The sequence below is a fragment of the Electrophorus electricus genome, chromosome 19, assembly GCF_013358815.1.
Source record: "Electrophorus electricus isolate fEleEle1 chromosome 19, fEleEle1.pri, whole genome shotgun sequence".
Classification (NCBI taxonomy): domain Eukaryota; kingdom Metazoa; phylum Chordata; class Actinopteri; order Gymnotiformes; family Gymnotidae; genus Electrophorus; species Electrophorus electricus.
Window position 1 is genome coordinate 1,129,569 of NC_049553.1, and position 144,179 is coordinate 1,273,747.

General features: G+C 40.9%; 6 protein-coding genes across 8 annotated transcripts; 5 read left to right on the forward strand and 1 right to left on the reverse strand.

Annotated features, from left to right (window-relative positions):
* Positions 1-6,753: 6,753 nt before the first annotated feature.
* oprk1 (opioid receptor, kappa 1) lies at positions 6,754-9,880 on the forward strand. Its single transcript, XM_026996159.2, has 4 exons — positions 6,754-6,836; positions 7,071-7,318; positions 7,859-8,211; positions 8,519-9,880. The coding sequence occupies exons 2-4, from the start codon at positions 7,074-7,076 to the stop codon at positions 9,046-9,048; spliced, it is 1,128 nt and encodes a 375-aa protein (XP_026851960.2). The 5' UTR covers positions 6,754-6,836; positions 7,071-7,073; the 3' UTR covers positions 9,049-9,880.
* Positions 9,881-13,471: 3,591 nt separating this feature from the next.
* Positions 13,472-15,507, forward strand: chmp5a (charged multivesicular body protein 5a). Its single transcript, XM_026996160.2, has 8 exons — positions 13,472-13,631; positions 13,735-13,839; positions 13,959-14,005; positions 14,183-14,276; positions 14,497-14,568; positions 14,798-14,906; positions 14,994-15,109; positions 15,344-15,507. The coding sequence occupies exons 1-8, from the start codon at positions 13,566-13,568 to the stop codon at positions 15,392-15,394; spliced, it is 660 nt and encodes a 219-aa protein (XP_026851961.2). The 5' UTR covers positions 13,472-13,565; the 3' UTR covers positions 15,395-15,507.
* Positions 15,508-15,980: 473 nt separating this feature from the next.
* Positions 15,981-18,500, forward strand: bag1 (BCL2 associated athanogene 1). The gene is made up of 7 exons (XM_026996157.2): positions 15,981-16,069; positions 16,399-16,524; positions 16,682-16,764; positions 16,844-16,957; positions 17,060-17,167; positions 17,282-17,344; positions 17,442-18,500. The coding sequence occupies exons 1-7, from the start codon at positions 16,027-16,029 to the stop codon at positions 17,532-17,534; spliced, it is 630 nt and encodes a 209-aa protein (XP_026851958.1). The 5' UTR covers positions 15,981-16,026; the 3' UTR covers positions 17,535-18,500.
* Positions 18,501-19,088: 588 nt separating this feature from the next.
* Positions 19,089-38,454, forward strand: myom1a (myomesin 1a (skelemin)). The gene is made up of 37 exons (XM_026996156.2): positions 19,089-19,207; positions 19,948-20,135; positions 22,684-22,812; positions 23,131-23,308; positions 23,484-23,641; positions 23,798-23,890; positions 24,116-24,204; positions 25,590-25,622; positions 25,779-25,940; positions 26,137-26,298; positions 26,826-26,967; positions 27,073-27,272; positions 27,439-27,495; positions 27,691-27,815; positions 28,212-28,395; positions 28,551-28,725; positions 28,820-28,941; positions 30,330-30,526; positions 30,726-30,852; positions 31,182-31,357; positions 31,578-31,692; positions 31,797-31,953; positions 32,406-32,512; positions 32,787-32,831; positions 32,989-33,125; positions 33,231-33,375; positions 33,638-33,697; positions 33,785-33,852; positions 33,976-34,101; positions 35,733-35,820; positions 35,948-35,986; positions 36,104-36,209; positions 36,659-36,822; positions 36,952-36,988; positions 37,278-37,300; positions 37,607-37,662; positions 37,853-38,454. Exons 2-37 carry the CDS (start codon positions 19,999-20,001, stop codon positions 38,111-38,113), a joined length of 4,380 nt encoding a protein of 1,459 aa, XP_026851957.2. The 5' UTR covers positions 19,089-19,207; positions 19,948-19,998; the 3' UTR covers positions 38,114-38,454.
* Positions 38,455-39,934: 1,480 nt separating this feature from the next.
* Positions 39,935-60,518, forward strand: lpin2 (lipin 2). 3 transcript variants are annotated; one of them, XM_035520027.1, is made up of 19 exons: positions 39,935-40,214; positions 45,637-45,837; positions 48,496-48,591; positions 48,835-49,136; positions 49,284-49,391; positions 49,496-49,622; positions 49,811-50,180; positions 50,559-50,658; positions 50,904-51,091; positions 51,224-51,317; positions 51,439-51,601; positions 52,186-52,271; positions 52,631-52,781; positions 54,208-54,356; positions 55,488-55,574; positions 55,741-55,893; positions 56,336-56,450; positions 57,199-57,302; positions 57,702-60,518. In XM_035520027.1, exons 2-19 carry the CDS (start codon positions 45,646-45,648, stop codon positions 57,847-57,849), a joined length of 2,733 nt encoding a protein of 910 aa, XP_035375920.1. In that variant the 5' UTR covers positions 39,935-40,214; positions 45,637-45,645; the 3' UTR covers positions 57,850-60,518. The 3 variants fall into 3 exon arrangements, with proteins under 3 accessions (XP_035375920.1, XP_035375919.1, XP_035375921.1); XM_035520026.1 differs by lacking the exon at positions 39,935-40,214 and adding an exon at positions 42,113-42,392; XM_035520028.1 differs by lacking the exon at positions 39,935-40,214 and adding an exon at positions 47,654-47,961 and having other exon boundaries at positions 45,787-45,837.
* Positions 60,519-60,953: 435 nt separating this feature from the next.
* Positions 60,954-72,391, reverse strand: emilin2a (elastin microfibril interfacer 2a). The gene is made up of 9 exons (XM_027014451.2): positions 72,083-72,391; positions 71,330-71,455; positions 69,164-69,357; positions 67,139-69,040; positions 62,297-62,620; positions 62,165-62,212; positions 61,980-62,027; positions 61,652-61,792; positions 60,954-61,433 (listed from the first exon to the last, which is right to left on the reverse strand). Exons 1-9 carry the CDS (start codon positions 72,217-72,219, stop codon positions 61,102-61,104), a joined length of 3,252 nt encoding a protein of 1,083 aa, XP_026870252.2. The 5' UTR covers positions 72,220-72,391; the 3' UTR covers positions 60,954-61,101.
* Positions 72,392-144,179: the final 71,788 nt, after the last annotated feature.

Below are 144,179 nucleotides of genomic sequence, written 5' to 3' on the forward strand. Positions count from 1 at the left end.
GACCAGGGAAATATTGAAGATCTCAGGACGGTAGAAGCCAGCTGGTAGGTGTATGCTTTGAGTGCCTGGACAGGAATGCTGTCTGGTCCAGCTGCTTTGTTTATGCGTACCCTCATCAGTGCCTTCAGCGAGAAAGCCTGTGGCTCTGTGTGGTGGCGCGAATTACATCGGTTTGCTCATTGAGTTGGTTTCCAACATGGGCAAAGAAAGTGTTGAGCTCATTTGCTGGGGAGGCATTAGTGAATGTAGTACTGTTGGCTTGGCTTTTATAGTCAGTGATTGCCTGTGTTCTGTTCCACATGCGCTGTGCATTATGATGGCCACAAAAGTTACTTTCTATTTTCAGCCGATAATTGTAGAGTTGCTGTTCTTTGTTCTTTTATGATCTTCTCATGTGTTCTCATGCCACAGGCTAAAAGCGATTTTACAGATTTTGCTTTCTTGATGCTGTTCTTACTACTTCATTCAATTCCACTATTGTACGAGGATGTTGCCTGAAGGCTGTGATATGACATTCTTTGATTTTTAACACATTCTGCTCATTTAATGTCATCTCATTTAATTTTCAGATAAAGAATATGAGGTTTGGAAATGAAATCACCTGATTTCTAATCCTCCTTTCAGAAACTCTGGTTGCTATAGAAACTTTACAGTCTAGAAACATTTTGCTGGCATTCAGTATCCTCCTTTTTCACTTCAAGGTCGTTACAAAACCATAAGAGCTCTCCCACTCTATATCTTTTATTTTCCAGTCTCTCTCTCTCTGTATATATTTCTCTTTTCTCTCTCAGTCTGTCTGTCTGTTTCTCTCTGTCTCATCCTCTCTCTTATGAACTGGGCTTTTCAGTTTTTTTTTTAATTTAATCATTCCTTCTACACGTAGCTTTGACACTCTCTTTAGAAATCATTTAGAATGATTATTTAGAATGATTGTGGGGTGTGAATGTTCCATCATTTCTATAAACGTTCATTTTCTTAGAAATTAGGACATATAAAATGCACAAAATTCAAAATATATTGCAATATATTTAAATTTAGAATTTGCAACACTATATACTGACATTTTTTAAAATCTGCCATTTTCATATTTCTACGTTTACACTGCATTACAAACAAATCTCCTCTTTTTTACGTTCTCATTTATATTCACTCAAGGACGTTACCAGCATTTAGTCAATTTCAATGTCTGATTGATTAAAATTGGTAGATCCTTACTCACTCTACCACACCATCTCCATTTGTGTCCTAAAGCCTATATCTTTCTATATGATTTTTATGTCATTACTCATTAGAGGATTGGAAGAGCAGAAAAAGGCCTATCTTTGACTTCCTTTGACCATCAAAACAGCACTGCTAAATCTCTGTACATAGAATGACACAGTACATCTGCTGGTAAACACATCACTGTAGGACCCCAAGACCTTTGACACTATTAACTTTACTGTTAGTTCATAAATCATCATATTATTTTATGGAATACCTGTTGTCTAAGAGAATCAACCAATAAGTAAATTAGAAGTAAATATTGTAAATTAAATATTTTTGTTCACGTGTGTATATACATATATATAATAAGGTGTACTGTCCTCTCTGTTTGTGTATTGAGGCTGCACAGTTTGGCAGTGAGATACACCCTTTCAATAATGCAGTGGGGACCGATATGCCATCCTTCTATAGCTCCAGTGTTTATTCTTAAAAATGTGGTAAAATTAAAAATAAATACTGTAAATACAAACACTAATCTGTCAGTTTAATGCTCTAAATGTAAATGATACCCCTCAGCTTGAGACAACCCCCCCCGTACCCCTCCCAAATGCCAGTGGTAATAAGTCATCTTAAGTCCCTAAAACAACAGCTATATGTCACAACAGGTATCAATTATGAAATAGATTCTATAGTGCAAATCCAATTGTTGTTACAGCAAGGTTGTTAAAAATACAATCCTATTTGGATACTGTCTGTATTAAATATTATATGAGTGAGAAACAGTTCTAAATGACTACAAATACATAGGTTAATAAAGTGAATTTACAGCTGTTGCTTTCTGTAACCATCCAACTGACCTTTTTTTTTTTTTTTTCAAAAGCATGGAATACTATTTGGAGTTCTGTTACTGATGCTAGGATGCACTATTTATAGTTCCATTATATAAACACAGTACATGACAGAGTATAAAGAACTTTAATGAGTGTCTATTTCTGACTGGCTACTCAGGTAATATATATTATAAACTAATATGATAGTATGTATTACTCCCCTCCATATAGGCTAGTAGTTTATACTCGGAAATGAGTATATAAAGCGGCAGTGCTGTAGTTTGAAGATTTTGGCGTCTTTATATTTGACCTTACGCTAAGGTCCTGTTGGGAATTTACAAGAATAGAAATGGTTAAACAATGGAGCAGAATCAGAAGTAGCTTTTGCCCACAGCTGCCCTTGTGTGTGCAGTGATTTGATCAGGCCTCCCTAGAGTCTCTTCCATGTCTCGTTTCTCATCTACTCACCTGTTTGGTGATAGAGAGGGTTCAGGTGTTAATTATTGACCATGTCACTAGTCAAGTCTAAGTGTCAAGTGCACGAGTCAAGACTAAAAACTGATAATATTAAACACAGTTTTATTCGACATTGGAAATGTGCAGGCGACAGTGAAATCACATGAAACGTCATTTGGTTTAGCATATCAAGTGAATGGCTAATGCCACAATGTGCTATTAGAGAACAACTAATATCCAAGTTACAGTATATCCAAATACAACTGTTGAACAGGATACTCGCAATATGATTATATATCAAGATTTTTCAGTCTAATGGCAGATACCATTAATTTGTCCATAAATTGTTTTTAGGGAACAGCTTTACATCATTTGTGTGACAGATATGACCACTCATAAACTAATAAAATTCTAAATATGAGAAAACTGGTGGAGGCAGTAAACAGTGAACTTGAAGAAGCAGTTTAAGAACAAATCTCTTCATATGATGAAGCCCAGTGTCATTGTTATCACCTCTCCAAATCAGCCTTTGATAGATAGTGTTAAATCGTTACAGCCCTGGCTTTTATATCCTTTCTTGTTCTTAAAGAACAGTTCCACAAATTTACAGAATTTTGCCTTTAGTTTAACTCAAATGTTGTGGATCAGCCAAGACCAGATGTTTGGTGCCTTGCATATAAGGGGTTCGGCAGCTTGTGTGAAGCTGAATGGTGACAAATTAAAGAATTGAAACTTGCACACCAAAAGGTCTTGGCTGATCAGATACATTTGGCATAAGGGGAAAATCGCGCTAGGCTAATTAGATTTTTCTCTGGATTTCAATAAACCCAGTGCTAAGATAATCAAAATCCTCGACTTTGTCTTCTGCTAAGACAAGGCATCTGTGCCGCTGCCCCTCCAAAACCAGCAGTGATATCCACTGTGAGCTTCGAATGATTGAATGATATTAAGGAATAGTGTTTGATCCACAGGGAGGCTAAATCAAAGGTTCTCAGACCAGTTCTCAATGTCTCCAACTAGGACAGGCTTTTATTCTATTCAGCTCTCCACAGATAATAAAGGGTAGCAGAGCGCTTAGCTAAAGTGTGTTTGGAGCTGGAACGAAGTCCATATATGGACTGGCTGGAGTACCCCAATAAATTAATTTGAAATGTCTTTATTGAATAATCATCAGTAATTTTTGTTGCATAATTTGTTCTAGGGTAGGTACTGTTTATGTAATTTAGGTAGCTCTTTCCATCCTCAGGACATTATAATGTTCCTCATAAACATGCCATACATGTTTACACTCCAAGAGCTCCTGAGGAATCTACAAATGAAATTTTGAAGATTTGAATGAATTCTTAGTGGTTTCACAGTTAGAGCTCACAAAAGAATGTGGGATTTACAGATAATTGGACCGCCTTTTACGGCGGGATGGTGTCCATCCTATCAGGGAGGGCGCTGCTCTCCTTTCCTGTTATATAAGACATAGTCTCTTAACAGGCCTAGTTAATCTATGACAATCCAGAGCGGAGCCAGGCAGCAGACAAAGAGGCTAAACCAACCGTCTGCTGGTTGCTGCGTGACGTCACCCGACATTCATTACATTGACACTATGTCTGTTCCCCAAGCTATGCAGAAATACAAAAACAGAGAAAAACATGTCTTAATAACCTAACTAGTATTGAAGTATTAACTGATTCACAGAACATTGCCTGCACCTCTTATCTAAAGCTGGGTTTACTAAATGTTAGATCCCTAACATCTAAAGTGCTCATGCTAAGTGAAATCTTAACAGATTATAGATTTAATGTACTTTAACAGAAACCTGGATCAAGCCAAAAGAGTACATAACTTTAAATGGCTACAGCTATGTACACTGCCCTTGTCTAACTGGCCATGGAGACAGTATTGCAGTTATTTATACTGACATATTAGGTATAAACCAGAAAGCTGGTTATGATTTTTAAGTCTTTTGAAATGAAATTATTTTTACTATTTGATCCCCTCACTCCTGTCTTAGCTACTTTACATTGGCTCCCAATAAAATTTTGTTGTGATTATAAAATACTTCTAATGATCTACAAAGCACTGAATGGTCTTACCCCACAGTACCTTAGAGAACTCTTAGTGCATTATGATCCACCATGTTTGCTTATATCAAAAGGTGCAGGCTCTTTACTAGTACCAAGAATATGAAAATCTACCACAGGGGACGGAGTCACATTATGGAACAACCTTCCTGTAAATGTTTGAGACTCAGACACAGTCTCAATATTTAAGGCTAGGCTGAAAACCTGTACAGTCAGGCATTTTATTAATTACTTCCCATCTTAGGTAAAGGTGTAGATCTGGGTGTCCTTCAATGTGCATTGAGAGTTCTGGTAAACTGGGAGGTTATGATGCTGTCATGTCACCTCTCTTTTGTCATTCAAGTTTGTTGACTGAGAGCAGAGTGCTGATGTTCCAGGGTGCCCTCATGCCTGTGGTTCCTTCTGGCTCTTTCCTTTAGCTGTGCTGCCATAGCTAGATCTGCCGGAGTCTGTCATTGCACATTATAGCTCCCTAATTTACACACCCTCGTACCTGGACATGCCTAATAATCTATTCTCTCTTTCTGCCAAGGTACACCTACTCGTGACATCATGATTTTACTGAGCCTCAACCCGTCTCAGCTGTCACGGCTACTCCCACCACCCCCTGATGTCCCCTGCTGTAGCCCACCACACCTCCACCCCAGCCAACTACATCTCCGTTGTCCTTGATGGACATTCTCTTGCTGGATATGTTTCGGACACATGCACACCATCAGGACAAGACTAAGACCTCTAGAAAACCGAACTAGACATTAAATTTTTAATTTTATTATTATTTATTTATTTTTCTCTTAAAATTGATACTATTGTAGTGACCAATGTCAGCTCGAGGAGGATGGGCCCCTCTTTGACTCTTGGTTCCTCTCAAGGTTTGGGTTTTCTCACTGGGGTGTTGGACTTGGACATTTGTAAAGTTGCTTTGTGACAACATCTGTTGTAAAAAGTGCTTTATAAATACATTTGATTTGTACCCTGTTAAGCATTTGGCACAATAAACTCAGCAACAGGTTAGGATGTTCTCCTGAAAGTTGGTTTAATGAAGTGTCATCTTGACTCCTATCGCTGTTCATCATTTGACCTTTATAAATGTAATCCAAATGTGTATGTCCTCCAAATATGTATATGTTGTCTGCACTTGCAAGCCTTAAGGCGATGTCCATAAGAGGGAAAATATACTACATAAATCCCTATATATATCTCTTAAAAACATGTCATCTTGACATCATTTGGGATGGAAAGAGAGAAATAGGTTTAATACAGAGGTACAGTATATTTATAGGGTCCATTAGCGCTGCGAAAAGACTACACTTAAGTCAACGCTTACGGCAGCGGGCATGGACGTACGACTGAGACCATTAGTAGGCTTGATGTTGATGGGACCTCAGCTTTCACTGATATATACTGGCTTTCGCAACGACTTAATTCAGCATTCTAGCTAAACTCTTTATTATCTCGTCCTCATGTTGGTGACAACAGAGTTAAGACAAAGAATCCACAAGCTCTTTCTCCCTCATTGACTTGATTTTTTTCCTCACGGTTGAGTGAAGTTGTTAAGTAGTTCCCTCTAGCCGATTATAACCGCTTCTCTAGACAAAAACGCCCCGGCAGCAGTGGTCAAAAGCACTGCCCTTCTGGGTCCGCCAGCACTCTTAACGTGTGAGAATTCCCACACCGGGTAACTTTATTCTCTTGTGACAGAAAAGATAGAAACATTCAATTCATGACTGACGAGAATTCAAGAGAATTCAGTCTTGTAAGAAAAACGAAAAGAATCGCTTGAGCGCCTCACTGAATTGGGCTATTACCACAACCTTACATGAAACGGCACTGATTTTATTATTGCGTTCAACGGTTTAAATCTCTTTGACCGTATCATGTGTTGAACTTCATATTTTGCACTATGCTACCTGTTGCGTTGTTGCACACGACATGTATACCTGCTTGAATATCAGCGCCACACAGCAACACTCTGATATTACCCCAAATCTCCTAAATGGCCACGGGACGAAGCTAAAAACAAGTTGGGAGTGAAAGAGTTTCTGACTGAATCAATTCAACTACGTGGGACGTTTAGTAAAACGGGCAGCGCCGCTCTGCAGGGGCCACACGGAGCGCCGCGAGCTCTGATGTCACACGCGACGGGCGTCGGAGGCAGCGCGCGCCAGTAGGGTGCAGGACAGACATCCGCGCGACTCACTGCTTTTCCAGGACAAGACCTTCGTCTTTCCCTTTGCGCGTTTACATCAACAGCAGACTATTACTGATTGTAAGTATACTGAGTTTATTTCTGGTCGTTTGGGCGATTTGATCTACATATAAAAGACTAGCAATGTAAAATAAGCTTTACTTCTAAATTGACTTTGATGATTTGTTATACATTTACATTTTAATACAATTTCGTATTACGTTTGACTGTTTAAAGTCAGTCTGTAAATATACATAGTATGCACGAGCACGACCCATTGAGGTAAAAGGGAATTATTTTTATTTTTGTTGTCAGGAGATGGACAATAACGTGGTGCAGATTTTTAAGGATGACAAATGTCCATCGGCTCATCCCGAGGACTGTTTTCCAAACTTCACATGGCAGCCTGGGTTCTCTGACATGTCCAACTACTCGCTGAATGAAAGCAGGACGAACGACACCGAGTCGATGTCCCCTATCATAACCATCATCACAGCCGTCTACTCGGTAGTGTTCGTTGTGGGACTGGTGGGAAACTGCCTGGTGATGTTTGTCATTATCAGGTGAGAAGTCTTGTTCTGATGCAGCAACTGCAGTGCTACTCTTAACCAGTGAGTGCGAACAGCCTGTTGACAGTGTTTTGTTCATTTCACTTGAACTGGAATGCAACAGTATAGTATACCAGTTTACAGTGAATATAGCTCAATTTCGATTCCTGAAATGTTGTGGTGAAAAACGTTTGGCCAAAGGTTCAAGCGTAAATTTTCTATAGGTGGTTTGGCACCCCCACGTGGATCGCGCAGCGCAGGAACGTAAGCGGTTGTCGTCCTGTGAATTATAATAAACAATAACGTCAGAAACCTCTTAAACAAAAGCTTATTTTGCTCAATCTTGAACTGTAATATCACAAATATTTAAAATCGTACAGCCTGCACGTGTGAAATGTTTTAGGCCTATTGGCAAGATGTTGCTTCATGTAACATTTGTAAACATGCATACTCTTGTTATTTACATAGTACCTTGTATTTTTGAAGTTGTTCACCTTATTTTAAACAATTAAAAAAAAACATTGTCATTTAGTCTCTTTATCATTTTTTTCTTAGATACACTAAGATGAAAACAGCCACCAACATCTACATCTTTAACCTGGCTGTGGCTGATGCCCTGGTGACAACCAGCATGCCGTTCCAGAACACAGACTACCTGCTCAACTCCTGGCCCTTTGGAGAGGTGGTGTGCAAGGTCGTCATCTCCATCGACTACTACAACATGTTCACCAGCATCTTCACCCTCACCATGATGAGCGTGGACCGCTACATTGCCGTCTGCCACCCGGTCAAGGCTCTGGACTTCCGCACACCCCTTAAGGCTAAGATCATCAACGTCCTCATCTGGGTTCTGTCCTCTGCCGCTGGTATCCCCGCCATGGTCCTTGGAAGCACTCAGACCAACAATGGTACCTGATAGCAACTGTTGTTTATGAATGCTATGAATGATTGAAGAATGTTTTATTAAAAGACACAAAGAGAAGCTTAGATGGTTGTTGACCTTACGCTAGATGTTTCCACTGCATTATGATGTTCCTCATCCAGAGGAGCTCCCAACGAGAACCCAAAAATATTCCAAATTTTCATCAAAATTGAGTCAACTGTTGGAGTGAGCTTTTGTCTTGGCTGAACAGTGCAGGTATTAGAGCAACATTGGTGGTGGTAGGGCAACAGTGAATTGCGCTATGTAACAGCTTCGCCTTTTGTGTTCCACAGGCACCACGGAGTGTGCGCTACAGTTCCCCGAACCCTACATCTACTGGGACACACTGATGAAGATCTGTGTCTTCATCTTCGGCTTTGTCGTGCCCCTTCTCATCATCACCGTGTGCTACACGCTGATGGTGCTGCGGCTGAAGAGCGTGCGCCTGCTGTCGGGTTCCCGCGAGAAAGACCGCAACTTGCGGCGGATCACGCGCCTGGTGCTTGTGGTTGTGGCTGTGTTCGTCGTGTGCTGGACGCCCATACACATCTTCATCCTGGTCAAGGTGCTGGCGCCCGATGTGCCTGAGACCACGGCCATCACAGGTGCCTACTTCTTCTGCGTGGCACTGGGTTACACCAACAGCAGCCTCAACCCCATCCTCTATGCCTTCCTGGATGAGAACTTCAAGCGCTGCTTCCGGGACTTCTGCTGCCCGGGTCGAGGCCAGGCTGATAGGCAGGGCGTGCTGCGCGTCCGGAGCACCATACGCGAGCACACGTGCCCGGTGGAGGGCGCAGGCGGTGGTGGTAGGCCTGTATGACTAGACTTGGAGCTGTCCTCCTTCCTGGGCGAGGAGGACTCGAACGAGTTAGGACTGACGCAGGTCACCACTGCCGTATGAGGAGGTGCCACAGCAGCGGAGATTTGCCTTGTAGGTGTGTGCGATGCATGTTTTTCGGAGGCACATAAATGGAATCGTCGATTGTGTGATGATTAAAAGCATTTTGTTCTAATTATGACCAGACATATGGATTTGTTTTAAAATACTGCCATGTTTTGGTAAACATATGTTTGAATATATTCATGGAACTGAGAATGTCTAATAAGGTCTGAGTAAACCTTTAGATTAATTTTCATGCTGGGGGGAAGGCACACATATAGGGTCACTGTAACCCAGCCCCTCTCTGCCCTCTGCATTGGCTGCATATTGTAAACAACCTGCCCTGTCCTATATCGTTACATTTTGAAATCTCTGCACCCAAATACCCTAAAAGAGGCTGTAATGCTCCCTTCTCTCAGTCAAAACATCAACACCCCACTCAGTACCATGCGATATTATGTGATTATTTTTTAAGGAATGCCCAAGAGCCAGTGACCAAAGACTGATAAAAGATTAATTGTTCAGTGTATGTATTGCTCTGTGTCTAAACATTACAGAATTACATTTGCTATATATACATTATGGGAGAAAATCAAGTATAGTGCAAATGGACAGTGATGCAGTGTCTTTATGTTTAAATAATGCGAAAACTGAAACGAAAGTGTGTGGAGAAGTGTATTTGTAAAAGTGTTTTAGGAGGTGTTTATTTGATTACTGTGAAATCTTTCTGTCACAGGCAAGCCAAAATCAACAACAGCGTTACATATTTACTCAGGAAGTAGTATTGCAGTTCCTTAGCATCGTTTGCAGTATTTTTCTTCAGCTGCAGGAGAACAGTCGTTCTTTGATATTAAGAATTGCTGCTTGTTGGAAGATTACTTTGCATTTGTATAGTGAAATGCTCTAAAAATGGTCTTAGAATCTCACTAATGTATGCTTGTACTTTAAAATTACTAGATTCTAGATAACCAAGTAAAAATTATAGTAATGGCGAATAATCCTTGATATCCAATCTGTGATATCTCAGTGCTTGCTGCAAAAGTTGGATGTACTTTCTGGACAGAGAACTTTCCAACAACTGAAGAACTTGAATCTGTAACGATGATTCTTGAACCTGTGATAATCTGTTCGTGTTAAATACCATTTAGAGTCTTTCCTCAGTTGAGAAAATCATACATGTGTAGTGCATGAAACTCTATTAATAGAATTCAGTCGTTGGTGAAGCTAACATCTCCTCTCATGAAAATCCTTTCTGTGATGAGTACCATGCTGTTATGAATCATGACATCCACCGTGCACCGTGACTTTACATAGATCTACATTTCCAGGCTGTAGTGATTACTGGTATAAGCACTGATTCTTTACAAGTGTTTTGGTTGCAATGATATGTTCTGCAATGTAAAAAGGTTCTTAAGGTATGGTGGAGGTACATTTTGTTTTTATTTGTACCTGAACAGTGTCATGACACTAGTCATACTTGACAATCTTTAGATCTCAGATATATAGAGTAAGATATCCGAAGCCTATGTAAGGCTTATTTAAATCTGTAATTTTTGCAATTTGAATGAATGATATTATTATTCAGTTATTATGCATCAAAGGGACAAAATAATAAATCAGCAACAAGTAGAGTTTTATATTAAATGGTTCTGTTAGGGAGTGTTGACCATGGTATGGCGACCACAGGAAGATAAAGACAGCTGTTATTCTAGCAGCTACATATTGATTTTAACTTTCCGAATGAAGTGGTTTTCCTCTATCGATCGAATCACCGTTCGATGGCTACTTGAACGGTTATAATGACAAGAAGAGAAAAACAGATTTTAAATAGGATAAAATACAGGTCACTTCCACATCGACACCTCAAAGCTCTACAGTGCTGTATTAACCAGTAGTGCTCAATTAAGCAGAAATGGACACAACCGAATGCTGTAATTATGTATTTAATACCTAGCAGTTTGCTATGTGAGGGGGTAAAAACAAGGATGAAAAATCAAGAGGTTGGCAAGTATGACTGTGTTTATCACAACAGCCTTTACAATCTTTTACTGGACTTTATATGTTTTGTCTTTTGAAAATCACAGATTTTCAAATCAGTTTAATTCATAGGTCAGCAAAACTCAGATCCAGATACCAACACTTATTATACTGTTATATTGTACTTATTATAAAGTGGTTGTATAAGATAAAGATTTGTTCTGTTGCTTTTGTTTTTTGCTTTTGCTGCACAATTGCTGCACTTTTAATTAATTTTTTGTTTGTATTTTTTAAAAGTGCCTACAGTAATCAAGCATTTTGCTATATTGAGTCTTGTTGTGCTAGCAGCTACAGTATTATCTGATCTATGATCTGTATATGAAAATCTGCCAATAAATTCAATAGTATAATTACACAATGAATAATGCTGTATTTGTTTTTATTCTACTTTAATACATTAAAATATGTTAATTCTTTATTTTCTGGTTTTAATTTAAAAGTTATTCATAAATGGGTCTGCAGTTGACAAAGTGACTTGTTGTCAATGAAGCCTTTAGATCACATGCAGTGCCCATGACTATCACCCACTCCCTTCTACTGCAGCTGTTCCTCGGGTAAAACACTTCATTCATTTTGTGACAGTGACATGTTTACAGCGAAGATGCTTTGAAATAGAAGACTTCCTTCATCAAGCAAATTTAGCAGTGGCAAGTGTACCTTCAAGTGATAAATAATGGAGTAAAATAATCACCAATGGAGGATGCATTTCATTTTCAGCATCCCAAGTAGCCTATCACCATTAATAAGAGAGAGAGAGAGGCCATTACTGTGAAAAGGATCAAAATACAATAGCACATAAGTGCTATATATAAAGGACATAACCCTAATCTAGGACAAACGGGTTCATTGACAGATTAATTTTCTGCACACATCTTACGTCAATATATCATTCAGAGTTTTATTTTCAGTTTCTTAACATGCAAATATGAGATTAAATGGTAACTTGGAATCGACTCAGAAACAAGTGTTTATTAGAAGTGACTTTCTCAGAAAGTTCTAGAATGTAAACATAGATCATCTCCTACAGTAACCTAAAGAAAATACATATAGTCTATATGTGGGCTGTAGTCATAAAGCTCATAGAACAGAAACATCTTTGACATTACCATGGTAACTAACTGTACATCAGAAATGCTAATTCAGTTGGCCACAATGTAGCCTACAATTTCTATGCATGACTGATGTTTGTCAGTGCAATGAAATGCCTTGAAGGGGGATAAAGGAATGAGCCATTATGTTGTCATAACCACTCCCAGTAGAGAAAAATGATCCAATCTGAACCTCCTCAATTGCTGCTGACAGTTCTCTGGTCTCCTTGTGGGATCATGGCACAGGAGTGTACAGCAGGCTCAGGTCCTGAGTTCAAATCATCCTCACATCTTCTGTCTGTCAGTGGGTGCATTCATTTTGGAGCAGGCTGTCACCATTTAGTTTCTACGGGAGCGCTACTGTTGCCATGGCAGACTTTAATGATTGCAGGCAGCAGTTCATGGCCACTTTGTGTAGTTATGAAACACTCATTTATTAAGATGGCCTTGATAAATGTGATTTAATGCATACGATTTCTAATTTGACTTCTACAGAATGGCGGCTGTAGGCTCTTCACTCTGTAAATATACAATTCACATGATGCTGTTGTACAAGAGCATTCAGATTTGCATTCAAATTGGAGCATGTGGCTTTGATCAGTTACCCACCGTATGTTTTTGCTTTTTAATTGTTTATTTGTTGCTTGAGGGATACACAGCATCTGGTCTTGAGGCTACTGTGTGTAACAATAGTCCCACTGTGTGTCATTAGTCTTGACCAGAAAACAAATGAAGGAATAGGTGAAGATGTGTTGCACTCTAACATTTGTAGAACAGAAATTTTAAAAAGCATAGATATTACCTATACAGTAAGCTATATTACAATTATTTATGTATTAAAAGTAGACAATAGTCGATGTTATATTTGTTTCATGCACTTTTTTAAAGGCTGTTATATATGGGGTTTTATTTAATATGTGTATAGACTTTGCGAAAGATTTAAAAGCTTACCACTGTTTAGTCATCTTGCTTGCGCATTAATTATATCGGAAACATACATTTGAAATTTTGTAAATCACAAGGGAATCGGGTTGCTTTCATGCCGATAATTCATAGAAATGACAGTTCATATGTATCAAAAATGTAAAACGCTCTAAATTCTCTAAATTCTAAATTCTTTAGGAAGTTCTCAGGACCCTGTGTTTTGAATTCACCTTGAATAGAAAAATCTCCGAAACCGCTGAGAGCATTTCCAGTGACTTTTATTCTAGTTTAGAGTAGTTTTTGACCCACCGGAAACTGGTCCCACTGATGCTTTGACAGTCCGATGCAGATTTATTTACTCCTTTGCTTTTCTTTGACTCAAAGCAACGATCAAAGTCTTGATAAATAATGAACCGCATTTTTGGTCGCAGCAAGAACCAAGCCCCGCCCAACATTTCAGAGTGTATTGGAAATGTGAGCTGTTTCTTAATTGCTGTCTTGTCGTCTAAGGAATCTGTTTCATCACGAACATCATGAAAGCCATGGCTGCTGACTGCAATGATTCACACCTTTTCAGACAGATGCAAGGGCCGAGTCAATCGATAAGAAGATAGCGAGAATCGACGCGGAGTTAATCAAGCATAAGGAACAGATGAAAAAGATGAGGGACGGTCCGGCAAAGGTAAATTGACACTGGCGCCATTACTCATGACATATAACACTGGAAGTATAGGGCAGTCATGACTTCAGTCCTAAACTCGATTTTTCCGTGTAAATCTGCAATACACTTTCTTCTTACAGAATGCAGTGAAACAAAAGGCAATGAGAGTGCTCAAACAAAAAAGAATGTGAGTGGTATCTGTAGTATAAAACTTGTGCTTAAATTTAGCCCTTTTGGTCTTGGGCACATTTGAGGTATTTAACGAGCAAGTATATTTTTGCCTATTGCCCAAAGAACTAAATTTAACACTTCATAGGGTATTATATGCCTGACATGATTGTCTTTCTGTCGGATTGTGGTGAAGGTATGAAGGCCAGAGAGATCAACTTGCTCAGCAGTCCTTTAACATGGAACAGGCCAACTATACCATTCAGGCTTTAAAAGACACCAAAACAACAGTAAGGACTTGGGTCAGCTTTCTCTTAGTGCTTAGTTTCCCATCTCTCACCCATAAATTCAGTTGGATCTGTCATCATGTATCCACAGATTTCCATGTTCCTGAGGGCATTCATGTTGATGTATTTAACCCAAATGTGTATCTAGTCTGAATGTAACTAACAAGCACTGATATAAATAATTGGCTCTGTTGCATGTTCTTGTGATATTGTTCCTCTCTAGGTTGAGGCCATGAAGGTTGGAGCAAAAGAAATGAAAAAGGCTTATAAACAAGTGAAAATGGATCAGATTGAAGTATGTTATGATGTCATCGTAGAGCTCTTGCTTTGCAGCACTAAGCATAAATGTAAATAATAGTTGTTTCTGTATGATATTTACACAAATATAATTTGTACAAACAATGACCTTAGGAGAACATAAGGGGGTTGTGTGATTTCAGAAAAACATGGCACAACAGTAGCTGTGTCTGCATCCTATATTTGATTCAGAACAATGTGAGGATCTGCTTGTGTTTGACTTTTAGGACCTACAGGACCAGCTGGAGGACATGATGGAGGAAGCCAGTGAAGTGCAGGAGGCCCTGAGCCGCAGCTACTGCACCCCCGACATTGATGAGGACGACCTGGAAGCAGGTAGGTGGTGGATGTATGTATCGCAGAGACAGAAGGCAGTATTACAGACAAAAAAGACGTCAGCATATATTTTGGGTGCCCATTCAGAGCTGGATGCCCTTGGGGATGAGCTACTACTGGACGAGGACAGCTCCTATCTTGACGAGGCCTCATCTACACCCTCCATACCAGAGGGCATGCCCAGCGACAGCAAAGCCAATAAGGTTACACTCACACTGATCAGATCAAACCATCAGCTGCATGTCATTTACCATTGCCTTAGATTTTGGTTCTGCACACCCATGACATCCCACGAATACCATGTTACACTACTTTATTTCTCTTATAAAGGGGCTTTTACAACTACTCCTATTGAACTAATCCTAAGCAGAAGATATAAAAGGCTTAAATATTCTGCACCCATTCTTGGATCACCTCTTGGTATGTTTGTTCCTCAGGATGGCATTCTGGTTGACGAGTTTGGATTACCACAGATCCCAGCCACATAGGTGAAACCTCTAGGATCTGTTTCTGGGTTGAAGATCTTCTAGATATTCACCTCCAGTTTGCACATTGTCTGGTACTGAAGTTCTGTTTGTGTTTTGATTTTACACTATTCCAGAATGTCGTTCTAAGGATCGGTGTTTGTAATTTTATGACTAGTATTATCTGCACATTCATGCTTTATAATAATAATAATAATAATAATAATAATAATAATAATAATAATAATAATAATGATCATCATCATCATCATCATGGTTGCTTTTTATATGTTGTCACTGGACCATTGATGAATAAAGCACAAAAATGAAGGGATATACAGTAAATGCCTCGCTTAGTCTTTCAGAATGTCTGTATTTTGAGCAAATGCTTTTTAATGGTTTTATTGTCTACTCTTTAGGGGGAAAAACATGTTTGCATCACATATATTAAATATTTATTTTTGCAACTGGAATAATAAATGATACTTTTTGAAAAACATGATTTCATTAACGTGTGTGTGCATTTGTCATTTGCGCACACTTATGTCACGATTAATTTTACTTTCAGCACTAGGGGGCAGTGTAAGACAAATGTTGGCGAGTGTTTTTACGACACATCCGGCTTGATTGCGGCACCGCTAAAGCGAGTAGCTAGTATGGAGATGGCCGACAACACAATTACAGTGACAGTTGCATATGGTAAATACCATTATAATGTTTCAGGTTTTATGCGTAAATACAAGACTGACCGTTTCGTAATTCTGTTTAAATCTACGTTTACTAACTCACAACGTTAACGTTAAATTATCTTAAATGATAACGTTATGTAGATACCTGTAAGAGAGCTATTTAGCTAACCTAGCTATTAAAAGCTCGGTGCGTGGTGATTTTCCGCTACCTAGCTGTCCAGCTAACGTTAGCTAGCTCAGTGGTGTGGCCTAAAGCATTGTACTGGAGCTACAAAATAGGCTTATAAACAGCTAACAGGTTTAGTTACACCTAATTAATGCTTTTTACATTGGTCTCAGGCACATCCAAGCACAACATCACACTAACAGGGCAGGATGGAGACGAGCCTTCACTTAAGGATTTATCCGAGGCGCTAACAGAGGCTACGGGTGTACCAGCTCCTTCGCAGAAAATCATTTTCAAAGGTAATGTACATGACCTGTTTCAGATGAATGGATTTGGGCTCTTCTTGTATTATCCGCTGTGTCATGTTCTGTCAGAGTAATTTTAAAAGCAACTTGACGTTTTTCTCAGAGAACTTCTCAACAATCAAATACCATATCATGGTTTTTTATGCTGTAGGGAAGTCCTTGAAGGACATGGACGAAAGGTTGTCAAGCTTTGGGATAAAGCAAGGATGTAAACTTATGATGATTGGGAAAAGGGTAAGCTATTTGGACTTAAAATAATTTTTGGCAGAATAAATATATGTATGGTTTCAAAACATGAAAATGTACTTGATAGAACAGTCCAGAGGAGGAGGCTGAACTGAAAAAGCTCAAAGACATCGAAAAGTCTGTGGAACAGACGGCCAAGAAGCTTGAGAAAGTGGATGACGAATTGTCAGGACTAAAGAATGTATGTGTGCATTTGGTCTGGGCTTTTTCCCATCATATAAATTATGTACATTATTATTGATACTTTCAGAGTTCATTTAGAAAAGCTGTCATTTTTTCCCAGGGATTTTTAGCAAAGGATTTACAGGCTGAAGCGCTTAACAAACTGGACCATAGAGTGAAGGTTGCTGCAGAACAGTTCATGAAGATCCTGGAGCAAATTGACACTTTGGTGATTTATTTTTAAACAGTCCATTTTTAAAAACTTACTGAAGTAGTTGAATAAATGTTTTGTTTGTCATTATAACTGCCTAATTAACAGTTTAATTTATGATTTGGCTTGCAGAGCTTGCCTGAGAATTTTAGTGACTGTAGAATGAAGAAAAAGGGACTTGTGAAAACTGTTCAGGTGCAGTTGTAGTATTACACGTTGACTTCAAGCGTAAAATAAATGGAGAAACACTTTGCCAAATCTAATTTCGAATTGTTCTGTCTTTTCTTCACAGGGCTTCCTAGCACAGTGTGACAAAATTGAAGCTGGTATATCGGATCATCTGGCAAAGATTCAGACCAAAAATTTAGCCCTTGCAGAAAAGTGATGAGAGAACTCCTTTTACTTCAGTGGTTGCCCTGCAGTTGCTCTGTGAGTGACTGTAGAACCATCAAAATTAGCTTCAGTACTGGAGCAGGTTCTGGAGTGTTTATATATGCTTTCTGTCCTAATATGGGCAGTGCAAAAAAATCTGTTGTAGGTTTTTAATGTTTGAATTGCATTCAGCATCTTCAGGTGCCCTGCAGTGCTGTAGTTCAGATCCAATATTCTTTATTGCTGTATATCTTTCTGCTTCTACAACCCAAGCACATAACTTTACATAAATATAAAACTACAAGATTCAGTGAATGTCTATCTAAGTAATACCTGCTGTTTTGTGACCATTTTAATTACTAGGTATGACAAACATTTAAAATTTTATATTTGCTTACTAATTTACTATGGTCAAAAGTGGAGGTACAGCATGTTGTGCTGTTAGTATTGCTCAGCTGTCATATCTAATGAGGGGAACTGAACAATATTGTGTACTTAAATGGTAGAATGTTATCTTAATTTTATCATGCCTCAATATTAACATGCTTAAAGCCATTTCTGTGGTATTATTAGCCTATTATGCAATAATCAAGTCTTTGCAGGGAGTTTGTAGATACACGTTGTGCATTTTGCAGATGTATTTAACTTCATGTAAAAGCCAATGTATATAAAATAAAGGTACAAAGAAACAAACATGGTGATTTTTAGGGCTATTGGTCATATATGTTTTGGTTCTTTTAGTATAGTACTTTTTCCAAATTTTCTGTTAAGAACAATATAACCCCAGAACAAGAATGTTTTTAGGTGGCAATATGGAAATCTCTGCAGAATTATCACGAAAATCACTCATTAAAAAGAGTCGCTGAATCTTGAAGGACATGCTAATGAGAATGTTGTCATATGCTTGGCTGAATCGTAGTCCTGAACTGCTTCTCCTCAGTGAGTACTTCTCAATAAATCCAAGAAAATGTGTCAGTTTTCTAAACAAGCATATGTTCTTTCTTTACAAACACCAGTTCCTAAAATGTTCTCAGATTTGATGCCAGATGTACTGCTGTGCAAACCTCAGTTGCTGTCCTTTAGGCAGCTTGTATTGTTTCCTCCCTCTTAAATGCAGTTGAAAGTCAGTTAAATGCCACTAGTCAAACCTTTCAGTTTAATACTCCATTGTTTTTCAATAAAAGCCTCTGCAAATGTGCATTTGGTATTCATAAAAGAATTATAAGCATGGTTAGCTGTCTTGCTGTAATACCCTAACCTTTGTGGGTACCTATTTCGTTTCTCTTATAGACAGAAGGGGGGGATAAGTGAACATCTTCCTAAAATGCCCCTTCACTGTAACGTTTTAAAGGCACTGCGGGGCTTTTTTCGGTATCTTGAGTGTTCCCACTTGCTCCATAATGTTTGAGATTGGCACGACACGGGTGCTCCGGGTCTTCTTTATAGCCGGGCAGCTGAGATGACCTGCCTTCTCAACACGGGCTAAATTTATCGGGCCTGCCGGCCATACAAGGTCGCGACTGTAGGCTGCAATGTGCCGAGTGGCAGCATTATTTTAATCCTGTGCAGTTCCGTCCTGCCTTCGGCTGCCCTGTGCCTGCCCTGTGCCTGCTGCCTTGCCTGGATTTCACCTACTTTTGGAGTTCAGCTACTTCTGGCCCCTTTTTCTGCACTGTCTGAAGTTTGGTAAGAAACTACTTTTTTTTTCTTTTTTCAGCATCTAAGCCTAGATAACTACCCTATATTTTGCACAAACAAAGGAAATCATTACCGAGATGTGTGACATAATATGCTTTTGTTGTAGCCTTTGCTTGTGTTTCTGAAGTATTTTCAAAAAGTAGTCTACTTCAAGTAGCTCATCACTTCTTTTATCCAAGCGCTAGTTACTTTAAATTTGCTGTGACATAATTTAGGCCTATGACATAATGCTACATTCAGTCAGGGATCTGAAGCCCAATAAATGACGTTTATTGATGCCCCCCCCCCCCCCCAAAAAAAAAGAAAAAACCAAACAAACTAACTAACATTTACCATTTTAATCACGTTACAGATGTGAGCAAATGTAGTCTTAGGAGTCTTGCCCACAGACTTATTGGTATGGTGTGGCACTCTTGCCCAGAGAACATGTTGAACCCTACTTCCTCTAGAGAGGCAGAGACTGTGTTTACACCAGGCATATATTCTAATATTTTAATATGGTAAAGTAGTAGTTTTCTGGCATTTTAAGTACTCAGTTTATCAAGTAGTTGCTGGAAAGTCTGTTTAATGTAATTATTAAAATGTAATTTACATATAGTAAAAACCGGTGATTATCCCTTAACCAACCGCGCATTCGGCCTCTGTGTTGTTTATTAAGGACTCTAACTTTTTAATATTATATTTTACGCCTTGACCTACACGTCGCTGCTTTACCTCTCGATTGGCAGTATTAAAGGTACAAATCGAGAGGGAAAAGGCACGGCCACGATCCACTCAGGATGTCGGGATCCATCCAAGTGCGACGGGAGCGGCGGGAGCAGCGGGAGCTCGAGACGCACTATGAGAGCAGTTACCACCGAAGCTCGCTGTCGTCAGTCAGCCACAAATCTTACGCGGCTCACGTGAGCAGCAAGGGGTAAGAAGATCTGGGGAAGGCAGTGCTGCTCAGCATGTGGTTCTGAGGCCTGGTGCAGAGCAAGCTCTGCAATCCGCTACTTGCTAATCACTTCAGTGCCTTCAGCAATGATTTAAAGCACTTTCCCTAAGAGGCCCAGGTGCTTTTCAAACAACACCTGGTCTCAAAGTTCCTGTGTAAGGACGTTGCTAACTCAGCTCAGCATGGCGTGGTCTCGGATGGCATCCCATGGTCCTGGATAAGGAATCAGTCTAAACCAGACTTCAGGGACTTTCAGACGGCACACTTTTTTTTTTGCTCTGTCGCAGCTGCCAGCACAGATGTACTGGGTGTTTGCTGTTCTTGTTTGCTTGGTTCAGGCATATTGGGAACTGAGATAAAGATGACTTGATTGGGAAACATTACCATAATGATTTATGGGTTTCAGATTTTGCCATTTAGTATTTTGCATGTCTGAATCATTTTCTTCCAGACTGTCTCAAATCTGAGCACATTTGCCATGTTATTGAGTAATTACTACTCAAAGTACAGCCATACATTTTACCCTCGATATATCCGGTTTGGAGATACGAAACAACATTTTGCTGCAGTTCTCTGCTTTATCCCTTCTTTGCTTTAATGTGTTATTATAATTGTTTTTCTGTTTTCCTGCAATTTGTCCTGTGTTGTGTTAGAGTTTTTTGTTTTGGTGCAGTTTTGTGGAGGCTGCTTTATCGTTCTGTTTCATGGCACTATCCAGACACCTTTATTTTTATGCAGTGAATGCTGCATCATGACCTTTTTGCTCTATATTTTTGGATCAAAACAATACTTAAATTGCTGACTACGAACACAGTCAGCACTGAAAAACTTTTGTAATGGAGAAAAAGATTAAAAAGTGCTAATATTTAGCTGAGACTCCAGTCTCAGTGCAACCGTAAAAGGCTGAATGTGCCAAAATGGTGTGGTCAGCTGGATGGTAGAGAGAGCATGGCACAGTGAAATGAGGTCAGATTGCTTTTGTTCCAGAGGTGACACCTTGCCTGTGTGCTAACCACTGTTCTCCCTGACCCTGCGGGCGAGGGGGAATTTGAGCCCCTCTGCTGTAATATGGCAAGGTTATTAATGGGTTCAAGGACTATATGTGGCCCCTGGGACACAGAATCATAGCGGTCTAAGAGGACTGTAACTGTACTGGAGACTGTACACTCTGCTTCCTGGGTTCGTTGAGAAGATGAACAGCTCAGAACTTTTTATGTACCTTTTTATATCATGTAGTCTGAACCCAGGCTCTTTCTTTAATAGAAAATGTACTTGTAGTTGTAGAAAATGTATGCAGTTTATATTATTTGTTTAGTCTTCATTACAAGTAATGAAGATTCATCTCCCGTTTTGTCTTTATCTGAGGTAAATCTTCCTTATATAACCACTTCTGTTGTGGATTAATTGTAAGCCAGGTTAACAAATATACTATGCATTACTGTGGTCCTATTCAAAAGGAATGTGGAGGTTGAAAGCCACAGTAGTCCACAGATAAGCTGTAACAGCACAAGAGATAAGCAGTGAATCCCCCCCAGATAGCAGAGCTTTCTGGACCACAGTGCCATACTTATCAACAAAGCTAACAGGAGGAAGCTCATTATACTGCTGGCGGCTGGATATGTGTCAGGGTTGTTGTCATGCCTCTAGGTTTATCTCATCCTAGGGTCCAATTCAGAGGCCTATTTGTTGTTCATTTGTTGTATCAGCAGACTCTACACAAAGTTCACTTATCAACATGAGGAACAACAAGACTTTGTGTGTTTCAGTGAGCTTAAAAAAATGCTTTTAGATCCTGGGATCGAAAATGTGTAGAAAACATTGTGTGGCAAGGAAAAAGCTTGGATTGATTTGGACTGCACAAACAAAGCAAAGCTTTTTTTAACTGTTTTGAAATCCAAAGATTTGGCAGTACTTAATGGTTGGAGATGATTGGCAGAAGCTGGATGAATTGTGGAAAAAACAAACCAAAAAAAAGAACCACACTGAAAATACCTTTACATGCTTGTTATTAAATCCAAATAAGACAGTGGATGAGCAAAGTCAAATGTGATTTAATGACATGAATGTGAATGTGCTATGTAATGCTGTTTTAAAGTACATTAAAAGCCTGTTATTGGAAACAGGAATCATTGGAACATTGTGCTTTTCCTGTGCATGGTGAAGTTTTAGTTTTAAATACTATTTGGTGATGGTTTTTGGAGGCTTTTTAACCACCACTCTAAAAATTAGCATGTCATTGCATTTTGCACTCCAAATAACACTATGCATCATTCCCAAGTAACCCACTCAATCTTATTCCTGCAGGGCTACAGGAACAGTGCCGTGTGTAGTAGTCTATATGCACTTCCACGTCAGTGGGAAGCTTCCTTTCCTTGGTTTTAGGGTGGTGGTTTGCTTTCTTTTTCTCCTTTGCCGCTTTTAACGGTAGCATTCAAGCCGCCAAATCAGTGGATCAGACTCAGCATGATTTATTACTTATTTCACCCACTAGTTCAATCTGCAAGGGGTAACTGCTTCTCTCCTTCAGGGTGAAGACTTTGAAGAAGAAGCAAGTGAAAAAGCTCAGTAGCATCACGAAAAAAGATAGACGCCTCTACTTGGCCGTCGGCCATGAAGATGAGGTCATCGGCTACGTGGTGCCTGTCTTTAGAAGCAGGTGACTGGAGCTCCTGTTTACAATGAAAACTGGTGAAATTGTTACGTTAAACTGTTAAAATAATTCAGTAGTTAACTTTTTTTTGTAATGAGGATTTAGGACTGTAAATGCTTCTCATACCCCAATGGCTTGAAGTGCTAAACCTGATACTGACTCTTTTTTTCACCTCATAAAAGCCATAATAATAGAGATCATGCTCATCGTGTTTTTTCTTTCTTTTTAAACTGAATCGCCATGGCTGTTCAGATATCTCAGGATGCTGAGAAATCATTTGCATTCATACCACCCACCCCTAAGAGATTCAATCTCTCTGCTCAGTCATTTAGCCACACAGGAGTTGATGGAGAGTCAGGAGGAGCTGAAGGAGGAAGGGTTGGGTTATGTGGTCATGAGGAACCTTTTCTCCAGAGAGACTGACCACAAGATCAGAGTGCACAAGAAGAGCCGGAGTATAAGCATGAGGGAGTCTGCTGAGCGCATGGCCCTGGGAAAGAAGGTTACAGCTCTATGACTCCTAGTCTGTTAATTGAGCCTGTAGCTAAAGACCAACCATCTTATTGCGTTTAAAAGTGTCCACGTCTATTCACAAACTGTTTCACTGTTTATGTAGAGTGCATTCAGATATGGTGCAGGTGATAATGCGCTCATGTCCCACTGCCCACCTGCTGTAGATGCAAGAGAACATGGAGTTCCGGAAGAAGATGAACCTGGACAGCCTGACCCATCCTGCGGAGTTTGTGGTGAAGCCACGGGGACAGACAGTTTGGGAGGGCAAGGATGTGACCCTGCACTGCACTGTGGCTGGCTGGCCCAAACCTCGCGTGGCCTGGTGAGCCCTATTTCTGTTTAACACAGAAACAACATATTAGAACACACCCACACACATATCCAAGGGGGTGGCCCAGGCCTTCATGCTGAATTATATTTTTTCATTTTGTCAGGCTTAAATTATGTTTCAGTGCCTAATTCTCTGCTTACCTACCAGGTACAAAAATAATGTGCTTATTGATGCCAAGGCTCACCCTGAGAAGTACATCACAGAGAGCAATTACAATATGCACTCCCTGGAAATTAAGAAGTAAGAGAGCTGAGATAGTGCTAAAATCTTTTTTTTTTTTTTTTTGGTGATATTTTACATAGACTTCAATAGCAACGTACCAAAGACATGGTATAAATTATTGCCTTATGGTGGATTGTACCATAAATGTATTTACTTTGAGTAATAGATGTATTTATTATAAATGTATTTTATATGTATTTATTATTTGAGTAATAGAGGCCTTACTGTTCCTCTGTACTACAGGTGTGATTTCACAGACACTGCTGAGTACCGTATCTCAGCTCTTAATGTGAAGGGTGAGAAGTCTGCCTTTGCCTCAGTGATCATTAAAAGTAGGTTTCCCACATCATCCCATCCTCAAGTGGATCTGCTTTTTCGTGTGTGCATGTTAGTAGGATGCTTTGATGAAATTATGATTGTCCAGGAATCCAGGTCAGGTGACTTTACGAAGCTCAAATAAGGGCTGACAGTTTGAGATAAGTTAGTCATCTTATAATGTAATAGTGACCTTAATTGCGGTAATAGAACATGCTGATAGGACATGTCGGGTCACCATCTAGTTTTTTGTTTGGGTTTTGTTTTTTATTTTAGACTTTTATTCAAGACCGGTCTCGAGACTAAATGAGCAGGTGATTTTTAACTCGGTCTCAACATTTGCCATACACCGCCGAGACCACAGAATATCTCATTCACGGACAAACAAGTGTATCGTAAACCTTGTTGCTGTGGTCATGGCAGAACACAGAGAACATTTCCTAAGTACAGCCTATTAAATATTATTCACAAAATAAACTTCCTCCTCAAGAACGCTGCGCGCACGTCTGCCGACTGCCAGAGTTGCGAGAAGGATTCTCGCTTAACACGCGGCAAAGACAGGCAGGGCAGATGAGATTTCATTAGTTTTCCATATGTAAGCGCGTTAATCTGTCAAGATATGTTTTTAGAATCGTAGTCGTTATACTACGTTTTTAAGGCTACTTTAGTTAGCATTGTGGGTTACTGCGACTCCGGGTAACGTCACTTCTGGCATAGGTTAATTTTCTAAACTTGGCCCCGCTGGCATCTATGTGCAATCCACCTCCTGTCTAATAAAAAGTCATTTCCTGCAAAAAAAAAAAAAAAAAAAAAAAAAAGGAAATACAAACCACAAGCCACTTAAACGATCATTTATCTGATTTTGGTATTGACGGGGCCACCTAACCCCTATTATGGTCTCTTATATAAGTGTTGGTGGTATATATTGCGGGATGGGTTTCGGATACCTGCACATCATCGAGACAAACTAAGACCTCTAGAAAAACGGACTAGACATTAATTTGATTTGATTTGATATCAGTGTATTGTTTCTGGTAGTGGAACCAGTTCTCTACTGTACTTACTAAAACGGACAGTTACTGTGATGTAGCCAACTCTTGGAGAGACAGTGGCTCTATATTATAAGGCTGCAGGACACTGTTGTGATCTGCTGGTACACTTAAAATACTTTTGCAAAGATTACAGTTCAAGACCAAATGCATGTATTCATATATTTATGTATTAAAACCTTCAGAGCAGTGCTGGCTGCTGTAGAGAATAGCTGAAACATCGAAGTGTTGGTTTGATTTAAACCCAGCAGTCAGTGTTCAGGGTCTTACTCAAGTGCAGTAAAGATGACTACATTTCCATTTGATTAGTCATTCATAATGAATTCCACCTATTTACATGTTTTATATTAAAGGATTCAAAGATGAAGAAGTGAGTGAAAGACCACGTAAGTTCTGTAAAATTCAGTTTATTTATTTATTTATTTTTTATACCGTTAATGAAACACAGGACACACGTTTTAACTAGATGTAGATCCATATCGAAGAATGCGTCTGCTCTGCAGCACTTGTGGTCTAATTTGTAACTCTCTTGTGCTGCGCAGATGGTTACAGTCCTGAACATGGCGTCACCTTCAGGACCACCATTATTGACAAGTTTGGGGTTGCCTTTGGCAGAGAGGGGGAGACCATGAGCCTGGGCTGCGTTGTCATCGTCTACCCCACTGTGAAGCGCTACCAGCCCGAGGTCGTCTGGTACAGGAATGGTGGGTAGAAATTTGACTTAAGAAAACCATTCATATGTTACACATTTAAGTGTCAGTATTCATGGTTAGGTTATACCACACATATACTGTTTGTTCTGTACTGACTAAGTAAATGTGGCCAGTTCGCTTTTCTTGTAACAATAATGTCAATATTTCTAATTATGGTTAATAACTGGTCTCCTTGCTTTTTGATCAGGCGTTGTTCTGGCTCCCTCTAAATGGGTGCAGATGCACTGGAGTGGCAAGCAGGCCACTTTGACCCTGGTCCACCTCAACAAGGAGGATGAGGGACTCTACACCCTGCGTGTCAACACCAAGTCCGGCTTTGACACCCACTCCGCCTACGTGTTCGTCAGAGGTGACGCTCATGCAAGAACTTTAACATAAGTTCACATTAAGTAGCTGTTTACCCAAAGTGTCGTAATGACTCACTCAGGACCTGCCACGGAAAGGGTAGAAAAGCGAATGGGGAGTTTGAGAGAAGTGCCAGTGTACAAAAACTGGTCACGGTACACCAGAGAGTAAAATGTAGGAGAGAGTACTGGCCCACTTTGAGCACCAGATGTTACTACTGTGGGGTGCTTTCCATGTGTGATGTGTTTAACCAGCAGGCTGGGCCCCTGTTTCTCATACGCAATGCTGCTTTTAAATCAAGCTGCAGTCACCACAGGGATACCAGTGAGAGAACGGTCTGAGAACTGCTTTATGCTTTAATGATAATATTAATATGATAATGTGTTGTCAGTTTATACATGTATGTTTGTAGTATATGGGGGTTGCGATTTAAATGTAGAAATAAGAAGAGCAGATGTTGTACTTATTTTGCCATAATTAGATGTGACACCTGTGAGCAAAGTGTTGGGTGTGTGTGTGTGCGCGTGTTAGATGCTGATGTGGAGGTGGAGGGACTTCCTGTTGCTCCGCTTGATGTGCGCTGTCATGATGCTAATAAGGATTATGTGGTGGTGACCTGGAAACAGCCTGCAGTCGAGGGCAGCAGTCCCATCTTGGGCTACTTTATAGACAGGTCAGCGTCTTAGCCTCAGTGACCGGGAGGCTATGGTAGCACTGTTGGCATTGGATAATCCATGCATTTTGCAATAACAATGACCAAATTAGGTTTTTCTTGCAGGTGTGAGGTTGGCACCCAGCACTGGGCCCAGTGTAATGACACCCCGGTGAAGTACGCCCGCTTTCCTGTCACTGGGCTCGTTGAGGGACGCTCATACGTCTTCCGGGTCCGCGCCCTTAACAGGAGTGGGGTGAGCCATCCTTCCCGGGTATCTGACCCTGTGGTTGCCATGGACCCATCTGACCGTGCCCGTCTGAGAGGTGAGAGATTTGGGGGGGTGGCTGTCTAGAATAAAAGCCATTAAAACAAGTCAATTATCAGCGGCTGTACACATGTATACGTCACTCTGCCTGTGTTAAAGCTGGTATATACGACATGTATCCTTTTCCTTTAATAAAAGTGAGTACATATATTCTTTTATTAAAGCTGGTCCTTCTGCCCCTTGGACTGGTATGATCAAATTCACTGAGGAAGATCCCACAGGTAAGGTATCAAATAGAAAACGCTGAACACTTCATAAGACACACGACAATCAGCTAGGCATTTTGTCTCGAGTCTCTGTTGGAATCTAGACAGTCAGTCTAACTAGGAAATATAAAAGTAACAGCAACTACTTGCCGAGGGTAGAGGCTGTTGAGGTTGTAATATGAATCATCTTTTTCTCTCTCTTTCCCTTAGTGGGTGTAGTCCCTGGGCCTCCTTCTGATCTGGCAGTTGCTGAGGCCACTAAGAGCTATGTGGTGCTTGGCTGGAATCCCCCTGTGCAGAGGGGCCATGAGGGGGTCGTGTATTATGTGGAGAAGGTGGGTAGACATGGGAAAAGACATAATCTGTGTTTCTGCAATGTGTGTGTATTTGCACTCACGTTTCAGATCGGTGATAAGGGATTATTTTCAGATCCTAAGCTCCCTGGCTTTCCACTGGACTCTACCAATCAATGATCTTAAATGGTGATGGAAGAATAATTAAATAAAGCATTACACTTTTATGTAAAGGGTTAGCGAACACTAGAGTGCGTGATTGAACCATTCCTTCAATGTTCTTTACAAAAATGGTTTTATCCCACACCAAAAAGTGTTCCTCACAACACCAAACTGCTTCTACCTTGAAGTTTTCCTGTTAAGGATGTAATTCTTTTAAGGATGTAGTGCTTTATTCTGAAGCTGTGATTTTAGGTTGCCCTGTGTACCTTTTCCCAGTGTATGGTCGGCACTGACACCTGGCAGAGAGTGAACACCGGGATGCCAGTTAAGTCTCCCCGCTTTGCGCTGTTTGACCTGGCCGAGGGAAAGTCCTACAGCTTCCGTGTCCGCAGCTGCAACTCGGCAGGAGTGAGCGAGCCGTCCCAGGAGACCAAATCCATTACCGTGGCCGACAGACTGGGTAAGGGTTTCTTTGTCGAAGTAACGTCAAAGCTAAGGCTGGATGCTAGCAGCACAGCATTTTGTTCTAATGTTTTCTTTTTCAAATGTGATGTGAGCACTATGCTGTGTTTTGGCTCTGTCCGCTTCCCTCTGTGGTGTGCTCGACGCTTTCAGACCTGCCCTCGGCACCAGGGCCTGTAGTGGCCATCAGAAACACGGCTTCCTCCGTTGTGGTGACCTATGGGGCTTCTAAGGAGGCCCAAACTCTGTTGCGCTACTATATTGAGGCCAGTGTGGTAGGCAGCGAGGTGTGGGTCCCCTGCAACAACAAACCTGTGAAAGGCACCAGGTAAGTGGGCTCCTCCGGGCATGGCCCCTTCCTGTTTGCACAGACCGGTGGGTCTCCTGCGGCTCACCGGTGTTGGACCCCGTTTGGCCTGCAGGTTTGAGTGCCACGGACTGAACGAGGGAGATAAGTACGTGTTCAGGGTGAAGGCTGTCAACTCTGCTGGATACAGCACTTATTCGGGGGACTCAGAGGCCTGCCTTGTGAAAGCGTGCATCAGTGAGTGCCGATATCCCAGAACCTATCACTGCATCCCTAATACACAGTGGAAATGGACAGAAATGAAAATGAGTGAGAAGGCCCAAAGGAATGAATTTCTTTCCTTTATTATTTACATTATTTATATTTTTGGTTTTATTGTTGAGCACAATAAGATTGTTTCGGCTATCCTTTCCTCCACTTTTCACGGTCACCTCAGAGTAATGCCCTCATCTCACTAATTACCACAGAACCTTCCAGAATCCCTGTTGGTGCACAGTAACCAGATCAGTATGTAGGGCCCTTTGGATGACATTCCCATACCTCGACACAGAGCCAAATGTTGCTGTTTTGCACTGTGTTGCATGTCCCCGTTGCACATGCTGCATGGACATGTCGCGTCTCTGCATGTCCTCTGATATAATATGACCCCCCTTCCCCCATTCACTTCTGTAACCTTGGCCCCGGTGAGGTCTTTACTTACTGCACACCTTCAATGCAGTCGCCTCGCTGAGCATAACAACACCGACTGCCTTGAATTTGGGATGCGGTCGCACGTCGAAGGCCGGTGGCAGACGAAAGAGTGTAGCTCGGTGTCGCCTGTGTCCATGCAGTGTGTCTCTTGCTGTGTTTCATGGTTGACTCTAGGGTATGGGGGGGTGTGGCCCAGCTTTTACCTGGCTGAGGGGTGCAGCGAAAGAGAGAGGGCCCAGATCTGCCACAGTGTCCTGGAAGGGAGCGCACAGTGAGTAGAAGCAGACTGTGAGGTGTGAAGCAGACTCCTAAGTTCTCACATAAGCAGGGGGAGGAGGTCTGATTTTAATCTGAAATGAATGCATGCATTTATCTCCTTGTAACCTCTGAAACATCATGCTCAAAAATGACAAAATGAGTGAAACATTAGTTTGCATTAGTTTACTGATCAAGAGATGATGTAATCGTTGACTGTTGGCAAAACAAGGAATGATTGAATTGCATGAAATGTTTAAAAGGTATAGTCAGTGCACTTCAGGAACAGAATCTGTCTTGGGCCAGTTGTTATGGTTGATGTCATACTCGTGAGCTCCCAGCGTCTATATTCGGTTCGTCTGAATAAACTTATCATGCTAACAACGGTCAGTTGATTCCATGTTGCTTTGTAGTGATGTACTGATTATACCTTACTGATTACAGAATGTCTTGCTTAACTTGGACAGCATGTTAGCAACAGCAGCATCATTTTGGCTTTGTTTATTTGACGTGCAGTAATTGCTTCAAAAGTACAGTCATACATGCTAGTGTCTGTGGGGCCTGAATTAGGCGTTCATATCAAAAGAGGTTAAAAAAATTCCCAAGACCCAAAAGTGGAACAAGAAGGAGGCTTTAGGGTAGAACTTTTAGGGTGTTAACTCATGTCATTTCCTGTCCAGCGGTGCCTTCACCCCCATTGACTGTCACTATGGTGGAGCGGGTTCGTGACTGCATGGTGGTGAGCTGGCGGGCCCCTGCTAACACCGGGGGGGCCGACATCAGGGGGTACTATCTGGACTACAGGACCGTTAAGGGCAGCATCAAGAGCCAATGGCGCGAGATCAATGTGAAGATCATCACTGGCACTACCTATAAGGTTAATTGCTGGGCTTCAGCACGTGCGATTAAATTGTACTTTGAAGCTTTGCATACATTATAATATAATGTATCATTTACATGTATAATGTAATATACATGTCAGACCAAAAAATGATTGCCGTGTTGTGGGAGATCTTTCTAACATGTTTAAAATGACTTTTGCTCCTGTTCCTTCATCTGTCTGTCTTTGTGAGCAGGTCGAGAACCTGAAGGAGAACACGCTCTATGAATTCCAGGTGCGTGCAGTTAACCAGGCTGGTATCAGCGAGGGATCTGTCCCTAGTGCTGCTACTGAGTGCAAAGAGTGGACAGTTGCGGTGCCAGGTAAATCAGCCCACTGGAACAGCCTAGTAACACGGTTGCTACAGCAGTGGAGGCCATTTATTCGCCTCCTTAATAATGAAGGCCCTAAACCAGCATGAGGGTTCATCTAACTCGCTTAACTCCAGCTACTGGATTCATAGAATGTCGTTTAATATGGACATAATCAGCAGTTCCCCCCAAGGGGAAATTACAAGGAGATAAGGGCATGGTTAATGCGCTCCATTCACCTCAAGATGATGCACATTTTTCCTTTACTTATCCAATCACCCACTGACCTGCACGCAGTAAAGGAACCTGTTAAGTTTCTGGGTTTTGTCTGGATAAAACAGGGCCTCCCCATGGCCTACGTGTGCAAGAGGTACGGAAGGACTCCGTGGTACTGCTGTGGGAGCCGCCCACGTTCGACGGCCGCGGTGCCGTCACCGGCTACTATGTGGACATCAAAGAGGAGAAGGGCAGGTGGAGAGGTGTCCAGGACAGGTCCACCAAGCAGACATTCATGAAGGCAAGGAAAATTTAGAAGTCCTGCGCCTGGCCAATACGATGTGAAGATCGATCAATCAGGGGCCACTTTGTCTTGACCAACACAGTTCTTGTGATGCATGCAATCTTTGATCAGTAGCAGTAAAAAAAAGTGGGAGCTTGGTGCAAATAGATGGCGGTTCCACGTATGGGAGCGTTGAATAAAGAGAATAAAGAGAATAAAGATTCTCTCTTTGACTCAGATAACTGGGCTGAAAGAAGGCAAGTCCTATATGCTGCGTGTGCACGCTAAGAATGTGGTTGGTGTTGGTGGACCCTCCAAAACATCAGACCCCATTGTTGCTCAGACCCGGCCAGGTAAGTAGCCAGAACAACTCAGCCCTTCTCAGATGTCCTTCACTTTTGTCAGTTGTGTTAGCATTCATTATATTTTGAATGCTGTTACTGTGGTCTTTCCTCAGGAACTAATGAAATTGTGGTGGATGTGGATGACAACGGCGTGATTTCTCTGATTTTCGAGTGTTCCCAGATGGCTCAAGGTTCTCAGTTTGTTTGGTCCAAGGACTACAAGGCCCTAACTGATACCTCTCGCCTCACTGTTCAGACGGTCGGCGGGAAGTGAGTTTACCTTTTAAAACTGATTGCGATGTCTCACCTTTCAGGATCAATGTGCTTTCCTTTGGTAAGCAAAATCCATAGTTTCTTTGTTCGCAGGAGAAGAGTTTTCTAACACGGCAGCGTTGGGTGTTTTTTTTTTTTTTTAAGCGCTTGGGCAGGCTGGACATTGACTTTGGGAGCTTCTATGAAGAGGGGTACAGGCATGCTGCTTGTAAGCCGCCCGAGTTGCGTGCCGAGCTTCGCTGTGAAGGCACAGACAGGACAGGTGTGGGGAGTAAAATGGGGAGAATATCAGCCAGCCAAAACTCAGCCCAAGAATCAAGAGAGAACCTACTTGAAGTTATATTTGAAAAGACCTCAGGCCCCTTTGGCAATGGATTGTCCAAACAGCACATGTGCTTAGCCTGAGTTTGCTTCTCACATTCCTGCTTGTTTTGTTGACCTGTCTTCAGATCCAGAGCCATCTTCAATGACCCCTCTCTGGAGGATCTGGGCACCTACTCTTGTTTTGTCACTAACACCGACGGAGTCTCTGCTAGCTACACTCTGACGGAGGAGGGTGAGTCCGATTGACTCTCTAGCTGATGCCAGTGACATGATTTGTCTGCGGTGTCTCCCACGTCTTAAGGGCAGAATGTAGTCAGAACCCTTCATTCCCAATCCTTCCCAGGAAATCTTCTCTCCGTCATCTGAGGCTGACATGCCTTCTTTTCACTCTGCTTAGGACAAGAAAAAGCATAAGCGTTCACATTCCTTTTTTGGTACTAGGAAATTATAGAATTCTTTATTCACTTCAGCACATGAATGAAATTCATGGTTTTCTGCTTATGCAGGTCTGAAGCGCTTGTTGGAAATCAGCCATGAGCATCAGTACCCCAGTAAGTATCCCACCACGTACACAATGACACCACCATCAGATTGACACCATCAGACATGGCCTTCAGCTCTCCACTCTTCCACTATATTATGATTAGTTAACATTTCCGAATTAAAGTGGCTAATTTCCAAATAGCTCACTAACTCTTTGCTTCACAGTTATTCCCTTCAAGTCTGAAATGGCAGTTGAGCTTCAGGAGAAAGGACGTGTGCGTTTCTGGGCCCAGGTTGCCAAGTTTACTTCTAATTGCCAAGTGCAATACATCTTCAATGACAACATCATTACTCAAGGAAAGGTAAGGCAATGATGGAGGCTTTTCTTTGCACAACTACTGGAATATTGTCCATCTTTCTTCTGTTTCTCATGTGCAAAAACATGGTTACGTTTCCATTTTTTGCAGAAATACACAATGAATTTTGACAAGTCCACTGGCATTATTGAGATGTTCATGGATTCCCTGGAAGTCACGGATGAAGGGACCTTTACATTTAACCTGGTTGACGGCAAAGGAACTGGTCGGACCAGCTTAGTTCTTATTGAAGAAGGTATGATGAAGCTGCACTCCCTTCAGTTTAACCGGAGCCTCCGGTCCCATTAATGTGTGCTGCAACTGCTGATTTATCCACCAGAGGGCAGTAATAGCTCATAAGAAGTTGAGCAGCCTTTGCCTAAGCTGAATTCAACCAAAGTGCTCAGTGTGGCTTTCCTGTTAGCTTGCACAGTATTTACTTGCTTGTGAAAATAACGTTTATATGTAAGCATGCATGTGTATTTTATCAAATATTCATTTATTTTTTCCCCACACAGAATTTGCTGAGATTCAGAAGAAGTCTGAGTTTGAGAGAGCTGAGTGGGTCAGGAGACAAGGTATGTGATTAACGAATTAAGAAAAGAAAGAAAGAAACCACATTAAATATATACAGTGTGTTCTCACATTTCTGTTCTGGCACACAGGCCCTCACTTTGTGGAGTACCTCAGTTTCGAGGTCACACCAGAATGTAACGTGTATCTGAAATGCAAGGTAAGGCCAGGCATTTGGCTGAAACAGAAGATTGTTTTCACTTTCCAGGGACAAACTGATTGATATTACATCTCTTCCTCTTCCTCTTGACCCCTCCCTGTCTCTCCCCGCCCTCCTCCGTAGGTAGGAAACATGAAAACCGACACCGAGATCTCCTGGCTTAAGGATGGAATTGAGATTGCAGAGGATGACGAAGATGCTAAGAAAATTGGCATTGCTGCTGGAGTGCTGTCCTTCAACATCGGCAAGGTCGGGCAGCTTCTTGGCTGAGCAGGGGGGTCTCAGAGTGAGAGGGATGTCTCTGGGTGAGAGGGATGGGGGGTCTCAGGGTGAGAGGGATGGGGGGTCTCAGAGTAAGAGGGATGGGGGTCTCGGGGTGAGAGGGATGGGGGTCTCTGGGTGAGAGGGATGGGAGGTCTCAGAGTGAGAGGGATGGGGGGTCTCTGGGTGAGAGGGATGGGGGTCTCTGGGTGAGAGGGATGGGGGGTCTCTGGGTGAGAGGGATGGGGGTCTCAGGGTGAGAGGGATGGGGGGTCTCAGGGTGAGAGGGATGGGAGGTCTCTGGGTGAGAGGGATGGGAGGTCTCTGGGTGAGAGGGATGGGGGTCTCGGGGTGAGAGGGATGTCTCGGGGTGAGAGGGATGTCTCTGGGTGAGAGGGATGGGGGTCTCAGGGTGAGAGGGATGGGGGGTCTCAGGGTGAGAGGGATGGGGGGTCTCTAGGTGAGAGGGATGTCTCTGGGTGAGAGGGATGGGGGGTCTCAGGGTGAGAGGGATGGGGGTCTCAGGGTGAGAGGGATGGGGGACTCGGGGTGAGAGGGATGGGGGGTCTCGGGGTGAGAGGGATGGGGGGTCTCTGGGTGAGAGGGATGGGGGGTCTCAGAGTGAGAGGGATGTCTCTGGGTGAGAGGGATGGGGGGTCTCAGGGTGAGAGGGATGGGGGGTCTCAGGGTGAGAGGGATGGGGGTCTCAGGGTGAGAGGGATGGGGGGTCTCGGGGTGAGAGGGATGGGGGGTCTCTGGGTGAGAGGGATGGGGGGTCTCTGGGGGAGAGGGATGGGGGTCTCTGGGTGAGAGGGATGGGGGGTCTCTGGGTGAGAGGGATGGGAGGTCTCTGGGTGAGAGGGGGAACCCCACACACCTCTGCTAGGTACCTGTCATGAAGCCTTCACTGTGATCTTGCCTCTCTGCCACTCATTCAGCCACGTGTTCATGCAATTGTCTTATGTGGATTTCTTTATGTTTAAAGGCAAATATATTTTTTGTATAAATGCTTGGAAAACACACATCCCACACATCCACACATACATTTAGAAACATTTATGTCCATATATCACAAACATATAGTTTGGCCTTAAACTATATGTGGACTTTGCTTAATGAAACTGATAGCACAAGTATTTTAAAATAATGTCCTATGTCCAATACCACCTTCACCAAATCTTGGTGTATAGTCATTTAGGCCTGAGTGTCCTCTGAGGTGTATTGAATTGTAGTGTCCAATAATGTAACAATGCAAAGCAGAGCAATGCAGTTATTGCCTGCATGGCACTGGCAATAACTGCAGTATCTGTCTAATTTACAGCCTGTAAATAAGAGCAGCAAAGTAGGGAAAAAGCAAACTTAATGAAGAAAACGAGAGAGAACCAAAAGTCTGGAGCATTCCCTTTATAAGTTCTCACCAAGTCATTCTGGATTTCTGTGTCGCTGTGGTCTTCTCCTTCCCTGGCATCTCTGACTGCCTTGCAGAATCTGCCGTAGGAGAAGATTTCTCCTACGGCAGATTCTTGTGGTTTCGTTCATTCCGAAGTCTTTTTAATATCTGCTCCACACCGCAGCTGCGACCAGTCTTTTCCACTCCCTCCTTTCTATCCCTCCTACAGCTTTCGAAAAAAGACGCCGGTGTTTATGAGGTGACACTGTGGGACGAGAGAGGAAAGGATAAGACCATGCTCAACCTGACCGAAGCTGGTGAGTGGCTTTTTAATGCCCACAAGAGTTCTGACAACATGTGAATGATGTCAACTTTGTGCCAAAGTTGATGAATTGTCGTGCCTAGTCCTCTAACACCCCTGTGGTCATCGGCTCCCCCTAACAGGCTATCAGGCTGTGCTGAGTGAAATGTTCAGAGTTATAGGTGAGCTGGTTTTTTTTTTTTTTTAAACCTCCATACCTTTCTGTAAACAGCTCATTAAGAGTCCATGCAGTATATAAAACTGATGCTAGCGTTGACGTCTCTTCTTCACTACCTCAGCTAACTCTGCCACCGAGCTGAAGGTCGAGAGCACAGAACATGGAATCATCCTCTCCACAAACGTTGTGCACTACTTTGACGAGCTCCGTGTTGGCTGGCTTCACAAGTAAGGTTTTTTTTCCACATTCTCACTCATATGTCCGTGCAGGTTATTTCCCGTCTTTTGGCTTTCTTGATAATGGGAATGTTGCTGTCAGTGCCAGAACAAATAGAAAAGGTATTTTTATTTTTAGATTTTTTTTATTTTCACAGCCACATCCACCAGTGGACAATGCTGGAGTTTGGGCTGATGTGTCATACAACATACTGCCTATAGCACTGTACATCCACTCCAGCATGAGGCAATATGGTGAAGTCCACCAACAGACCATAATATTACTACTTTCATCAGTTAAAATAATGTTAAAAACGTTTAAACATTTTTGGCAGGCTTTCATGCTCAACGTTAGAATGTCTGTTTTTACGTTAGATAAACTGTACAGGTAGGTGCTGCTGTGGCCCTTAATGACATGCCACGGCTCTGCTAGCTAAGTTAGCTTGTTTGTGTCTGTTTAGAGAGTCAAAGATCTCCTACTCAGACAGAGTGCAGTGTGGAGTCACAGGAGAGCAACTGTGGCTAAAAATCAAAGAGCCGACCAACAAAGACAAGGGCAAATACTCCATCGACATCTTTGATGGCAAAGCCAATGTCAAGAAAGTTCTTGACCTGACTGGAAAAAGTAAGGTTTCAGGTGTTCGGAATACACTTTTAATTGCCTACTCTTTTCTTGTCGAAGCTTTTAAAAATATATTTTATGTTAAGGCTTTTAAACAGGTTCAAAGTTTTCTCTTTCTACTCTTTTTCAAAGTATGGGAGGAAGCCTTTGAAGAGTTCCAGAGACTGAAGTAAGTGATGAAGTGTAACAGGGAGAGGTTTTATCCACACCTGGTCTTCATAATCTGTTTCTGATTTCATAAACTTTACAAAATGATCACGGTCAGTAACTTCCTGAGGGGAAAGACATAATCCTAAAATCTATTCCAATGGTGAGATATGTCAGTGCTTCCTTCTGAAAGGCCTGGGCTCAGACATTTCCTGATACTGCAGTGTGGAAGTAGGCTGTATCACCTTGACAGGCTCTGATACTATTTAAAGCCTCCGCTAACTGTGTGCTTATCTCTTTTCCTGCCTCAGGGCGGCAGCCATCGCAGAGAGAAGTAAGTGATTGTGTCTGCTGTCATTTTTTTGCGTTCCTTCCTGAAAACAGCTTGTTGCAAAAGCATGGTTGCTATTCTGAGCCGTTTCACTTATGCAGGACTCGCTGATACCGCAAAGACTGCGTCTCCTGTCCAGATGTCTTGCAAATGAAATGCTTTTGCTCATTAGTCTCGTTACACAGGAAATTCAGACAGTCCTGGTAAATAATGACAGGTAGCATGAGGAGTGAGAGAGTCTTGCAGGGGACACATTCTAATTTAGCAGGTGGCTTACATTTTTACTTAACTGCTCCATTCCTCTTGTAGACCGGGCTCGTGTCGTGGGCGGCCTGCCAGATGTGGTCACTATCCAGGAGGGCAAGGTATTTTGTCTCATTCTTCTGTAGGTGACAGCAAGCCTCATCATCACACTCCACCAACCTGAAATGATGGATTACTTTTGAGAAGGGAAAACTAGTCTGTCAGCCTTTTCATGCGTATGATAACGTCCCGCGTTATAGCGTGGGCGTCGTGCTCTCTGCACTACCTGGGGCTTTTGTTTGCATTTCTCAGTCCCTCAACCTCACTGGCAACGTGTGGGGCGACCCCGTACCTGAAGTGAGCTGGGTGAAGAACGATAAGCAGCTGGTGTCTGACGATCACTACACACTCAAGTTCGAGCACGGCAAGTTTGCCAGCATGACCATCGCGGCCGTCACCGCAACTGACTCGGGCAAGTACGCCCTGGTGGTCAAGAACAAGTATGGCACGGAGGCTGGCGAGTTCACGGTCAGCGTCTACTTCCCAGAAGACGAAGCCGAGAAGAAAGAGTAGAGAAAGACGGACGTAGGGTGGGGGTGGTCTGAGTATGACCAGCCTGGGTTCCACAGCATTTTACTCCAAAGCACGTTCAGCCGCTGTACCATGCCATGACCATACAGATAAAGGAAGGCTTAAAGTTCCAGGGAACATGTAAAATAAAATATGAAATGTTTGTATAATACTAAACAAGAGTGTTATATTAAACTTTCAGCAAATCACCCATTTAAAAAAACATGATAAAACACTACTCAAAAACCAACCAAACTGGCTCATCAGTCCTAGCTAGAAACACACAGGGGCCAATACTCTTGATGGACAGCCTGCACAGCCTGTTCGGAGCAGAGCTGAATACTCGAGCAGAGCTGAATATACTCGCACAAGCGGTGAGGAAACTGGAATTTTACAACATAACATGTATGTAACGGCCCTACCGATGAGGAATTTGCAAACAATTCTGGAGTTCTCGCACTATGTAAGCATCATTTATGGGTGGTGACAGAATGGTAGGGGTTTTATATAAGGATAAAAACAAACACGCAGGCTTGGACATAAACAGCTGACTTTCATGGTGAAAAACCTCTCAGATGTCATTACAAAATAGTCTAGCATTGTCCTGTATCAAAACAGACTTGCTTATGTGAACTCTACCCAAAAACTACGACTACCCATTTTACAATAGAAGGGAAATAATATATTTGACATTTACTGGACTTTGGAACAGTGTTCATATGGCACACTTTGTATATTTACATTGTGTACCCAGAGGACAAAGTTTAACCCAATCAGAAAGAAAACTCCGGTTTAGGTTCCCTAGGGCTTTAAGATGCTGGCCAGACAGTAATAGGAAGTGAGCTCAGTGAAACAAGGTGTGTTTAGCCTTTGGGTAATATAGATTGACACCCATTATTCATATAACATGGCACTGAAAGTATTCCTCTCAACAGATTTTCTTGATTTCCTGAGAGAGGTTTTTGAAATTTAAAAGGTGAGCATGAATTGAGTTAAAATGCTTTGAAGGTTGCTTAACTTATAAACAGAAATTCTGTAGTGCAAAATTAATGTCTGCTGTTTTCATTTATTTCAGTTCATACTACTACTGTATTTTATTTTGATGGGGAGAGTCAAAGGATAAAATAAGTCAGTTACAGTTAAGTGTAGTCTCTTCAACTCTAGCTGGAGTTAAGAATAATGATATAAGAATATGTTTCAGTCATACAGCATCTATGTAAAATGCTTTCATGGTGTAGGTACAAAATCTGTAGGTTGTGTATACCTGTTGTGTCAGGTATAAAATCAGCCTGTGATGTTCTTAACAATAGATTAAATAAAAAAGCAGAGTTGTTTTGTGACAACAGTTAATAAAGCCATGTAATGCAAAAAGAAAAAGAAAAAAATGTGTTTTTCCTGTTCAGAAACCCTGTTTGGCCAGGTGTATGGGGGCTTTCGTGGGCAACTAGGAAACCCTGTTTATCCAGATGTACGGGGCTTTGTGGGCTGTTCAGAGTGCTCCTCAGCAGTTCAGATATTGCATTCTCTCCCTGTGAAAATGTTTACATTAGTAAACACAAATCCATAAAACAGATGCATTTGTGTAACTGAGTATGCGGACAGCCAGTGTATGCTCCAACTTTTGTCTCACAAAGGGGGTAAAGCACTGATTGCTCTATGAGGAGTAAACTGACTCCTGTGCTACATGAGTATGCGGTACTAAGCCTGGCCGGGTTTGGTTTGTGTGACTCTCTAGGTCACACGTGGCCACAGGTCAGCGCGTGACAGTTCTGCATCACGTGAAGGGGCTCCGCAGCGGCCGCGCGCCCACGTGACTGACGACGGTTGAGCTGGTGCTGCTGGCGGCGGACCGACCTCCGGTCATGGGCCGCGCTCATCCGCCACAGTCCGCCTACGTGTGAGGACAGCAGCCGAAATACGAACGGGCTTCGGTTAGACGGATTACCGCTGGGAAATACTAGCTAGCGTTGGACTCGGAGAGGTCCAAGTGCAGAAATGAGAAAGTAGCTAACCTAGCTAGCCTAGATACCACAGCTAGCCTAGCGGAACCGCAGCCAGCGACGGAGAAACATCGTTATCATCTCATTACAGCGTCTGAAATAAGGTAACCGACCATCATACAAACAGTACTATTTAGGTTCAACTGATGTGTCTACTTCCGTAACATTTAAACAGTGCTATTCAAGTGTATGTTGCTGACTGAGTAACTTCAATTTTCACAGTTGGCCAGTTCAGTTCGTTTGGTGGGCTGTTTGTGTAGGGCACAGGGGCTAAAATACCCTGCCTGTTAGGTTAGGTCACTCTGGTGTTAGTTTAAAATACCCTGCCTGTTAGGTTAGGTCACTCTGGTGTTGGTTTAAAATACCCTGCCTGTTAGGTTAGGTCACTCTGGTGTTGGTTTAAAATACCCTGCCTGTTAGGTTAGGTCACTCTGGTGTTGGTTTAAAATACCCTGCCTGTTAGGTTAGGTCACTGGTGTTGGTTTAAAATACCCTGCCTGTTAGGTTAGGTCACTCTGGTGTTGGTTTAAAATACCCTGCCTGTTAGGTTAGGTCACTCTGGTGTCAGGTAAACTAGCTGGTTAGCTAACATAGCTCGGTAGATGGGTAACTGGTTAGTTAATCTAGGTTACCGGTACTGACTGCTACTGGAAAACCAAATGCTGAAGTTGCTAAGTGTAATTTATCTACTTCGAACTAACTGTTTGAAAGACTACTGTTTAGTAAAGACCATTGCTAAATTATAAAAGTGATAAAGTTATCTTAAAAAGTTTGCTAGCAAGTAATAATATCGGTATCAAGATAGGTTAGCTAGTTAAAATAGATTACCATTACGGTTGCCCGGTTAAGGCTGGTTAACATGGTAACGATGGATTGCCTCGATTAATCATTACATTTCTAACTTGCTTTCCTTCAAGTTTCATTAAAGTTATTTAGCTACATTTACAAAACTTCTACTCTCTGTGCTTTCTTTTCATCTGCTGCTAATAGATATGTAAAAGTTAGTATGTTTAAATATTTGTAAAAAAAATCAAACCGTTCTTCTGCCACCTCACTTCCACTAAAAGAAATGAATGCTGACCGTATAATTACGTCTGCGGTTACAGTCAAAATAGTTCTAGTTGGCTACCTACTCTGTAATGGAATCTCTAGTAATATTTTTTTGGCTTGAAGCTGATTTCTTTCCCTAAAAATAGTATATGTGCCTAATTGGCAAATTTCACTGCTATGTACAGCCATGAAAACTTTGTCTTTCAGGTCTAATAATGCATTCTTTTTCAAATAGAATAGTAGTATTTTTTTGTGCATTTCAAGTCATCTGTAATCAAAGACACAAACTTTATTTTATTTTTTGTGAATCTATAGTTTTTTGTTTTGATACACATGCATACACATTTTTCCCCACACATTTACACTGATGTTGGGGAATGTGTGCCTTTAGAGTGAACCATAGAGTGAAAACATTAGCCTGTCATTAGCCTGCCACATATTCATACTTGGCTATGAAGCTCATAAATAGCAGTTTTATCCAGAAAAGTGTTGGTTAATACCTTAGAATATGCTTTCACAGTAACATGGGTATTCAAGACCTTGAACCCTAAACTGGATGTGCTTTTATACTCTGTGGAGGTCTATTATATGTAATCTGTTTTAATTTATAGAGAAGGGAAAGAGGAAATAAAGCACAGCTGACACAGTAAATTTGCTGTAATACATTTGTATCTGTGTACTATTTCACGTCTGGGTAGAAGGTTCCACTAGTTGTATTTCACTAGAATTTTTGGATGAACAAGATGTTGGCTTCTGCTCATCCTCTTTACCCAGGCTCTTATCAGCAGTAAGTTCCACAGTGCCCTTCACAAGAAAACTCTTATCTCAGAGCTGCTGACCCCCGTTACCCCCCACCTCATTGGCTGCAGAGGGGGCGTCTTTTTGCCTCATTGATTGATTGGGGTATTCTTGGCTGGGCTTTATGCATAGGGAAAAGTGAAAGAAATGGTATTATGCAAAATATGTCCAGCAATGTCGCACATAGAATGATTGTGATTGTACCTGGGAGCGTCAATCAAAGGCTAGGTACAGGCTGTCTTTGAGGCAGCGTTGAGGATGACAGAGATACAGATGTGCTTGGTGAGTGAGGTAGAAGACTACATAAACAAACACTTTGCGCTGTCATGAAGCGATTGCAATCTTGGGCCGAGTTGGACCCCCACTGCAGTGGTACTGAAGAAGACAACAGTGAACAGGATGACTCTTCATCTCTTAAAACGTCCTGGTCCTTGGTGAGTAAGCTGTTTCTGGGCCGTGGCATGTACATGACCTCAGGTTTACCATGGATTTATTTATCACCTATTTAATAATTAATTTGCATCTTTGGTTACAGGTGATTTCCCCCCCACCCCTGAATATATTTAATATAGTTTCCCTAGTTTTTGGTGTATTTCGAGGATTTATGTTCTCCTTTCACTACTGATTAGGATATTTCACATTTGTTTGTTACACTGAGAACTTTATCTCTAAGGGTTTCAGGGAATATGGTGGCACTATCTTAAGTTTATGGTGGCACTATCTTAACATGTTGGATCGCTAGCACGTAAATTCTGTGACCTGCATACTGATAAGACCCATAAAAGGTAACCAGGCTCATGAGTACTTGCGTACATACATCGAATCAGCAATATGTGATTGCTATTGTTGATTTAATCTTGATGTTGGCCAAAATTGTTTTTAATTTAAAAAAAAAAAAGAAGAATTTTCCATGCCTCACATACTCACCCATCTAATCTGGTGGGGGGAGGGGTCTGATTAATGATCCACAATAAGAAAACACAACCTTAGTTTATCTGAAGAAGTATTTATAGTGACAGACAGCAGGCAGTACTAAAAATGTTTGTTTAAAAAAATCCATTGTTGTCCTTTAAGAAAGAACTTATTAGGGGGATTGTGACGTTCTTTATATCTTTTTTTTTTTTTTTTTTTTTTTTTTTTTTAATAGTCAATATTGACTAGGAAAAAAACATTTTAAGAATGTCACAATCCCCCTAATAAGTTCTTTTGGCTTCACTTTTCTGCTTTTATGCCAGGCTTTTTCTGACAAACCTTGAATGATCAGGGCAAGCAAGTGAATGCTCGTATAGCGATAGGTGTGTGTACCTGTCGCCGTCTCCATGTGGGATAATGGGTGCAAGATAAGCTTCCATGGTAGTACAAAAATGCTTCAGAATATGCCTCTCTCAAATCAACCCTCATCAATGGCTTCCTATTCTTTTTCGTTCACACATAGTTCCTGTGTCTTGTACTCTCTGCCCTCCATTGCGTGAATGTGTGAAACATGGTGTACGTAGCCTGTATGGGGTCAGCCCATAATACATTGTGTGACTGTACATAAGATCTTGGTGGTATGGTGCTCTCTGAGGTTCTTCCTCAAGATCTAAGTTAAATTATATCAGCTATATAATTTCTAAGCGATTAGTCAGACATTATAGGTGTAAGCTGCCATACCAAACACAACCAGTTGTAAACTGTTAGGCACTTTTGCTTATGGTTGTATTTGGAAGTTGTTTGAATGTAACACATTTTAAACCTTAGTAGTCAAGCCAGGTCAGTGTCCACGGGTCCGTTATTTGTATCTGTTGTCAAAATAAATAGTAAGTTATTTCTTATTAGTTTTATTATCGTCGTCATAAATAAATGCTTATTTACGTATTAATGAGTAATTTTATACTTTACTGTTCTGATCTTTGTGTCTATTTTAGTAATCAGTAATTTGCAGATGTTAGTTCTTGCTAACTTCCAATAGGCTTAGCCACGAAAGGTCTGCAGCCTCCCTTCAATTCTATGCCCTCCATCTAAATTTTAGATAGTTTCCTTCCATCCAAAGACACTCGTGCTAAGCTTAGCATAGCCTTCTGTATGTTGCCTGCAGAGGAGTGATAATTGACACACATGGAGGACCACCATATTGTGGAGAATGTTCATGATCTCAGCTCTCTGAGTGTCAAGGATGGTCAAAGCTAAAAGTTGTAATCTCTCCCTATACTAAACCACTGTTCCTTGTTTATCAAATAAAGATGCTTGGTCGGCTGATAAAATGCTATTTTTGGCATCAGCTGATTGTTTTTTAAAAATATTTTTTATTTATTTCTTTTTTACACAGTTTAGTTTTTTTGATTACCTGTGATTAATTTCTTTAATTGATTTTTAATATTTAAATAAGTGCACTGGAGATGGAGTGCAGATCTACATAAGCAAACAGAAAACAGAGAAACTCCTCTAAAACCCCACATTTGTTAACTGCTATTATGAAACTTGTTTTTCTGCCTAAATATGGTTTATGTTTGATCTGAAGCTTGGCTGTTATGCACAAGAAATCAAGGCTAGTACTAAGTGCAAAGTCTGATAAAGACCCAGTTGAGCAGGGCTCTAAATAAAGTGAATGCCCTAGTTTTAATAACGCAGCAGCACTATTTAGAGCTTGCTTTCTTGGCACAGATTAAGCTCAGCCCTAGACTAAAAAGGATTTTCTTTTTTTTAGTTGTTGGGTTTGGGTTGGTGTCAAAGGGACCTCTTTTTCAAACTGCTGAAATGAGACACACATTCAATGTTTCCTTGACTAATCCGATATGACAGGAAGAATTCTATTGGAAAAAAGCAGACTCTGATGTTTTCAGATTCAAACCGGTTTTAGTGTTTTTCATTAATGCTGACTGCAGTTTTAAAGACCAAATTGGCCTCTTCTTCAGGCAGCTGTCTATAGGTCTGTTTTTAACATAACTGCAGTTTACATAAGAAAGCGCTGGATCTTATGAGTCTGACATGAGAACATGGGGCCTCTGCCCCTTTCCTTGATACTCCACACAGTGTTTTTCTGGCTTGACAGGATGACGGTATTATAGTTGCTGGAATTCCTCACACAGGCCATTTGAGAGACATCCTCTGACCTTACAGTTCTTGGAGTTATTGGTATTTCCTCCAAATAGTCTCTCAGGCATGGTTTCATTTGTCATGCTCAATGTGCAGCTTATCATCGTTGTTTGAACATCAAGCATGGCTTGCTTCTGCTTAAACTTGCACTGTCTCTTGGTTGGGGGGTGGGGACACGGAGGCCACTTCTATGTGCTGACATCGAATAAGATGTCTGCAGGCGTGCAGATAAGACCAGCCAAGGGGAACTGTGAAGTGAATCTTTAGTTGGTGAACACGGCCTGGGGGTGCAAATGAGCTGCAGTTCATGCACTGCTAGTCAGATCCAAACTGCTGCTTAAAAACAACGCACACACACTTGACTTTGATGAATGTATGTGTATGAAGGAAGGTATCATGAGTATTTGTGGTCAGGACAGTGATATTTAAAAAAAAAATTAAAAATGATCCTTCTATGGGAATTACTACTTTTTTTTTATTTTATTTTATTTTTTTTTTATAAAGGAACATTTATTGCTATAGAGCAACTACTAAATTTTTTTCAAAAACAAACTGCTGACATCGAGGCCATCCTCCTGCCCCCTCTTGTGTGTCTCTGAGCAGGTAGACACCATGAACTACGTGGGCCAGCTGGCAGGACAGGTGCTGGTGACAGTGAAAGAGCTGTACAAGGGCATCAACCAGGCAACACTGTCCGGCTGCATCGACGTGGTGGTGGTGCGGCAGAAGGACGGCTCCTTCCAGTGCTCCCCTTTCCACGTGCGCTTCGGCAAGCTGGGTGTGCTGCGCTCCAAGGAAAAAGTGGTGAGTGACGGGCCGGAGCACCTGAGCCGTGGAGTGCACAGAACTCGGCGTAAAGGCTGAAGGTCGGAACACGTCTTCTGGAGGGCTGAAGAGTTCAAGTGGTCTCATTCCAGTAGTTGTCCTGGGCATGCCTTTAGATTGTATGTGTCCTCCTGTTGGTTTTGCCAGAGGTCTGTGCTCACAGTACCCCATTATCCTCAACTATACTCGTACCTCTGACCTGACTGAACAAACAGGTTGAGTGAAAGTAGGCTAGCTCTCATCACCTGTGGTCCTGCTGTTTGTCATGTCAACAAGTCTTACTTGACTCCTGTCTGTTAGAAATGGGTCATTTTTGGCAGCAAGATTTACCCCCCCAAAATCATCAGAGAAATGACTTTCACCACATTGTGCATGAATTATACACGTGAGTGTGTGACATTGTGTGTGTACTTGTATTGGTATATTCATTAGGATTATATTTCTAGCAAAAAACTGAAAAACCAAAGACACAATTTTACATTAATTCATTAAGGTTACAGCTGGATTATATAGTTACACTTTCACTGAAGTCACTGTCAGCTCTCGCAAGTATAGGAAACCATGTGACTGTGTGTAAAATGTTGTGCGTGACTGTGCATGTAGGTAAAAGGTACAGCAGAGCTGTAAACAGCCCCGTTTTTCTGTGTCATATTCAGTAGGCTGAATGAACTGCTTAGCACAGAGCAGGTTAAATAAGGTAGCCTATTTTAGTTAAGGAACTGCACCATAACAGCCTCCCATAGCCAACCAATAAAGATGAACAACAGTGAGGCACCACACTGGGGAAATGATACGTTTATGCACACTAAATGGGGGGGGGGTTGTGAAGGAGATTGTTGTTAATGATAAATTCTTCATAATGGCAGGCTTGTAGCTTTAACAGGCATCTCCATATAGTTGAACAACATGTGCAGGTGTTTTTGCATATAGCTAACATACATCAAATGAGGCTTGGGGAAAGAAAATGGAAATGGTGGGGGATAAAGCAGTTCTCTCAACCTGCGGGAAGTATGGAGAGGCTTAGAAAAAGAGAAGGAGTGGTTGCTATGGCAACAGGTTTCTCAGAATAAGAGGTGCTTGGCAGAGGAAGAGTGGGATAGTACCATCAAGGTTACTGATATAATGAGGAGTCTTGAGGTGACTTTTATTTCTTTTTCTTGACGCTCTTTGAAAAGCTTTTCAGAGCCTCAAATAGAACCAAAAGTTTGGCCTGTTCTTTTATTGTGTAATCTGAACACAGTTGTTTAGTGCATATCCAGTGATCATATAAACAGCAACCCAATGACTTAGCTGTTTTTATTTATCCGTTTTCATGGATTATGAGCCCTGCTTGTAACTCTTAAGAGTAATCTCTGTTTGAACTCATCTGCTCACCAAAGTGATGGAAGGCAGAATAAATCCTGAGCATCGATAGGAACCAGTCATTTATGTTTCCAACATGAGTGGTCGTTAATTTGCTCTGGCCTTGCAGCTTTCTCTCCTGGATTGACATATTGGAGTGCTCTGGTTGAGAATCAACCCAGGTCATCTTTCACATTGTCATTAGTATTCTGACCCATCTCTCCACGCACATCGCCCAAATTGCCTAGCAACCTTGAAACAGAAGACGAGAGGTTTCTGGATGGGCCCTTAAATGGGGGAGACGGGCTGAAAATGAGAGGAGCGGGCACCGAGTGGATTCTGCAGTGGAGGCCAAAATAAGTCTCTAGATGTCTTGGATTAGTCCTGGCTTTGCCAATAAACATGTGTGGGTCGAAAGCTGAGTGTGTACCTGAATATGCGAGTGTGTTGTCAGGTGTGTGATCCGATCCTGCCGGCTGTGGGTGTGCTGGCCATTTTCCGTGACCTGGCCCCGTTCCTCGATTATGGTTCGGCTCATATGAGGACCGCTGAACAGAACGGCCATCACAGGCATTGTGTGCCTTTGAGCCAGTCATTATAGATGCACGCTTAATCGTGGACCAAGGGCTCGACTTACTGGAGGTGTCAACCTGATCTACGCAAAACTCGTGCTGCTGGCTCAACAGTCAACTGTCCGTCATCGACGCACTGTTAGCCACACAATATGCTTTTGTCAACTTCTGTTGACTATGTATAATAGAGGTATGTCATTAGAAACTGTTTGAGGAAGTGTCTGAGATCATTTGATGTGGTTTGGTGCATGTGTGTGATATCAGCATTTAGTTTCCAAGATGCTTATTTGTGCCTCCAAACTTTCTTGTTGGCTACATTTATTCCACTGTTTCGTTTCAAAACTAAAGAATAATTTCTCTTGTCTTATCAATTAAACTGTAAGTTTAATGTTTCACTGTATGATTAATGTTTCACCAAAAAAAAATTCCTAAATCAATCACTAAGGAATGATCTTCCCCAGTAGACACTGACTGTACCCATATCACCCACACAGTTTCAGCATGATCGCATGAGGCCATTATTAACTTGAGTTTGTATTCATTTGATGGAAAGCAGAAGGGAATGGCATACTACATGTCAGTTCATATCAGTCTGTGCCTGGATACAGCACACTTTTAATGTGTTTGATGTGTAGTCTGATCAACACTAAGTATAATAAATTTAAATCCTTCTTCTGTAGGCTTCACTAAATCTAAGGTATCATTTGGTATTGAATTCTCTTAGATTGACATAGAAATAAATGGGGAGTCAGTGGATCTACACATGAAGCTTGGAGACAATGGGGAAGCTTTCTTTGTACAGGAAACGGAGGTGCAGGATGTGAGTATCTTCACTGATCAGATAATTAATCTGACAAAGATTAATCATAGAAAAGATGATTGGATCAAATATGTAACTGCCTCCAGAGAATGTGTTCTTTAATGTTTCTTCTTAAAGATTAATTTTAAATGTTGCTTCATTTAAATGTACTCATATTAAGAAACTTGATGTAACGGGATATTTTCAGTGCTTGTCTAAAGTTTAAAGTGAGTTTGACCTGGCCCTCTTGTCCATGTAAATCAGGAGGTTGTACCAGCTCACCTGGCCACCTCTCCGATCCCCACTGAGAGTCACATGTTCTGGATCGGGGAGCGAGGCCAGATGCAGGCCCAAGAGGATGACGCCCTGGACCCCGATGAGCCTCTCGAGCCCCCTGTGCCCAGCACCGGCACCGCCAAGAAGAAGAAGAGGCGGAGAAAGAAGCATAAAGGAGACCCTCGGCGTGAGGAGCTAACACCTCCCGCTTCTGTTTGCTCCTCTGCCCCTGCAGAGGAGATCTTTGAGATGGACCTGAGCTCAGATGAGGAAGCTCCTGCCAGCACACGGTGAGTAGTAATTCCACGCTTGACCAGCATGTACTTTTAACATTCTCCTATAGCCAAAACAGTTGATTAGAAAGGGCACATATTCTGCGAATCCTCTGGTGATGTACTATAAATTAATCAGTTTTTTCAATAACATCATATTTTTAGTTCACCTTCAATTAACACAGTGAAGGAGGTTGAACCCAGGGTTCCAGCGATTCGACATTCCCCAGAGAACTACCCTTTTTCAGATGGAGACTTGTCGCATTCAGACACGTAGGTGTTTATTTAGCTCGAACATGTATGCATGTGTAGACCTGGACCACTTATGGCATGCCACAAGTCATTTCTTCTGCATATTTGTCATTTTTCCGTCATAGTCATGCAATGTCAGAGACCTTCTCCCCCAAGAGTGACTCTGAGCTGGTGGTCCGCCCCTCAGAGAGCATGCTCAAAATGGAGTCTCACATGCAGTGGACATGGGGGGAATTACCAGAGCCAACCAGGGTATGTGTCGGCTCACGTTCCAGCAGAGTCTCCCAAAACACCCCCCCGTGTCCTTGCAGTCCCATGAGGTTTGCAGTTACGTAATTGCATAACGTAAACTGGCAACCTTCTAGAATAAGAAGTCGGCCAAACCTTGTGTACAAACGTGGAGCTGTACGCTTGGCTGAGCTCAAAAATGTTCCCAGCAGGTGGCTAAAAAGGAGAAGGCGGAGCTGCCGAAGACTGTGACTATAATACCGTCGGAGAACACTCACTTCAGGGTGATCCTGAGCTCTGAGGCCATGGACCCAGAGAGCGATGGGCAATGCCGGCTGATGCCCGTGGAGCCTGTGGCTGTGTGTGCCATCGTTAAACCTGAGCCCCGCACTCCAGTTACACCTCTCGCACTCTCTGATTGTGTGGATGTGCTGGGTAGTGTTGCTGTGGCCACCTCCACCCCGGCAGAGCCCAACACTGCTGCTCTGGGTCCCAGTGTTGCCCCCAGCACTGCTGCTGGCGCCATGGGTGGAGAGATGGGTGATGCCAGCCCCAAGACCGATTCCCCTACCAAGAAGAAAGGTTGGTTGACACCATTGGTACTTCAGTGGAAGCTTGCGGTCTGTCTAACAAACACTTCATCATGAACTCAGTTGGCCATTATAAAGCAGATATAATGGGACCTTCAGTTCCCAAATGAAGGCCAGAAGTGCAAAGAAGCAGCAGTTTAGTTAGTGGGTAACGCGCAGCGTTTCTTTTTCTCTTCCCTGAAGAGAGCCAGCCTTAATCAGACAGTGTGTGGCTGCGAGGTAGTGGCTTAAACCCTGCTGTGTTTGTTCAGTTAGAGTACTCTTTGAATAAAAGACTACAGCAGCACACTCCTGCTGAAGACAGAGCAGACACCTCTGTACTTTTACTATTTACAGCTCAGTTAGGGACCTGCTTCTGTTTGTTGTTCAGGTGTCCCAAAGAGGAGTCAGCACCAGGGCCCTGAGGACATCTACCTGGATGATCTCAATGTCCTTGAGCCTGATGTGGCCGCCCGCTACTTTCCTAAGAGGTACACAGAAAGGCCGATAACTTCCACACCATATGGTTTTGCAAAATGCCTTGTTATGCCTTTTTATGTACAGACATATTAAAGTAAAAGTGCAGCGCTCGCTTGTATAACTGTCTTCATGGCAGTGCTAGGTTGACCTTTAATACCAACTTCTTTGAACATACTCATCACTCCTTGGATTGTCTTGGAGCTCATTAGAAACGACGACTGTGTGCGTGTGTTTCTGTGTGTATGTTTGTGCACAGTGACTCAGACTCTGGCTCCAAGCACTGGATGGACTCAGGGATTCGTTCAGGTTCACAGTCTCCCCAGTCTGTGGGTAGTGCTGCAGCTGACAGTGGTACAGAATGCCTGTCTGACTCTGCCTCAGACCTGCCTGACGTCACACTCTCTCTGTGTGGGGGGCTCAGTGAGAATGCAGAGATATCCAAAGGTATACAGAACACGAGCCATACATGGAGACATGGGTCCTGTGGGAACTCTTAGTACTATACACTCTGAGGTGAAATGCAAGTAATTCCTGGTTAACACAATGCGTTTTTGTGCCCCCCTCTCTTTATTATAGAAAAGTTCATGGAGCATATCATCACCTACCATGAATTTGCTGAAAATCCAGCCATTATAGACAATCCCAATTTGGTTGTGAAAATAGCAAACAGGTAAGGATGGGTTTATAAAACATTAAAAGCTCCCCACCCCATAACTCCCCTGCACTGTCATTTTTTAAAAATGTATTATTCTTTTTTTTAATTAAGAATCTTTTTTCATTGCCCCCTTCAGATATTACAATTGGACATTGGCTGCACCATTAATTTTGAGCCTGCAGGCTTTCCAGAAGAACTTGCCCAAGGCTACAGAGGAGGCCTGGGTTAAAGAGAAGATGCCAAAGAAGTCTGGCCGCTGGTGGTTCTGGAGGAAAAGAGCAGACAGCACCGTAAAACAGGCAATTCTGATGACAAATTGTATGATGGTGTTTGAAGGCCATTTCAGCTTCCCGTGATGACTTACCCTCTTTTTCAACACAGCCTTTAATTTTCACAGCATGCATCTGCAAAAAACATTAAATGGTCTTTAATCTCCTAGAGTGCAAGCTAGCTGACCTGTTGCAGGTACTAGGTGAGACATTTCTTTAATTGCTGGCTCAAAGAAAGATAAGTGACTTCTTAGCAGAGAGCCACAGCCTCTGAAGTGCCTTTATTCCCTTGAACGTGTCTTCATTAGCTCACCCGTCATGTTGCCTTCTTTCCCACCCTATAATTGGGGATTAGTGCGGAGTTTCACAGACATTGCTGACAGATCGAAAAGGAGCTGGCAAGCTGATTATGCCTGAGGCCTTCATTAAGAAAGTATAGAACTGTGCATTTCTCAGCACAGAGGTCAAGTGTGTCTGCATTCCTGCGTCAAGCACCATGTTGCAGTAGATGCAACTAAAGTTCCTACAAAGACTCCCATCTAAGGGGTTTGTTCCTTTCGTCTGACTGGATTGTAAAGTGGTCACTTTTTTTTTTTTTCCCTCCTTCTATGCAGTCTGAGAGCACAGGAAAGCTGGAGATGAAGGAGGAACCACTAGACGAGGGGGGCTCCGCCCTCTCCCTCGATAACCATGCCCACAAGTGAGTCAGTGTGTCAGCAAGCCCTGTGTGTTAAGGTGTAGATTGTAAGAACTGGCCATTAACCTCAGACAAATGAAACTTGTTAAACTGTATGTGAACAGGAAACCAAATGTATCACTCTCTCTTATTGTTTGCTGAAGTTAATTGGCCTTGTCTTTTCGTATAGTTTTTCCTATAAGCTGCTGGCTGGAATTTCCCACCAGAGTGGCTTATTTGCCTTGAGGGAGATGAACAAACTAGGACAAACTAGCCTAGTTTCTGTTAGGCTCCAGTCTCAGGCATGGTCTGGGGATCTCAGTGATCACAAGGGGGTGTTTATTGATGTGCTCCACTGACCTGGGGGCTTGCTGCTCATCCAGGGTGGAGTCCAGAGACTCATCCAGCGATGAGGAGGGGAAAGAGGTGAGTGCGGCGGCTGCCTCTCTGGAGCGCTCAGCCCAGGTGGAGCCCCAGGCCAAGGCTGGCACGCACTCCTACCGCAAGTCCCTGCGCCTCTCCTCTGACCAGATCGTAAGTCCACGTCACTCTCTTAATGTGTCACGGTCACAGGCAGTTGTTCAGAAAACTGTTTGCTCTAGTCTTTCTGCTCATACACGAGTGGTGTGAAAAAATGCTGAACCTTTCAAGCCTTTCAAAGTCCAGAAAAGAAACACATCCTACACTAGTACCCCTGCTAAAGGCTGACAATGAGCCATTACTAGCTTATTCTGAAATGCCCCTGTAATGCCCCAGTAAAGGCCTTTTTTATTGGATAAGGGCTCCCCCTCCTGGCTACATACTGGCAACAGTTGGCCAGAAGGCAGTGTTTGTTCCCTGGGTCAGAGAGAACCAAGGCTTACGGTGTGAATGTAACCAAAGTACTCAGTTCCATTTCATTTTCAAATTTGTTTTTCTCACATTATATTTTTAATGTGGCCAATACTGATCACAGATCACATTCTTGAACTCACTCTCAAAAGCAACAATCAGCAAAGGATTGGCTCATGAATATTCATGTTGTTGCTTGGTAACCTGCCAAGTGTACATCAGGAATACCACTGTTCCATCTCCAGTTCGCTTGTTAGTCTTTGATCAGCTTGACATATAATATGCTATAAGTAACGGGTTCTAATGATCTAGTTGACGGTTAAAAACTGACGCGACAATGTCACCACTGTGTTGGGGAAGATGAGACGAGAGAGGAAACACCCAATACCTGACATTAGAAAGTGCATAATCATGTAATACTCTATTACATTTAAGACTGGTATCAAACCCTACGAGCCTTCGTAGGGTTTGATACCATGTAGCGTGGAGAAGAGCTCTCATTGCAGTTTTTTTTCCTGGCTTCTGAACAGATGATGGCTCATCAAAGAACTGATGAGACCTTAATTAGAATAAAACAAGTTAGAGCAGGGATGACTTTAGCCTGTCTTACTGAACATCTCACTTACTTTGTTTAACAGAGAAAAGTAAAGGCAGAAGTAGCTATTCTTTACTTTAGTGTTGGACGTGCTTTAACAGGGTATTCTAGGTCCAGCACGGCTCAAAATGCCAAACCATATGCTAATGTCTGATCGTTTGGCATGTCACCGTTATAAAATATCAGAGCACAATGTCCAGCGAAGCAGGAGATATGGATTTCAACGTCAGTAAAATGGGCACTCCTTTGTTCTGTGATATGATTTAGTTTGTACTGTTTACACTGAGTTTACAGCTGTCTGAGTTGTCACTTTATACATTTAACAGAAACTATTTTAAAGCACAGCTCTATAATGTATATAAATTAGTAAATTTCAAAAATTTCATTTTTCCATATACTGTGGCAGGTGGACCTTGTATACAAGACTCTGATATGAGTTGTATTAATGATGATTTCAATGTGTAGCATGAATGCCTATTTCAGCAGGGAAAGTCAAGGTTAATGTGATGTCATGCGAGCCTCTGCATCTTGCAGGCCAGCCTAAATTTGAAGGAGGGGCCGAATGATGTCACCTTCAGCATCACCACACAGTACCAGGGCACGTGCCGCTGTGAGGGCACCATCTACCTGTGGAACTGGGATGATAAAGTCGTCATCTCTGACATCGATGGCACAATCACCAAGTATGTTCTTCCTTTATTTGGGACTGAAATGTTCATAGCCTCCAGAATGGGGAAAGCAGTGGCAAGCAGAGTATGACATAAATCTACATATTTTGCTGTTCATGGTGAGCAGCTGCAAGTGACTCTTGATTGGAGCTTCCGAAGTGTAAATTCACTGAAGCATTTTCAGGGCAATTACCTTTGGTGACTGTTAATGAAAAGGAAAAGCCATTTTGCAAGTAGTGGGGTGCAATATCCATCTACTACCCAGTAAAAGTACACTGCTAGCAATAATGAGCTGTAATGACTCCACATTAAGTAGATCCACTGAGGCCATTGCCAAAGTCTTAAGCCAGTATGATATCACGGATAAAAGCATTCGAATGCATGACCAAATAATCCACTTATGCTATTAATATTGCATGCCCATTTCTTATCACAGCTCTATGTAGCGCAGCCATTGCTTGAACATGGAAACTTGCTCAGTGTAAGATACTGTGTTTTTTGAAGTTTGATGGCGCTCACTGCACTAATATTAGCCTGCCACCAGTCTGTCTTCTTTGGCTTTTAATTACCGCAAAGGCAACTGTAATAGCGGCGCATCAGTGCAAGCAGACATCTGCCGCCTCCTGACTCCCTTCCTCAGAGCTGGTGGGCGGCAACATCAAAAAAAAAAAAAAGTCAGGATTTTTTTTTTCCTTTTTTTTTTCTTTCTTTCTAAGTTGACTGGCGCTTATTATCTCAACGGCCCTGCGGCGCCTGATGAGGCTTGTACAGCGGCGGTGGTGCCGGGCGGCCCGTGGCGGGGTGCGAGCGAGGCCCGCAGCCTGGACCGGGAGGAGGATGTGGCCATAATGAGCCAATTTACGCCCAGCTCTCCCGCACTGCCACCCAGCCTGTACAGCAGATAAAACGCTAAAATCAGGGAGAGGGTCCTCATTAGCCGGCGACACAGTCTGAGCTGCGCCCAAACGTTGGAACGTTTTTCTGCATTTTTAACTCTGGATTTTGAAGAGAAAAAAAAGTTGGGGGTGGGGGCACACACTTCTGTGGCTATATTTAGAAGAGTTGGGAAAGAGCTGCGAGGACGGACACCTCTGAGCCTTTGGTTTATTTATTTACTCGTGTGGGTGTCTGTGTTGGCGCTTCCAGATCGGACGTGTTTGGACAGATCCTACCTCAGCTGGGGAAGGACTGGACTCACCAGGGTATCGCCAAGCTCTACCATTCAGTGGCTGAGTGAGTATATCGCGTCTGCTTCATCTAATTATGCTTCGTCATCAGGTACCCACTACCAGTCTTGGAAAAGTCAGCTCACCACGAACCATTCAGTGGATTGACCAGGAGTCTGACTGTTGTAATTCTGCTTCTTCTCATCGTTTCTGTTTTGCTCTGTGCTTTGCAGGAATGGTTATAAGTTCCTCTACTGTTCAGCGAGGGCCATCGGCATGGCCGACATGACTCGAGGGTATCTGCACTGGGTAAACGATGGTGGCACCATTCTGCCCCGCGGGCCCCTCATGCTTTCTCCCAGCAGCTTGTTCTCTGCGTTTCACAGGTACCCTTTACACACACAAAAATGCCCTAAAACTTGAAATACAGTTGCAACAGTAGGTATTCCTCAGACTGCTTAATATTGCTATATTTAGAATGTCTGTGTTCAGTGAAGTAAGTATGGTGAAATGAGGCAGGGTGGCATGATGAAATAAGATGTACTGTCAGAATGAGCATATTCTGACTGGAAGAGGGAGAATGTGCCACTTCTTTCAGTGTCACAGGACTTTTCTACCATATAGATACTTTTAGATAGGTAAGATGAGCCTCCTCAATCAAGTGTATTTTTTGCAGCTTTATGTGCATCGAGGCTTCCATACCTGCATAATGTTTTTAATGTTCTTTCCTGAATAGCTTCTTTTAATTTTATATTGTCGAGACTTAGTTTGTAAAAACAAATTCCTCTATGATGCCTGTGTAACTTGTAACTTCATTTGCTTTTGCAGAGAAGTGATTGAGAAGAAGCCAGAAATTTTCAAGATCGAATGCCTTACTGACATCAAGAACCTGTTCCACCCCAACAAGCATCCCTTCTATGCCGCATTTGGAAACAGGACAAATGTGAGTTAGATTGCAGAGCACTCTCTCTAAGTCTGGTTAATACTGTCAGGATCTGGCCTAAGCTGCTGGCGGAAAGTGTGTGGATTCATGGTTTAAGTCTGTTGCCACCCACTCTGGTCTGCACTGTTTGCTGGGTCGCCTCAGGCCATTTGCTGGATAACAAGAGGTTGTGGGTGGGCTGTGCTCAAAATATTATTGTCCCATTCATATCAATTAAATTATTCTATTCATATATTGATTATGGTCATTCCTATTTACAACATTTTTCATTTTTTTCTTTCTTATGTACAATCTGCTAAACAGAATGGCTGTGTGAATTTACAAGTGGAAATTGCAGGTGGAGTTCCATCAGTGATTACTACACCAGTGTAATGACCATCATAACCTGCAGGGGGCAAGATATTCTGTTGAGACATGTGGGGCAATTGCAGAAAACTTCTCAGCAATGAATATATATTGGCTCATGTATGATCCAACCCTTATACTGAAGTAACAAAGTGTCCGACGTCCAGTTTTTTTTTAGATATGTATATTCCATCTCCAAGTGGGTGGGGGACAGCTTCATAAGCCGCTGGCTTTGTCTACAGACGTGATCACATCTATTTCATAAGCAAATGAATGCCCCTGTTGCTGTCAAAGTCTTGTCCACACAAATAGGAAATTTCTGTGTCATGTTTGTGTCCTGGGGGGGAAAGACTTGTCTGGATTTTCTATGTCTGGTGGTGTAATCCTGGCTCCCTCATTCTAGGACGTGTTTGCCTACAAGGAAGTCGGAGTTCCTGTGTGCCGGATCTTCACCGTCAACCCCAAAGGAGAGCTGATTCAAGAGCAGACCAAGGGCAACAAGTCCTCGTGAGTACATCCAATTCATCTGTAATGGGAACGTCATCGTGCCTCTGCAGACAAGGGCCCCGAGATGTAGATAACAAGGTTACGAGAGAAAGGCTTGCGTTATCTGATGATGTACTTCCTTTTGTTGTACTTCTTCCATTGTTTTAACTTATGGAGTGTTGTAGAAGAGTGCGCACCAACTGTGTTCTTGGATATGAACCTTCTTGTTCATGTCTGTGTCTAATACCAGTCCAGTCATTTAGAGCTTTGTGATGACATTGATTAGGACCAGGGATGTTAGATGGGTATTGGAGCTAAATGCTGAAGCAAGGTAGATCTCAAAGAGCTTGAACTTTGCCCACTGCTCTAGAATGCTGTATCTCAGTGTGTATGTTGGGTCGTTCTTCTGTCTCTATGCAGGTACAGCAGGCTGAGTGAGCTGGTGGAGCATGTGTTTCCCCTGCTCACTAAAGAACAGAGCTCTGCATTCACCTTCCCTGAGTTCAGCTCCTTCTGCTTCTGGAGGCAGCCCATCCCCGAAATAAACCCTGACGACCTGCTCTCATAGGCTATGCTCTCGGACTCCGCCCAGCAGGGATTTCAGCCCGAAAACACCTGCCCGCACAAACCAAACATGCCTGTCCTTTTCCATGATCTGGCTAAAAGTCATGTGTCTCCAGGTCTGAGTACTGTGGTCAACTCTAAAGTCTTAACTACCTATAGCTCCAACCTGATCTCACACATCCATTTTGCCAGTAGTGGGCTCTGAGTGGCACTCTGGTCTGCTCTGAACAACTCTCCAAATCCTGAGCCAAAGCATACTTTCTTATCCCAGCCAGGACAGCTCTAGAGCTGTGGAAGTGTTCTCAAGCTGAACTTGGGGGAGTGTTGATGGTACAGTTTTTCACAGTATCCCACAGGGATAAGCCTGCCTGAGCACTGGGACACTGGAGTACAGAGCTGGAGCAATGAAGAGGATGCTCTTATCTGTTTATGATGGACCATTTAGCTGCTAAAGTCCATTTCACTCCGATGTCAATGTTTATCCCAGCTGTGGTGGTCCAGAGTGGGCTAGTGTTTACAGTCCTGTGGCCCAAGTGGTCACTGAGTGTGCAATGATATGGTGTGTACAATATGGAATGGAGAATTAGGCATGAAGTTGAAAAGCGAGAACGTGGAGATGGTGTTTAGCATCACAGATAATAAATAGTTAACCGACATATTTATTTACAAATACTAATTTATTTAGTTCTTTAACAATGACTCATTTGTTGTACAGATACTTATAATTATGAACGTGCACTGCCTCTCATACGTGGTGGGTGAATGCTTGGTGGAGTGTCTTGGTGGAGTGTACATCGTCAGACATCAAGGTGTGAGCTGAGGCTGCCCAGAATGCTGCAGAGCTCGTATTCTTACCTTCATTCTGCAACTTCAGACCAAGGGCACGCTCAACGAGAAGGCACGAGACCTTGAGAAAGGCTAGCAGTCCCCAAGGAAGGCTAGCAGTCCCCAAGGAAGGCTAGTGGTCAGCGAGGCTGCACTCCAGGCATTGGTGGCGGCATTCCCCACTTGCCAGTCCGGCTGCTTTATGATGCCTTACCGATCGCACTTTCAGAAGCCGCTAAAAGATCGCTGCAGCTCACATTGCACTTAAGCAAGGAAGGAACTGCCATGTTGCTGGCAAGTGAGTAAGTTGTTCGGTGATTTGTGCGAACAGTTTTAGAATATACATAAGTTATACATAGGATACTACTTTTTTTTTTTTTTTTGAGTGGCACTGCATGTAAATCCTCCTGATTAATATATGTAATTAATAAAATAAACACATGCATCCACTGGTTTGGGAAAAGAATTATCAAGCTAAAGCACTCTCTAAACTAGCTTTGACATTAGTGAGAAACCTTCGTTTGCATTAGCAGTTTACATTGTGTGCAGGCGTGCGCGTGTGTACAGACATTTGAGATCATTTTAGGTGCTTGGAAGATTAATGGAGAAATTTAAGAGTTTTCTCTTTTCATCCTTTGTATTGAAGAAGGAAACTTGTATATCTTTCTTTACAATAATACCACCATGTTCTGAGAATATTTCTGTGCTTTCAGCAGGAAGTTCTAGCTGTTTTGTGTGAGAGGGATCAAATGAGTTCTTTGTCGACATATGTAGACTAAAGTCCACCTGTGGCCAACTGAAGTATGTCTTACTCGTGAGTTGCTTGTCAAGATAAGTTGGTCTTTGCCTTGGTGTTACGGAAATGGATATATTTGTCCTAGGTCCATCGCGCTCACGCAGTTTCATAAACCATGTGTTCGAGTTTAAGTAGACATGCACATAAACTTGGAGCACAATAGCTAATTTATTTAGGGTAGAACATTTTTCGGTGTTGAAGGGTAGTTATTTGAGGGGGGAAAATGCGCATTCCAAGGTTGTTTGAATTGTTTTCGTGTATTTTGTCTGTGTTAATGATAGAGGTGAAATCTGTCTGTTAAGGATTAACAAGGCGATCCCGTTCTTTCTATGAAAGTGATGCTTTTTGTGTGGGATGAGCACACTCATCTTGTGTGAATTTCAGACGTATGGTTAAACAAAAGCTATTCTTTTGGATCTGTTGCAGTAAATGCTGACAATTATTCGTCATTGCCCTCATGCTTTGGTTTTTTTTTTTTATTTCTTGATATAGGGGCTTTATTGGAAAATGCTCTTGGTTTCTGTTAGCTTTAACATTTGATATTTACCATCTGACCATCCTGAACACATTTAAATGTTACTTGCTCTATGTTTATGAAACAAAGAATGTATTAAAAAGCATTTACTACAAATGTTGACGATCAAGTCCACATTTTGTTTTTTCACTTTCCCTCAGTAGGCTGACAATTCTGTTACACTGCAGGTCTGTGGAACAGCTCTGTGTGGAGGATCTAGGACTAGACTAGACAGTGGGACCCAGTGGAGGGGAAATAAACCACTACCCCTGTGAGATTACAGTTAAGTGATTAAATGAATGATGGAGATTATGTAGTAAGTTTACACCACAAGCGAGCAATTTTCATTTTTTACTTTATTAGATTTTGTAACGAACGCCCTGTACAGGGTTTTGATATTACAGATCTGTTTTTTTTTTCTGCCTTAGAAGTGCAAGAAATATTGTTGCAATAAATAACATGAAATATGGAGGGAGAAGTCAATAGTCTGTAGAAATAGTCTCAGAGGAGGGGAGGACTCACTCTGTGAGAACGGATAGTCAGATTTAATAAATCATCTAAAGTTTTATTACTTAATTTTCTTTTATCACAAATTTATGAAACCATTTTTGTTTACATCTTTTGTTCCATTGTTTAAAGAAAAATTAAACCCTATATAAATGTTTTCTAAAAGAATGCAACTATTATTTATATAAAATTCATTTTAATACTGCTTCATTGGGACCTAAAGCAATTTTCTAAAATCTGATCTCAAACAGGTTGACTAATGACAACTATAACTGCTAATGTTTTGTTTTTATTTTTATTTATATATATATATATATATATATATATATATATATATATATATATATAAAATTATGTATGTGTGTGTGTTTATATATAAACCAACATTTTTCTTTTAAGATTGAGTAACTTAAGATTTATACAATAGAAACAGATAATTGCTAAATATCTTGCATTGGCCTTTTCATGGCCTGAGCCTGTAAGTGTCTGGCAACTTGGCTGCTTTGATGTGGGCTCTGATCCTGTTTTTCCTTCCAACGTCCCCCTGGCTTGCAATGAGCTTCAGGATGAGCAACCCGCGGGTGGCTGGGCGGGTAAGGATCCCTCTTCAGAGGCTATCGTCGTGCCTGAGGTGGATAGAGGAACATGGCACTGAAGGTGGAAAGAACCTCTCTGGCCTCCGAGATGGCCAGTGCGCCTGCTGTGCGCACCAGCGCCACGCGGTCGCCTGCCCGCAGTGAGATGATGACTGTGAAGGAAGCGGAGCCTCCGCATGAGCCTGGTGACGGGCCAGTAGCGGGCTCGCTCGCACCCATGTAGCCCGCTGAGTCCAGCTTCAGCACGCTGCGCTCAGACACCGAGAGCACAGCCTCGACCCGCGCGTGGTGCGGAGCCGTCAGAACTCCCGAGACCAGGTAGCGGCCATCCAAAGGTGCCGTGAAGATCCCTGTGGAGTGGTGGAGAGCGTAGGGTGAGAATTCAAATGAGCCTTGTTCAAGAACGGTGGATGCATTCTTTTTCATTGTCCTCAGTTAAAGTAACGCACCTTTTTAAATAGCTGTACGTTCTAGCTTGGAGACTTTATAAACCTTCTATTGGTAGCATTTGCAACATTAATTGGAATGGAGGTTTTTTAAAAGCAGGGGTCAGCGGTTTATGCTCTACCTGTTTGGGGGTTGTAATGTCCTCCGTCGTTGACCAGCACTCGGTTGAAGCGAATGATGCCAAAGTCCCCTGAAAACATCTGCTTTGAGAGTCCAGCAGAGAAGGAAAAGGGGTCTGCAAACAAGTTTCTCTCAGATGACACTGGAAGATGTGGAACAATATGCTTTTAGTAACAGATTATTGTAATGAAAAATAAATGATAGTTATTTAGATTATTTGCTAATCACACAAAAATAGTTTTTTTTTTTAAACTTTTTTTTTTTTGGCTTTAAATTCCTTTGCATGTCAAAAGGCTCACCTACACTGGAAAAAAAAGCATTCAATTTACCTGGTCTTGCAAAAAGTCTTTGTGCAGGATTCCAAAGGACTTGAGAAACTAATGAAAATAAAGAATGCTTTGACCAAAAAAAAGAAAGTAAACTAGGGCCTCTCATTTCTATAAAGTAATGTGTAAAAATCATATAAATAACCACAACATTAAATGAAGCAGTCATGAGAGATAATTAGGTTTACCTGCAACTGGGCCAGGTCTGTATGCCACAGGGCTAATGGGAGGATGGCCTGTGGGGGTGGGGGGGAACACAGCATTATTTCTGCCAAGCGATGCGTCACTGGACCTATGGCAAATCACTTATGCACTCTCACCTGGTGCGCCGGCAAATCCTTTAACTGGCTTTCCAGCTCCGTCCAAGCCCTCATCTCGTTGAACTGTCACCTTGCGTATGTAGCCAGGGGGTCCAGCCTCTCCGGTCTCCACGGGCGGCCGAAGCACAGCTGGTTGGCTGGGCTGCTGCCGGGGCCTGCCTGGCTGGACCGGTGCACGAGGGTGGTGGGGGATTATCAGAGGAATGTGTATCTCAGGGATGTTGTTCCTCCTGGATGGAGATGAAGTCCTGTAGTCTGGGATGGCACTAGGTATCTCCTGTTTCATGGGCACTCCAACGATTTGGTTCAGCTTCTGGAAGAGAGCTGGCGGATCAAAAAGGTATATGGAAACATTAAGTGGCAAAACCAAATGGATATATCAGATGTCATCCAAAATTAAAAACATGAAGGAAATGGAAAAAGTGACTCATCTCATAGCAGCACTATTTTAATACTCTTGCAATGCTGTTTGTGGGCGGGGGGAAGCCACAATTGTTCTCTAGGCTAAAACTCTTCACTTTTCAAGCTATCATTGCTGCCATTCTTCAAACTGGGCAGTGTTCTCTGTATGGGAGTTCCTGTGTGTTTTTGCAGTAAAGTCTGCTCTATCTCTGAGACTCTACTTGGTGGTTTTCTGAGGGGAGAGGCTATGAGTTTCTCAGATGACTCAACACATTAGGGCTCCTCGCCCACTCACACACTGCTTTAATACACACCAAGTCTCACTGACTTGCAAGAAGTCTGACACCATGATTATTTAGGCCAAAAAAGATTGTCAATTCCTTAATATGTAGGTAGGTGAGAGTGGGGTAAGATGAGATTTTTTACTTAAGGACCTACAGCCAAGGGAATACGAGATGGGAATAAACCCACTGCATGAAAGACAAGTTCAGGATGTGTGCCATCGACTGGAGCCACAACAGTGTACCTGACCCAAATAGATTAAATATGGGGTCTGCAAAAAAGTGGTCTTGTGGCTCAACTTGCCCCATGTTGGAGGTTGGTTGAACCATCAAAGAGAACAGTTACTAGCTATTCTACTGTATTACTATTGTATTAACCAGATTTTCAAGTTTAATTCCAAATATTCTTAGTAATAATTAAATCCTTCATTGTACTGATAGTATTGGTGTTCATGAAACAAATATATTAATTCATCTACAGTTCTTTGCACTGATGATGGTGTGCCAAGTCTCTAGGATTAAAAATTAGTCAGGGCAGTTTTAAACTGAATTAAACTTTTTTTTTTTTTAGGAACATACACAAAGTTGTTCACTTCCAGTGGAGACACCCAACTGTATGTCTGATAATATCATATAACATTTTATTGATTATGATTGATAGCAATCAATCATATAAAATTATAGAAATTATTTGACATTCCATGCATGTAGGTTTCAGGGAAATATCAAGTGTTGCTCCCCAGGGATGTGGAGCCCCTATCTGTTTTTCTAATGTAATTAGCTATGTGGCATGTCGGCTGTTCAGATTCTAAATCTGAAATGGTAAATATAATGTCAGTTACACGTTGTTATGATGCAACTCCAAATTAAAGACCAAATATTTGACTTCATGTAATCCTGAAGGGTCCAACTTACCCCAAGGCTCTGCTCAGTTCACCCCACTGTCACCATTCTGAGAAAAGGACTTAGTCTCGCAGCCCACAGCTACCTTTCTGCTAATTCAGTCTGCTAATTCAGTTTTTACAAACTGGTAGTTCGTCAACATACCTGATATAACTTTTTAAACTACGTTTAATGTGAGATGTACCCGATATGCCTAGACAAAAGATTTTTGTGAAAACTTCATCCACATGGTTCTTTTTTCAACAGAAAGATAGAAATGGAGAATGCAAGTTAAATCTGGATGCCCAGATACAGGTGGTGGATCAGCTTTACACACTTGCTCATCTTACGCTGTTCTCCCCTGTGTCCTAAACCTTCTCAGAGTCCTGTACTGCCGCAGTTGCTTCCATGGCCTATTACTTGTGCTTGTGTAAAAAATTAAGCACAGTGCGTCATTCCCGACACCAGTAGTTTTTTCTCCAGCTTGCAACTGATATGAGTAAAACAAAGCAGCAGCCAGGATCCCACAGGTCCTACTCAGAGGGAGTTGGCTGGCACAGACCGACTGCACCCGACTGAGTGCATGCGTCAGTGCCGTTCGCCCGCGTTTAGCTGTTGCCCCAACACCACCTTTCTCAGAAACACACACACATCCTCCTACGTACAGCGCATTTCCCACGAGATAATTGGCATCTAGCTGTGCGTTTCCCATGAGTCTGTTTGACAAGCAGAGGAAATCACAGGCTCGTAACCCAGCGGCCTGGTGCAGTGGCTCAGAGCTCAGCATGCACAGATGTGGCATCTTCACCAGCAGTGAATCACAGGGACATTGGCTCCAAGTGCACGCTCCAGACTATGGGAGCAACGCAGAAGCAGTGCTTATATACAGCGGAGTGGAGGCACAGGCTTTCAGCAGGAATTTTTGGTTTGCCACTGTGTGGTGGGCATATGTTGGGAAAGGGATGGACGGGGGCTATGTCTGTAACATTACTATACAGGAAAATAGACGTTATCAGCAAATGCCAAATCTCATTTACAGCTGTTGGTTCAGAAGGCAAAACAGACAATGGGTGGTTCTGCCCATGGAGACACACATCTACCCACCCAAAAGTTAATGCCTTCTGTTCTGCATGCTTCACTAATGGCCAGCAACATTCCTCTCAGCCTGATCCATTCTGACCTCCAGATGCATCACTGGTCCCTGACTCAGTACCCTCACCTGACTCAGATCCAGCAGATGAACTACTTCCTTTCCCTGCTTAAAACCGACTTCTCTGATTGATTTGTGATATTGTAACAGGTCTGAGAGGAAAAGGTCCTGCAGAACACTTGCACAGAGGAAGAGGTTTTTGGCATCCTCTACTTGCAAGATACCAATCAGCAGGAAAGACAGGCGAGACGAGAGGAAGGGAGAAGTTAAGACCAGGGATGTGGGTTTGGGGGGGATATCCAATGTGAAAATGTTTTTAGGGGATATTTTTAGGGACTAGGACCTTAAGGCTTTGATCGAAATGTCAACGCCACATCAGGTTATTCCTAGGGAGATTCAAATTCTGATGTCACACTGGCATCTCTAGTATGGACCATGAAGCTCAGAATGAATCTGATTTACTAATGCGTGAAGGGATCTTTTGTCCAAAAAAAGTTGTAAAAATTTTGCAGTGATCTTCAAAAACAATAAAGAGATCAAGAAAGAGAGCATCAAGCCACAAGCTTCAAAGCCAGCCACCTTGTCCCTGAACGAGAGGTTGTAGGAATTGGCTCCAGAATTGTGCAACTGTGTGTCCCAATCCGGATACGCAGCCAGGAAGAATGAGTAAAGCTTATATCTTATCAACAGCACGCTCAGTTGGCCTGTGGGCTATGGTACTCCATGTGTTACACATCGTTTTGGGATCTTACAGAACTACAAAATGCTTTAACACTTTTTCACCCATCTACATCCCATTACAAGAAGCTATTAGGAAATATTTCTCATAAATGAAATGCTCACATGAACGGTCTCTGAATTTTTAAAAAACAAATGAGAGACATCACCTCATCTTATCTTATTTTTGCCTCAAAGATTATATGAGTACACTGTAAAACTGATGATTAATTTTCAATTCAAGGAAAAAATTACCAGATAGCATTTAACAAGCTGTTCTAACATCCCATGAAAACAAATTTGACACAGGCAACATAAAAAGGTCTTAGAGTGCTAAAATGATCTAAACCTTTAGTTTATTTTAGTGTGCACAGACTCCAGTTCCATGTGCAGTGAGGAAGCACAGAGGACTTTGAGTCCACCCTGTGTAGGAATGATGACATAAGCCTTTACAGGGGAGGCTCCCAAGGATCAGTGTGCCGGCGTGACATCACAGACGGCTTACGGCCCAACATCTGCAGCAGGGTGTGGGAGTGAACCCGCTTCATGCCACTGTACCTCCGGGGGCCTGACTGCTGGCCCGGGCACTTAATGAGGACCAGACGGCCCTCGTTTGCAACTTTGGGTGCAGCAAAAGTAGGGTGGGACTAGCAAAGGACAGTCGGAAGATGACATGAGCTCACAAAGTTTGGGAAAGAAGGGAAGGAGGGCAACCCACATCCCAAAGATGTGTGTGATTCCATTCCAGATCTTGTAACTTGTTTTTGTGTGTTGCAGGCATGTGGGGCCTCCTGCATTACTGTTGCCCTGGGGCTGTGCAGCCCCATGAGTCTGCCTGCATCTCATTACAGATGCAGGCCAATTCACTGTTTAACTGAGAATCATACTGTAACTGTATTACAATACCATGTCTGCCTATAAAGCCAAGGAAGTATGAAAATATAATCTTTGGCTTTTTTTTCATGATAACTCTGGTGGGTATGAATTGTAAACATTATTGCAGCTAAATTTTATCTATGGAAATGGTTCAATTTCCATTTTTCCGGGCTTGCCAAAGTTATACAAATCTTACATAATTGTTTAATACATTTACTCCCCATTTTAATTGTATTTGTAGTCTCATTTAGAGGCATGCCACAGTGATATTTGAAGTCACTACAGTAAAATGTAATGGAGTACGCCACATTTGTACAATGCATTATGCCTCACAGAGGAAGAATTAACACACCACTACATCCTGATGTACTGAAAGAGTACAAAATGACTGACATGTGAGCTGCTTTCCCTTTCCCTAAATTGAGAGGGCCAGTTCCAGTCTTGTGGAGCTGTGTTAACAAGAAATTGTAACTAATGCAGACCTACAGTATCACAAAACTTTTGCATCACATTTAAGGTTTTTGTTTGACTTACCTTGCAGTTTTGTGGTATGGCCCTTAAGCGCTGCAAGCTGATTCTGAAAGTTGAGCAGGTTGCTCTGGAGTGCGTCGATCTCCCTAGAGTGTGTCAGCAGAGAGGAGTTCACTTGCGCCAAGTGTCTCTCCAGACCATTTTTCATGCCCTGAACTTGGTTTATCTGCTCATTCTGCTTCCCACACAGCTGTTCCAGTGTGACCACCCTGCCATCTACTGCAGAGAAGCCTTCGGCTATGTTTGCTGCTGCTTCTTTACAGAGACTCAGCTCCTTGGTCACCTGGCCGCTCAACTTGTCCAATCTGACTCTCAGCTCTTCCACCTGGCCAAAACGTGGTCTGCTGTCTCCATGAGGCGGCTGAGCCTCTGCCCACTCCCCCTGTCCTGCGAGGCAACAAGTAGAGTTCAGGGTTTGTAGATCTCTGCTAATCTTGCTAACAGAGTCTGTCAATCCCACCACGGCTCCGGTCACGCCACTCACATCATCCTTGAGAGGCTTGAGCTTGTTGTCCAGGTCCTGAGTGCTCACGCCGTTCTGCTGATTCTGCAGAGCCAGATGATCGATTTTGCCCTCTAGATCGACAAGCTTTGTGGAATGGTTTATGACATCAGACTTCAAGACATCCAGATCACTCATACAGTGCCTCAAGTCCTTGGCGATACTCTCCAGACGTCTCTGGTTTTGATGCTTGTTGGATGAGCTTGTCTTGCACTCTACTGAGCATATCTGCCCCATGGCATTTAGTTTGTCTTCAAGTCCTTGGATTAGATACTTATTACCATTAACCTGAGATTGCAGGGCATCAACAGAATCGCTGAGCATCCCTGGGAAGGATCTGTTGCTCATTTCGATCAGCATGGCTGTGAACTGGTCTTCCATTGAATTCAGTCTGTCAACCAAGAACTGGCGGATATTGGCAATCTCATCTGCTAGTTCCTTGGTTATTTTCTCATCCACATAAAAGCAGTAGGCCTCTGCGTTCCTCTCAGTCACATTCATCTGGGCCTCCAGTTCATCCAGGCGAGGCCCGAACACATCCTCCAACTGCAGCATGGACAGGTGCTCCAACTCATTATCTACACGGGCGTTTAGGATTCGGTGAGCCTCTGCCACCCGCTGAAGCTCCTGCCATAATTCATGGTGAATATCATCCTCCTTAATAGGCGGTGTTTGCTTGTTGGTGCTCACCAGTCCATCTGACATGGCCAAGTCCAGATGTAGCTCACGGATCTCCTTCCTGAGCTCGGCCTCAGTGCTCTCCAGTAGTTTTGTCAGGCTCGCGTAGCTTCTCTTTTGACCATCGTCACATGTCTTCTGAAGAGAAAAGATTCTATCATCACACTCACTCCTCATCTGGGCTATCTGGTCCTTCATGGCGACAGTCATCTCCTTCTTTAATTTTTCAAATTTTCCGTCAATGTAGGTCTGGAGTACATCAAGGTCTGTGGATGCACCAACAGTGTCTGCTGGAACCTGAGAGGTGTCCATGAGCATCCGGATCTGGCCATCGTGTCCTGTCACAGCACCCCGCAACTCCTCAATCGCCTCGTCTTTGCTCTTCAGCGCATCCGTTACGTCATTCAGCCTGGCTAGCACTTCCTCCATCCCCCTTTCACCGTGAATGCGCCCCCTAGTGGCCTGGTGCCCATCCAGATGCACCACGCTTTCCTCTGTGCCTCCCGTTCTTGCAGTGTCTGGCGGACGCATGTTGTTGAGAAGCGTAACCAGCATCTTGCTGGTGTCCTCCTGCAAGTCGGTGCGCAGGTTTGTATTAATTGTGGTCATGGCTGCTTGGAGGTCCAATACTGTCTGTGAGAGGCGCTGCACTTCTTGCTCCAGCTGGGGGGTTCTCTCAGCCCCACGGTGGCCATTGTACTGCCAAGTCTGTTGTCGCCCTGGCCCTATGACAGGAGAAAATGGCAAACCTTTACTTTTAAGAAGAATATGATTTATAAAAACATTAAATTATGGTGAACTGCACATCAAAGATGCTAGGACAAAAATGATTCTGAATCCTGTCCTACTTTGAGTGGTTCGAGTGTGCCCAGGGCGAGGCTGAGGGTGTGCCTGTGGTTGGGGTTCAAGTATTGTCTGTGTATTTGGAGAGCCTTTCGGATCTTTGCAGTCAGGACCTTGGTATCCTGGGCAGCACCTCCATTCAAGCTCAGTCACAGTCTTATAAGAAATCCTGTAAGTTGGTCGAAACCGGGTCCGATATCTGGAAAGGAAAATTTAGTGCACCACAATGGAAACCAATATTGTTACTAAATGATTCAATCAGCAAAGAAATTCACATTAGTCAGTGTGCAGCAGACTGAACAATGAATGAATCACTTACTTGAAAAAAAAGCAACAATATTCCCCAGACATACAGTGATGTTCTACTGGAATAAAGGTGTGTGTGTGTTTATGTTTCCACAATTTTGTACTAGAATTCAAAAATAAAAGAATCTTAGTAGCCACAAAAGTAGCAAAAATGTTGCAGCGTTTTTGTGCAGTATTGCATGGGTTATTCTATTTTAATTGGCCTATGTGTTTGTTCAGATTACACTTAAAAGTCACAGTTAATATTATTTAAAGTAACATTATTTAAGCCATCCACTTACATGTGTGCACAGAGAAAGTTTTTATAAGTTTAGAGAAGGAGATCTGAGGCCCAGTGCTGCTACATAAATTCATTAGTTTGTCCGTCCATGTACTCAAGATTGCTTTACAAGCTGTCAGGTGGTCAGGATAATGAAATGCTAAAACTCTTTGTGTGTATTTCTCACTCATAGATGGCACAGCTATTCCTTTATGGACACTTAACATTTTGCAATATTCCTTGTCTGCATTATAGCCTACTGTATAATGCATCATCCTGCTCAATCTCAGCAATTTTATCTGACATTTAAGAACTATACCAATGCCTCCACTTTGTAACAATAACTAATAGCAGTAATATGATGAACAAGAAAGATACTCAATATTTATCACAAGGTAACAACATCAGGGAACTATATTCAAAAGCAATATTGTCATGGATGTCACGAGAAGTGAAATTTTGTCTGAAAGTGTAAACAAATTCCACAAATTAAAATATGCGAAAACCATCAACAAATACTTCAGCAAGTCCAGAAAAATGTTATCCAAAAAGTTTCTTATTGGTACTTATCGTAGTACTGATTTAGAACCTCCTGAAAATCCATAGACATGCATTTGGCACTCTGCATATGCGGCTAATTTGAGTGTAACACAATAAATCTTAGTGGTCCAGTCGAACTCTAAAAGGAAGAACAGATTACATCATTTCCCATAGTGGGGAGGGGGATCAGCTTTCACGCCTGTGACTTCAATTATGTATGAAAATAATTACTATCCACGCTAGACAACGCCAAGATGTTTGACCTATTATAGGAACACACAGTTTTATAAATACTGTTGTAGAAACCTCACCTGCATTCTGAAATCTGATGTAGAACTAAAAGCTCCACATGGTCTTTTTTAGTCCCACATTATATTTTTTGCAGTTTCATCCTTCCTAAGGCGAGACTGACTTGTGTTAAAATTATTTGAATTGCGAGGACTATGGGATGATGTTGAGAAGTCTATATTTAGGTAGGAATTGCAAAATGCTTCTTAAAATATCAACTTAGTTTGAAGTGCACTACTGTTTAGGAGAATAAACGTCCCGAGAAAATATTCACAATAAAGGGTTTTACCATCTGGGTCTAGTGCCAATAAATAAAATGTCTTGCAACCATTTAGCTAACAGATTACATTAAAATATGGTGCGCCATAAAAATTGAATAATATATCAAAAATAAATAGTCTGGAACTTATGTGATTTCCTGTCTTTAGTGCCTTTATGTCTTTTTGTCCTAGATGAGGACAGCATGGTACTTAAAGTCCAAGGAATGTCTAATTACCCCCAACCCACATACACTCACGCATGTGTGGACACACACACACACACACACACACACACACACACACACACACACACACACACACACACACACACACACACACACACACACACAAAATCTAGACTGTTTACCCAATTTCTAATTGCCACACTGAATCATTCTAGAATAAACCCTATGGATATACAGTTCCCTTTTTATAGACATTTTAGGTCTTGTAGTCTCTCCATGAGTTTACAGGGAGCCCCTGCACACCGGCCCCTCCCGGTCTCCCGGGGTACTTACATCATTTGTTGCTCGCAGTCCGGGTGATGTATCGGACAAGGCGCAACTTCAGGCTCTACATGGCTTTCCACGTTCCCTTGCACCGCGCAACTCACGTTCTTTTGAACAATAAATGCACACCAGTTTCTGCGAATATGTGAAACAACAAAACTGAAAAATAAACATGCATTCATACTTGCATTAATATTTTCCTGAAAATGCACATGGGAGGGATGGTAACGACGCCAAATCCATGGATTTTAGCCAGACGACAGAACGTCGGCACTCGATAACATTCTCAATAACTCGCTGTTATCAGCAGGCCTGGCGCAGTTTAAGATAGCGTCCTCAAACCGTGAGGAGACAACTGTTAGAAAATGCGACCAAATTCAGAGCAATAAATGAAACCCGGAAAGTAAAACATCATGATTGTTTAAAGGGCAATGAAGTAATTGTTTTATTCTGTTACCTATCAAGGCGCTTTATCAAAATGTACCTCAGTCCACAGTGCCTGCAGCCATACGTTATACCTCGAGTAATCGAGAGGGATTGTAAAAATGTCATTTTCTCGGAGAGAGGGAACCGTTCGTATTTTTAAAAAAAAGCGTGTAGTGAAACAGATTAGAGTCAAAATACTGGCCTAAAGTAAATGGTGCCGACAGCCAGATTATAGGAAGCGTCTCATGTTTGAAGAAAATAGAAAATCCCGAAAACAGCCACCTTGGCGTAGAGGATTGTAGAAGTATCTGCTAGTGCAGGTACACGTTTACTCACTTGTTCCTGTGCCTGTGGAGCGGTCCTGAATATGAAGTACCCTGGAACATGCTGGACGGAGCCCCGCGGCTCGCAGACACGCTCAACACAAACCACACAGCCAACGGCACGCAAAATACATGCTGCGCGCAAGTCATCGCAAAGCAGACCTAGACACTTTCAAACGACGAACAAATGAAAAAAAGTGACTAGGGCTGAGTTCAGCCTTCTCAAACCACAAGGAGAAAGAGCTCCGTGAGTCTTGAGACAAGTTCGAGGAAGTCCGAAAAAAAGTTACGCTCAACTCTACAGGAGACCCCCATTACCCTATGAAAAGTGTGGGCGGGACGACCCCCAGATAAAAAACAGTCGATGAATGCTTCACAACGCTTTTAAATTAATGCCACTTCATTGCTGTGGCTTGTATGATATTTGTTTTGCTTGTTTTTCTGCTATTACACAATAAACCTGAAGCTCCATTTGTCAAGGGTGAGCCCTATCTTGGTTTTCTCGGTTAGGAGCTCAACGGGCCTGAGTTAAATACGGAGTAATCTACCAGTGGAGTCATCTGTTGAGGAATCTCATGGCTGCATCAAGGAATAGCTGAGAAACCAGCGTGGATCTTTACACTTTACAAGTTGTTTTCTGAACATCGCAATTCGATGACGAGTAAGTCGGTTATAGGCCAGTACTGGATCTTCTCATTCTGAGTCAGCGTACAGAGATACTGTAGCGTTAGTTGATTTTCTTTTGGAATTTCTTTTTCTTTGATCAGAGCTATTAGCCTTCTCAGACTGCATATACCATGCTATTCCTCAGATGTATGGAACTGGAAAAGGTCGGATTCAAATGTCCATTCGCAAACAATTCTCCAAATGCATAATTAAATGAGGACAAATAACTGCTCAACAGGCCGATTGACTGCTCATTAGTGAGGCAGTGGTAACTACCACTTGGTCCTGATATACCACATATAACTAATAAATTGCAGTGCATCAATCACACTATTTAATAATTATCATTTGCAGCCATCAAAGAAAAATTCTTAATGAAACGGAAATTCCAACCTAACAGTGCACATACCAGGCACTGTATGGGAGCGGTTAGGAGGTTTCTAAGGGCCTGTGACTGATAGGGTGCCTAAGCATCCGTTTGGTTACTAGGTGGTGGGACCTAATGTGCTATCATTTCATGGGGTGCAAAACTCCTGGTGGCACCCCTGCTAAGGACAGCAAAGGATCAGCAAGCCTGATCAAATCACTGCGAATGCATTTAAGACGCGTAAGCAGAGACTGGAACTGCTGTTGAGGTGGCAGAATGTAAACGAAAACCAAATGACAGTGAATAGGTCCAACACGATGTTGCAACCGATCCGTCTGATTTGGATCTCTGGCGTTGCTTGTCGGTTGTCTATACTATTAAACAGCCAACAGAGGGCAGTGTAGTCACATGAAACGCCAAACCAGCAGTAGCACTAATGACCGAACGCACCGAGCCACTGCGTGACCGGACTGTATTGCACCATGGATTCAGCCTAAGAGAGGCTCTGGATGCATGCCAACTGCAACGCATTCATTTCAAGTTTGGTTTAAAGCATTCGTTGGGAAACAAAATGTAATAAATATATATCTTTTTTTAAAGTTATTTTTTATTTTTTATTTTTTTAATCCACAATCTGCGATTCGCAGGACATTGTTCATCGTTCCTTCATTAATTACACAAAGATATATGCAGTAGTTAACAAACTGTTTATATGGTGTGGGAGCTAACGTTACCTATATTTTAACAAAAGAATCATTTTTCTTAAATGCTCCCAGTATTTAAAAAAAATCATTGATTAATTTGATATTGTGTTTATCGTGTTTGTCTTCCAATGGACATGCTAAACATTTATCGGCATATGATTTTCCAGAGAAAACGATTCTCTGACCAGCCATGATTCTGATATATTTTTAGATGCTTATGTTTGTACACAACACATCTGACCCCAGTAAAGAGTAGAGGAACAAGTGGCTTTTGCTATGAAGTGGAAAGCCGGTAGCGCCGTTAATGACTGAGCCCTTGTGAAGAGCGTGTGCTTGCACTTGGGGACCAAAGCGATTGTTTGGTGCAGCCACTAGACCCGTGACTGTCCAATTTGCGTCTAATCACGCTGGACAGAGGGCGTGTGGAGCACCTCTGCCCTGCGCTCTCCTGGCAGTGTGTCAGTGCGGAGAAAGCAGCTTGGCTCGTCGGTTGGGTTTCTGTGTAATTGGCGGGTGTGTTCGCTGCTCCACACTCACCGTGGCACAACGTCCCTATCCTGACACAGGGGTGAGTCACCGCGCAAGGCTGCTCCTTCGCTGCCGCCAGCGCGTTGCCTGTTGCCAGGACTCGGTGCCACAGATTGGTCCACAGACTGACCGCGCTCACACGCGTCTGCGGCACCAGCCTGCGCTCGCCACCGGCTCGACGTGTCTTTTTGTTCTGCGGCGCTATCCGAAAGGCGCTGCGCTGTCTTTAATCGCCGTTGTTTGTGTGAAAATCCTCTCTCAGTGCTTCGCCCCCTCTCCGGTCGGGGCGGGGTGGAGGTTGGGGGTGTTTGACGGGAGGCGCTCTGCTGCGCTCTCTAATGCTGTCTATGGAGAGCTAACGGACTAACGTTTCTCCCAGTACGCAATAACCTAACGGATATTAAAGTTTTCGCACTCCGCGTTGACTTTGAGGCGCATCTGTGATTTATCTGGCGGCTTTAATTGGGCTAAAATCAAACATTTTTTAACACTGTCTGCATAGAGGTGTGGAGCTGGACCTAATTAGCGGTACACTTTAAATGACCTTTCAAAGATGATTCCTAGCGTGGACTTTTTGGACTTCCGTTCAACTGGATATTATTGTGTGGGAAATAGTTTTCAATGTAATCTAATGGCACATAATTTCTTCTGACATCATCTCTAAGTCTGGATTTTCATTTAGATAAATAACACCTTCACCTACACAAGGGAACAGGCTGTAAATGCACACACTGTATCATTCTTAACATGCTTTTGTTCTGATTGGAACTTAGTGGAACAGGCTGCCAGATTGAGAGGCGTGCACGCACACACACACACACATACACACACACACACACACACACACACACACACACACACACACACACACACACACACACACACACACACACACAAGCAGCCATTTGGGGCACTTCAATTTATTGACTCTAAAATGTTAATATGGCCATAAGCCTTACTCATGAATTTTTGATCAGGGCCCAAGACAGCCTCGACACCTAAAATGTTAATGAGGTAAGACTGTGTGTGGGCAGGAAGATCCCTGTCACAAAGCCAACAAATAGTACAGATAGGCTGAATCTATAAGCTCCTCCAGCTATAATGAGGTTAGCAGGGGGCATAGGCTACTAGCCAGGTTGTGCCATGACACTGAAGAGTGGAGATAATGAATCATATTATGTAGATTAACAGATAGATGAAGGATAATGAATAATTTGCATTGTGTGATATTTTTGTTTTTCTGTCTTTAGTTTCACCCAGGTGTCACAGACATGTCCCAACCTACAGGTCATTAATCTGTCAGGATCACAGTATATCCTGCTCATGAGAGGTGTTCGAGTTCACCCTCTGTTAACTATTGAGAGCTTTCTTGAATCAGTGGTCGTAAAAACCTTATTTTGTTATAACATTGTTTGCATTGCCACAGTGTTACTGAAATAGCTAATACATGTCGTTTCCTTTCTTTTCATGTTGTCCACTGAACTTTGTAAATCCACGACAAGAAAGCTGAAGAGACACTATTGTTGGTTTCACATTTTAAAACGGTCTTCATTCACCTTGGAGCTGTTTCTCATTAAAATAATTTCACTTCTATAAGTTATTTTCAAAACTCAGTCCATTGTGGGAAACAAATGCTCCCCACTGTATCATCATTTGATAGAACATTTAATAGGACAGTTATCCCTGAATGGTTTTTACAAAAGATGACAAGATGTATAAGCTTTTAATACTGGGCTTACAGATGGGTCTGAGCTGGAATTCTTTCTTTGTGGCTCATGGTTGCACCTCTGTAGAAGAATTCTACCCCCAAATACAAATAAATAAATAAATCAAATGGACAGGTTGAACCACATTGTACCTGGAGCATTTTGGAAAATGGTTAGATCAGATGTTCCATTGATCCAGCAGTGATAAGCTACACAATCTAGAATCAATTTTATTCTTTGCTCTCTTTATTATAACTTTAAACTCAGTATAATTCCTAATTTTCTTTTCCATAATGTCTTAATGTTTTGCTGATTTGAGCCTTCCCAGTCATTTGTCTCTCTTTCCCGACTGGCTTCACTGCTTTTGCGGGTTTCTATCTCAGTGATTTGCCCTGTCGGTTGCCCTGCCGGGACTCATTCACTACGGCTCTTTAAAAACTCATTTCATCCCGTTGTCAAATACACCAGCCGTTCTGAAGTCTGATAAAAGATTAACCTTGATCACTGCTATGGCATGCCTTTCCTCTCCTGGTTCAACTAAGTATAAGTGTTTGAAAGAGACTGCAAACCGCGAATCCTCAAATGCTGCCCAGATAGCTGTCTTTTGAAGGTATCTGAGCAAATGTTCATATAAAAATGAGGCTTTAAAGGAGACATGTCTGGGAGGAGAGGAGACAAAGAGCATAACCTCCCTGCCAAATATATGTGTTACTTAGTCTAAAAGCAGTTCCTAATAAAATAGTGCCATTTATTTTGCTTCTGAAAACTTTAAAGGCAATTACATAAGGAACCGCCACATTGTCTTATATCATGGGTTATTAGTCTATAATTGTTTACAATTGAATTGTTTTATTAATTTATGAATTAGCTTTAACTGTATTAACTGTAATGACAGTAAGATCCGAAATAATACACCAGGTTAAAACTGTCTAGTTGGATTTGTTTGCCAACTGATCAACAGCCAAAAAGCAATGACTGGAATAGCCCTAGATATATCACTCTATCAGCATACTCTCAGCCCTTCTATTTTAGATTTCTATTTCTGTCAGATTGCCATAATCTGAAAGGTGAAAATATTTATTTAAACTCAGATCTAATATTACTATTGATCTTTTCCCCCATGACTCAGTGGGCTCTAAGTGTCTGACCCAACCAGCTGGGGAAGAAATGTCACAAGTTCTTACATCACAGTGGCGTGTATGGTCTAGCCTCCGTCATCCAGACAGATCTGCGTAATATGGTAGTGACATCACTTAGTTCATCATGCAGTAGATTTTGCTCTGTCAAAACATCATTATTTCATTTCTAAAAGATTTTTAAAAATTTGTCCTTCCTACACTGTCAGTGAAAGCAAATATACAAATATAATGATAAGAACATCAAAACATTTAGACCTCATACATACTCAGACTGTAAGTGTAAATTGAAGTGTAATTTGAAATGTTACCAAAAGCGTCATAAAAAAAAAAACAAAAAAACAAAACCCATGAGCCTCTAAAGCTAGCTGCTATTTCACACTAAAAGGGTTTGAATAATGTTAGCTGCAGTCTAGTGGTGAGAAATACATAATGGCAAAGTTTTATGAAAGTGTCCTTCACAGCCAGGCTGTTGACTGAAAGCTCTAAGCACTTTGACTGCCCATAGTGCTGTGAGACCAGGAACAGTAAAGATGGTGATTAGCAGAGTCAAATCAATAATACATGCTAACGACCAACTAATGCACCATGGAGACAGGCAGCTTTAATGCGTCTGCCACCCAAACTGAGGCACATGCTGGGATGGAAAGAAAGAAAGGAAAAGAGAAAAAAGATCTTCTTGTGTCAACAAACGGAAAGAATGAAACAGCAGACAAATGATTGAAATCATGAATGAGTGGTGTCAGGGAGGATGGTGGGTCTGTGTAGTAGTTGGGGCTTGAGTCGGGCCCAGTTAAGGCACCGTTGACGCTGGGCTGTGAGCTGCGACCAGGAGGAATGTGAGGTCTGATTGAAATGAGATCTCCTTTATTTGATTAACGTTCTATTTCCTCAAGCCTGAAAAGGAACCTGTGTGACACGGCAATATTTCCAAGACACTCGCCGAGGAATTTATTTTATCGACCGGAGCAACACAAAGTCAACAAAACCAGAAGAAGTGGGAAGAGGGCACAAAACAAGCTTATTACAGCCTTCACTCAACGAAGCTCCCCTCATCCTAATATTGCTGTAATGCTTCAAAAATCGATACCAGGCCTCGAAACAGGTCAAAATGCAATAAGTGTGCAATCTTTCCGGGAAATAACACCGGTGGAGGGCAGCAGTACTGTCCTGTGGGACTGGTCCTCCTGCTCGGCTGGAGAAGACAGGGTTAATATGTTCCCCACAGCTCTGGCCCCGGCCCCGAGCCCCATTTCAGGCAGCTTCTTCTCAAATGCCAGAATAAGACAATAGTCTAATTATCTTATTATCAGTGACTGGACCAACTGTCTGTTTCCGTTTCTCAACCCCCACAGACACACACCCCTGCACACCTTTGCCCCCTTGCTCACAGTTGCCCCCCACCCTTCAATGTTCTGTCTCATTTCCAGGACAGAGTGTTACAGTACAGCGTTCTATGGACCATTAGCCTGTAATGACTACTGAGGATGGCGCTGCAGAGGAAGTAGTGCTGCAGCGTTGCGCTCTGCAGCCACGGTGTCAGCAGGTCATGAGGCTAAGTGCAAAAGAGCTCCACCCACCAGAGCATCTTCACCCAAACCCCACATGGGGCTCAGCCGAGCTGGCTGGAGAATTAGAGTGATGGAGTCCTTTTAGGCCTTTGAACCGGAAGCCGGCCCTCTGCCTCTGACATTGTTGGAGGCCTGTAAAATTTCTCCAGGGGGTGGCATTGCTGATTCCAGGGCTGCTTGCATTACGGCAACTGAACAGTCCAAAAAGCACCCGGGAGCGTAAATTTCACACTTTCCACTGGAAGAGCGCTACATGGCTGCAATGCCCACCTTCACCCCCAGTTTATTTCATGCTGTTCCAAAGTTGAAGCAAGTGCTGTAAACTTGGAAAATGAGAAGCCATGACTCTGAAGGTTATGTAATTCTTCTCCCCATCCAGCCCTTTATCTGATAGCCTGAATACTGACGCAGGGTTGCAACGTGGTGGGTGCCATGGGCTTGTGCAGGATGGAGGACTTCGTTAACGTGCAACAAAAGCAATCAGAAATTCAGTGCTTAGGCGGCGAGAACGAGGTATTGTGCTTGCTTATTTTAAAAAAAAGCGTTCCCAGGGAAACGCAGATGAAACTATTGAAATGGTTCCACTTCCGACCTTGGCAGACATTGGCAATGTGAGGCTGCGGTGTGGCACAATGCGTGTTTTCATTTCCCAGATAAAGACGGTATGAGTCAAGTGCATAGGTGGTATCTATTTGGAATGGTGGAATTTATATGATCACCTACCAAGAGTTGACAGGAAATATACATATGTATGTTGTATGTTTAAATCTTTAAATGAGCTTTTCATTATAACGCACTACAAAATTGTCATTGTAGTCAGTAAACAATACTAAATGCATGTAAAGGATGCCTTCCTTTAAATTCATATCTGAAAAAAGTAGGAAGAAAGTCAGGCCAGGTATAAATATATCTACATCATTTTTTATTGCTACTGAAATTTGCTATTACATTTTAAGGCTTTCTTTAGTAAACAAACTGGATAAACTTCATTTCAGCAGAGATTTTTTTACACTGACAAAAGCATATCAAGTCTTCATTATACTAAATGACACAGTGAAGGACCGGCATGCCTTAGCCATTCACTTCATGTTTTTAAGCTGTCAGAGCAAAGTCTGAGGTTAAACTATGAGAATATATTTCATCTTATATGAGCAGGCCCCAGATCTGCTGCACACCACCTGGTAGAGACTGGGATGGCATTTTCATTCGACCTCAGGGTGACATCGACATAATGGGAAACTATCAAAGTCCTATCTATAAAACAGAATGGATTTCAATCTCAGATGCATTGATATGCAAAATCTGTGAAATGATAAGCTGGACGGACACTTCCATTAAATAGAGGACACTATTGCCTCAGAATTACTCCATTCCAGGAGCAAAAGTGGAAAAACAAATGTTTCTGAGGCTCAGATGTATTTAAAATGTTAATTCTGGTAAGATTTTAACATTACTTAGCCAACACAGCACTGTGCGTCAATATATATATATATATATATATATATATATATATATATATATATATATATATATATATATTTCCAGAAACCTACACAATCAAATGTGAAGATGGAAAATTTTCACTTGGTTGGATGGATGCCAGATGAAGATTCCATAATTAAATTATGCTGACTGGATCTGGAGTCTTTTGATCCTTCGATACCACCCGATGCCTGCATCATAGTTAGTCATTTGGCTCTGTGTTGGAAAACAGATTGATGCCCACTGCTCATTTTTACCTACCACATTATTAGTAAAACAGCTCAGAGCAAGGCCAGGTTAAATACAGAGAATCGAATAGAAGGGAATGAATAAAAAAGCCATCAATCACATCGTGACTCTTTCAAACATATGATCTGTATTCTGCCAGTAATTTCCTGCCAGTAATCAGCTCGATGAGTTCAGTTACGGATGGGTGTCACTTAGAGGCTTTAAAGTTATCTTATGCCTCAGATAAGGTCACTTTTATTGTTTTTACTTCCCTTCTGTGTGTGCAGCATGTAATGATAGAATATTTCCCTGGAGCAAGTACTCACAGTGCCAGGGCTTTAGGAAATTTATTAAACAAAACAACAGCCTCTTTTGAAACTTTATTAAACAAAATAACAGCCTCTTTTTGCCAAGTACTCAGACAATTACAGGGCAGAGAAATTAAAGCAACTCACCATAATTCTGTTGAATTAGAGAAATATTTATTGTGCAAATTACTCTTTTGGTTGAAGATGTTTTAAATCAATTTTGAAAGATATTGCGATTTTATAAATAGTCTGGGAACACTGTCTAAAAGAATCTTTATTAAGATGTAAGTTCTCATTTTCATATTATTTATGCTTCTGAAATCACTTTCAGTGAGGTGGGATTGAAATGAAAGAGGTTTTCCTCAGATATGATAAATGCCTTGTCAGAAGACATTATGAAGACACCTGGCCTCAGGAGATCATGGTCATGCCAGGTTCTTTCACAAGATGATTAGCTGCCTTTGGTCCTGAGTTACCTATAGAAGGTGTGAAGAACTCATTAAGAAAGATGTTCCTGTTTTTAGAAGAGATGGTCTATATAGTGAAGTAAAAGAAAAAAACTATGATTAAAAGGGTAAGTAGAAAGGCCAGGACCTGGTAATCAACATATGCTCTGTTTCACATCTTGTTTAGTGCTCTGTGCCAAGTTATGATAATAGCAGTATCTCTGAGGACGGCAAAGCAGGAGTGGAAATAACCTGTTAAAACTCTTACACCCAAGAAAATCTAATGTTTCAATGCGTGAGGTCAAAATGTATCTGATAAATGATATGACTAAAGAATATAAATGTAATTTTGTATGTCTTACAGAAACAATGCTGTGTTTGAGTGGAGCAGTCACATCAAAGGCTAATTATCTAACTATTCCTTTGTTGAAATGAAGGAAAAACAGGTGGAGTGTTGTATGTATATACAAAAGTGCTTGTATTTGCAAAAATAACCAACATATGAATTTGGTCACACCTTGGACTTACTACAGATATAGATGCCAGTTTCTCTGTAGTAAAATCTGTAGCAACATCTGACCATTTGATTCAAATATACTGTATTTGACTTTGAATATCAAATAATCTGTTAGAAATTGTTACGGATCAGATCCGTCCCTGGCATAACTGGCATAACTGGCTACACGTTATGAGAAAGCACGCGCTAGCCTTCACCCCCTTAGCTTGGTGGCATTGTTCAGCAGCTGGGGGGACTTTAGCTAGTGGGTGGAATTAGAGGTGACTTACAGGAGGAAACCAGATTAAGAATGCCTCTTAAAAATAGTTACAGAAAGCTAGAAATAGGATGTTTACACAGAGGTGGGTACAGTAGCCAAAAACTGTACTCAAGTACCTAAGTATCTAGTAAGAAGACTACTCAAATACTGTGTTACTTCATCAGATCTCATTTAATTAAAACATTTAAAAAAGTCTAATTTTGGTAGCACAGAAATACAAGTTCAAATATTTTCCAAATATAATTTCTATTCAAATGAATTGTAATGTGTTGTTATTGTGACCTTTAAATGAGGTACCATATCCTCATTTAAGGCAGTGTAATTAACACCAAATAAATAATGTCTGAAGGTTAGAGACTGGGGACTTGAACCACATGGCTTGACTCAAGTAAGACTCAATTCGCAAATTTGAGGACTTAACATTGTTTGACTAACACTAATAAAAGACTCGACTTTGACTAAGCATTCATAACTTGAGACTTAGATGTGAGACAGACAACGTGAAAGGACTTATTTTAGCTAAAAAGCTAATGTTAGCTAGAAAGCTAACTGTAAATTAACTAGAGCAGTAACAGGACCTGGGACTGGAAGCAGAGGATGAACCATGAGACTTGGCAGAAGACTGGACAACCGGTCAGACAGGGGACTGGACAGTGGACAGGACAAACAGCTGAAGAGGAGACTGGACACAAGACTGCACATCAGTCTGGACTTGGGGCTGGATGGGAAACAGGATGACAGGGACAGAGACAATCACAGGCGTGCGGACAACCTCCAAGGCTGGGACAGGGACAGAGACCAGACCAGGCCCTGGAGACGAGACAGGCAAAGAGGATGAAGGAAATGGGGCAAGACAGGAACAAGGGCAGTGATGGGAGGATAGGCAAAGACAGGACAGGGGACAGGACAGGGGAACAGGACAGGGAACAGGACAGGGGACAGGACAGGGGAACAGGACAGGGGACAGGACAGGACAGGGGACAGGACAGGGGACAGGGCAGGGGACAGGACAGGGGACAGGACAGGGGAACAGGACAGGGGACAGGACAGGACAGGGGACAGGACATGGAGCTGGAGAACAGGACAGGGGACAGGACAGGAGACAGGACAGGGGACAGGACATGGAGCTGGGGAACAGGACAGGGGACAGGACAGGAGACAGGACAGGGGACAGGACATGGAGCTGGGGAACAGGACAGGGGACAGGACAGGAGACAGGACAGGGGACAGGACAGGAGACAGGACAGGAGACAGGACAGGGGACAGGACAGGAGACAGGACAGGAGACAGGACAGGAGACAGGACAGGGGAGCAGGTTAGGGAACAGGTTAGGGAACAGAACAGGTAGAAGACCTAGGATTGGGAAATCACCTGGCCGGAGAGCCGGGTGACGAGGAGAGTCTGGAGATATGGTGGCCGCTGGTGAGTCTGACAGGGCCAGACGGCGCACCAGTGACACGGAGACAGTGCTTTTCACTCTTTCCACCCAAAGATAGAAGCCAAAACCCAGAGCACTGCTTGCTCACTACAACAAAACAGCATAACCAGAAAACATTGCCAAAAAAAGAAATAAAAAGTAAAAAAGAAATAAATAAAGAAAAAAGAAAAAACCAGGAACAAAAGAAACACAGAATACAAGATAAACCTGGAATACACAACAGAACAGCACAGTTCACATGGAAACAGCCACAACAAAGAGAGAAACAAAAAACAAAACCACATGGTAGACATCGACATTGGAACAGCATGAGCACAGAACAGAACACATGGAGCCGAGCATCATGGGAACCGCGACACCAAGCGGGGAAACCTTAACACATGCAAATCTCTGGCTCAGTGCTTTCCCCATATTATGTGACAGTAGTGGCATAGGTTTCGTTTCAGTTTCGAGCGGGGACACTGCTGACACCACCCAACCTGCCATGGAGAACTAAGTGTTTACGCTGCGGGTGCAGCAGCTCTCCTTGATTAGGGGAGGAGGCAGTAACTCCACACTCCTGCTGCCACAGTACCCAACCAAAATTGTTTTAAAACAACAATTTTATAAAACAAATAAATGGAAAAAACCCCAAACAATACAACAAATCTAACAGCTAGGAGCAAACACACCACACTTTTAAGAAATGAAATCACAAGATGCCGTGAATAGGTATTAATGGGGTGGGGGTGGGGGTGGGGGGTATCCTCTAAACTATTTTTTAGAATTAAACTTACTTTTACACATTCCACACTTGACAATTTTTGGCATTTGGACAAATTCCATATCTATCTATCTATCTATCTATCTATCTATCTATCTATCTATCTATCTATCTATCTATCTATCTATCTATCTATCTATCTATCTATCTATCTATACATACATACACAAAATTCTATAATTTTATCACTTTTAGCAAAATGGCACCGAGGAAAGTCAAGAAAATGAGAAAAGTCAGTGGGAAAAAACAGAATATTGAGATAGATTACACGTATCATCAAATGTCTTAGCTAAAATAAAGCAGAGAAGCACAGTGGCATGTTCCAGCTTGCCAGGATGCCACCCGTGGGATTGGAGTGTGTAGCATCCATCGTATCTATGGCAACATATATATATATTATAGGGTAGTTTAGCAAATTAAAATAATTGCTGTTTCCAGAGACAACCTTAAGTTGTGGCATTTCCACATTGTATTAGAAAATATTTTTTGTCACTCACATAGCGTAGTAATAGGCATGATACAATTTACATATTGCAGGTTGTCATTCCGGCACAAAAGATGGATATTTTATTATATAACTTCCAATAAGCAAATCCTATTATATGTGCCATTTAGACTGTAACAAGAACAAATAGTATCCATCATTTACCAACATTCTGTCATTCTGAGCAGCACAAAAATGGAAAAAAACAAAACATTTCTCTAGCCTTTATATACATATTAGATTTGTTTTTTTAGAAAATCATAGTTAAATCATCTTAAAACTCCGAAAACTACAATTTCTTTAAAAAGTTGCATAAATGAATGTAATGTGTTACTATGCACCTCTGCTTGTGAATAACTGAAGACTGCAGAAATAAATCTACTGAGGCAGATCATGACTGGAAAAAAAGCGTGCATTATGAATATTCTTAAAAACACACTTCTATTTATTCAGCTGCTGGAAGAAAAACAAGACAGTCACGTGTTCTAGCTGAGAAATAAGCCCGAGGACAATGCTGAATAGCTGTGTTTCTGTCTCGCTGATCCCACTAGTCACTGGCAATTTCTGTAGATCAGCTCTGCAACTGTGTGATGACTTTACTGTTTAGCCAAAGACAGGACTGAAGATATAGAACTGCACTTATGGACTGTCCAGATGAACTGCCCTGGATTACTGTGCTTTCTTTTTCTCCAGTTAATGTTTATACATTTGAATATGTTATTTGCAAAACTGAAGATTTATTGTAATTCCTTTTTATAACAGATGCATTGAACGAGAAATGAAATGCTACATAAATGCTCCAAAACACAATGCTACATTTGACATATAACAGCAGTAGATTACAAATGATTACAATAAATACAGACAGACAGTACAAACACTACAATAAACTATTCTACGATAAACTATGAAACCAATTAAGCACAGGACAATGGAGACTAGACATTGATCATGGGGGGGTAGACTCACTAGCTGTTGGTCTACAGCAACATGATGATGCAGTTAGTGTGCTAGTGCTGTATGCATTGTTATTAGTACACTGAGGACTAATAGTGCTTTTACTAGCACAATAAAATGCTGTACGTATAAAGTGAGTGAGATATAGTGATTCACAGATTAAGTAACATGGCTGGGTGCAGACAGTGTAGTGCAACAGATAAACAGAAAGTAAGAGAGAGCTGAGGTAGTGGTTCAGTTTATATGTAAATATTAGCCTTTCAGAGCAAGATATATCTGTGGGACTGAGAAAGGTCTATGAATCCCATGGTACCTTATCATTAAAGTTAAATGAGCAAAAGAGTTTAAAGCAGTTGGTAATAAGTAAGAGAGACATCATTCCTTGTTTGCCAACTGGCTACAAAGCCTTACATTTTAAGCATGGCCAACTTTCTGTGAACAGCGACCAGGGAATCTGAGTCATCCGATTATGCTGGTTGTCTCCTTCTGTCTGTTATGGCTGATCAGCTGAAATACCTCGCAGACAACAGCATTGCTGTGGTTTACACGGGGAAAAATGAAGAAGTTGACACTGACATAGCGTTCGTGTGATTTAACAGCATATTTGGAATTCCTGAGTTGCTTGTGTGCAGTAAAAAGCGCAAAAGATCAATATTTACCACAAACACTTTATTGGACTGGCAATCTGTTTCCTTGTTTATGTCACGACTCCATTTTCAAGTTTGCCTCCTACTATAGATCATGCCAAAATATCAGGCTTGTGATTGGTCATTTTGTACGCCAGTTGAGCTTCCTTTTCCTGCAGTAGTAGGCGGTTCTTGGTAACATTAAGTGGCAAAAAGCACTGTGGGAAATGTGAGACTTCTGGTTTCACCATAACCTTCATTGCTCATTATATTATTCAACTTTAGTAGAACATTTTGCTTGTGAGGCTAGCTTACATTAGAAAGAGATCAGCTCCTTTACATTAGTCTTGCCATCATTTTAATGTTTAATTGATGTTTTATTTTTCTATACTGTGATTCCCTGAATACACCTTGACCCCCCTTTTCCATTCACACATCTCTTTTGCTTCTCAACTTATCCAACCTGGTCCTTTTACTTTTGGTATTGGAGAGAGAAGCCAAAGATGTAATGTTTATTACTCCCCTTTTCTACTTTCTACCATCTTTTTATTTTTTACTCCTAAGAAGGAGTGTTAGTCATCAATTAGTTGCACAGTTGTATCAGTTATTTATGACAGTTTTGACTTTACCTCAGTAAACAAACAATGAGCTTCTTAGCCTGCTTAGGAGTGAGCTGACCACTTATAAAAACTGGAGAAACAGTAAGTGCTGAAGGAAGAGCTACAAAAGCTGTGGAGGGTGAAGGCAACTGTACCCATGGTAACTGGAGCATGGTAACTGGAGCATGGTAACTGGAGCACCAGGGGCCGTAACCCCCAGACTGGGAAAATGGCTCCAGCAGATACCAGGAACAGCATACAAGATCTCGATCCAGAACATTGTAGTCCTGAGAACAAATAAGATACTCCTGAGAACAAGTAAGCTCCCAGGCTCTGGTAGAGGACCTGAGCTTGAAGGAAAAAGACCACCCAGTGAGCAAGTGGAGAATTTAAATCTATATATATATATATACAGTAGAGAAAATAATTATTTGATCCCCTGCTGATTTTGTTAGTTTACCCCCTTGCTAAGACATGAACGGTCTATAATTTTCATGGTAGGTTTTTTTTAACAGAGAGCGACAGAATATCAACAAAGAAATCCAAAGTAAAAATATTAAATAAAGGTTATAAATTAATTTGTATTTGATTAAGTTAAATAAGTATTTGATCCCCTACCAACCAGCAAGAAATCTGACCACCACAGACCGGTCATGTGCCCATGAGGCACCCAAATTAGTCCTGTCCCTTTAAGAATGTACTTTTAATCTCACCTTGTTATGTATATAAAAGACACCTGTCACAGAATCAGTCTCTTCATTCAAACCACCATAGGCAAGACCAAAGATCTATCAAAGCATGTCAGGGACAAGATTGTAGACCTGCACAAGGCTTTGAATGGGCTACAAGAACATCAGCAAGAACCTTGGTGAGAAAGAGACCAGTGTTGGCACGATAATTCGAAAATGGAAGAAATACAAGATAACAGTCAATCAGCCTCTCTCTGGAGCTCCATGTAAGATCTCACCTCGTGGGGTAAGGATGATTCTGAGAAAGGTGAGGTGTCTGCCCAGAATTACACGGGAGGAGCTTGTTAATGATCTCAAGGGAGCTGGGAGCACAGTCACTAAGAAAACCATTAGTAACACACTTCACTGTAATGGATTGAGATCCTGCAGTGCCAACAAAGTCCCTCTGCTCAAGAAGGCTCATGTACAGGCCCGTCTAAAGTTTGCCAGTGAACACCTGAATGATTCAGAGAAGGCTTGGAAGAATGTCATGTGGTCAAATGAAACTAAAATTGAACTCTTTGCCATCAACTCGACTCACCATGTTTGGAAGCAGTGAAATGCTGGATATGACCCCATGAACACCATCCCCACTGTCAAACACGGAGGTGGAAACATTCTGCTTTGGGGTTGTTTCTCTGCTAAAAGTACACGAAGACTTCACCGCATTGAGGGGTTGATGAACGGGACCATGTACCATAGAATCTTGAATGAGAACCTCCTGGCCTCAGCCAGAACACTGAAGATGGGTCATGGATGGGTCTTCCAGCATGTCAATGACCCAAAACATACGGCCAAGGCAACAAAGCAGTGACTTAAGAATAAGCACATTTAAGATCCTGGAGTGGCCTAGCCAGTCTCCGGACCTTAATCCCATAGAAAATCTGTGGAGGGAGCTCAGACTTTGAGCTGCCAAGCGACATCCTTGAAACCTTCAGGATTTGGAGAATGTTTGTAAGGAGGAGGGGGCCAAAATACCCCCGAGATGTACGCAAACCTGGTGACCAACTACAAGAAATGTCTGATCTCTGTACTTGCCTACAAGGGTTTCTCCACTAAGTACTAAGTCACATTTTGCTTGAGCATCAAATACTTATTTCACTTAAATACAAATTAATTTATAACCTTTATTTAAAGTTTTTATTTTGGATTTCTTTGTTGATATTCTCCCTCTCTCTGTTAAAATAAACATATCATGAAAATTATAGTCTGTTCATGTCTTTGTAAGGGGGTAAACTTACAAAATCAGCAGGGGATCAAATAATTATTTTCCCCATTGTATATGCACCAAACCATAATACATGAGTTGAGAATTCTTTCAACAAGTTCAAGTTTGGTTTATTCGTCACATACATAGTCATACACAGTATAACTCAGTGGATGCCTAGAATTATTTAACTATATTTCTTTTGTCTTCACTACTTTTAAATACATTTTCCATACTGATTTTCCAATTCAATGGCTTTCAAACATGTGGAGTTCCTAAACAATTCACTGCTCAACATTTTGAATTAATCTGCTATGGATATTAAGATAAGTGAGGATGCTTCTCTACTTAAATGCTTTTTTAAAAATGATCCTAACATTATTAGGCACAAAAATAATCCTAGCTTCTCTAGATCACCGAGGGACATAGGCTCAGAGGGGAGTTAAATATGTCTGTAAACACTGGAGTTTAGCAGCACAGTGTCCAGCATCTTGACACAGCAGGGTAGAGCTTATCTGGTTCTGGGGATTCTTCTTTGTTTTCTGTACTTGAAAAGTAATAAAAAGTAAATTATTCTTGAAATGGATAGGGGGCATAATGTGTTTTTTTTGTTGTTTGTTAAAAGCATGCACATTGTTTATTTGAACCTTTCCAGAGTGGGTTCCAGATTAAGGATCATTGACCTTAAGATGCTAACAAGCTGTTTTGCATTGATCTGGTTTGCTTTTCTTACTGAGCACACTGAAAGCGGGGCAACTTATCTTTGTTCTATAGCCTAAACGCAAGAAATATATACGTGTGGCTAAGTGGGTTGGTACCAGTAATGTGACATTTAATTTTTAAACTCTCTTGTTATTGCCACTTGAAGGCCAAAAGCTCTAGTCTGAATGAGCTGTAAATGTGGTCATTTTTTTCTAGTGCAGTCTCAGACTGACAGAGGCTGTCACCCTTTTCCATTCATCCCGAACAGCTTCAAGTTCATCCAGACTTGTATCTGTAGGTTGGGGGGCAGACTTGAAAAGCCCTCACCAGAGGGCACATCCGGAGACATTAAGGGGATATATGGACTAACATTACATGTCCATAGCAGTGCTGTTCTTTGCCCAAGTCTTGTTTTTGTTCCTTTCTAGTCTGCTTCCTCATTAATTCCTTCCATCAACACGTTTCCCCCCCCCCAGGACTATGAAGTGGTGCGATTTGCTATGAAGGTTTGAAATTCCAGTGATTCCATAGCCATCCATAGCTGCTAATCCAAGGCAGCACAGCTGGGCCTTCCCTTTGGCTTGGGAAGGATGACTTAGTTCATTTCTGGTGTTGATGTACAGACGTGCTGGGCGAAGCCGGTCATTTGACAGATCACATAAGTGGTATTCTTTATCAGATGTGCTCAACAGCAGTATGATGTGAAGATAGAAGTTTGAAAACATAGTTGCAGTTTCATGTGTCTTGCATGCTCTTACTTGCTTACTCCTACACTCATTGTGTATGATGGGGCATTGAAAAAAGCAGTGCAAACTGACAGTGACTAACAGTGAGGAGATAATTCTCTGGATTATCTGGATTATTTTGCTAGGACTACAGATTCATGGATCATGGTCTTACTTTCCCAAGGATCAGTTTCTTTTTACCTTCCCATCTGATAATTCATCTTGGGCAATAAAAACAAAAGGCTTACTAAACACTGAGCACCCAATAGTAATACCTCACACAATCAGTATCATTACTTCCCTATAATTCTCTAGTGATATAACACAATTACATCTATGTACATGAGACTGTGCAGTGCAAAATGGAACTTGATGCAGTGGCAAACCGCACTAGCAGCAAATCTAAAAGTAACGACTAACTAAGGTTGTAGCAAATTGAATTGTGCATGTGTTCATTTTGTATATGTGCAGAGTTTTCAGGGGTACAGGATTGAAAGGTGAAATGGACAATCATAGAGTTATTAAGTTAAGATGGGAATAAATGTTTAGTGATATTGAGGTAGAAGTGTTAATAAATGAACATAGATCAAGGTACACTTTCAAACAATGTTGGGGTATAAAAAACATTTTATTTATCTTTCAAAGGATTTTAAATTGCTTTTGGGGTGTTTTATATAAAATGCTTTACAGTTACAGGTGATGCAGAAACAATGCCCTCTAGAATTTTATGAAAGGGTCATTTGGTCCCAAGTGTATTTATAAAACCAGCCATTTCACAAGAACCATCCTAAAACTACTCTGAATAATGAATTAATATGTTTATTGAGGTTGAACACTGGGATATTCCTTTAAGATGAAAATAAATGTAAAACTGGACACTGCTAACTGATTTAGTAAATCAGCTAGCACATGTAATCATCCACACTTACAATATCTCCACTCATTTATTTGCACAATCTATCCATGGTCTGTGCAAACCTCCATTTGTGTATGTATATTTCATGTCGATGGTGGGTGAACTGTGCTTTAGGGCAAATACATCAGTTTCATACATTACATGCAAATTTTGTTTGTACCTGAAACAGGTACTGCATATGACTGGAAAGTGTGAACTTACATTTGCTAATATGAACAGAGATAAACTCAACAGGCTTCTCACTGTCAATGAGTCAAAGAGGTCGAGACCTCTGGAGATTGTCAGCAATCGGCTTAGAGGCAACTAGCCTAATAACAAGTGCACGAAGGCGTTCTCTGGCCATGGCAGGATTGTCTGCAACTCAGAGGAATAGAGCATCAAATCTAACGAGTGGTTCTGAGGATGTAATTAATGATGGAAATCCCAAAGTTGCCACTGATTAAAGAGTACAGCCCAATCAGTTCACAAACAACCAATGTGCTCCATGCAGTATAAACAATAACAAAATCCAATCACAAACTCATATAACAGATGCACTCATAACATATTAATAAGCATATTGGTAATGACTGCAGAAATAAAAATCAGTTACTACACAATCAGTTACTAACTTGATCTAATACCCACCCAAAAAACCTGCTCATAACTTCCCATCTTCTGTCTTGGCCTAGTTGCCAAGGAAACAGACTTCATCTACACACAATATAATAATAATACTACAATCTCTCTTCCAAACGTTGAAATGAAGAGTATTGAGAAAACAAGCATGGAGCCTGCACAAAGACAGCTGTAAAGCAAAAAAACAAACAAACAAGCAAAAAAGGTCAATGCACAGCTTTGCACTGACAGCCATAAAGGTAAAGGAGTAGATCGTATTTTGACAAGTCCTGTTATTGCTTAGAATGAACCGTATATGGTATGTTAAACAAAACTGGGCGTCACCTTGGTGTTTAAAGCAGATAGCACAGCTGTCTTATCTGGTGGCAGGTCATGTGAGAGGCAACTGGAAACATATTCATTTCCCAATGGAGAGAGAATTCAAATCAAGGAGCAGTAATTACTTCCTCTGATCTTCCGGCCTCCACTATACAGGCCCATCTGGGACTGGTCAGTATGTCCTCTGAGACTGTCTGTGTGCGTGCCTGTGCCTTTTTATTATCACATGCACATATGTGTATTTGCATTATTGACAATATGTGGAAAAAATGTATTCCGGAAATTAAATAAAAATGAGCAAATTTAGCTCCATGGTATATGGTATTTCACCTCCAAATATTCCTGCGAAGAGGCTTCTATTCTAATGAAATGAGGTTTGCCCACACAGTATTTGCCTTTGAGTCATTACCAATTCATCACTTGGGTCTACTTGATCCTCGAGTCCCATTTATGAAATGCAAGGGCAGTTATTTCAGGGTGTATCTCAGTGTGCCTTAAACCTGCAATTTGCCACAGTATTAATATCAGTCATAGCACTTCACAGATAGAGCTGTGTTTTTAAAATCTTATGTCTGTTATTGATGGAAGATAGAACAGAAGATAGAAGTTTTGATAGAAGATTGATGTCTAATGTTAAACAATGACCTTACAATAGTACTGTTAGATATCTGATCTCTCATGTAATACATCTCATAATAGTCCCATGGAGGCATGTGTGAGGTAAAAGTCTGATGTGGGATATTGAGTACTGACCTGAGAACAGCGGGTCAGAACCAGTAGGTGCTGTTGGCGGCAGGCTGGCCGCCGAAGCTGAGCGCGGGTTCGACGAGCCTCAGGGGGGATGTTGGGGGAAAGAGCTGTTCATCATGCCCGCAGACAGAATGACGAGCGGGCTGACACAGCTCTGAGAGGTACTGTCACCCACGTCATCTCCACTGAGCTGTTTGGAGCCAGGATCTAAGGAGCCTTTTCCTTTCTGCCCAAATAAGGGCAGTTGCACAAAGACAGCGGAGATGAGTGAAATCATCTTCAAACTTGGTGTGTTTTGCCTGCGATGACACAAAAAGTAACCTGTTGTTAGGGTGAGGTCTCATTTTTGAAAACACTTGAACACAGGCATCAGTCATTTGTGGAAAGTCTGGAGAGTTCACTGATGCTGCCAAAAAATGGCATGCTGACAGTGCCGCATTCGCAGGGAAAGAAGTGATTATGCATTCGGGTAATAATACCCTAAGAAAACACGTGGCTGAAAGTAGAATCCAGGTAATGCTCTTGAACCAAGGTTGAACATCTGAGGCTATTCTGGCTGACTGCTCTATACAATCACCTTGCAAAGAAAATCTCATTATTCCATGTGCTGATCTCTGCGCAGAGGGAGGAACAGTAACTATGGCTCCTACTGAATTAAAACCGTGACCCACGTGTTAATTATTTGTGGCTGTTCCCGGCCCTCCGGCAGGGCTGGGCCCAGTGGGACTGCTACAGCAGGCCTGATGAGTCTGACAATAGCACTGTGATGAGGCTGCTGGATTGGTTCACTGCCTTGAGGGTCAAGGAGCTGATTAACCATCTGCACTTCAGCACATAGCAGGGTGTTGGATATAGCATCTCTGTGCATGTTCTCCAACACATATGTCATCTACTCCAAATATCTGCATGTGATAAGTATCTGACGCTGAGACCTTGTACCTATCAAAAAAAAACAAAAAAAACTTTAGAAAGCATTGGGTTTTCTGTTCTCATTGTGACTAGAGACCACCAAAATTTAAACATTTAATTTCTCTCGCTGATGCTTATATGCTTGGCTGTCCCTGCTTCTCAAGGTAACACCGAACATGCCAATTGCTCCATCCAATGATATTAGTGCAGGGGAAAAGTGAATGAGCATAACAGAACTCTGACTTACTGGAAATCAATTGCCATAGTCAGAGCTCGGTCCAGCAAACCCCCAAGCCTGGTCGAGGCCAAGCCCATGGGTTCAGTGGGCCAGCAGCTGGGGGTGTTTATTTGAAGAGCAGGCTGTCCTCTACTAGCTAGAGGTCAGGTAGAGCCTGAAATACCAAGCATGGGCCACTGCGACATTGGCTCACCCAGCTCTGCTGATGTGTAGTGCTGGGAGCCATTCATCAGTGTAGTGGGCGAACATTTAGCAGAAACTGTGTTTTACAGGTGAAATATCACACAGCAGTGCTTCAGCCTGTGAAAGAAAACAGAACTGAGCAAGAAGAGAGTCCCTGTACCATATTAGTCTGAACTGAGAATTGTGCCCTGTTCTTACTTTTGTTTTTAACCCTTTCTTTTTATGCAATGAAAAATATTTTATAAATAGAGAAACACATTTGGTCTACCTTGTGCTAGGCAAATATTAAGCTCTCTGGCAAATAGGCATAAGTGCACCATCCATCTTTTTAGATGTGTTTGCCAAATGGGAAAGCAGCAATTACTGTACTCAAATGTAGCATGATTTAAAACAATGTACACTGTATTCAATTTCATACTTTCCTCGTGGATATAAAATTGATTTTGGATTTAATATTTGAAAGCAGAAAAACACGAGCACGCTTAAATCAAATTTCTTAAAGGTGCTCTTTGTGCATGTTGTCATCCCAGTGGACGATGAAATGTCAGTCTTGACATAATCATAAATCAAGTAAATTAGATCAATAAATTTCACTCTCTGAATACATCTTTTCCTATGTATGTTGATTTTTATTGTGATAAACGGAACTTTGACAGGTTTTTTGGCATGATGAATGTATGGCTTTCCCAAAGCACTAAAATAATATAATGTTCACTTAAGTCCTGAGCATCTCTTATCAAAATATGTGGCGGAAGCATGAAAAGAGTTTGGAAATTTCAACATATATATGAGTAATGCATACAAAATGTAATTTTGATGCTAGATGTTTACTTCTTTTTATCTTTTGAATGTAATTCAGCTAGGATTAATTTTCAAATGCTCAAAATGAAAACCCAAAACAGGTTTGTTTTTTGGTGTTTTTTGGTTTATAAATTGATAGCATGAACAGCATGAAAACACACAAATCCAGTTCATCATATACACCCTCTGTCATACATACCCTCTGTCATACATACCCTCTGTCATATACACCCTCTGTCATACATACCCTCTGTCATATACACCCTCTGTCATACACACCCTCTTCCACTGTTTGTGTTCATGTTCAGTGTTGACACTATGTGTGAGTGCCACCATTGTTGTTTGTGTTTAATGTCAATAAATGTTTCACCATGTCAAGCGAATCTGTGAGTCCTGCTCTGCACTCTGGCTGTCACACCCTCCTTCAAAGCTTGCGAGTTTAAATCTAACAAAAACACTTTTTACCTTTATAAACAAATGAAATGATCAAATAAAATGGTAACATTTTACTTCATGTAATCACCATTACAGTGCAATTATACTTAAATGTACAATACACATAGCATTAATGCATTCAAAATCTGGAGTAAGTACTCTATATATTCATTTATACATTGATATGCAACATATTTACCATTGCACTTAAGAGTTTCATTATTGTTGCTGATGCACACTGTAAGCAATGTAGGCTTCATGTAAAGTTTTCCCAAGCACCGGAGCATTGTTGGAGTTGTTATTCCTGGGCATGTATGTTCAGCGTTACTGACATTTGTAACCTAAGTGCCAGAGAAACAACAGCAAGATGGCTTCTCACATGCTCCTCTCCAAAACCTTAGTCACACTTCAATCTGTTGAAAGTCATTATGCCAAGGAAGCATTAGAGGTTGCTGGGTAGAAAATGACCTTGTTTCCAGCCATCACATTGCCAATAACATGCTGGTTTAAATAGCCTTTAATTCATTTCCTCTTAACAGTCATATGTGGCTCCAACAGTGATGGGGCACATAGTTTAGCTGGACTCGGGTCATAAATCTGACTTGTGATAAACAAAAACTCGACTGAACTGACTTTAAGATACATGAATCAGCTTGGATCTATGATGCATGACTCTGTACCTGTAGGCTGAATTTCAACTGCACTTTCTCCCACTATATAAAAAGATAATCAACTGAAATTTGGTACTTAACAGATTGAGCACCAGTTGGACTGGATTTACAAATAACTCCACCCATGTTCATTCATATTCAATGACATCACACCCTGGATGATTGAAGCGTGTCCTCGTGACTGAGCCTCAGATGGTCTCTTTTTCTTGTAAAGTGTGTTGCAGTGATTGCAAGCAAAACCTGTGCTGCAGAGATAATGATCACAGCACCAACAGCTTAAAGCCTCATCGGTTATTTGAAAAGAGATGCCAGTGCACTTACTGCTTACAGCTGCACAAGCTAGCTAGCTAATAAATGTTATGCAACATGTAAAATGTTACATAAGTTACAGTGAGGATCAGGTAAGGATGAGACAACATGTTGCAACCAGGGTTGGCGTGGCAGCTAGCTGTCGTTACTTTTAAAGTCAAATCAACTTGAAAATAATCAGCCGTGATCTAATCGGTGATGGACATAAAAATGGGTCCGTCTCAGTCCGACTGTTACTGATTTCCATGTTGTCAGCGTCATAATTTTGTTCAGTACTTAAAGTCTAATCAGTCATAAATTCATGATCGTTATTTCTATGCTTTACATTTTTTTTTTTCTGCAATATTTTTTTCAGGATTGTGAACTAATTGAATTGTTTCTATTTAAAACACTGAATGCACTTTAAAATAAATGTCAGTGGATACACACTGCATAGTGTTGGAGAGATTTATTTGTAGGATGTACCATATTAAATGTTATTTAAAATATTACTTAATGATTACTGATAGCTGATTACAATGAATACATGATTACTGATAGCGACTCGTTTGAATGTGGGAAATCGTAACACTGTCACATTACTTGAGCCTTCAAGATTTGAAGATGTGAGATTAACTGGCACACGTAAGACTAACTCGTCCTTTTTTTTTAAAAATTGGTCTGTGAGCGATGGCAGATGAGACGCTTTCTGCTCTCAGCACAGAGGGCTCAGAGAACACAGCATCCTGCTGGCTTGCAGGTCAGTGGAGAGGTAGGGTTCTGTGCTGGCACATTCTCACTCAATCTCATCCCACGCAGACAGGGGATGTTCTCCTGCCGACTGTGCTCACCTCTCCGTGAATGCGTGATTCCATTCAGCCATGGTGACATAGACATGAATGGTTGTAGATGTTGCCTCCCCACTCTCAGCCTCAAATGTGCTCTTTTGTTCCCTTTAAGCCCCCACAATCATAAGCAATATTCCTAAAGAGAAGCTAGAGGCTTCTCGAAGTCATCCAGAAGAGGAATGGCTTTCATTAGATGCAATATTTCCCGTTAAGAGGATTTTGCTGCTAGTGTGGCAGGCACACCAGCTGGAAATTTGCATAGAGCTGTTGCTCGGAGGAGGGCTCCAGGCTACAGTGGCACATCAAAAACTGCCAGCCAGCCAGCCAGCCAGCCAGCCAGCCAGAGGGAATTCCTCTATCAGTCATAATCCGTTTATTAGACCGTCAGGCCCTTCATCCAACCTTGTCTCTGCCCAGTGCACACTGCAGAGATATATCATTACCTGGCCGTTGTATGCTGATGTGCTGATGCAAATTCTGAGGCCTCGTGATCCCCCCTTTTCAAGGCATCAAAGACTAATATTTGCAAAACCGATCAGTAGAGATTAGAATCCTCATGAGGTTCATACCTTGGAAAGAAAATCAAAACAAGCAAGATCTCTGATTCATTCCCTATTTTTGGCACACCAAATTGAATTCCTGCTTTGCCGAAGGAAGATTTCCGTCTGTCTGCGCCGAGCGCTTGCTGGGCTGACACTTTGCCCTGGACAATATGGCTCCTGTAGGTGTGAGCACATATCTTTTAAACTGACTCTTTCCAATCTGCCTCTAATATTCACACTGCACAAAAAAGATGCCAATTCAAGATGTAAGTGATCATGTGCTAATTTTATCAGTGATATAAAAACAAAAAAACAAAACCCAGCGGAATATTTTCTACATGGTTGCACACCACAACACTAAAAAATCTCTGGCAGAAATTATGGTTTTGAGTTTGAATCTGTAGAGGAACAATGTGTATTGTGAGCTATAATATTTTCATAGACATTTTGAACAGTAGTTTAAGGGCGGTATATCTACAAACAAGAAATGTGAATCCCAACGCATTTCCACCAAGTTGCAAAGTAACTTGCACAATCCTGTTTCTTGCTCTGTGCTCTGTTTCAAAGAGGATTGGTTATTATAATTCTGTTGTCATTATTAGTACTCTGTTGTCATTGGCATAGCGTGTTAGGCTACAGAGAGAAGACGTCCACTGCAGCATCCTGATGAGGGACGGTTGGATTATTTTCATGCGTAACAACTTTGGGATTTCTGCCATATGGACGGAGCATCAGAACAGTCAGGAGAAAGAGAAGTGTAGCTGCCAACATTATTCGACTTTATCTAAAGCTCCAATGTGGGGTTTGGATAGTAATATCATATTTAACGTCCCATCATTATCAATTCATATAAATGAGGTTATAAGTCTATCTAATACACAGTGGATATAGTTTTATAATATCTTTGGCATAAGATTTTGGATTAAAATGCAAATACAAGAGTTATTTAAGCTTCCTGATAAAAATAAAACATTTCTTCAGTAAGATAGAAAGGTAGAAAGTTTTTTGTGTGTTTGAATGGTTGCACACATGATTTAACATCCCTATTTAACAGTGCACCCTTTCCGCTATAGGCTCTACACTAGAGAGCTTCCTGCTCATTATTAGCTCATTATCTTGTTGCGAGATGTGTTTCACACCTCTGTTATATTAGCACTGTGTGTGCCACCCCCCATGCACTGTATTAAGCAGGCAGAACATAATAAAGTTGTACATTTATGCAAAATGTATAAAGTTGTACATTTATGCAATAAGCCCATAAAGGAGGATGAATGATGATGTGTTTAATGCGAATGATTGTGTTGGTTCCTCCTGGATGGGATAAGTCCTGATAAATTGTTTTAATTGTAAAAGGTTTATGTAGAAGATCAAGTGCTATATAATGTCCTCTACATTATCAGAATAGGATATTAAATAAAGTGCTTTATGCAAAAATAAGCCATTTAACCTTATTATGGATTGTTCCCCTGCTGTGATTATTAGTGACTATATAGCTTGTTTCTGAAATCCTTCTCGCTGCCCGAATAACATGGCTATTCCTGGCAGCCCTCACAGACAGAAAGCACTCCTTCTAATGCATCTGGATTTGGTTTCTCAGATGCGTCACTGCACAAAGATCTCGAGATGACATCAGGGTGAGCATCATTCTCCCTATCAGCTGAGATGATCTAAGTGTAGCTGTGCTGCTGTGGAGCCAGACCCTGTCTAGCTGAGTGTTCCTTAGTGTGATGTGTGGGAAGTGTGAGGACACTCCCCTCAGTCAGCCTCAACAGGTCATAACACCCAGGTCATCTTTACTGGATGACCTGGATGACATTGCTTAATTCCTTTTCATTATCATAGTAGATTTATGGGCTGTGCCTCTGGTTAAGTGCAGGTGACATGTCAAAGCACTAAAGCACATGTCTTAAACATTTGGCCAATTCATATTTCCTGCTGCATGATGATCAGACAGCCAGCGTTCACAATTTATAACTGTTATTTTGGTTTTGCATATTTAAATCAAAAGCCATCGCCCCAGTGGAAGCTTATATACTATAAAACCGAAGACACTGAAATCAATAAACTGTCTATCTCGGTACGCCTTGTTCAGGGAAATTAGCTTAGCCGTTTGCGCGGGACGAGTAAAAGTCATTAATTTCGTCCCAATGCACGAGACACCATCAGAGAGGCAAGCAGGAAGCAAGAGCTCCTTACACTTTCATGCCTGTCGGCGTTAAATGAAAACAGACGAGCCTACAAAATAACAACATTGTGGCGAAGCTAATTAGAGCGATCGTCAGGCTGACAGGTGCTGACACTCCGTGTAGGCCATGCTGCGCGATCGCTGTGAGATATGTTCCACTTCATCCAGCACAAAACACTCAGCTTTACCAGCCACTAATGGGATGGCCAAGCTTCCAGTTACCCTGATTACATCCATACCCCTTTTCTGAATTATAAAACCATGATTTAATTTATGTTGAATCAATCTATATTTATCTAACTAAATTTTATTTTAGCTATGAAGAATTGAAACATGTTTGAGTTCTTGAGCTTCTTGTTATGCTAAAATTCTAAAATCAAACACGAGCTAAACTGCATAGATCTATCAAGTACTGTTTTCAGAACCTGGCACAGCAATCTTAAAATGTCACTTCAGCGCATGTACAAGCAATTTACTACTACAGATGAAAGGATTATGAAGAATATTGTTCTTAGAGGGCTGAGAGTTGTGTTTTTTTTAAGTGTAGCTGTATATATATATATATATATATATATATATATATATATATATATATATATATATATATATATATAATATTATATTATATTAGTTGTATACAAGAGTAGTTTGCCTTTGACTTGGCAAACATGGTGAATATGTTAGAGCTCCTATTTAGTTCTTCTTATGGTGTCAAATGTCAGCCCTAGAGTACATCAATGGACTTGTTTTATGTGTAACGCAAAAAATATCTTTCCAAAAAGAAAATGAGCACTCAGAATATCTCCACTAAAGCCTTTGGATCATAATTAAAAATAGTCTTGAAGCACTGATATGTACTGTAAGAGAATAAAAAGCTGATGGTACAATCTATGATTTTGTAAAAATATCACTCAACACAAAAAAACCAACAACCCACAAATAATTTATTTTCCGTGTCACCTTTAAGCTTTGTCATTTTAAATGGAAACAGAATTTGCATTTAAATCGTATTTGAATGTGGAGCTCCATGTCATTGAAAAGGCTTCAGAAGTTTACAGAGGAGAACATGTGAGCTAAAGAAACAAATCTCCCCTGAGATAGCGAATGACTGAGAGAATAACGAGAAAACTTTCCTTCCAAACTGGCCTCTGTGTGTGTGTGTGTGTGTGTGTGTGTGTCTGAGAGGGTATAAATTGATGTGTGGCAGTGAAGCTAACAGGCTGTGGATGTAATGGTCATCCATCACCCACACAGGCAACAGGGGGGCTCAGCCTTTGAGCCGTCTGCTATCATACACACACACACACACACACACACACACACACACACACACACACACACACACACACACACACACACACACACACACACACACACACACGCAGTAGGTCTCCTGTCTCCCTGCTCAATTAGCAGGCATTGGTAGGACCATCCCCATCTAATGGCTACTTCATACACTGTAGCACAGTTTATAATAACACACACATACTCACTTCATTAAACTCATTATAATCCACAGCTTAATCTTAGCTTTGAGTCTTTCCCTGCATTCTAATGTTTCGCGCACACTCACACTGTCCAATATTCCAGTCTCCTCTCTTCAGAATGGCTCAGCTTGCTTCCTGAATGGTCTGCATAGTTGGTCCTCAAAACTAGAGCAGCGCACTGTTTTAAAACAAACATTAAAAAAGGCAAAACAGTTTGGAGGTGCTTGACACAACACAGCCAGCTCATCTCGTCCCCGCGCCACCACCTCACCTGTTTGGCTAGGAGACTTCATACTTTGCTTTCACAATAAGACTCAGAATACCATTTTCCCCCTTTTCCTGTCTTTTTCCAGTGTGCAGTGTGAGAGCTTCCACTGACACCACTGTGTCGCAGCGGTACGTGCGCCCAGGAACACGCTGTAAAGTTTTATGGGTTTCACCCCTAGCACAATCCCCAGCTATTCTGTCATTTGCAGTCTGCTCTGAGAGGCCCTCCTCCTCCTCCTCCTCCTCCTCCTCCTCCTACCCCCCATCCCCCCGTGCTCCCTCCGTCTGAACACCTCCACTGCTGTCTCCTCCTGTGCATGCCGAAGACGCTGCTACACCCAGTGGATCACGCACTCTGCGCGCACGCGCGCCTCCAGCTGACGCCTCCACTACACGCCACACTCTTACCACACCACAAGGCGGTAATGAGACGCCAAAGGATCAGATCATTCTTTTTATACTAATTAATGAATCATGAAGCAGGATTTACAGATGCCTGTTGAATTGAGGGGGAGTAAGAGAGAGATGAGCTCACACAGTTCGGCCTAGTAAATCTCCAAGCCAGATATCGTTTTTTCACCCAGTAAAAAAAATTCCTTTGTTTTTATGTTGCTTTTATTTACTCTTTCAAGTAACACAGTATGGGTTTAAAACAATACAACACAGATTAAAAACATTACATATGTGGGTGTGTGTATATGCGAGTTGGTGGATGTGTCTGAGCTTCCAAACAGAATGACTTGAAATCGACAGTGACCTTAAAATCTGATGGATGCCTTACACGGTGGCAGAATACAAAAGCAGAAGCAAGGCCCCTCCCGGCTTATTTTAAGGTCATCACCAGTGGCTCTAGGCTGGGTGTAAAAGGACAATTCATTTCCGCTGCCTTCACCCTCCCAGGCCCTGGCTCACTTTCACTCTGGCTCCTGGCTCCATCTTTGCATAGTTAAACATGTCAGGAGGAATTAGAGGGACTATGGGTGTAATTAATTTCTGGGGAAACCGGAGGCTGACATTAGAAGAGGTGCAGCTCCCCTACTTAATTGACATCTCCATTTGGCTCACTGTAGCCTGGCGTCATGCAGTCTCCCTTCACCACCACCAGAGAAAAATGTCACAAGCGTTTTGGGCCATCATGGTACAGCAGAAGAAAGGGACATTTCAAAACTAGTTTCAGAAGAATGAGGTTGTGTAATGTAATCTCTGGAGGAAATGCTTTGAGTAAATGTGCTCTTTGGTGGAGGTTTATCGGGTAAAGAGAAGGCTTAAGGGAACAAGAGGAAAGGAGCCGAATGCTGTTTACTTCCTTATTGTCTACCTGTCCACCGCAAATACTGCCACAGGGCTTTTGGAAAAACGCCATTTGGAGCCAAGATGTGGGTCCCTTCCATGGCTGCAAGAATTTCACAGAACAAATGTCACATCAAAAATATGCAAGATATATAACAATATCTTTAGGGAAAACCTCAAGTGTGCATTTCAAAAGGCACCAGATTGCTACCTGGGTTCGTTAGGCAAAAAATTGGCACAACTAGAACCACTGCATTGTAGATACTTCAGTCCTGGGACCCACTTATCTAGGCATTGCAGTTTCTCCAAGTGAGGGTTTATCCGCCCTTCACAAATAAGCTTCTCATCTTGATGTAATACAAAAAATCAAATATACTAATAAAAGAATGTGCTCAGATATGCCCCCATAACTCTGCCATTTCTCCCCACATCTGTTGAGCCAAATGCAGACACTTCTTAAGAACCTGATCTACTGTAGTGTTCAAACAATTTAAACTGATCTCTGCATTTTGCCCTTCAGAAAGTGAACCCACACTACACATGGCCTTTAATTTGCAGATGAACAGACCTTTTAAATGATCATCTTGTAAATGGCGAAAATTCTTGAAGGGTTTCCAGCAGCGTACCATGGGCAGTGGTCTTTAAACTTTTGTCTTTTCACTGCAATTTGGAAAAAGCCAAGAGGCCACCGTTGAGCAAATCTCATAGCGAGTAAGAGCTTGCAGCCTCCTACACACTGTAATTGAGTTTTATGCATTTATTCTTTCATTTCAGTCAGCCTCTTAGGAGTGTAAACTTCAATGCATTTCTGTGTAATGAAGACATGTCGAAGCATAAGAATTCAGGCTGGGAGACCTATTGCTGTTTCTATTGCTGTCTCATCAGCCCACGCCCCAAGCATACACAAACATGCAGACACATCAAACAGATGCATTAGCATTTTTGCTTACATTTACTTAATCCAAGCAGCATTTGAGGAACTCTTGGGCACATTTTTTTTTCTTAGTACCTAATCCAATTATTAGAGCTTTAACACTTCCACCAGAGGAAAGTAAAGGATTAAAAATATTTAGCAAGACTAAAGGGTAACACTTTATTTTGAGTGGTTCTTTATAGACGTTTAATAAACTCTCATCTGAGTATCTGTAACATTGTCATAAATTAATCAGACGAGAGTTTGGATACAATCACAGTCAAGTGGAACAGTTCAACAGACACCAATGATCAGACCTCAAACCATCCCAACTAAATTTAACCTCAACCCAAAACCTAATCCTGACCCTAAGCCTAACCAAAATCCAGTTTAAAAAGTTACAGAATGTTGTCAAAAGCATGCCTATTACAGCTTGTCTACGTACAGTCTATTACAGTATGATAAGATGATATGTACTATACCTGTTACATGTTCAGTGACTTCTCAGGTAACTTCTACAGATATGAGCTTGGACACTCCAAATAAAATGAAAAACAACTGAATTCATTCGATTATAAACAAATCTTATTTACACAGTGAAAAAGTTCCTTGAATCAATAACTGAATGTATTCAGATACTTCACTACTGGTACATCATTGATATGTTACTGAGAGTCTGTTGAGTGTTTATTTAATCTAAAAAGGACCATTCAAATTAAAGTGTCAGTGAACGAAGTCCTCTATTTTTATTTGCAGTAAGTGATATGATTGTGATGTGAGCTAGGAGCAGGACCCTTACTGCAATGTAATCTTTTGTCATTTTATAAATATTAGTTCAAAAGTAGAAGAGCATGGAGGCATATGAGGGATTCCAAGCTTCATTAGGACTCCTATCCTCACCATGAACTTTCTCTTCACCAGTCTCCACATATGAATGGAGGGGGCGTTGGATCTCTGCTCTAGTCCTCAGACCTATCGCTTGTTCGACCTTTCCTCCTGCACGCTGTAGCTGACCGTGTGACTGGAAGCCTGGGCAAGAATGTGTGATTGACTGCATGTCATATGAGTGCACTGGGTGGAGCAGCTCCAGAGCAAACTTGCTGTCTTTATGAATTCAAAGGATCCTGGCGATATGTGGGAAGGCGCTTCTGTCTTAATACATGTGGCCAGTGTTATGAGTCTAAGGGAGCTCTTTATGGCAGCTAAGAAGTGAATGGTGAGAACCACACACAAATGCATTTGGATGTCTGGAAACTGTTCCATAACGGTGCTGATGTTTTCAGTATTCCATTATTACTAGGAGGTATTCTGTGAGGGATTTTGGGATTGGGATTCAATCTTTAAGAAATATTCGGTCTTTTAGATGTGCTTATCTGTTGTTGCATTCTAAGTCACCCAACAATCTGACAAAATTCTTGTGGATTTCTGTTTTACATATGTAAAAACTCTGTTCAAACAAGGGAAAATATTAATCATGAGAGATATGGCCTAACTATAAACAGAGGGGTTTACTTTTAGTGCCAATTGCTTTAACCACACAAAATAATTGCCCATGTGCTTGTGCTGTCACTTGTCATCTCAAAGCTCGACTACTGCAACTCACTACGGTCTGGTCTTCCTCTAAGTGCCTTCAGACCAAAATGCAGCATCACAACTGGTTTTCAATCTTCCAAAGTTCACACACGTCACTCCATAGCTGCAATTCCTTCATTGGCTTCCAGCAGCTACATGTTATCAGATTTAAAACCGTGATGCTCGCCTATAAAGCTAAAAATGGACCAGCCCCTCCATACATGATGTCAATGATCAAAGCCCTATCTGTAACTCGAGTACTTCAAACCTCACGTATGCCTTGGCGTTAAATACCATACTTCAACTCTCATGGAAGACAATCATTGAGACTATTCTGTGTCCTGGCTCCTAGTTAGTGGAATGAACTTCTGTTTGCTGTCCAGACAGCAGAGTCCCTTGCAGTCTTCAAATGTAGACTGAAGACCCATCTATTTGTGGAATACTTAAATGAACACTGATCCTGCTCCTGTGTTGACTAACTGAAACTCTACTACTTATTGTAGGGTATTGTTTATTGCACTGATGTTGACTGCTCCTTTGCTGACTAACAAATTCTGGTAATTGTTGTTTATTGCACTTATTGTTGTCTGTGATAGATCTTATGTATTTTGCACTTCTAGGCATCAGCACTGATCCCTGTATTTCTACAGTAGTCTAGCTCACTGGTATCTTGGAATCTAACCTACTTTACTGGCTATGATGTATTCTATGAGTAAATGACAAAGAATTTTTAAAAGTCACTCTGGATAAGAGCATTTTCTAAATGCTGTAATTGTAAATGTGAATATAATTGGACTGCAAACTATGTTGTGAAGATTATAGTTCACCTTTCTAAGGTAATAGAAGTAGTTTATTTACCTTTCTATGGCAATATCGTAATGGTTTGGCCATTGTAGATCACTGCATCACATGGATGATATTATTGGTTATAAACTGCTTTACATATAAAGGTACAATATATGTGTTTTTTGGCCATTAAATATCAGAGCCCTACTTTTGGTGCATCATTACAGCAGCTGAAATGAATCCAAAGCTCAGTAAATTAAATGTGTTGTATTCTGTAAGCATGTTCAAAGGCTGTCAGAGTTCTGTTTAAAACGTGAATAAGGCTGACTTTTTTAATTAAAGCAGTTTCTGTATTTCTATAGTGTCAGTGTATTTGCAGTGCACTGAAAAAAGTTGTGTGTGTGTGTCTGTGTGTGTGTGTGTCATGTTGGTAGATATGTTTTGCAATTTGCCATGTTTTTGATTTCCAATGTTATTGAGTTTTCCTACAACATCATCATCAACAACAACAGGAGCAACAACAACAAACATCACTCTGACTAAGTCACAATAAAATCTACAGTAACTCCATCACCACCAGTGTTTTTCCTGGGTTGTACTGGTAAAGGTTTCAGAGGGAAATACCATCCAAATGCCGCTGCTATTTTGAAATAATTTATTGTGCCTGATCCCTTATTGTGCAGTAAGTGGGTCTACAATTTCAGAGTGTATTGTTCCAGATATCATGCCATAGTCTCAAGCCAAATTCTGTGACGCTAACAGATCAATACCTCATTATTAGGTAATCTCTTTATTGGCCTGCTTAATTTTATGACTGCTTGATAATTACAGTAATTCAAAACCATCCATTATTAAAGCACAGTGCCACAATCTTACTTTTTTTTAAATCTTTTGTATCATTTCCAGACTTTGTTGGGGCAATGTCTGCTAAATGCTTGTCAATGGCAATGCTTGTAAATCCTATCTGATGTCATCAGTAATGGAAAGGAAGTAATGACATGTCTTCGCCCATCCTTGCATTAGCAGTAATTTAGTGATGGAGAAGCTGAATGAGGCCCCTGTGTTTTCTCAGCAGGACCACAGCCTCGCCTGGCCCACGTGATGAGCAAGAACTTGCCGGAACCCAAATGCAGACTGCCTGATGATAGCGAGTGACAGGGTAATGGATGAGCACTCACTGTGAGACACCGAGTCCAAGCTGCTTGGTTCTCAGTTCGCTCACCTCCATCCACCTTCAGGGCTCTGCTTCCTTGCATGCCACACGCAGGTCCGACTCAGAGCCGCTGAGCAGAGTGTTATCACTGCAGGTCTGAGTCTGTGCAGAGTAGCCACACAAAGTGGCAGAGTGCTATGGAGACATCAGAGCACAAAAATCATCCCCTTGATATAATATTGAGCAGCAGGGACATTGTTTTTAATGTTTGAACAGTGAAAATGCAGTCTAAATGCAGTTTATCTAGATCCCTAAACATTTTGTTTAACTAGATATTGGCAACCAAGTTTTCAGAGCTGAAGTAAAAGTAGCTGAAGGCTGAAAAGTACAGGAAAGATACGCTGTAATTCAAGTATAAATTAAAGTGAAGGGTATCCGTTTATTGTGATACAAACGCTCAAAATTTTCAAAAAGTGTACAAGGTCTTTATAAATGTCTCTCATTTCTTAATCTTTTGCACAGGAGGAGTTCATGTTCTTAAATGTGAATAAGGAAGTTCCGTATTAAGAAAATTAATTAATTAATCATATATTAATATATGTTTCATTATATGGACCACCACCAATATTATACTTGAGTGATGCGTCAGCAAAACAATGTGTATTATGAAACTATTTTTCACATTGCCATATAACACAGAACAGAACACAAAGTACACAGAAGTGCAAATATTACTTGAGACAGCTCAAGAAACTGTATTGCACAACCTCTCCCCATACATTTATACAAAGCCATTACAGAAGGCATAGTTCTGCTGTTATTTGGTTGTACATCACCACTGCACAGCTTAGAGACCAGCTAAGGCATGTTATGAAGAACATTGAGAAGAGGCTGCAGCTTTCTGTCTCCTCACTGGTCCGGAGCAGTGAATGGGGCCACCAGAATATCTAGTGATCACTTACACATTGGACATCACGGATTTCATAAGCTCCCCTCTGGAAAGCACTCAAAACTAGAATTAACAGGCACTTGAACAGTTTCTCTCCCAATGCTATATCTCTGATGAACCACCATCTTTCTTTGATATCTCCATAGTTCAGATGGAAAAACAACGAACTGTAATCATAGCTGAAGCACATCACCCAGGCTGTACTGTTAAATCTCATGGCTACACAGCCACATTTTACGTGTTACATGTATTAATCTACTTTGAACATGGGAATCTATATACTGTAAAAAAAAACAAAACGCACCTTATATATTTGTCCCTAATGTTACTGCATGCATACTGTAAATTGTGTTGTTCTGTTCCTGCCCTGTGCCTTGTCTATTTATTCCATAGCTATCAGTAATGTCAGTGCACCAGTGTCAACATTATACTCTGTTCAGCAGTTTCCATCCTACCAAAGCACATTCCTGTGAGCGACAAGTACTGGCAAATGCAAGTGATTGTGCTAATGGTGTCACAGATGACACGACATATCAACATCAGAAGAAAAAAACATTTGCCACAGAAAGGAACATAGACATACCAGGCTCTTCTTGTTTTTTTTATCATCTTTCAAACCTTTCAGCCGTGAGCTTTGCCTTGTACTTGGGCATAACATGCAATGCTTTGCATGTAAAAAGATTAAAATCGTGTCCTTGTGGAACCCTTTAAGAGTTGCCGAGTGAAATTCTTCTTATGGTTTTGCCACTTGTACTTTAGTGTAACTGACATCTAATATGGTTTAGGTGTAAAAATTTAAATAAAAGATGAGCGATCATTTTAAAATGTCTAAATAAGCACACATGTCAATTGAAGTTAAGCCCTGCCTGTGAAAACAAATCTCTACATGATGGATTTATTTAATCCTTGTTTGAGTGTCTAAAAAACTGGGCTCAGCAAAACTTTTTTTTCTGTTGATATTGCAAAGAAAGGAATAAATGCAAACAACATCTACAGATCTAAAGTACCTTTAGCAAAATTAAAGTGCCATAGTTCTCAGCTTGTGTAAATATCAGTTCTTTTGATCAGAATTGATCAGTTCTTTGAGTTATACCATGCAGACAGATGTTTTAGGATCCCAAAGAAGGTAAAAGGATGGAGGATTTTGGAGAACTCTAAATAAATAAGGAATTTTAAGTAGTCCTTATTCTGAATGTATTTAGTTTAAGTACCTGGGATTTCTCAAGGTTCCAGCCTATGGAGAGCTCTATGCTGGTGGACAGCTCTGATGCAGTGCAGCAAGAGCACATGTCATTAAAAGTGGTAATGAGGTCAATCATGCCTTCCGTCAGTATGTTGATGCCCATCATGTCAAGCGAAAGCAGCAAACGCAGCACTCTTAATACGCTTCAGTGGATAGGCTAGTGAGAAATTAATGCTTTTTGGAAAAGGTTCTCAGCTATCTGAAAACAAGGCCCTGCTAGGCAAACACCCGAATTTCTAATCTCTAATAACCCAACCCCTAATGAACTGGCTATTAGTGATGAAAACACCCTCAGCCAGTGCTAACTGCTAACTCTTCTGAAGATCACAAGGGATAAAACAGAGCAGAATGTTTTAAGTTCTTTATGTTTAATGATTCATTATTTGTGTCTTTCTTAATAAATAGAATAATTAAATAGTTGCTCTTAATTTCAAAGTACACTTTGGTTTATTAAGAATTTAAGAAATAATGACCTATATAGAAAAGTTATTAGATGTTTATATGTGAAGACATAATTTAAGGCTAAATTACTAAATTCATTCAGGAAATACTGAAATATTTAATCTCCCATAAGTTACATGGACATAGTGATGATAAAAAAGTCAATTAGGCTAGAAGTTCCAGTGTTACTTGGAAGAGGTACAAGGCACCTGCTCAAATGATGATATGCAGTAACTTTTCAGTACCTCTTTCAAACTCTAATTACTGTAGCCACTTATAGCCTCAAATCTGCTCCCATGTTTAGTGTGCAGGACATTATTTGCTTCTTAAAGGCATTTTGCTGTTCACTCCCTCGCCTGCTATTTTTGTGCTATTCAGAAATGCATATTACCTTTGAATGCTTCTGACTTTGAAAAGACCCAATTAAGGTCTTGAAAATGTCTGCTTGTTTTGGGATGCAGGATGCGAATCATTTTTTTTTCTTTTCGAAAACAGATCTGAACAGTGCAATCACGACACTGTGGTGTGTCACGACGGCGAGACATCTAATCTGCTCATGCAGAAAGCAGCGACGTGACGGCCAAGCCAGAGGCTCATGATGAGGCAGTATGCCGAATGCACTGATATTGCGCCGCACTGCCACTAGAGCTCACTCTAAATCAAAGGGAAGGGAATCGAACAGCGCTCTCTGAAGGCGGCGTCTCCCGCCCGTAATTATATTTCACCTGCTCCATTAAAACTGAATAAACCTCTTTAGTAATTCACTTAGAGAGAGAGAGAGAGAGAGCAGAGTTTTGTTTCTGAGAACTGTCTCATTCCTGCTAGTAATTGGAACTTCTCTTCACAACTGAAGCCTGCAAACTGCCAATTATGTCCACTGTTTTGTAACCCATAAGCAGTGTAATTTGACAACATGGCTTCACCCAGGCAGCGCATTCTCAGTTTTCATTACGTTCTCTGAGATGTTAAGAAGTGACAGGATGGAAAGTACTGTTGTTTTCGTACTCCATAACAGCTCAAACCTTTCCAATGAAATGAAGGTGGCTGTGGATTATATAATCAAATTTGGCGTGAAGGTGGCGTAAGTTCACAGCTATAATTCACCCATATTATTTCTACATTTTGCCATGGATTCTTCCCTGTATCGGCACCGTCTTTGTTTAGAGGGATCTGGAATAAGAATAATTGTTACCCTGAGGTGTACTGCAGATTGTAACAAATATTCATTAGATGACATTAATAATTGATGAGGCACTACGGAGCCATGCCCACTCACAGACAGACCCCTCCCTCTTCCTCCACCCAAAGCAATATCAAACAGTAATGCCCCTCCTCCACCAGAGTAGTATCTTTTAATATTCATACCTAATGAGCTCAGGCATAACAAAGCATGATTTACCCCCAAATAGAATCTTTCATATTGAATAGACCAGTGTGTTTTTTAAATATCGCCTCTTTCCTGCCTCTGGTACCAGTGCTTCCATTGTCTACCAGTATTGCTGATAGCATTAAGAAAGATCGCTAAGTTTACTTTTTTGTGAGAACATTTGAGCTTGCCATCTGTTCAGTGTTCCTGTAGAGTTCATAACAATACATGCAAATGTGCATTTGTACAAATCTGACAAGAACCAGATGGCAGTATATTTTTTTAAATGCAGCTTAAGGCAACAAAATGAGCTCAGAGGCAACTCGCCTTGATAATGATGGCTTGACGTTTTCAAGACCATAATAAGTACTGTGTCTGAAACATTAAATTCTGTTATTACCTCTTCTGAGAAGAGAAACTCGCTCTGTGGTAATCTTCTGTGGTAATTTGCGTTATACGTTACACAGATGAATTAAGGCAACTCAGATGACTGAAGGCAATCATGTTCCTTAAGGTATTTAGATAAAATGTTCTTATTTCATAAACATGTCACTGTTAGATGATATCTTCATATAACAGTGAGATCTTCATCTTCATCTACCTGTTGACCTGGATGATTTATTGCAATAATCTATTGTTAACCCACCCCTCATCATATTTATTCAAGTCTTATTAACCCAAGTCTTGTGTAGTTTGTATATTCTTGAATCTAAATGCTGGTGAGATAGGTTTGTGACATGGCTCTCTGTGCTTTGAACAGAATAGCTCTTTATTCTGATGGAGAGTAGCAGCATTTTGGACAGAGTGGCGTGGTAAGTGTCACCTTTGTTCTCTAGACTCAAGAGATCCTCTCTGTTATGTGTGCGTTTGCACATGCACACACACACACACACACACGCACGCACACACACGCACACGCACACACACACACACAAACACACACACACACACACACACATGCATATATACACACACACACACACACACACACACACAGTACATGCGCACACACACACACACACACACACACACACACACATACACACAGTACATGTACACACACACATGCATATACACACACACACATGCACGCACACACACACACACACACAGTACATGCATGCACACACACACACACACACACACACACACACACACACACACACACACACACATACACACAGTACATGTACACACACACATGCATATACACACACACATGCACGCACACACACACACACACAGTACATGCATGCACACACACACACACACACACACACACACACACACACACACACACACACACACACACACACACACACACACACACACACACACAGAAGCACCTAATAACTTAGTTTGTGACCACGTCAATTAAGATAGCACATGTCCCAATCCTGTTGCCTTTAATAAAATGCCCAGTACATAAAATCCAATAATGTTGCGCATAACCTGGATATGATTTTGACAGACAGGTGAACTTACAAATAAATAGATTCCACCACTGATCTCAGAGTAGTGCTTGGGGATAATGGAGAGGCAAATCAATGCTGTGATATAGTTTACTCATTTTACTTCACCAGACAGACTCAGGCAAAAAAAAAAAAAAAGCTCTCAGTAGCAGAATACACTCTCTCCTGGCATTGGAGTAGTTTGGTTTCAGTGTCTGAGTTTCTTCCCCTGTTCTGAAATGGAAGGAGCATTTTGATGTGGGTTTTTGATTAAACCAAAAAAAGAAATATATGATGTACACAAATGAAGAAAAATATTAATGATAAAGAGTTCAGTTTTCATAACCACAGAACATACAATTAATGTACTGCTGAGTAATAAATCTCTTAGGTGAGGTCAACAGAAACTGACCATTGTTACAACGGTGGGATGTGAATATTCCACAACAAAAGAAACGCTGCCAGCATGGAGTCAAGTCTGGTTTCATTGCCTGCTATGGCCACTGACTGCTTATGACTGTTTCATAATCTATTCCTAAATTACTTATTAAGAGCCATCATTTCACCACAAAAGACATCAGTTTACCTTGAGGTTTTCAAAGGTCTGCATTAGTGAGCTGAGTTGCCAATAAAAACAAGAAAAGATGTCAGAAGCATGGGATAAAAGCTCAGCCCAAACCATGTCAAAGCCAAAAAGTGCACATTGAGGGCACATTTGGGTAGCTATCATGCAGACAGCCTTTCCAAGCAGCACCACTATAAGGTTTGAGATAGATATTTAATAAAACCCTAAAACTTGACCTGCAAGTAATACAGAGCGTTGCTTTTGCACCTGCCTTTGATCTGAAATAGATGACATTTTAAATGAAAGAGAGGGTCTCCGTACACTAGAAGAGAATGGTGATGAATCAAGCAGAGACCATGCTGTGTGAAATTCCTTATAAACTCATAAGGCTCAAATGTGGAAGTCACTCACTTGTCTGCTACCCGACAAAGTATGATGAATCACATACTTTGATGAATTGCTGTCAAAGCACAAACATCCGATAGCAGTCTAGCCATTATACTTAACTCAAGCTTCCTTTACGAAGGAAAATTGGTGGCAAATTGCATGAGTCGGTGCGGTCACTTTATCTAACCACTTCATGATATTGGAAGAGTGCAGTCTACTCCTCCATGCTATGCAACATTGCAACCAGTCTTTCCATACAATAATCATAATCAGTACATTGTACAGTGTATGCTTGTGAATAGCATTCAGGAGGGCGTCTTGCCCGCCTTAAGTGCGTCCTTCTAAGAATCGTCTCCTCTGACTCTCTGGCAAACAAGGTGATTGGCATTTCCTGTAAGCCAGGTAGGTTTCAGCCTGTGCTGCCAGAGCTTTGGACAGCTCAGGACACAAGTAGATTGGAAGGAGCTGTAACTCATACTAAATCGCAAAGCTGCTCAGAAAAGCTGTGCATGTGTCCATATGCCATCACTGCTGAAGTGTCATAGATAGGATCTCAACAGCATATGCATTGTATATATTTGCATGTTTATGTGTACCGTTTTGAGAAATTGTCCTTCTGCAAGTGCCAAGCTAATCCTGCTCATGTAGCTGCTACTCACAGTCAGTCCCCATAATTAGTGGTGAACATGGGCAGCTTTAATATCTGCAGCTGTGGATGAGGGGCTGAGCCAATGTCAACACACATGGTTTTCAGTGATTCATAAAAATGGTGCACTTATAGACATACCTAAAAAGGAATAGCAAAAAGTGCAATTTACACAAGATTGCCCTTACTTTAAAATGTAGTACACAACTCTGTTTTAAATGATCTTAAATGATTTTAGTGTGGTATTGGCAGGAACAGCCACTTATATGACTTAGAAGCATTTCTGGTGTGCTCAGGAAGAGGGTAAATTAAAACCCAACTGGATCTTTTGACCACTAGTAGCCTCCAGACAAATTGCAATTAGAGAGAGATCATAGCAGCCTTGTAAGGAGTAGATTGAGAAAAAGAGCAGAACAAACAGATGAAAGTCTTTGGCTGTTATATTACTGCAATAAGCCTGTTGACAGAATGAATGCATCTTAGTCAAACACCCCTCAAAGCTGAGCTCCAGTATTCATTTGGGTACTGAAAGTACAGTACATGCGAACATACAATCTATCAGAATGCAGGAGGCGTACTAAGTGCCGAACTGACTTGAAAATGTATCATTCAACACACTACACTTTTTTTTGCTTTTGGAAAGCGAGAGCCTTCACTATCATTCTACGCTGTGGTGTATAGGTGTTGTATACCCGTAAATCATTTACCACATATTTCTGTACCTTTGGTTCTTGTGTGGTTCAGCGGCTGATAGGTGCTACATCTGAGAGTCGAGAGGCCCTCAATGTCAATAAACCTAGTCGTCTGCTTAGAAGTTGGTTATAATAACACGGCCATTAGTGTAAAGTCCACACCTAATAGTGCTGTATTTTTACTGAGCGTGTGCTGTCTGATCCCTAGACATCTATTTTGGCTTCTGTATTTAAAAAAAAAAAACTAAAAATGAATGTTCTAACAGGATTTTTTAAAGGCCTTGAGCACAATTTCCCATTAACCATTTTCTCATGTTCAGTTTCAGGAGATGATCTATAGTCAACTTAACCAACAGAAATGCAAATTCTAAATGGTAACATTTAGGTAACATTCACTGATAATTTTTTAATCTTATGTTTTTACAGGTCTTTTTCATTATTCATTTAGTGGTAAATGTCTCAACCTGCAATGAAATGGATACATTAGAGGAAAACATTTTTATCAGGATATGGGGGTAAATCGTGGCCCTTGATTTCCATTAACATAACTCTACTTGGGATGGGATGTGACTGGGTTTTTCCACTCTGCTCTGAACATTCAAGTGAATAGGTGCTCTAGGCTTTAAAGGATGGGTTTGTTATTTTTCAACCAAACTGTCTCACTCCCAAAACATACACACACACACACACACACACACACACACACACACACACACACACACACACACACACACACACACACACACACACACACACACACACACAGACCTGCTACCCTGCTGCTAACATTCATCATGATATACGTTGAATTAATTCATTTTGATATTTTGACCCATTCTAAGTAATTTCCTGCAAAACTGAGAAGCTTTCTGGAGCTAAAATGAAAGTCAAGCACACACTGGGCACACCAATGAAGCCTTAAAAGTTAGAATTCAAACTCCTGGATTATTTTACAAAGTCTCCAAAGGTACACTCTGCAGAACTATAGTGATTGGACTTTTGAAAAGTCACCTTGGGAAAAGCAACATGCACTTTACTGATAAATGCTAGTTACTGCAAAGGTGCTGTTGGATTAATATTGAAAATTCAATGTAAAAACTGTATAACACACATTTATGCCACTGAATAAAGGTTCACATCATTAGAACCCAAACTAATTTACAGGTACAAAAGCATCTAGCATTTCTGCAATTTTAAATAACTTGGCATCCCCATCCCTTTCAACAGTGAAATAAGGTACAGATCTATGAATAAGACATAGTGCTGGAATCCCAGAAGAGTTGTCAGCGCTGGTGAGACAAGCATCTATGATGATACTATTTTGGTATTGAAAAAATCATTTGATGCTTTATCAACTTCTTTTCTATCACTTAATCAGAGAGAGAGAAAAAAACTTCATAGCCCCAGGGTTTGCTGTTTTTACTGTTTGAAACATTGACTGTTTGATGTTGCCACAATTCAACTTTAATTTGACATACTTGAAGTGTTACAAGTATCATTCTTAATGTCACATTTTCTCACAAAACGTATGTATGATTGTTAGTATTTCTGACTGGTCTTTTACTTAACAATTAGCAGGGTGATCGTTAGAGCCTTCTGTACTGCGGGAGAGGTAATTAGGATGTGAATTTCTTGCAGCATTCCCCAGGCCTCTCAGAAATGGAATATAATACCAATCACATAGTTCCCATTATCGTTGTCCTTCTGGCTGCAGCTCTCTACCTTCCACCACAGTCCTTGGCCAGAATCATCACCGACCTCCTTATGGACACCTGTTTCTCTGGTGTGCTGAACCAGGGAGTAATTAAACAACGTCCTATTGTGCATTAACATGATTAATCAGAGAAACATACCCCGGCACTAAACATATGCAATGCTGTTTGGTAATTATGAATTACAGCGCATCCTAAAGACCGAGCTTGGACAGATCACTGGCAGGAAATTAAAGCAAAATCCCTCTGCCCTTTAAATGCAAAAAGATTAGTTTGAGGCGTGCTTAGCATCACCTGCATGCTTAGGTAAATTACACAGCCCTGAACAAATGAATTACCTGGCATCCACAGCACAAGGTGATCACATAAAAAATGGTGATGTGAGCTGTGTACATACTTACACCAGCTGTGGTTTGTTAGCATTTTAGAGTCTCTGTGTGACATTACTGAAACTTCTTATCCCAACATTTAACATTTTATGCCAGAGTCATAAAAGGTTTGCAGTAGAATGATATTATTTACTGGCCAGTGGTTCAGTACATTGTCCAACAGTGGAACTTTAAGGAATCATGCCCATCAAACTGCTCTTCTGTTAGGAACATATGTCACACTCGATCACTCGATCATCACACCTACAGAATAGGTTTTCAGCCAGTAAAGTCAATAAAGTGGATTTGACAGGTGCATCTGTTTTTTTCTATTTATTTATTTGTTTGTTTGTTTGTTTGTTTGTTCATACAGAGGTGCTGACGTATTGTAATTGATATCATCCCCATACAGCTTGAGTGGCCTTGAGATGCAGCACCCCAGGCATTGCGCACGACAAGGCTGTACCAGACAAACACTTCTTCTGAGACTCACGGTGTGGTGTCTCATACAGCCATGTAAAGTAAAAACAGGACTACGATGGAAGACATGCTGCAAGGAGCTGGTTGATTGAAGGTTGTTTCTTCCCCTTGTGTTCCAGTGCTTTCTTTCTCTCTACGATGCAGACTTTTTTTTTCTTTGCCAAATCGGTTGAATATAACTGTACTGCCTCAGAGAATTAAGTGGCCTTGCTGTTGCCTAACAACCACATTCCTGCCAACTGAATACGAGAGATGACTTGCGTTAATTCAATTTTGCGTCTTTTGAATGCATTGGCACTTAGTCTCCATTCAAAGCACAATGTGCGTGGCACTGGAATGAAATTGCCGACATGATGTTTGTCCCTGGTCAAGGCCCAGTCATTCAACCCATTCTGTCTCATTTAAAAAAGCAGCCATTGAAAGGCTGAAAATGTAGGGTAGCATCTCAAATGGCACCACTGATATGACTTTGCACGGGGAAAAAAAAGTACTTTAGTCTAGACGGCAGACATGTACAGCATTAATAATGATGGGAACGTATGACCTGAGACACCATCATGATAGTGGCCCCCTAAGTCAGCTCTGGTGTCATATTGTCATAGATGGCTGCATTCTGCAATGTCATTTTTCACACTGGCTTATTAAAGAGTAAAGGGACTAACTCAAATGAACTATGCTTATCTTAAATGGATCCCAGCTAAATATGTAGGCACTTATATGTAACAAGTATACTTGGCAACTGCATGAATTAAATACTGATAAGTATACTGTGTGCGGTATGGAGCATATTGTCAGTATTAGCAATGCACTAATTAGGACTGCACTCCTGAGTCAGGGGGGTAAATGTGCTGGCCATCAAACATCAGCACTCACCAAGAAAATTGGTCTGATGCACTATCTGATACACTTTTTACTACTAACGTACACTTTAGTGTTCAGGATTTTCTTCACATGGCTCCATATGTGGTGCCTATTCACGGATGGCCAACAAGGAGATACGTGAAATGTGACGGGAACAGAATGATGCTTATCCCATATTTCCGGCACCAACTCAAGCCTCTGCATTTTCAAGGGAGACAGAGAGGGTGCGCTTTGGATCTGTGGTTTTTCAGATCTAGAGGGGAAGTTCACACTTGGTGAATCTGACATAAATAATCTGGCACAGTTTGATGAACATAAGGTGCAAAGGCATGTCGATCAATCAAGTCTGAATGTGTTGGAAAATATTTTTCTCATAAATGCACAATTCTACATAGAAACATGACTGTACATATATCAGGCAACTGATAATCTCACATTTCAATCTCAGATCAAGCAATATAAATACTGTCACATAGAAAGGATTTATTATTATTATTAATTAATGATTTAAGTACTGCACTATTCAAAAATTTTCTCAGATGAAGGTTTATATAATGATAAGAGCCAGTATATATATATATATATATATATATATATATATATATATATATATATATATATATATATATGTATATATATATATATACACACACACACACACACACACACACACACACACACACACACACACACTGGGTTTCCAATTAGTTCACACTGACATATGGCAAAAGTTGTGCATGATCAAGTGGAGATGGCCAAGAAAAGAATATAATGAGAGTTGACAACACACCAGAGTTAGGTCACAGTGAGGGGTCACTGTTATTTCTTCTCTGAATTTTATATCATGGACTTGCAACTAGAGTGAACATTAGGTCAGTTTAATTGTATTGTTAACATTGCTTGATTTATTTTAAGAATGTGTTATAAAGAGAAAGGAAAGTGATTATTTAAGTGATATGCTAACCATGGTCCTTCAAAATTTGTTAACAATGCACACTCATACCCAGTAAACTGAATTTGTGTTCTACCCATAATACACAGAAATATTTACCCAGTAAATATAGAATATTTAAATACATTTAAATGTACATGGAAATGACTCCAATCCTAAGATTGTTTTCAAATTTGTGACCTTTAAAAGTATAATTATGTCTAGTTGCCTAAAACTTTGGCCACTAGAAGCTGTTGTGCATATCAATGGTGATAGATAACCTTTCTTCTTGGAATGTTTCCAGTGTGATTGCTGGGTTAATCAGTATTGTTTTCTCATGCCCTTCTGACACCTAAAGCTCTCATTAATACATTTCATTTTGAGGGGCTCATGAGTTTAGCGAGGGTCACAACAAAGTAGTAATACAATTAGAACTTCTCTGGCATTTACAAATTGAATCCTCTTATATGTTTTTTTTTTTTTTAACACTGGACTAATTATCATGTGTGATAGCCATGTATCCCAGGGTACTTGCTGCCCTCTTCTTCATATATTTGAATATTAAATCTAGTTGCAATCACTAGGAACCATACCTTTACATTCAGCTAGTAAAACAACACCAGGTATATGTCTAGTAATTGTTATTGTAAGTGCTTTGCTTTGCTTTCAGTTCAACACACAAATAGAGTGTGTAGACTCTAATAGACATCTTACCTAGTGCCATTTTTATAGATACACTTTTATATTTGACCCTTTAAGTCAAATGTGTGGTTGCTACTGTCTGCCTTTGCTATAGGATCACTAAAGTCTAAAATCTAACTGCTGGGGGCTGTTCCTGACTCTGTTCTCATTATGAGCAATTCCCCAATTATGTCTGAATCCAGTGCTGAAAATCTGATTAATCTGATAGAAATCCACTGATCAATTTAATTGTGTCCTCAACAGACTGGTTACACTGGTGGTCTCTTGATTCCATGTGAAAATGTTACCCAGAAAATACCACTAACATGAGTGGTAGATGTTACCCACTGAAGTGAACAGTACGTTACTCACTAAAGTGTGCAGTACCTGTTACCCACCAGTGTGCAGTACAAGTTACCTGCTAAAGTGAGCAGCATGTTACCAATAAAATGAGCATTAGATGTTACCCACTGAAGTGAGCAGTACACATCACCCACTATATATAATGGCAGTAGATTGCAAAACTCCAAGTTCACTAGCTAAGTATCTTATCTAAGTGACCTGAATCCTCCTACAATATATGGAGAGTAATGCACATTGGCTTGGGACTGCTGGTGATTAGCCTCAATTGCCTAGATTTGTGAGCCTGTATTTCAAACATGAAGGCAAGGCCCTCCTAAATATACAACATGTTAACCTAAAATGTGAAGCCCAGACTTCAGTAAAGCCCATCCACCCCACACCTACACTAATACGGTTTAAAATAGCAATGGTATCTACACTGGAGTATATGCATACTAATATCCCTCCTTTTCCATAGTCTACATAGCTAATAGTCTCTGCATTATAATTAATTTCACATTAGCTGAACTGAAATGAAGACTACTGATGATGCTCTTTCTATTCCTACCATCAATAAGAGGTCATCACAATGGTACAATAAGGGTCATCAACCCACAATGGTACAAAAAGCGTCCCATTGCTGAAATCTAGGTCTTATAGCTATGCACCAGGAAAACGATAATTCAGCAATAAAAAGTTAAAAATAGAAATTGACTAGTGTTACATAATAAATAAGCAAGGACAGGAATCTAACCACACATATCAGTGGGCATAATGGGTCACCTATTGCACATCATATATCACTTGTAAGAAGATTTCCTTTTTGACCATGACTTCCTGGGATGTATCTGTTATATCAGAAAAAAAAACCCAACATATTCTGGGTGTGAATTGGCCATACACATTCCATCATCTGGATTTTCTATTTTGTATTTAAAATTAAAATATGAAAGACAATTCATTAAACTTTTTCCTACAGAAAAAAATAACACCCAGATATTGCATGTTTGAACCAGAATCAGACCTTGAGTTTGCTCTGACGTCAGACTCCTTCTTGCAGCATTGCTAACACACATACCTACACTGCAAAGCCTGCCTGCTTGCCAAATTACAGATTTACATAAATCATTTACCCCAGCACAACATGCTAATGTTAATAACCCCTGAGTGGAGCACAGCAGTAACTTTTACTCATGTTATTCACCTGTTGACAAGGTGAAGTTCATCTCACAGAAACTAATGGTATGAATGCTATTGTGGATCCTTCAGCAAGTAACCCAAGTAACACCCATAATGTTAGAATAATGTTTGAAAATTACATGTAATATATTACCTCAACCATTAGCGTTAGTTAGTGCTAAACAGACAGGTAAACATATAATTAGCATAGTTCATTTCTTAAATACTTACATTTCCCTTGTCTGAAGTTTAACCTTGCACAGTGGGTGCTGATCCCTCTTTTAGGAAAAGTGTTGTTGTCAGTTCTATATTGTACTGCCCCAGGTTGAGAAGCAGTCAAACACAAATGTTCACCTTTTTGCACACTGTAGCTGGGATGTTTCCATTAAAAATAAACTATCCATGCAGCTATTTTGTCCCCTGTGGCTGGGTGCCAATGTGATGTTTTATGGTGGCTGGTTCAACCAACACCACAGAGTAGTTGCTGTGCCTAGCTCTTAGCTTCGACATAATGATAGCGGGTCTTGTATATGCAAGAAAAAAAGGTCCACCTTCGTGAAGGTAGTTCTCAAGCTGTAGGTAGGGATACTCAGATTGGGGGTGGTATAATACTAAAGCATCCCCTCTTGATGTAGAAAGGGGAGCCAAATCTGAACAGTTTTATTCGATGTTTTCTGACATAAGCACCCCATCAAAACCTGACTGGGTTTTCGTATTTCACGGTTTGGGGGTTGGTAGGCACTCAAGACACTGAACAATTTTTCATCACATCCCCTTTAATGTAGTGACCAGTGAGTGCCAATATTTTGCGAGGCTATATTATGTAGGCTTGCATGCCCCTACAAGTTATGCTTCCTAGAGGACATCCAAGCACTTAGGAGAACAATTTGCACCCACTTGTTTTTAGAAACCTATCTTTATTATTCTGTGAACAGCACAAAGGAGATAACATAGAAAGCTAAGTCAAATAATCATCTCCTGGTGTTAAGCACACAGTGGATGGTTAAAAGACCCTGGGTGTGCATAAACCTTTTTGCTTTTTCTCTTCTGGATGTGACTATATTCCTTCCCCTGACTTGATGTGGACTTATTTCCTAGCTTCACATAGATTTGATTCCATAGTATCGGAGCTTGGTGTGGAATTGTCTTAACGGCTCTTCACAGCTTCATGTTATTGTCTGTATTTGTCATTTTCATATCTTTGCATGGATTTGTTTCCATGACATTTGGACACACCTCCTTAATGTTTCTGTATGAGGAATGGGAATGAAAAATATGGGTCAGGCATTCTTTAGTTATTTAAACCTTCTTCTATGACTGATGACTCTTCCTTGCTGCTGATACTTGACTGTACTATTTGTCATTTAGGACATGTGATATTCTGCTTTAATATCATGCAGTTGTGAACAATGCACTTTTTAGTCTAAATTATTGTGCTTTACCTATAATTGATCACGAGATGGAACAGAATGATTAGATAGATTGTTTTGTTATCATGAAACCAACTCAACCACACAGCTACTCTAAAATTTTGATAATAATTAAAATAATTTAAAACATATGATTAATACTGTTAAAAATTAAAACAACATTCCAGCTCTCTGTCTCTTGTGAAAGTGCTTCACAGAATGTTAGGCATGCCATTATTAAATAGACTTACTGAATTCTGTTTTAGCACACTGAAATCAGATTACTTTCTGTTCTGTTTTGTTTTAGCCCCGTTAGGCAGAATCTTGGGGCCAGGAATGGGCCTCAGTATCCTGTGGGTACCGGTGGAAAGGAAACAACTAAATGTTTAATAGAAACTGCAACATCAAGGGCAGAAGGTTGTATAATGTATGATCCAATCAGCTCGGTTGGTGTGAGAGTTCATTGCTAAATGGGACTCTGTAGTTTCTGCCTCCACTGAGTTTTGAACTTTTAACAAGAAATTCTCTTATTATCTCTGCCAGTTGGAATTTCAGGCACATTGAGGTCCTCCATGTCTGTGGTTTAATTTCACAGGTTTCTGTACACCCACCATTCCCAAAGCTCCCAGAGAATATGGGGTTAGTGACATCTAATGCATTATTAATTTTTATTTACTTTTGGTTGTTCAACAGGGCAGGTGGAAACTACACTGCACTCTCTGTGCCTTCCAAATGAGACCCCATAGTGGGTCTTGTGGCATAGCCAAGACTATTCTGTTCGGAACCAAATGTGCGCAGTTGTCAACAACATTGGCTCTGTCTCACGTGATCTATGTACAAGTTAAATCTTGCTTAATGTTTCCTGAGCCTCATCTGTGCCAAGCCTTTGTTGTGACTTGCCAAAATGATGCCACTGTAAATTTGCAATTGTTACTCCAGGACTCATAATGTGCTTTTGTGTTGTGTCCTTTTCATCAGTGCTCAGGCTTGGTGTTTTTATTTTCCTGCATGTTGTCTTGAACTGCAGCCTTCCAGGTATGACATGGCCTGGATGATGCACTCAGTGGTGCAACAGGCAAATCTCTTTAAAAATAAACAAATTTACAGACAGACACATAGACAGACAAAACAAACACCCCCCCCCCCCCCCCCCCCCCCAGTATTCTCATTTAGATTCTTTAGGAATTATGGGTCTTGGTGTCAGTCAAGACTCATATTCCTGATTATGGGGAATCACCATTTGCACACAGTATTCATAGTCTCATTAGGTCTGTGTATTTTACCTATACAAAGACCGATTATTCTGGTTGACATTAACTACCTGCCACTAAATATTTACATCATGGACTTTTATTAACCTGTAGTCTAAACCACCTCACAAAGAGTTCGTTCTTATATAAGGTAATAGACATTAGGATTCTAAACAAAGTGTCTTATTTCCTTTCAGACTAAAACAGAAATTAGTGTAGTGCTGTCATGTAATGGTTTTATAAAAATCTTGAAGCAATCAATTTCCAGGCCAAACTTGTCTTTTGAAGATGAATGCATTCTGTTACATCTTTCAGAACAGAGTTCCATACTCCTTAGATTTAGAGGCCTTGTGATAATCCATCTTTTGCATTTAAACAAGCTCTTCATTCATCTTGGATATGGGGCCATGAAATAAATTAATAATGCAAAGTAACTAATAGGTGCCATTAATTAGTTATTAGCCCACACCGAATATGAAATGGCGCCTTATAGTCTTAAAATAGACACTGAATTATATTTGGAAAATATATTCTTGTACGTCATGACTCCTCATGTCTGTGATATCAGGGGCAATTTTTGACTTTTGTCTCTTGCTGTACAACTTCAGAGGCTCATCCTCCACCATTTCTTCTCCTGCCGCAGCCTCTGCTGCCTTCCAGCATATATTTATACTACTTTCTGTTGTTTTCTAGCTCGGCATTGGTGAGGCAGGAATGAAAGCGCAGACAGTTCAAAATGAAACAGCAAACAAAGTTACTCTGGGGGAGTTGAGAGAGTGTTGGCTATGGAGACTTGATGTCCAAGGAGAGTCAGGGGGAGTAGGGTGTGGAACGGTGGGGTTTGGGTGGGGTATTGTTTGAGGCATTCATGTAGTTGTCCAACACCTGTTGCTTTCCATATAAAACTGGCCCTTTAGATTTAGTTTTTGTCTTCATTTCCTGTAGGTTCTGCCTGAAAGAATCAGGCACAGAGAAAATGCAGAGAAAATGAGATGGATAAAGTCTTAACCCTGATAATGCAATCCCATATTAAGACCAAATTGTCAATCTATAACTGTTCATTTAGCTTCTCTCTTCTGCTTATGTCTTAATGATGTCTGTGACATCTGCAAGTGATCAATGTTAGTAAATTAGGGTCAGGATGCATTCTTCACATTTTCTTTGCGTGCTTTCAAAATTCTGTAGTTTCCTGGTATAGCAGGTCATGTAAGGTTCCAGCAATACCAGTGTCACTGGTTTTGAGTCCCTGGGAGCATGCATACTGTCATATTCATAAATGTCTGTAAGTTGCTCAGGACAATCTGCCAGATGCTGTAAATGGAAATGAAACAGCTTTTCATTATGTGACCTTGTGCTTACGAAAAAGTGTAATTGGATTTTAGTGCTGAACTGTAAACAAAGGAAAATAGACAGATTGCGTGGGCTCAGTTTGTTTTTTATGAAATTTAGGTTAAGGTTTCTTCACTAACAGTTGCAGCTCTTACATCTTTTTAAAATGAATTGCTTCAGATATGGAGAATTTTTAGCAAGATTGGATATTAAGAGTTTTCTGCCTGGCAGATCTAGTGGTGCTTGGTTTGTCTATTTGTGTAGACGTGTGGGAAGGGCTGGCTGGGCTTTGATGAGAGGCTTCCAGAGTTATGCTGAGGATGGCTAAACAGAGTTTGAACTTAGTGACCAAATCTCTGAGATTTCGTTCAAGCCCCCTCCAAAAACCCTCAAAACAAAATCACACACAAAAAAACTCAGCATATCTAAAGAATTACAGTTTATTTATGACCTCATAAATCATAAAAAATGTTGTCGCAGGGATGTTCTTTGAACTACAAGTGAAGAAGATTCAGCTTTGACCACTATTGAATGGTATATAGTTTCATCAAGGTCATGACAAGCTGCCCCCTAACATTTGCAGTCTTTTTGCCAGGTGAAATGGGTATATTGCTGAGTTCTACTGCACATTAAGTATGCGTCAAGGCCAATGACTCTGCATGACTGGAACCAGATGGCTGGCATAGTATGCACTTGCTGCTGCACTCACAAAGAATGTATTTGAGTCACGAACTTGCAGGATGAAATAAGTTGCAGGCTTTGACATACAGTTATAGTTAACCCTGTTAAGTACCACGGTGATTATTTTGGCAAGTTTGAACAGGCAATTTTTCATTTGAAGTTTTACTCAGGAGGACATTAAAGCATCAGTTCAGTCAAAAATGTTAGTGTCAACATCAGTGAATGGAAGTGAATTGCCACCAGTTAGCATTATCCATATGACCAGTTAGATCCATATGACAAGTTAATATTATCCATGTGATAAGTTAGCATTATCCAACATGCCAGCTGAGGGCCACTAGCTTTCATTTACCATTTCATTTTTAGCTAGTCCTGAAACACTTTTGGGAAATGAGGTGCAGTTAGATAAAAAACCTGCTAATGATAACTGCAAATATTGGCTCCAGTGTGGGTGTTAATGAGGCCGTCATTCCATCATCAGCCTTTCAGTTTGAATTTTAAAGTTTGACATAGCATAACTGTTGCTCTCACACATTACGTATTCTAATAATGGGAATGAAGATGTCAAACTGAATGAAATATCCATTATAGATTGCACACACACCAGCATCATCTAGAAAAGATTGGTTGCAGAGGGCTTGTTCACACAGCAAATCTTGGCTTAGAGCTCTTTAATGAATATAGTAAGTTAACAGCCTGTTTTCAGCGATTAGGAGAGAAAAAGGTGTAATATGATATTCAGAAAAAATGCTCTCACATAGAATGTTTTTACTTAGGTGACTCATTTAGGGTGACATTAGAGAAAATGGGTCAAATTAATAAGAAAACCCATTTAACAGATTCTAAACTAGTTTCAGTACTGTTGTGATCCTGTTTTTATAGTTACTGACCTCACCAGTTTCTTGACCAGCCTGCAAGAGTATTAATGAGGTTTGGCTGCAGCATCTACCAGCATCCTACTGCAACAGTCCATACTGGTTTTCACTGCATAGTGTGTTCCATGATTGGTGTTCAAGTCAAGTCAAATGTATTTATATGGAACCTTTTACAACACAAATTATAACAAAAGCAGCTTCACAAAATCAGTTATGTGTCCAGGTCTTCACACTTTGACTTTTGGAAAAAACCTGCCATTCTATTACGGAACTCAACTATGCTATCTATCACCATCAAGACCATGGACAGGAGGTGCTTTTAATATCTCAAATTGTTCTGTGTCAGTGGTATTTCTAGGATTTGAAAACATCTGTGCTTAGAACAATATTCAGGGATAGAAAGGAAGTAGCCTCAGGATTTATTTGTACTGATATTTGCAAGCAACATTTTCATGACATTTTAAGATCACAATTTTCATTCCATTGATCAAGTCTTGTTAACAAATGATATTTCTGAATGCTGTGGACATAAGTCTAACAATGTGGTGACATAAATGCAAGTACTCTTTATTTCCACTTCACTCAATGACCTATTCTTGTCCACCAACATCTCAGAAACTTTGTAGGTTAGCTAGCTGTGTTGAGTTTAACCTATGTTGAAGATAAGACTGTACAGTAACAGTTTCTGATACAATTTTAGAAAATGGTCAACTTGGTTAACTCCTAAGATCTTCCATTCCACAATGGAAATTAAACTTATATGTCAACCAGCCATTTTGCCTCTGCCCTCTGCTTTCTGATCTCCACTTTTTCAAATCCTGTGTTATGCTTAGCTAATGTGTAAAAATTTAATCCCAAACTAATGTTCCTCTCAGGTCTTGGGCTATTCTTGAAAATAAAAAGAAAAGAGAAGAAAGCAAAGCCAAACATGCAAGGCTAGTCTCAAGTTCTGAATGAACAGCCCCAGTACCAGCCTTGTTCTGTGACCTTCACCAGTATCTTCCATTGTTACAAATCCCTTCCTCTTTGTCATTCCTAATAAATACAAAAAGGTCTTCAGCTCATTTTGGTACAACTCTTAGATCATTTCTTAGTGTGTGTGTGTGTGTGTGTGTGTGTGTGTGTGTGTGTGTGTGTGTGTGTGTTCCTATCTCTTTTGGAAAGAAGGAAAGAAGATGGAAATTTGTATTTCATCCATCATCCTACCCTCTGAGGGGTGAGTGCAAAAACCAACACACATTGAACACAGGGCTTAATCACTCAACAAGGCCTTTGATACACACACCAGAGAGCTGTGTACAACAGTGAAGAAGAAAGTGTCCTGGCTCACATGCTTGAAAGCTGCAGATGATAAATGGAGCAGGAGTGAGATGAGTGCTGAAGAACGAGAGACCATATAAGATAATGAACCCTGCACAATTTCCAAAATTATGCAACAAATTGCTGGTGATCTTAATTTGCTGAAAAATTCATAAAAGGTGCTTAGTGTACATCAGTGACTGGTTGGAATTCCATAGCAATTTACATCAGAAGACAAAAACTGTAAGGCTGGGATCAATATGTATTTATTGAAAATCTCTGTGAGTAGCCAGATCCCAGCCCATAGGTACCTTAAATAATATTTCACATCAGTTGTCCAGTTCTTTTTTTCTGGGCTAGCTATTTGGACAAGTAACCTGATCTGTTCCTGAGTGGAGCAATTTAATGTGGTGGTATGAATGATTTCTGATTAAATTAGGCATTCTCAATGCAAGGCCAAATACAGTGTGCTTCAAACAATGAGCGACATTCATTCACTCCTATAACATAGACTCTATACTCAAGCAGTTTCCAGGAAAGAAAATGTATGTAATAATGTGTAATAATGTTAATCACTAATCAAGGAAATCCCTCAAAATGAATCAAAACAGTTTTAGCAACAGTTTTAGCAAAACATTTTAAAGGTTGATGGTGATAATTCTTGGTTAAAAACATAATGTAGTTCCAGTCATTCATTGAAATGCTCGTGGTGAGTCTCAATTGTGGTGAGTAATTGTGATCTCTCTATAGCTGTACAATTGAATATAAACAAAAGAAAGAAAGACAATCTACAGAATACCATAAATACAGAATATTGTGCAGCTTCAATTGTATATAATATAGCAATGATATGTCAACATATTCCACAATTCCCCAAAAGGTGATTGGCAAAAGAGAATAGCAGCAGTGACAATAATATGCAGTAATAGAGTATATAGAGTAATATACACAGTATTATAGAGTACTATAGAGTAATGCGGAGTATATAAGTGTGAGAAATGGACACAAAGTTGTCCATAACATTAATATTAAAGTGAGTTAACAACCCTTGGTAAAGACATACAGCTAATTCAGTAGCCTGATGGCTCCAGAAGCCTGCTGAAAGTAAAATATTGGGTAAACACATTACCAACCACTTGCATCCTTTTAACCATTTTAATTAACCCAAATAGTTTTCCATAAAATGTGTGTGTGTATATATATATATATATATATATATATATATATATATATATATATATATATATATATATATATATATATATATATATATAAAACTCATAGACCCAGTACTTTTGAGAGCCCAGTAACTTATTTATTTTAAGTTAAAAAATTATACTTCAACACACGCTTCAACAGTCCTTTGAACATGTGGGTCAAGGAGTTCAGCTGATTGTACAGGTAGAAGAGGTTTGGGATTGTGGTGATTGAGAAGGCCAAGCAAAATAGACTTTACAGATCATGGGGTGTGGGTGGTGCTGGTGATCACAGTTAAAGTTATAGTCTCTCACCCTCATTACTGAAAACAAGAAACTCAACCCCGAGCTTGACAAAGGACCTCAGCAGTTTCCCTGTGCTCTTTATATCAAGGGTTTTGTGCTTCCTGATAGATCCAAAGTGTGTTGTGTTGGTGTAGTGTTGTAAATCCAGTTCTAAAACTTTGCTGACAAAATTATTACAGAATCTTATAAGAACAATAAAAAATAATAGACCGGTACATACATAGGTATATAGATAGATGTTTTCTATTATAAGGACACTCTATGTATTTGACTTTTGTTCAAATAATGTTTCTTCTTTTGTCAAGTTAAATTAGACTGACCAATGTTTGGATAACAATAGTTTATGATTTATAATGTGCTAACTCAGTATTTGTGTTTCAGTGGACAGAACTGAAGTAAAATAAGCTTTTTACTTCATGAGTTAAAGCAATTATTTTACATTTTTGTTGTAGTGTTTCACATTACATATAGAAGGACAGAGTATCAGGTTTCTGTAATGATCAAGCAGAAGATAACCACGCTGGCACTGGCACATCCTTCTTAACCCATAACATCTGGAGGGCTTTACTTAATGCTATACATTCAGTTAATGAGTGGCATAAACAAATGCTCCTTAGGAGCAAGCACTTTTGCAGCATTTTTATGAACATTTTGCTGAGGATGTATTCCAGCAAATAAGGAGAGGTAGAAATGCATATCTAATTCAGAAGTAGTGCACATTGTTCTAGCACACAACCCCCCAACCCACCACCACTGCAGGCATCTCATGTCCTCAGGAAACAAACGAGTCTATTGATTTACAGCCAGCTCAATCAAGACTCCTTGCTCTGTTCCTGGCTTCATGCCAATCGCTAAAATAGCAAGTGAGCATTTGAAGCTTGATCTGCTTGCCACTATTCTTAGACCAGCCTTTCCACCCACCTGACCCAAACAGGAGAGAGAGAGAGAGAGAGAGAGAGAGAGAGAGAGAGAGAGACGGACGATGAATTAACATGTGTCCAACAAGATGCACATTGTCTTGAGATCAATATTGACTTTTCTTTATCCAGCCAACTTGGAAACACTTTCAAGGGAGGCTGCCAATTGTACATGGAGAGTTTAACACCCCTGGCAATCTCTTTCCTTTACTCATGAGCAACTGTTACTATTACGTTCCAGAAGGCAGCCAAGTAAAGACAATATCTGCATTCTCAGAAACAGCGTGTTCTTAGTCAAAACTAACTCATATATTAAGATTTATGTCATTGGTCTCCTCCCTGTTTGTTGGAAGACTCATCTTCAGCAAGGGGGGCTTGTGCTTCCGGAAGCAGTGACTCACCAGTAATGTCACAACTCCTCTTTGCAAGGGATGTCTTATGTGTGAGAGTGGGTTGCCTTTCTACAAGTTGGAGAGAAAGTGTGGTAGTGAGAAGCAAAGCATTACTTCTAAGAAAAGATTTCAAGAATATTTTGTAACTTTGAACCAACCTTGTCCTCAGGATTTTTGTATTCCTCTGTTTTGTTGGAACTCCGGAAGGAGGCACAGAGCGGAAATATTTATTTCTCTGTGCACACATGCTAAGAATGTTTTAGTATGTGTGGCTGATACAGATTTGTTTTGAAACTCGAGGTTCTTATTGTGCCATCTCCTCAGTCTTGTCACCAGTCTGCCAAAATCCATAAGCTAATGCAGCAACACTGATTTATGCAGATGCCTTATCTCACAGCACAGAACAAACCGTGAAGGCAGACGTGCTATTATATTGACTGTAGATAGAAACCCCAAATTGCATCTCTAATAAAATGATGATATTGAAGTCATCCAACACACATAATTGGCAGGGGTGTCCTGGCAGTGCTCTTGACTGCTCTGTAATGTGGCAGTGACACCAGGACAGAAAGGAAGCTAGTTAACAAAAACAAAAGGTACTGTTTCGTAATGGGTTTTCTTGGCTGGCGATACGGATGCAATTTGCCGGTGTTGATGAAAAGGTTGTTAAGAGCTTGTGCCTCTCACCCAGGCCTCTTACCTTTAAGATTTTTCAGACATTTATGCAATTATCATAAGCTAAAGGTAAATGTTATTGCCTCCTAGTTTGTATCACCTCACTTTTAATACACTGTTCACTGCTAAATCATTTCAGCAGCTACCATAACTCATGGCTGTGCCGTGTGCTATCTGACTGAAGTAGCATCATAGTTTATGATGGCCATCTTCTTCTTTTTTTGAGCATTGCTCCATCACCGCCTCCCCTCAGCATGGATGGCTTCTAAGGCCCCCACTGCTCCTCAGTTTTCAATCTGAACCACCGAGTGTTTCCCAGTTTAGTCGGAGCCCCTTAAGATCAGACCCTCAGATCCTGGTGATCATGCTCTCTCTTTCTGTCTTTCCCCACCAATCCTCCCCAATGTACAATCCTTGGCCTTATTAGCATTTCCCTGACATTTGAATTGCTTTTAAAAGTTGCATTTACGTGCTCAGTCTCCCTCTAAATCCATAAAATGGATGTTTAGTGACATTTATGCTTGACAGATCAAAGCTAATTAGCCACTAATTTTTCTAATATACTGCTAAATTACCTAGATTAGTTAGGATCTTGTTAAATATGAAGTTTCCAAAGAAAAGTAACTTTCTGGTCATCTGTACTCAGAACGTCTGAATCTTTGGTTTCCTGGAAAAAAAGGAAATGTCATATTTCACTTGATTTCACTTGTCATAATCAAAGGGCATGCAAGAAACACGATATGAAAGGGATCTTTAAATGGCTGAACTCATGATTCTCAAACTGTCATGCTAATGTTCTGTGACTCATGCTGTGCCTGTGTGTTCAGGCTCTTTCCTCTCCACTTGCTCTTCCTCAGAGGAGTACTGACGCTGCTGATCTCTGCGGCATTACCGGGACTTTCTCATTTGATTGTTTTTGTAATGCATGGGTTTCCTGAGCATGACTCATGATAAGAGGAAAAAAATAGATCAAGTTTAGCTGTAAACAAAAACAACTTCCTGCAAGACTACTCAATGAGATCCATCAAGATCCATGTTGATTCTACAGGCGTTTATCTTCAACCCCCTAGACCAGATTTCACTAATGAGCTTGGCTCTTTAACAAAAAAGGGACTTAATTAGTAAAATCAGGCTTGGTATATTCACCTGCATTCACCTGTAGTCATAACAGTTCTTAAAAACATTTAGATGGATATGGGCACATCTAGAAAATATTGACTTTCTATTGATTTTAGGATTATAGTCTTGCCATTTTTTGTTAAACAGTCTTTTATCAAATATTTTAATTTAATTATTACAATTTTATTTTAGAAGGCTTGAAGTCTGACAGTCTGGTGCTCTCTTGTTATTATTTTTTAAAGAATACACTCCCTTATGTGTTGTGTTTGATTCTCTGTGAGCAGTATTTGACATCTGGTCTCAGTGGTTGGTACTGTCAGTCATAAACAGTGACCTTTTCATGTACCTCTCAATATTTCCCTCATACGTTTTCATTCTTTGTCTTGCCTGTGGCCCTTCGAAAGGACATCCATTGTTTTTTTAAACTGTTCTGGGGAAAATGTTTTCTACATTTGATTTCTGGGACTCCTTTTACATGCAGTGTTATAGATCAATCCCGGATTCATGTTCTGTTTCTTTCACATGAGTTTTCCACCCTAGGTGCACCACTTAGCACGAGAGCTTTGCCTTAATGTGGTCATGCTGGTTGTGACAATAAAGAAAAAAACCCTCATTCTTCTAGTCTTCAGAAAGGAGACAAGATTGTACAGTTTAAAAATACTAATATGAAAACAAATGATGACTTAAAGAATGGCAACAAACGTTGGCAAAGGAGTCATCTTAAGGACATTTAAGATAATAGTACAAAGGTTTACACTATTTTACAGTATTTTCCCAGGTGCTGGCTTTGGAATAAAAAAACAAATGAAGATCGGTTGCTAATAAACCAATACAAGTGCCAGTAACAGTTTTTTGAACTTGAATGCCAGGGAACCCCATTTGTACATGAAGCGCTCACAGCATTAGCTTAGAGGACGCACAAACAAGGAGGAGGAGGTGGATTGGGTGAACAGAAATGATATCAACCCTCCAGAATCAGCTACTCTGAACTTTTCTAGTTGTGACTTTTCACATCTTGTGAAGCTGTCTTACTCACACATGAAAACACCAAAAGAATCACGGACGAGTGACTGTTGCTCTTTATTAGAGCTATACACTCATAAGTTTGTGTTAGCTTACATTTAAACTATGGACACCTAATTATGATAAATACCTCTGTGTGGAGAGGCTCCTTCATCTCTCTCTTCTTAATCACGCGCGAGCCACTCACTTACTAACTTAGCCGAACTCCTCGCTATACTTAAGCAGTTATATTTCATATTACCTCAGTACATTTACATTCAGTATCCTAAAAGTTTGAAATTATGACCTTTATTGCTAATGTTACAAAAATCATACTTTTGGTAATATTAAGACTATTCTGAGGTATTTTGCTGTATTTTCTGGCACAAACAATTTGTCTAATGAAAGCAGTTCATTTGTTAGATTATTTGCATTTTATGTGTTTGGCATCCAACTGATTTCTAGTTGTGGCTGTTCAAATCAAGTATATTAGTTTATTACTAATAGTTATTATAGTTAGCTGTTAAGTCAAATGAATTTGATATAATTTAACATATAATCCAACAAAATGGTTTAAAAAGCTCTTCTTTACTCATAATGGCAATGATAAATCATCTCAAATGGACAATGTGAGTCTATACAAATTATTTATGAAAATGTCTATTTGCCCACAAGTACACATCCTCGTGACATAAACAACACATCCATTTTCCCTGTCTTCTCTTACATGACTGATATCACTGAACATCACCTGCCTCATCCTCTTCAAATTAATCTTGCTTTAAAGCGCTGTCCGGTGACAGGCGAGATTGTGAAAAATATCTGCTAGCGTGCAGCCCGACTCCCTTCCTGTGTGGCCAGTGCTGATCTGCTCAGCTCGCTCCAGACACCAGACGCTGAATGAGATTTATTGATGTGGGGTGAGGATGGGGGGGGTGCAGGAGGGAAGCGTGGGTATTTGGGGACTAATTCAGCCACACGTCACTGCTGGACAAGGAAGGGGATGTGTTGGGGGTGTGGAGGGAGGGAATGGGGGTTGCGTGGGGTGGTGTTGGCTCTCTGGTTTGGGGTTGGGGACATGAATGCTGTCCCTGCTTGCAGGAGCAGGCTTCTCCTCATTATGCTGTACAAATGAAGGCTTCTCCCTGCCTGGGTCAGGGTGCAGCGCACAGAGAGCAGACCAACAGGGAATCACAGTGTGTCTCCATGAAGAATGACAATGAATAAGGTGTGACTTCATTTAATTCATGTATTCATGTGTCAGTGAATTTTTTCACATTTACACCACCGTTCTAGGCAAACAGAGACCAGACTGCATTTTAATCAGCATGTCCACTGACGCATAAGAGAGAGGGGCTTGACTCTTAAGATTCCTGTGCCCCCTTTAAATTAACTAGCCTGTTAATTAGCCTCAATGCTTACCAACAGAGCATTGGGCCTTCAAAGTGTCACAGGCCTTTTATTAATCCTGATTTGTCACAAGCGAGATGCCCTCGCCCACGTTTGAGAGCTAATTGCTCGCACATGAAATGGAACATGGGCGGCACTCTGACATCCATGCAGCAGAGAGACAGCGGCAGGGGGCTTAGGTGGCCTGCAGGCAACGGATCATTGGGAGGACACCCTGCCTGCTCTGCTCCCCAGCCAGCTTTCTCAACCCTCTCCGAGGGCACTGCCATGCTCTCTTTGACCAAGCCCCTCCAGTGGCAGCAGATTAAATCAGCTCTGGACGGGGACACGTCTGGACAGCGGCCACCCCTCCGGCAAGTCTCCCCACCAGGGAAATATTAGACTGTTGCTTGGTTTTTGGTAGTTTGATACAGTTGAAGTGAGAACCATCCCCGGTCAAGGTGGATGCAATGTTTGATTTTGGTTTGCTCTTTGTTCACATTTAAAACGCTGCTTGATAATATCTTCCAATCATTTCAAAGAGCTGAACCTATTTGGCATTCTTGGGTTTGAAGAAATTAAATATGCCCATCACTGCCTTGTAAGACAATTGTATGTGGTCGTGTCGGTTGTCTTTTCTGTGTTTAATGCTTTAGTGTTCATAGTTCATGTGGTAATAAAGTGTAATATTCACTAAATGGCTCTATTTACTGATGGATCACAGTTGAACCTTGTTGTTCAATGACTTCTGTATATCTTGGCATGGCAACTACAGTACAGATACTATTTACAGTTGGCAATGTATTATAAGCTTATATATAGATATTCTGAAATATGCAAAACATTTAGTCGCCAGCAAATTGTAATAATGAATTAGAAGTCACCAGTACAAATATTCACTCTCAGAAATCACTGGAAGTTTTTAAACATTTCATAGAATTTGTACACTTCAACATTATAAAGGACAATTGTGTTTTTGCATGTTAACTGCTTGTTGTAGAGGGCCTAAGGAATCAGGATATCTCATATTGGCTTCCCTGTCTTCTGGTCCTACCTGGTGCCCTTCGGCAGAATGTGAGAATACCTGCTGCTGGTTTATGGAGCTAAGCTGATGGGACTGTGCCAGATTCCTCTCGCCTTTCACTGAGTTCAAACATTAGTCATCGACACCAAGACAAGGTCAGCCAGAACAGCCCCTGCCAATTCCAGGGGGCACCATGTTGAGAGCTGTCTGCACCACAACATCCAGGCTTTATCTGTTGGCCTGTTACACGAGCACCGCTACTGCACTATCCCTCTGGGATACATATGTTTGCATGTTCTTCTGGTCCCATGAAAATAAGTTTTGTTTGCTTTTCTAAAGTATCATAAAGGGTGACATATCTTACCAAGTAATGATTTGTTATTGTAAAAGTAAATGAGGTTAAGGTTTTAGGTTTTGCCCACAATGCCACGATTTAAAAAAACTTATTTATTTATATGGTATGGTAATACACATAATTGAACTTGTGTTGAAAAATACAAGAATAAAAGCATATACTTCAGATACCATATCTTATGCCCCACCCTCACTCACAAATTCCAAGTATTAGCTTGCACTGTAGTTGAGAGAATTTTGGAGGCACACGACAGGGTGTCCACTGTCAGCTTCTCAGGGGCCCTGCGTGAGGAAGCCTTCCTCCTGTGGTACCTTTTTTGAGGAGAAAAAAAAAATCATTCCAAGACACCAATATGGTGCTACATTGTGAATGGCAGCCAAACAAAGGTGCAGAACAAGTAAACATACAGTATGAAGATGAAAGTTCACCTTAGCTTTATTCATTTCCCTGGTGTTCCTGAGGCATGGCACAAGGTCACTTGGAATGGGATGTAAAATTCATGACACAAGGCAAACTGAAAGATAAACCTTTTCGTGCAGTTGGTAATCCTTAAAAGGCTGAGAGAGAGAGAGAGAAGAGAAATAATTTTCCTTTTCAGTGCCACAAAGGTGCTCAAAAACTTTGCTGGTGCCATACATAAGCTGCTTGGTTATATAGCCTCTAGGTGTTGTGTTTTTCAATAGTTTTCAGGAGGTCACCCACTGCTGCCTATGGGTTACTGTCAGTTACTGTCCTCTATGAGACCAGCCATAGACCAGCCTTAAAGCAGGATTAAAACTCCACAGAACTTAGTCCAAATATACACTTACACTAAGCAATAAGATTATGAAACTTTTTTTTAGAAACATAAACCACTCCTGTATGCATTTTACTATACATGCAAAAATTATCTTAAGAATGATTTTTTAAAGATAATTTTGTTGTCAATGTACCAAATTGTTCTCTTGTCCAATTACATTGAAAACATACATCTTTTAGTGTGAATGCAGCATCATAAATTGCAGCCTTGAATTACAGTAGCCAATACTGATTATTCAGATGGTCACAATTTTCTTTCACCAGACCTGGCGTCTATGATCATGAACTGGTATGTTTGTAAGATATCTGAGGCAATACATTATACCTCTCCAGACAATTGTCATGTACTGGCTCTGGAAGTAGCTAAACTAATCCTAAGCGCCTCAAAGTTTTATCTCTAAGTTCCGCTTGACTCTCACAGAGAAGTGCTACGGTTATTGTTTCTTGCTGAACAACCTGGCAACAAATGAAGCACTTGTGTTAAGTAATAAAAGTGTGGGCTTTTAGTTTGACTTGGCAATACCTGGTATTTGCATGCTAAGTTTTGCCCCTGATTGGCAGGTATAAGTTGCATTAACAGCACGAGTGCAAGATCAACTCAGGGGCTGATTTGCATGCCTTCCTGATAAACAGCCTCAGTGCCAAGACAGGGAGATGCACGACCTCCCCAAAAAACAACAACAAAAAAACACCACCCAATTTATCTGCCTACCTTAAGTGACACTATGCACAACACCGGGCCAGTGGACATTAGCTGTAGCATGAAGCTCCAGAAAAACAAGAAGTGCCATCGACTACAATGAATGCAACAACTACAACAACTACAAACCACAAGGTGAACAGTCTGGATGTTGATGACAAGAAGTGTCTGCAATAGCATTTTAATTATAGTAAAGGGAGTGAGCAGAGTGTCTAGAGGAAATGCACGGTTACTGTCATCCATCTGTGCTCACATGGAGGGACCACAATTTGATGTCTCAGATGAACAGTCCTTCAAAAAGCAGTGTGGTACCGCTTCAGAAACCTCAAAAGTGGTACTGTTGTCAATGATGACACAGCAACATTCTGGCTATGTTACTTGGAGTTGGAATTTTTAAATCCATTGCACACCCACCTCGTTCTCTAGTAATGATTCTAAATGTTAGCAGCTGGCTTTTGTATGTCCATTAAATAAATACATAAATAAACTGAAAGGGTGAATGAGGTGAGAATGTTCTGAACACTTCACAGAAACAAGCAGAACACACCAACTTACTTTATGGACTTAATGGTGCTTAACAGAAAACATTCGGTTGGAGAGCTCTGGGCTTTAGCGTACAGCAAAAGAAAGGTTCCCATTTTAATATGTTGATGAGTTTGACATTCTATATCTTCTCATTTATGTATCTTTTCTCCTTCAATCAATATCTATATCATGTTTGACATAGGTATACCAAGACTGATCCCTCAAGGGTGTTTTTAGAAATGTGAAAAAGCAGACTTTTATGACTGCATTCGTTCTGGAATGCTCCATTAGAACAATAGCCCCAATAGTATCACCATGCTTGTGTCATCCTGTTTCCGTGGAAACAGGTTATTGCTACCCGTAACGATAGTCTCCAAGGGCAAATGTACCGACTTCAACAGGTTTTCTGCCTCTTTGTCTTGTCAAGACCTCCCTGGAAAGAGAGGAGGAGAGATTAATGGAGTGATATGGTCTAAAGCAAATATAAAGACTCTCTGCCCTGAGATCACGCCTTAATTACTGTACCTGTAGTGGAGTACACAAACCTGTAATTCTTACTTGTTTAGCACCTTAAGATTTTGTTTTCAAGAAGGAATCTTAGTTATTTTTATGGTGTCATAGTCTGTATTATGACACAAAGGAGAGGTATTGATGAAATATTAAGTTAATTCTTTCAGGAAATGCTTACTTCATAAACACTAAATGAATGAAAAACTATAATTTATGTGTTACTGCACTTCTTGTCTAAGTCTGTGAATGACCATCATTTTCAATAATGTTGATGTTATTATACTCTGGAAACTACAGTACAATAGATATCAAGGGAAATATAATGCAATATCTTCTGTATCTGTGAGTCTATAGCAAAGCTAGAAAGTAATTGCTCAATGTATATCAAGAGTAAAATTTGGACATGAAAATGTATATAAAATATTAAAGCAGAACTCAGAATCTTTCCACACCCCAACATAAGAAAATTCAGTGACTTGCTAGATGTTAACAGTACTTACAATAAGATGTGTACATTTCTAATGGGACTTTCTAATGGCATGAATTTGCTAAATCTCAACTTTAGCAATGTTTTTCACCCCAGAAATATCAGAATGAATGTGGCTCTCTTGAAGGGAGGAGTGGGTGTGAAGTAGACAATAGAGAGAGAGAGAGAGAGAGAGAGAGAGAGAAAGCAGGACATATGGGCACGCTATTCTCTCATGCAAAATGTCACGTGCAGACCCTTGAAAAAAGATTTCCCATGAGATTATATTGGGAGGTTCCTCAGTGCCTCCAGATGTGATGCAATATGGAGCTGTTTGTGACTGCAAATGGAGGACAGAGTTGCTCATACACCTTTCCTCGCCCTCTCGCGAAAGCTAGTGACATTTTACTATGTTGTGTCCAGTTTGAGAATGTTTGCTATAAAACTGACCCTACACATAAGATGGCAAATGTGAATAACCTTCCTACTTAGGCTGTATGACATTATACCAGATCAATGAAACATGGTGTTAGTGACCTTTATAACTGCTATCTGCTATGTCAAACCTATTGAAAGTGCACACGGCGGGACCACTACTACTCACTTCAAATGGCTAACCCCTGCCACCGGGATGCCATGTTGTCTCCACACACAGTGAGCAAAGGCTCCATAGGGACAAATATGCTGGAGAAGTGTAATATTTCACAACCATTGAGGATAGCTACAGTAACCACCCAGGTGTTATATTTTACATGAAAAGCTTTCTTTAGTAAGTACTTCATCATCTACAAGCCCTCATGCATATTTTAGAGCTGCCGTCCCAGACCCCTCTCATCTCTGCATAACTCCACCATCAAAGCAGTGACATTATCAGGCGCTTTAGGTTCTAGAGCTATTAGCAATTAATGTGCCCTTTGGACTAGTGACAAGACAGGGATGTGCTCACCTGCAGACAACTAAAGAGAAGCTACCCCCGTTGGAGTGCGGCCCCCTCACAGGTCACCACCTAATTCAGTCACACCGAGAAATCATTTTGTGAACAAAATCATAAGTGTAAACACGTTTAAGCATTCATGTATATACAGTTTGGTAGTTATGTTTGTAGTTCATAATTGAGGATTTTGCAATATTTATTTGCGTCCTGAGACCAAGTTGCTAATCTAGATGTAATACAATTCCCTGAGTAAAATAGGCAGTTTGTGTAATTAAGCATTAAGCATATTTTAAAAGCATATTTTAAGCATATTTTAAAAAATCATCCAGAGCTAAAAGATTACGTCCTCACTGAAATTAACGCCAGTGTGTGTGGCAGAGGAACCATCAGATAGACATAACTTTCCAGAGGATATGCCAATAATTAATTATATAAAGTTGGAAATAGAACTGCTGAAATAATGTTGCTGAAAAAACAAGGGATTTTCTAGGAGTGATTTATCCATATGCTGCAGAATAAATTGTTTAAGATGAATAAATTGTAAATTGCACAGAATAAATTGTTTGTTGTTTTTTTTACGTTTTGATCTTAGGTTAGATTTATGCTTAATACTCATGGATATCTGTTTTTTTTATAATACAGTAATGTCATTGCATAGTATCAATAGCTACAAATCACTCAATACCTTCATTAGGGAAAACATAAATACATGGCATAAATCATTAAGTATCTACGGCACCTTACAATAACATTCTGTATTATGTCGATAATGACTGCTCTAATAAATGTCAAAATCTTGACAACTGCTTGTATGGTTATATATACATATGTAAAGTACACAAGGTTTCCAAAGGAACAGAATGTTCTTCATCAGCTTTGCAAGAAAAGTATGTGTATATATATATATATATATATATATATATATATATATATATATATATATATATATATATATATATATATATATATATATATATATATAAAAAATAGTTAGTATTATTAGCCAGCAATTTTAGTGTGAGATGTAAACCTTGTGCAGTGTACTTTGTTCTCTAAAGTCATTTTAGACCACCACATGAGAGAATATGCAGTGTTGGGCGTATCTGAGTGGGCCCTGTATGCTTGAATTTAGCAGTGTCTATGTTTAGCCTGTTAGTTTGGCTGGGGAGACATGCAGAGGGGAAGCAAGAGAGATAGAAAGAGAGGCTGAGCATAAGATATTTTGCAACTGTAGCACTAGTAAAGGCTGTGATCATGTTTAAGTACCATTGGCACCCACCGTGGAGAGAATGGGAGGAGAGTAGCTCCCAGGGGGCCCCAGACACAACTCTGAGCTGGCTTTCCACATAGAGGAACTGAGGCAGCAGCTGCCAGAGTGTAGGAACATAAGTACTCCATTTGGAAAAGTCACAGCCTCTGGCATCTCACTGTGTCACCATGCATGGATCTTCAACTATGCTTGGGCTCAAAAATAAAATATTGGAGGTGCTGTGGACTGTCTAAAAACAGCTATCTAGCTAAACTGATAGGACCAGCAACAGCAGTTTCCCACCAAGTGCTGATGGATATGTCATTCATTCCTCAAAAAGCAGTAAGGTAAGAGCAGGGAGGTCATTTCTCAATAGGTTATCTGAGAGGACGGACATAACACCCTGAAATACTGATGGCTCTTAAAAGGATTTGACGAGGTGTCAAGACATTAGGTCACACTAGCTGTCCAGGTGCTGGGGTGAAAATTCCATTTTCAACTTATCTGGCAACCAGCTACTCTCTGTGAGCTCTTTTTAGGCATCAGCAGGATCACATCTTTTCACACCCTGTTAAGGGCATTAGCCAGATGACTTGAGCCTTCAAGAGCAACACAGGCTGAGATTAAAGGACAGCATACCCTCACTGCCATAAAGATAAAAAAGGTATTGATACTCTTCCTCCAGTCTATATATTCCCATAATAATTCAGGTCCACTGTACTAAGCTTCTCATTATACTCATTGATGACAAACTGTGCTGGAAAAAGCACATTTCCATTGAATAAGATATTGGTGTCATCAGTGGAATTAAATGCATACTGCCACAAAAAAATACTTAAAAAAAAAATCTTAAAATACTCAATCTGCATTAAATTAACCATTTTCAGATATGCCAGTTTTCTTTTAACACCATCTTCTTCCTGACTGATTTGAAAAGGTTTTCAATACAACTCATTCATCATTACTCCACAAGTTCTTCAAATAACCTTCAAACAGCTTTCATTAGGATGTCACTTGGACAGTTTACACTTTGTAATCCAGGGACTTCAATCTTGAACTATTTATCACCTCATCTAAAAAAACTGTACCAGTCAAAAACGGTTAAAATCAATTACTCTCACTCTAACAAACTTAAGCGTAAAACACTTAACTATGTGTGTTTCATGTAATTGTTTTTGTTAGTTTTTTGTTTAATTCAATGTAATGTATTTTTTTTCTTTAAGGGAACGTACTTTGTATAAGCTCTTTCTGGGCTTTTTTAACTTTCAATACACATTTTCTTTTATGGTGTTTCTTTTGTTGTTTGTATGTACTGTACCTTCTTGTGCAAATAGAAAAAGAATTGTGTACAAGTGAAAGAAACTCCACTATTCATTTAATTGCTGCTTCATGATGAAATGGGACAATGTTATCTCAATGACAAGCCATGAGATTTGTTTATGTAAATTTATTTTGGGCTTTGACACACTTTGATCTTTCATTTTCAGTTTTATATTGACAAAGCGTTTTAAGAATCCCAGTGTGATCCAGTGTCACTGGAAGTACACTGACGTATTCCTATAGAGTTACACTATAACCATGGTGGCCTTGAATTACCTATGTACAAGTGATAATGTATATTGTAATCCTATTTGGAATTACAAAGAGTGAACCTGACGATATGAAAACATTGACAATATGAATGTATTTTGTGAAGAAGTGTAATAATGTAATGGACATATCGACCTTTCAAAAGACTTAGCAATCACACACACAGATGTAGCTCTAGTGTTTACTGGAAGTGAATGCACAGATGTAATTAGGAAGATAAACTTGAAGTTCAGTGTCTTCACTGTGTTTTTGCAGGATTTCATGTTTGTTGCTGTAGTACCATCCTTGGGACCCATAACAAATTGTGGGGGCTGGTCCAGGATCTACTTCTGCTAGAATCATAGATGGAAGTGGATGCAGGGAAACCACAACCATGAGGCCAAGGCAGGTAACGTGACTACAGCCAGGATGACAGTTGTTGAGTGTTCATAGAGGGTGATCAGAAGAGGGATTTCTGCTAAAAGGAAACCACACTGCTGCCTCATCAAACAAGCATATCATGTCAACCA

Excerpts from the sequence above, each read along its gene's own strand:
- oprk1 (XM_026996159.2), top strand. The coding sequence starts at position 7,074 with ATGGACAATAACGTGGTGCAGATTTTTAAGGATGACAAATGTCCATCG. Across the intron at positions 7,319-7,858 it reads GTGATGTTTGTCATTATCAG|ATACACTAAGATGAAAACAG; the intron begins GTGAGAAGTCTT and ends TTTTTTTCTTAG. Across the intron at positions 8,212-8,518 it reads AAGCACTCAGACCAACAATG|GCACCACGGAGTGTGCGCTA; the intron begins GTACCTGATAGC and ends TGTGTTCCACAG.
- chmp5a (XM_026996160.2), top strand. The coding sequence starts at position 13,566 with ATGAACCGCATTTTTGGTCGCAGCAAGAACCAAGCCCCGCCCAACATT. Across the intron at positions 14,277-14,496 it reads TAAAAGACACCAAAACAACA|GTTGAGGCCATGAAGGTTGG; the intron begins GTAAGGACTTGG and ends GTTCCTCTCTAG. Across the intron at positions 15,110-15,343 it reads GCGACAGCAAAGCCAATAAG|GATGGCATTCTGGTTGACGA; the intron begins GTTACACTCACA and ends TTTGTTCCTCAG.
- bag1 (XM_026996157.2), top strand. The coding sequence starts at position 16,027 with ATGGAGATGGCCGACAACACAATTACAGTGACAGTTGCATATG. Across the intron at positions 16,958-17,059 it reads AATTGTCAGGACTAAAGAAT|GGATTTTTAGCAAAGGATTT; the intron begins GTATGTGTGCAT and ends ATTTTTTCCCAG. Across the intron at positions 17,168-17,281 it reads TGGAGCAAATTGACACTTTG|AGCTTGCCTGAGAATTTTAG; the intron begins GTGATTTATTTT and ends TTTGGCTTGCAG.
- myom1a (XM_026996156.2), top strand. The coding sequence starts at position 19,999 with ATGTCGGGATCCATCCAAGTGCGACGGGAGCGGCGGGAGCAGCGGGAG. Across the intron at positions 25,623-25,778 it reads AGAAGTGAGTGAAAGACCAC|ATGGTTACAGTCCTGAACAT; the intron begins GTAAGTTCTGTA and ends TGTGCTGCGCAG. Across the intron at positions 37,301-37,606 it reads GGCAGCCATCGCAGAGAGAA|ACCGGGCTCGTGTCGTGGGC; the intron begins GTAAGTGATTGT and ends TTCCTCTTGTAG.
- lpin2 (XM_035520026.1), top strand. The coding sequence starts at position 42,285 with ATGAAGCGATTGCAATCTTGGGCCGAGTTGGACCCCCACTGCAGTGGT. Across the intron at positions 45,838-48,495 it reads TGCGCTCCAAGGAAAAAGTG|ATTGACATAGAAATAAATGG; the intron begins GTGAGTGACGGG and ends GAATTCTCTTAG. Across the intron at positions 52,782-54,207 it reads GCCTCTCCTCTGACCAGATC|GCCAGCCTAAATTTGAAGGA; the intron begins GTAAGTCCACGT and ends TGCATCTTGCAG.
- emilin2a (XM_027014451.2), bottom strand. The coding sequence starts at position 72,219 with ATGACTTGCGCGCAGCATGTATTTTGCGTGCCGTTGGCTGTGTGGTTT. Across the intron at positions 62,213-62,296 it reads AGGATTTGCCGGCGCACCAG|GCCATCCTCCCATTAGCCCT; the intron begins GTGAGAGTGCAT and ends CCACCCCCACAG. Across the intron at positions 62,028-62,164 it reads CAGACCTGGCCCAGTTGCAG|TTTCTCAAGTCCTTTGGAAT; the intron begins GTAAACCTAATT and ends TATTTTCATTAG.